Genomic DNA, 144179 nt, shown 5'->3' on the forward strand with positions numbered 1-144179 from the left:
CTGTGTGATCTGTCTTTCTGTCTTTCTGCTTATATAATTTGTCTGCTTCCTGTTTGCCTGCTTCCCCTTTGCTTACTTACTTAATGTTCCACCAAGTTTTCTTACCAACCTGACATGTTTTTGCCATCTTGGACATGTGGTTGGTTTTTATACAACCCCACACTTTTAGCAAGTATTTAAAGGTCAATTAATATGATAGTATGACTTATTATTAAAATTGTTTTAAAGGTTTGACTTTTACTTTGTTTGGTGTTGCCTGTTTTTCTAGCATTGAGACCATGGTTTAATCATAAAATGGACAAAATGTATTTTGCCACTAGAATGCTGAAGAACTTATGGTCAATTTTCCTTTTTTTAAAAAAATAATCATGCCTTAAAATTTTTGTGCAAAAGTGTATGTGTGTGTGTGTGTGTAAATATGTTTAAAGTACTTTCATTGTAATGCATAAAAATTGTTATGCAGTGGTAGAGTGCTTGCCTTGCATGCATGAGGCCCTGGGTTCAAATCCTCAACACCACATAAGGTAAAAGAAAAAAACCGGAAGTGGCACTGTGGCTCAAGTGGTAGAGCGCTAGCCTTGAGCTGAAGAGCTGAGAGACAGCGCCCAGGCCCAGAGTTCAGGCCCCAAAACTGGACCCAAAATTAAATTAAATTAAATTAAAATTAAATTATTTTCTTTTTTCATTTAATGTAACTAATGTGAACCTGGGTCAAAGGACATAATTATTAATTTTTCTGCTTGTTAAAAGGAAAAACTTTTATCAATGGAAGTGGTGATGTGAGCCTAAAATCAACCAAATTGATCTGACCATACAGCCTGACTAAGAAGATGCATAGTAAATTGTTTTGAGGAAGTTCTGAGATAACCTGGCTCGACAGGCCAAAGGAAAAAAAGGGAAATGGTTTTAAACTCAAATATCAGAGAAGCTCATCAATTTTGGTGCAAACAAATGTGTCTACGAGTTATCACATTTTTTTTTCAAAAAAAAAGGGAAAAAGAAAGAAAGTAACATTAACCACAAAACAGTTGAGTAACATGATATGAGTACATCTTGAATTTTAAAAGATTGGAAAAGGAGTGAAGCCTTGCTAAATCGCACCTGCTCAGGGGTTGGAGGTAGAGAGGAATGAAACCCTGGAGAAAATGAAGCATTCTGGAAAGAAGGGAACAGAGCCTCATTAAACTGGCTCCTGTTGGCTAGGCAGGTCAGAGAGGAGTGGGGCTAAGGTGAAAGTAGCAGGAGTTGGCTAGGTGGGGCTATGAGGGGCAGAGCACTGTTCTCACAGCTGAAGGGTTTCCATTCACTGCATGTTGCTGAGCAGGTGAGCTGGAGACTGAGGCTCTGGTGATTTTTGTTCTGGGTTTGAAATCACAGGTAGTGATTTCAGATGCTGTGTAGAGGTCTTATTACCTCACCAGATCACAAACCCTCTGAATCTGGCCACCACCTGTCCACATTTAGCTGACTCATGAGACACTTCCCTCATTTGAGAGATGATTCCTCAACTTTTCCATTGAGTAAATGGAAAAAAAACTCTGATGGCAGCACTTCCTATCAGCAATGGACTGGTGCTTCATTCACCTTCTTTGAAAATAGCAGCACACATGAACATATAACAGCTCCTGTTATATGGTCCAACCCCTCGTCTTTCTGAGCTCACTTGGTCCTTTCTGAAACCCGGAGGCTATTCAGGAGGCCAAGAACAATATAAAGCATGTAGAGTATCAGCTCTAAAGAACACTTACCTGAAATTTCTGAGAAAATACAAAGAACATAAAGGAATGGAATGGATATCTGTTTGATATCCAGAGGAACTGAAAGATGTGTGTGTGTGTGTATGTGTGTGTGTCTGTGTGTGTGTGTGTGTGTCTGTGTGTGTGTGTGTGTGTACAATATAATAGATAATGACAAACACTCCACTCTCACACTCTTTCTATAATCAGAGTTATGTAATACATAACACATAAACCAAAAGGTGTTAGAAATTTGCAACTCCAAAGACTTCAAACCCTGTTCCAATACCAAAGGAATGAAATTCTCATGCCAGCCTTTGAGGCAGTACTCAATATACTGGTGGTATTTATTTATCAAGATTCATTGTAATGTCACCTTCTTTTGGATTTTTTCCTTTTTCTGTGACTGGAATTATGAATCCTTAGAATTGTATGAATAAATGTCCCCAAACAATATCACAGGAGGCTTCTATAGTCTGGATAGGGTTTGTTCTGGGAGAAGCCATTCTGAAAGAAGGCTAGGAACACATGAGTGAAGTGGTCTTATGTCACAATTGTGGCCTTAACAGGTTAGCTTCAAACTTAAATAGGATGGAGGAGGCAGTTCCATTAGCGGTCATTTCTCTCAAGGGTTTGGAAAGCAAGAAAAGTGATGGTGGACTCGATAGTTAATTGCTATTTGAGACCTCACTATGGGTAACATAAAACGGTAGCAGCAGCCAGGCACTGGTAGCTCATGCCTCTAATCCTAGCTACTTAGGCTGTAAGGACTACAGTTGGAAACCAACCTGTGCAGTAATGTTCACCACACTCCTATCTCAAATTAACCACCAGAATTCTGGATGTGGAGCAGTGACTCAAGAGATATGGTGTAATCCCTGAGCACAAAAAGCTCAGGAGCATCCAGGCCCTGAGTTTAATCCATAGCTTAGGCACAAAAATGTTAGGAGCAAAAATATGTCTACTGTGGAGATTTCAGGACAATTTAAGATGTGGACGTTACAAACTAACCTTGGAGACTCTGTTTTGATAACGACTCTTACTTTGCCTATAAATGAAGTGTGCCTAACTACAGAAATGAGAGCACACATTGGTAGAATCTTTTCTGAATGTGGGAAGAGGAGAGGCTAGCTGGATGATGGAAGAAGTCTAAGTTTGCAGCTCTTAAAACACTGCTCTTACATGATGGAAATCACCTGATAGTCCCCAGGGTTACCTCGGAAGCATGGAGAATAATATGGAAGAAAATACTTTTTTGTTTGTGTTTTATACTAGAGAGTTATAAGATGAATTGTTTTTCTTACAGCATAAAAGAAAAGTTGTGTCCAGGAAAAGGAACCAATCCCTCACAGTCCTGGGTTGATATTGGGACATCCTGAACCAGATTGTCCTCTAATTCAAGCTGCTTGTGAATGATTACCTGCTGTGCAGCCCTGAGCTGGTTGCTAGTTGGGTACTCCCTTAGCCACCATAGAGAGTTGTCACTTTCCACTTAGGTAGTTCTGACTGGAATTTGTGGCTGCCTGGATATGATCCCATGCCCTCAGGACTAGACTAGAGGCTGGACTACCAGGCTCTAACTGTGCAAGCCTACACACCTACACATGCTGAAGTGGAAGCACTGGGACTGGAATGACATCCTTGGCTGGAAGGAAGACCAACAGAGGAGGGAGAAATGGAAGAAATCTTTGGAGCCAAGATGAAAAAAAAGAATGATTCATTTTGTCTAAGAAAGGGAAAATCCAACCTAAAGGCTCTCCTTGCATATATGAATGTATGAGGACTTGTTGGGACTATAGCTAGCAAGTGCAAAGTCAAGATGTACCCTATGCTGGTGGCAGAGCCATACCTGGGAGTATCCAACATCTCTGGGCCATTGAGTGGACCCTTTATGTCCTCTAGACATGGTAGCAATGGCTTATCATATCTAAGTGGAAGCCAGGCCTTAGGCTCACCCCTCACTCCACCAGCTTCACTAATATACTCTCCTCAACCTCCACATCTGACAACTGCAGAAGGTCAATAGACACTCCCTTGTGGTATTTGGGCTGGTGCACACCATGAGCACTTAGACTTAGATTCTCTCTGTTCTAAATCAGAGGATCTTTGCCAGATATGATCTCCCTATGGCACATGCTCATGCCAGTGAAAGCTGATTTCTGCGATAGTGTGTTAATAATTGTCTAAGGGGAACTGGGGAAAGTAGAGTCGTCCATTGAATACATGGGGATTTAGATTATGGTTTAGTAACTAGCAGCAATCACAAAAAATTTGGTCAATAAGTCAATATCAAGGACTACTAAATCTCCACACTGGTTACACATACCTATAATCCCAGCTCCTCAGGACGTTGAGATGTTAGGCTCAGAGTACGAAACCAGACTGTCACGAAAATTCCTGTAATACTCTTAAGTACAACTAACCATGAAAAAGCTGCAATTGGTAAATCCCTGGCCTTGAGCGTAGGAATAGTACACAGAGCCTCCATTTCAGTATCAGTACTAGCATGCACACACACACACACACACACACACACACACACACACACACACACACGTGTTTACATGCCCAGACACACACATGTTAACTAGTTAGGCATGGAAGATTGAAATGTAAATTCAGTCTCTAGGCATATGTTACATTTTCCTATCAGACATCAATTACCAGGCAAGATTTGAAATTTAGTGCAGCAAGAATTTGAATTTTTATTGCCCAGCTTCTGCCACTGCTGGGATCACATTTCTTTCAACCTCATATATCACCTCATCTACCTAGCTCCTTTTAAAATATGTACATTGAGTTTAATGATTGCATTTATCCACTCTTCCTTTCTCCATGCCTTTGCTCCTTTCCCTTGACTTCATCCAGCCACCACTCACCAACAACACATGTTCCATCTTTCTGATATTCATTTTCTTAAACTGTAAAAATTACTCAAAAGACTTACACCACTGAAATCCTCTGGTATTTATTCAGTTTGTATAGAAATGCATATGACCCTGTATGTGTTTTCATAAATATGAATACTTTAAATCTAACATCCATATGTGAAAGAAAATATGTTCTTTGTATGTCTGGGCTAGACCTACTTCACTTAACATGATTTTTTCCATCAATTTCCTTGAAATTATACAATAATATTCTTCCTTATGGGTGAATTAAATTCCATTGTGGATCTATACCATATTTTCTTGATCCATTTGAAGGCATCTAGGCTGATTCCTAACTTGGCTACAGTGAATAGTGCAACAATGAACATGGGTGTGCAAATATCTTTACCATATCATGACTTGTAAACATTTGAATAGATTCCCAAGAGTGGTATGGCTGGATCATCCTACGTTGGTTATTTTAAGAATCCCTAAACTGCCTTCCATAATGTCTACACCAGTTTATATTCTCACAAACAATTCATCCTCACTAGCATCTGTTGTTTGTAATTTTGATGATGACCATGCTCACTGGGGTGAAATGGAGTCTCACTTTGTTCTGATTTGCGTTTACTTCATGAACAGAGATGTTGAGCATTTCCTGATATGTTTATTGACCTTTTTTACTTCTCTTCTTAAGAAATCTGTATTTAGTTCCTTTGCCCATTTATTTATTGGTTATTAATTCTTTGACTTCTAATTTCATAATCTTTCAATTCTGGATATTAGACCCTTATTGAATGTACAGCTGGTAGAGTTATCCCATTCTCCTATTTTCTGATGTTATTTATTTCATTGGTCTGAAATACATATACTTGCTGTACATTAGTTTCAAATGGAAAGCACAAGTTTAATTAAAATAGTTGATTTTAGCTTGGTGCCAGTAGTTCACACCTATAATTTTAACTACTCAGGAGGCTGAAATCTAAGAATTATAGTTCAAATACAGCGTAGGCAGGAAAAATCCAGGAGACTCTTACCTCTAATTAATCACCAAAAAGCCAGAGATGGAGGTCAGGCTCAAGTGATGGTACAGTAGACTTAAGATGGAGGGGGAAAGCTCAAGGACAGCACCTAGACCTCTGAGGTTCAAGCCCCAGGCATACACGTGCCTGTGTGCGAACCCTTCCCCCCCACACACACGCAGTTGATCTTTATTTTATTCATTTTGCTTCTTACAGTATATGGTCTTTTTTAAATTGGTTATTTTAAACAATTTGAAAAAATTGATAGAAATGGTGCAGACGTTTTAATTTTCCTGAGTTCATTTGAGAGCTTATTGCTAACAAGCTCTGATCAACCCTAAGTGTTTTATTGGATACCTCCCTAAATAAGTATGTGCTTCTATAGAGGGCCAAAATAAACAATCCAGGTCCAAGAATATATTCACATTAATACATCACAAGAAACAAAACTTGGGGCTGGGAAGGTGGCTCAGTGGTAGAGCGCTTGCCTTGCATGCTCAAGGCCCTGGGTTCGATTCCTCAGCACCACATAAGCAAAAAGAAAAAAGCCAGAAGTGGCGCTGTGGCTCAAGTAGTAGAGCGCTAGCCTTGAGCTGAAAAGCTGAGGGACAGCGCCCAGGCCCAGAGTTCAGGCCCCACGACCGGACTCAAAAAAAAAAAAAAAAAGAAAGAAAGAAAGAAAGAAACAAAACTTGAAACTCCATTGTTTTATTACCAAACATAACCCCTAAAATTATTCAGTCTTGGCATTCTCACTTGCAAAAAGGATGGTTGAGATTCCTTTTTTATTGTTTTCTTTTCTTTTTTTATTGTGAAAATACTGTACAGAGGGGTTACAATTACATAGGCAAGATAATGAGTACATTTTTTATCAAGCATTGTAGCCTCCTCCTTTGTTTCCCCTTCCCATTCCTTCCCATCCTCCCTCCACCCCCCCCCCCACCCAATCCTCCTCACCCCTACTCCCTCCCCACCAAAATTGTAAAGTTCGTTTGCTACATACGACTTGTACATCTCATCTTATTTATTCTTTAAGTAGTTTTGCACAGGGTATCCATCAAATTTGTCAGTTTCTAAGGTCTCTTTCATCTGTGATCACTTACCACTTTGCTTTCCTATCCAAGACATTCCAGTCAGGCGCAGTGTTGTGGTGTATACTTAAGGAACCCACTCTCATTGCAGTATGATTTTCTCTCCTTTATACCATTCAACCTTTTTAATTTCATGTAAGATAACATTCTTGTGACACACAGTAGATTATGTCAGTGGTGTAGATCTTTAAAACACAAACTTTTTAAGACACAGAAAGGTAAGCAATTTCTACTTAGAATAGTGCTCCCATCTTTACATAGTTTTTAACTATTTAAACTCCTTCATAACATATTCAATTGGAAAAGATTATAATTATATTATTATAGTTGACCTCTTTCTTTCTGTTTCTTTCTTTCTTTCTTTTCTTTCTTTCTTTCTTTTTTCTTCATTTCTTCCTTCCTTCCTTCCTTTCTTCCTCCCTTCCTCCCTCCCTTCCTTCCTTCCTTCCTTCCTCCCTTCCTTCCTTCCTTTCTTTCTTTTTGTCATTCATGTGGCTTGAACTCAGGGCCTGACACTGTCCAGGATGTGAACTTCTATCCTGAGCTCAGCCTCCTGAGTAGCTAGGATTACAGGTATAAACCACCTGCTCCTGTCTATAGTTGACCCTCTCATTGTAAGAAAATTCTCCTTCTTTATTGTTTTCTTTTCATTGATTGCCATGTCATAGCTCCACTTCTTACTTTTATGGTACTTAATATAAGTTTCATGGAGCCAAGTTCATGGTAGGTACTCACGAGGCTGAGCTTAGAGGCTCATGGTTCAAAGCCAGCCCCAGGCAGCAAAGTCTGTGAGACACTTAGTTCCAATTAATCACAGAAAAAAATGTGCTGTGTCTAGAGTTTAAGCCCCAGGACTACGCAAAAAAAGCAAACAAACAGAAAAAAAATGAGTTTCATGGACTTTTCTTCCCAGACTCGCTTCAAAACACATCCTCAGACCTCAACCTCCTGAGTTGGTAGGATTATAGGCATAAGGTACCAATAAAAGCAATTGGTCAGTATTTTAGTCATATATAAACATAACTATATAATAAGACCTTGTTTTGTTCGAAGTTAAATTTCTGAGATCATCTATATTGCTGTGTATTCTGGTGGTTTATATAATATTATTGCAGAGTACTATTCAGTTATATAATTGTTCTACTCATCCATTGTAAGGTAATTGATATTTGGGTGGTACTTAATTCTTAGCTGTTCTGAATAGTGCTCTATAAACATTCTTGTAGATATTTTTAGTGAACAGCTTACACACATTTTCCCTTTGGCCAATATTGAGAAACATGATTCTAGAACTTAATGATGTTTTAACTTCCATTCCTAAGAGCAATGTAAAGCATTCCACTGACTCCCGATTCTCACCTCACCAGGTTTTCATTACAAAATTAAATATTATTTTTATTATTATATGCCTATAGTTAAAGAAGCACATGATTTTTTGAAACACTGAAGCTTTAAATAAAAAAATATAATCTTTGCAGAAAAGCTCTCTCTCATGCTACATATTATACATATTATAGTATATACTATGTATACACAATTATACTATATCATATATATAATCTATGATAATCTATAATGTATTATATGTCATCGATAAAATCTATATTTTATATGCCATATATAATCTATGATATAAATTATATATTATAGATATAATCTGATATAGATTATATAGTAATATATATATAGTGTATAATATATAGTATATGTTATATAATATTATATATCATAGATATAACCTATGACATATATAGATATGATACAGATTTTATAGATACAGTCTGTAATGTAATTAATAATATAAAATAAATACATACAAATCTAATTACTATAGATATAATATTTAATATAATATAGATGTAATCTATGATAAATATATATTGCTAAATAAACTATACATATTTTGTAATTATAAAGAAATATAATAATCTATTATATATGTATGTGTATATATATATATAATACATACATATATATATATAAATATATATAAATATATATATATATATATATATATATATATATATATATATATATATATATATATATATATATATATAAATCAGTCCTAACTGAAAGATACTTTTTTTCCAGTACTGGGGCTTGAAATCAGGTCTTCATGTTCTTAGATTTGTGCTCAAGTCTGGCACTCTACTACATGAGTTACACATCTATTTTCACCATTTTGGTGGCTCATTGGATATAAGAATCTCATGGATTTTCCCACCAGGGCTGGCTTTGGAAACTTACTCATTAGATCTCAGCTTCCTGAGTAGCTAAGCTTGAACCATGGATGCTTGGCTAAAATAAATCTTTTAGAAAGATGCAGTCTGTGGTTCACTGTAAATATGTTGCTTGTATGAGAAGGCACTAGGTGGCCGTGTTGTTTTACTGTGGAGATCAGAGTCGGGGAGAGGAGGGAGAGGAAGAAGAGAAAAGAAACGAAGGGAAAGGAAGAGAAAATAAAGAAGGAAAGGAAAGGGAAGGGTCATTGTCACATGATTATCATATAGAGATAACCTTATGATTTGTTCTTTATAATTAATTGTTTAAATTTTTTTTATGTTAGCTGGGTACTTATGGATCATGCTTGTAATCCTTGCTACTCAGAAGGCTGAGATCTGAGGATCACAGGTCCACCCAGGCAGACAAGTCAGAGAAACTTATGTCCAATTAACCACTAAACATCCAGAAGTGGATCTAGTGCTTAAGTGGTAGAGTGCTAGCTTTGAGCAAAAAAATCTTAGGTCCAGGGCTGGGAATATAGCTTAGTGGTAGAGTGCTCGCCTAGCCTACAGAAAGCCCTGGGTTTGATTCCTCAGTACCACATACACAGAAAAAGCTGGAAGTGGCACTGTGGCTCAAGTGGTAGAGCACTAGCCTTTAGCAAAAAGAGCTCGGGGATAGTGCCCAGGTTTAAGCCCCAGGACTGGCAAGGAAGAAAGAAACAAAAAAAGAGAGGAGGGAGAGGAGAGGAGAGAAATAAGAAGGAGGAAAAATGCTCAGGGACAGCACACCAGGACTGGCAGGCAGCAGGGCAGAGTGGGGGTAGAAAAGACATGCATTCTCTTCCCTTTCCTTTAGATAAAATGATTCCTGTCTATATGACATTAGAGCCGATCATGAAAAATTGAACAATAATAAGCCTCTGATTATATGTGAAGGAAAATATAAATGTCTATAATATAAAACAGAAACAATAAATGAAATATAAAAATATAATGATAATAGCGAAGTTTTCTTTAACACCTTCATTAGGGCAAGCACTGAAACTGCAATTTTATTTTAATGAAACCCCTAAAATACTTGTTCCTTAATTCAGCTTACTCCAGGCGGTTTGACCTCAGTTTTGTTTAGAACTTTCATCACCAATCTTCCTCAAAGAAAGTGGCTTTGAAGTGTGCAAGCTATCACAGTGGCTCACAAAAGATGTTCTTCCATTTCTATCTCAGCCACAGGAATTCACTCCATGAATTGCATGTCCAATTTCAGTCGATTTTCCTTTGCAATATCATATTCTGCAAAATAAATAAGTGAGGGCAAAAGATTGCATTACTAGATGATCTTGATCTAGATGCATTGTACTAATGAACAACCATGTTGAATTGAAATCTTTTTGTACAATTACTTAAAGATTTTTTAAAAGGTCCCCTCATAATAAAAATAAAAAATAAGGCCAGGCCTCGGTGACTCATGCCTGTAATCCTAACTACTCAAGAAACTGAAATCCAAGGATCCCACTTCAAAGCCAGCCCTGATAGGAAAGTCCATGATACTCCTATCTCTAATTCCCTACCAAAAAAGTTGAAAGTAAAGATGTGCCTCAAGTGATAGAGTGCTAGCCTTGAGTGATAAAACTCTGAGTTCATGCTACAATATGAGCACAAAAAATAAAACAATAAATGGAAAAAAGATACAGTATTAACTATTCTTGATTAAAATTATATTTATATAAACTTCTAAAGCCTAAACAAGGGATGGTAGCCTGGATTCTGAGACAGAGCCTGAAGACCGAGATCTTAGACCTATAGGAACGACCATCTTAGCCTTCTAGACATCAAATATTCAAAATGCATAATACAGGCATAAATTCTGTGGATATAAGAGGAGAAGGCATTACCTCAGACCCAATTTACCACAATCCTAATATTTGGGTTCCATAACTAGGGTTCAGATAAAATTGTGTGGAATTCCAATAAATAAATACATACTTAAATACATAAATATACAAATCTAGCTGGGCACTGGTGACTCAAGCCAATCATCCTAGCTACTCAGGAGGTTGAGATTGTGAAAATCAAAGTTCAATATTAGCCCAGGCACCAAAGTCTATGACATTCTTGATAATTAATCACAACAACTGGCAGTAGAACTGTGATGCAAGTGGTAGAGTGCCAGCCATGAGTGAAAAAGCTAAGAGACTATTCCCAAGCCCTTGTACCAGGAGAGGCAAAGAGAGAGGGAGGAAGGAGGAGAGAGGGAGAGACTGGTGGGGGAGAGGGAAGAAAGAGAGGTTCATGGGTCTTAGGGACTGTGCAACTTAAGGGAAATCTTGTCTAGGTGTTACTGCATACTTCTCCGATTAAGAAATAATAACAAAAAAAAAAGACAAATATGAAAACATCCCAACTTCACTTTGAACTTGACCTTTCCTGCATTTTTTCTTGTTTGATTCATGTAAATAATATTTCTAGATAAACAAGCCACCACACTACTTATCATTTTCTACCCCCATCCCTTTTCAATACATTTAATTTTGGCTACCTACTTAAAAAAAAAACAAAAAAAAAGTATTACTTGATATTTCTCTTTTTAATAAAAATATGATTACATATTTTCTAAACTATCAACATATAAGTAAATGTCTGAGCATTAAGATACGTAGGTATCTAGGGATCACTTGTGGGCATAAAGTAGTTAAAATGACCCAAAGCTATACAGAGATATAAAAAAATAAGAACCACTGCAATGCAAATAAGAAACTTTGCAATTTATAAGATTCTGGGTAGGAGAGAGACTAAAAAGAATCAGAGGAAGAAATAAACGCCAGACAGGATGAGTCACATCATGTTCTCCACGCCCCCACCCCCAATCATCAAATTTCCACTCTCTAAAATAAACAACTTGGTTAAAACTCTTTTTACCAAGGGTATAAAAACTTTAATTTATTCATAGCATTGCTAAACACTAAACAGAAGCATGGTGTCTTTTTAGTTGTTTTTCCTGAGAGCATGTTTCACACCATTCTTTTCTAGGACTTGAGATATAAGATCTTTTATTCCAGAGCAATTAGACCTCTTGTTTGTGTAAAACCTGCACTTGTTCCATAGTATCCATGAACTTTGAAGGGAAGAGTTACCTCCTAACTACAATAGTGAATCACTTAGTAGCTTTAACAATCCATTGAGTCATCCTTCCAGAATCTTCCTTGAATTTCATCAGTTTTTTCTTCTGTTGCTTAGAGTACTTGGGCTGCGGTTAGATGAATCTCATACAACACATACTCCTTAATGGTTGAGCATTATGAACTTTCTCAAACAGGCAACTCTCTACATTAACCTAATTGGATTTTCTTGATATGCAAAGCTATGAGGGTAGTGGGAGAAAAAAAAGCAAACTAAACGACTCCAAACCCAAACTCTAGCACTAACTGTACCCATAAAAACCGATGGCAGCGATTTTAGTAGAATAGAGACTTACAAGGGAATGGTAAATTAATACATCATGGAAGCTCTGCATTCATGTACCCTGTAGTCAGGCTGTAGTAGTTTTACTTAGATTTTTTATTTCTATATTTTAACTTTTCCACCTAGTATGACACATTTAATTGACATTGAAAGTTTGGGTTGTTTTTTTTTTTTTTTTGCAAGAATAAAGACAGATTTAAACTAATTGAAATAATATTGATTCCTCAGTAGGCCAAATGGTGCGCGGTTTTCAAATTATACTAATTTTATGTCATGAAAAAGTTGGGGTTATTATTTCAGGAATAGTCGTCAGTTCTTTAGACCTAAAGGTGTTCAAAAAGGCCCTATATCACACTGGATCTGTATTTGTTGCCCTGCAGTCTCTGCCTAAGCCAGTGGGACTGGTCTCTGCTCTGTGTCTGGTTTTTAATGTCCACAGCCTGGGCAGGAACTCCTGAGGTGAGAAGTTTATCAGCCCTGGGTTCTTGGAAAAGCTCATCACCAAAGAATTTCCCCCAAGGGAACAGAACACAACCCAGCTCTGTCATCTTTCTTCTGCTTCTTATTAGAGAAGTCCTTTATACAGCTGATTTGTTTTCCTAGCAATTGAGTATGCTCAGATGCATTGTTTCATTTGCTGACTATTTCACTGATGGTGGGGGTGGGGAAGCAAAAAACCTGCTACAAGAATTTCCTTAGCAGGCTGGGAAGTTGGCTCAGTGATACAGCGCTTGCCTTGCATGCCTGAGGCCCTGGGTTGAATTCCTCTGCACCACATAAGCAAAAAAGAAAAAAACCAGGAAGTGGTGCTGTGACTCAAGTGGAGTGCTAGCCTTGAGCTGAAGAGCTAGTGCCCAGGCCCCAAAGTTCAGGTCCCATGACCAGACCAAAAAAAAAAAAAAAAAGAATTTCCTTAGCAACCCTGAAATGTCATGGGGCTCATCAAAGAACTTCCCATTTGGAGCACTCTTTCTACCCAGCAATTTCTCTAATAATGTCTCTAATATTTCCAGCATTTCATCTCTGTGGCCTTTTTGAAAAAGTGCAAAACAGCTGTCCACTCACAAAAAAAAAGAAAAAAAAAGGGGGATCTGGGAATGTGGCTCAGTGGTAGAGTGCTTGCCTAGCATGCATGAAACACTCGGTTCAATGGCTCAGTACCACATATACAGAAAAAGCTGGAAGTAACACTGTGGCTCACGTGGGAGAGCCTTGAGCAAACGATGCTCAGGGGCAGTGTCCAGACCCTGAGTTCAAGCCTCAGGACTTGCAAAAAGAAAGAGGAAGAGAGAGACAGAGAGAGAGAGAGAGAAGAGAGAAAGAGGAGAGACAGAGAGACAGTCAGAGGCACAGAGACAGAGAGAATGAAAGAAAGAAAGGAAGAAAGAGAAAGAAAGAAAGAAAGAAAGAAAGAAAGAAAGAAAGAAAGAAAGAAAGAAAGAAAGAAAGAAAGAAAGAAAGAAAGAAAGAAAGAAAGAAAAAAGAAAGAAAGAAAGAAAGGAAGGAAGGAAGGAAGGAAGAAAGAAAGAAAGGAAGGAAGGAAGGAAGGAAGGAAGGAGGGAAGGAAGGAAGGAAGGAAGGAAGAAGGAAGGAAGAAGGGAGAGAGAGAGGAGGGAGGAGGGGAGGAAGGGAAGGAAGGAAGGATGGAGGGAGGGAGAAGGAGAGAGAAAGAGGAGGGGGAGAAAGATCCATTGGAAAAAACACATTTTTAATGATTCCAACAATTTTCTTCCCACTGTCAGCTTATGCACAATTAAACAATTCTAAAACTTGCATGTGCATGTGGACTGTCCACACTCTCTCAGGTACCATTTTAAAGGAATAAGCAGCTGGGTGCAAATGGCTCATGCCTGTAATCCTAGCTACTCATGAGGCTGAGCTCTGGGGATTATGATTTAAAGACTGCCTAGCCAGGCTTTAAACTCCTGGAGAATCTTATGTTCAATTAACTACTCAAAAAAGTCAGAAATGGCGCTGTGACTCAAGTGGTAGAGTGATCAAATTGAGCAAAAGAAGCTCAGAAAGTGTCCATTTTGCTTAACATCATCCTATTTGGTCCTATGTACAGAGCTTTTGACCTTTTCCGCTTATCCTATACATGCACTAGTTATTGCAAATAATGGAACCATGGGACCTATGTTTCTTTGGGCCTGGTATAATTCACTTAATATAGTTTTTCCAAGAGTTCCCATTTCCTAACTTTCTGATGGAGGCATAGAATTCCATGATATATTTATACCAAATTTTCTTGATCCATTCATCTACTAAGGGGCATCTGGGTTGGTTCCATACCTTAGCTGCAATAAACATAGTTGTGCTGGTAGCATTAGTATGGTCTTGTTTGTGATCATTTGGGTAAATGTCCAAAAGCGGGATTGCTGGGTCATAGGGAAGCTCTATGTTGAGTCTAAGCGAAATGAACCCCAAGATAGGGACAGAAGTTTTTTTTTTTTCTTTCTTGCTATTGTTCCTAATGTATTTATAATGTACCATGTGATTTTTTTTCCATTTTTTTATTTTATTGTGAAAATACTGTACAGAGGGGTTACAATTACATGGGCAAGATAATGAGTACCTTTCTTATTAAGCCTTGTAGCCTCCTCCTTTGTTTCCCCTTCCCTTCCTATCCCTTCCCATTCTTCCCCCACCCACCCAATACTCCCCTCCCCCTCCCCCCCACGAAAGTTGCAAAGTTCGTTTTTGAAATAACGACTTGTACATCTCATTGTTGCAATGGGTCCACCTGTATCCCTATTTAAACGATTTGTATTTTCCCTTCCCCTCCACAAATTATACCAACATCAAATACAGTGAAAGCAGGGGTTATACTGTGGAGGAGGGATTTACAAAGCAACAAAGAAATAATCTTATAAATGTATTAGAGACAATCACATGTAAGAAAAATACATTTGAATACATATCTTAGGGTTCATTTCCCTAACATCAACTTACCTGACCTTTTCTGCTTGACTCAGAAATATACCAGTTATTGCAAATAAGGACAGAAGGGAACCTTACTGCATTGTTGGTGGGAGTGTTCAACCATTTTGGAAAGCAGGAAAGGAGGTTCCTCAAAAGACTCCACATAGAGCTCCCCTATGACCCAGCAATCCCACTTTTGGGCATTTACCCAAATGTTCACAAACAAGACCACATTAAAGATATGTTTATTACAGGGCTATGTTTATTGCAGCATTATTTACCATAGCTAAGATATGGAACCAACCCAGATGCCCCTCATTAGGTGAATGGATCAAGAAACTGTGGTATATATACACAATGGAATTCTATGCCTCCATCAGAAAGAATGGCATTGCCCCATTTGTTAGGAAATGGAAAGACTTTGAAAAAATTATATTAAGTGAAGTAAGCCAGGCCCTAAGAAACATGTTTTTTTTGGTTTCTTTCTATGTTCCTCCCCCATGGTATAACCCGTGTTCACTGTATTTGACTTCGGTCCCTGCATCTTATATATACACTTGTCTAGCCTGGGGAGGGGAAGGGAAAAAGCAAAATTCTTAAATAGGTATACAGATTGACGCATTGTAACAATGAGATGTACAAGACACTATATTGAAAAATGAATTTTACAATTTAAGCTAGGAAGAGGGGAGGGAGAGAGTGTAGTTGGGGAGGTGGGGAGGGAAAGGATGGTAGGAGAAAAACAAAGGAGGAGGTAACAATGCTCAATAGGAAATGTACTCATTACTTTGCTTCTGTAACTGTAACCCCTCTGTACAGTATTTTTACAAAAAAAAAAGTATTTAGAAGAAGGAAGAAAAGAAATAGTGTCCAGACCGAGTTAAAGCCCTAGGACTATCAAAAAAAAAAAAGAAAACAGACTTCTATATGTAATGGCATTCAGGAATAATCATAATAATAACAATAATAATAATAATACAGGAAGAATAATATCTTGTTTGTTTTTGGTTTAGTTTAGTGCTTCTTGTTTTGGGTTTTATTTTCGTGACAGGGTCTTGCAATGTAGCCCAGACTGCCTTGATCTCTTAATCCTCCTGCGTCCAGAGTGCAGGGATTATAGATGTGCATTACCAAACTTGGCTACTTTTTAAAATAATATAGTATACATAAACTTATTTTAATAATAGTATATATATATAACCTTTTAACTGTTTTAATAATGGTGTATATACCCTTTTAATATAGTGTATATGTATAACATTATTCACATTATGCTTTTTCTTTGGTTTTTGTTGTTGCTGCTATTTTTGAGTGTGCTAGTATTAGGGCCTGTGCACTGTCCCTAAGATATTTTTCCCCCCATGCCTGTTGCTCTATCACTTGAGCCACAGCTCCACTTCTGGCTTTTCTGGTGATTGCTAATCCTATAATGGTAAATTGATTAAAAGCCTGTTTTGAATTGGCAATATTCTAGTTGTATGTAGGTATTCAAATGTATTTCTTAAAATTCATGTAATTCTTAGAAACTCTAATATTACATTTTATATTATACATTATTATGATACACAAATTATATTATTATTTCTTAAAGATTCTAATATTATATACTTCTTTTATTACCACTGATATATCAAGGTTGAGTTTTTTGTTGTTGTTGGTAGTCATGGGCCCTGGACTCTGGGCCTGGGAGCTGTCCCTCAGCTCTAAAGCTCAAGGCTAGTGCTCAACCATTTGAGCCACAGTTCTACTTCTAGTTTTCTGCTGGTTAATTGAAAATAACAGTCTCATGGACTTTCCTAACTGAGCTGAATTTGAACCACAAGCCTCAGATCTCAGCTTCAAGAGTAGCTAGGATTACAGGTGTGAACCATACATTCCTGCCTCGTGTGTGTTTCTGTGGATTTTTAACTTCCCCAACTCCAGTGATTAAATCAGCACCTTCAAAGGACCCATGACCAGATGTCAAGGCTCTACCAAGTTCCAGATGCCAATGTGTGGTACGGAATTTGGTCTCAACTCTGATATAAAGCAGCAAAGCAGGAGGAAGGTGGCTTTGTAGTCACCCTGACTCAGGTTTAAACCCTTCCACTGACACTTAATCTTCTAAATAACCTTGAGCAAGTTATTTTGCAGTTCTCTGATTTCTTGAAATAAATAAATAAAACACAAAATAAAATTAATAACAGCACTAACTGCAATATGCAGTAAACATGTATATGTAGATATAAACCATGTATTGGTATACTAGGACTTGAATTCAACCCCTGGGAACAAGCCTGACTTTCTTCTCTTCCAGCATGCTGAGCATACCATCCCCCACTATGCTACAGATTTACCCAGGTGCTGAGTTCAAATCCCATGTCTAGCAGAAAAAAAAATGGCATGAATTCCAAGCCAAGGAGCCACAAAAATTTTTAAATATTTTTTTTTTACTTTAATTTTATTTTATTTGTGAACATACTGTACAGAGAGGTTACAATTACATGGACAGGATAATGCGTACATTTCTTACCAAGCATTGCAGCCTCCTCCTTTGTTTACCCTTCATATCCCTTCCCAACCTCTCCTCTCCCCGCCCAATCCCAATCCTTCTCTTCCCCCCCACCCGCAACGACGTTGTAAAGCTCGTTTTGGACATGACAACTTGTGCTTCTCATTGTTGCAACAGGTCCACCTGTATCCTTAAACGACTTGTTTTTCCACATCTCCTCCACAAGTTATACTGACATCAAGTACAGTGAAATTAGGGGTTATACTGTGGGGGAGGGACATACAAAGCAACAAAGAAATAATCTTATAAAAGTCTTAGAAACACATGCATGAAAGAAAAAAAAACATTAAAATACATATCTAAGGGTTCATTTTCCTAACATCACATTATCTGACCTTTTCTGCTTGACTCATACATATACTAGATATTGCAAATAAGGGAAACCATGGGGCCTATGTTTCTTGGGCCTGGCTTACTTCATTTAATATAATTTTTTTCCAAGCCTTTCCATTTCCTAACAAATGGGGCAATGTCATTCTTTCTGATGGAGGCATAGAATTCCATTGTGTACATATACCACATTTTCTTGATCCATTCATCTACTGAGGGGCATCTGGGTTGTTTCCATATGTTAGCTTTGGAAAATAATGCTGCAATAAACATACTTGTGCTGGTAGCTTTAGTGTGGTCTTGTTTGTAAACATTTGGGTAAATGCCCAAAAGTGGGATTGCTGGGTCATAGGGGAGCTCTATGTGAAGTTTTTTCTTCTTCTTCAGAGAAGTTTCTCTTTAAGTCTTTCGCCCACTTATTTTTTGGGCAGTTGTTTCTTTGAGGATTTGTTGTTGGGAGATTTAATTTTTTGAGTTCCAAGTATATTTTAGATATGAGACAAGGGTCCGTTGTATGGCTAGTAAAGATCTTCTCCCAATCCGTGGGCTTTCTATTGATCTTGCTAGCTATGTCATTTGCCCTGCAGAAGCTCTGCAACTTTATGCAATCCCATTTGTCCAACCTTTCTTTGATTTGTTGTGTTTCCGGGTCTCTATTCAGAAAATTTCGGCCTGAGCCAAGGAGACCTAGGGTTTCTCCTACTCCATCCTGTAATGTTTCCAGAGTGTCTGCTTTGAATTCGAGGTCTCTGATCCATTTGAAGTTGATTCTGGTGCAGGGTGATATATAAGGATCTAGCTTTAATTTTCTACAAGTAGTTAACCAATTTTGCCAGAACCATTAACTGAAGAGGCTGTCTTTCTTCCATTCTATTTTTTAGCTCCCTTATCGAAGATTAGATAGCTCTAGGTCTGTAGGTTCATTTCTGGGTTTTCAATTCTATTCCATTGGTCCTGAGGTCTGTTCTTATGCCAATACCAAGCTGTTTTGATTACTATGGCTTTATAGTAGAGTTGGAATTTGGTATTGATATTCCTCCAGCAATGTTCTTTCCATTGAGGAGCATTTTTGCTATTCGGGGTCTTTTATTTTTCCATATGAATTTTTGAATTGCCTCTTCTATTTCCTTGAAGAATGAGGTTGGAATTTTGATAAGTATAGCGTTGAATTTGTAGATAGCCTTAGGAAGAATTGCAATTTTCACGATGTTAATCTTTCCAATCCAGGAACATGGGAAGTTTTGCCACTTTTTAAGTTCTGTGTTGATTTCCTTTTTCAAGATTTTAAAGTTTTCATCATAGAGGTCCTTCTGTGGTAAAGTTAATTCCTAGGTATTTTATTTTTTGTGGCGCTACTACAAATGGGGTTGCTTTCCTAATTTCAGCCCTACTTTTCTCATTGTTGGCATACAGAAAAGCCAATGATTTTGGGGGGTTAATTTTATACCCTGCTACTTTGCCAAAGTTTTGAATCAGCTTGAGTAATTTGGGAGTGGAGTCTATGGGATTCTTTAAATATAAGATCATGTCGTCTGCAAAGAGGCAGAGTTTATTTCTTCTTTCCCTATTTGGATCCCCTTTATGTCTGCATCTTGTCTTATTGCTGTAGCTAGGCATTCTAATACTAGGTTGAAGAGAAGTGGAGAGAGTGGACATCCTTGTCTTGTTCCTGAGTTAAGAGGAAATGGCTTTAGGTTTTCACCATTAAGTATAATGCTGGCTGTAGGTTTGTCATATACAGCCTTTATTGTGTTGAGGAATGTTCCATGGATTCCTAATTTTTCCAAAACCTTCATCATAAAGGGGTGTTGGATCTTGTCCAATGATTTTTCTGCTTCTATTGAGATAACCATGTGGCTCTTATTCTTGCTACTGTTGATGTGATGAATAATATTAATTGCTTTGCGTATATTGAACCAGCTTTGCATCCCTGAAATGAATCCTGTTTGATCATGGTGTATGATATTTGGAGGAATTGTTGAAGTCGGTTGGCCAAAATTTTGTTGAGAAGTTTTGCATCCATGTTCATCAAACAAATGGGTATATAGTTCTCCTTCTTTGATGAATCCCCGCCTGGTTTTGGGATGAGGGTTATGATGGCTTCATAGAATGTGTTCGGTAGTGAATTTCTCTTTCAATTTCATTGAAGAGTTGGAGCAGTATTGGTGTGAGATCTGCTTTGAAGTCCTTATAAAATTACGCTGTAAAACCATCTGCTCCTGGTCTTTTCTTAGGAGGAAGGTCTCTTATTGCTGTTTCTATTTCAATGCTTGACATGGGCCTGTTTAGCTGGTTTAACTCATCTTGGTTTAGTTTTGGCATGTTAATATTTGCTAGGAAAAGTTCCATTTCTGTCAAGTTCTCAAACTTATTAGCATAAGTTTTTGGGAATATTCCCTTATAATGTTCTGAGTCTTGGTTGTTTCCGTGGTGATGTTTCCATTCTCACCCATGAGTTTATTTATTTGGGTGTGTACTCTTGTTTTTCTGATAAGATTTGCTAAAGATCTGTCAATTTTGTTTATTTTTTCGAAGAACCAACTCTTTATTTTGTTGATTCTTTGTATAGTTTTTTGGATTCTAATTCATTTAATTCTGATTTAATTTTAATTATTTCTTTCCGTCTACTGGATTGAGGTTTATCTAGCTGCTCTTTTTCAAGGAGGTTTAGATGTGTCATTAAATTGTTTGTTTCAGATCTCTCCAATTTGTTGATGTAGGAACTCAGAGCTATAAACTTGCCTCTGAATACTGCCTTTGCTGTTTTCCAGAGGAGCTGGTAATTTGTGTGTTCATTTTTGTTGAATAGCATGAACATTTGAATTTCCTTTCTAATCTCTTCCATGACCCACTCGTTATTCAGCAGTGTGTTGTTCAGCCTCCATGTGATACCAGCCTATCTTTGGTGGCTTTTGGTGTTGAGTTCTAATTTTATTGTCTTGTGGTCAGAGAGAATGCAAGGTATAACTTCAATGTTTATGAATTTAAGCAAGTTTGCTTTGTGGCCTAAAATGTGGTCTATTTCAGAAAATGTTCCATGTGCTGCTGAGAAAAACGTGTATTCTGATGCTGCTGGGTGAAATGTTCGGTAGATATCTGTTAAATCTAGTTGGTCTATGCAGCTGTTTAGATCTGCAGTTTCTCTGTTGAGTTTTTGCCGAGTTGGTCTATCTAGTGGGGAGAGTGGTGTGTTAAAATCCCCAACAATTAATGTCTTTGCATTTATATGGGATTTGAGGGAAAGTAGTGTTTCTTGGATAAATTTGGGTGCACCATTGTTTGGCGAGTAGATATTTAGAATTGCATATCCTCCTGAAAGGAAGATCCCTTAATTATTATGTAGGGACCATCTTTATCTCTTCTCACGAATTTTAATTTGAAGTCTATTTTATCTGATATTACGATTGCAACTCCCGCCTGTTTATTGGGGCCGTTTGCTTGGTAGATTTTGTTCCAACCTTTAACAATGATAATGTGTTTGTTTTTACAGGCAAGATGTGACTCCTGAAGGCAGCAGATAGAAGGGACTTGTTTTTTAATCCGACTAGACAGTCTATGTCACTTAATTGGAGAGTTCAGTCCGTTAATTTTAACAGAAAAGACTGAGAGGTATTTGGGAGTTCCTGGCATGTTATCCACCTTCTTGCGGGCTGCAAAAACTGGATTCTTCCTATGGTTCTTGGATGCTCAGTTTGGATGCAATTTCTTGGCCTTTATTGTGGTCTTGTTTGTTTTCTATGTGTCGGACATCTTTAAGAATCTTTTGTAGGGCTGTTGTGGTGGACATGTATTGTTTCAATTTTTCTTTGCTATGGAAGGTTTTTATTTGGCCTTCAGTTATGAAGGAGAGATTAGCTGGGTACAGTATTCTTGGTTGATAGTTGTTTGTTTTTAGGGCATGGCATACATCATTCCAGGCTCTTCTTGCTCTGATTGTCTGTGCTGATTAATCTGAGGTGATTCTAATTGGTTTCCCTTTATAGGTGATTAATCTTTTCTCCTAGACAGCTTTAAGGATCTTTTCCTTGGTTTGAGTTGATCCTGTGTGGATTATAATGTGACGGTGGTATGTCCTATTCTGGTCTGGTCTGTTTGGAGTTCTAAAAGCTTCTTGTATCTGAATAGGCCTATCTTTTTGCATGTTTGGGAAGTTCTCTGCTAGGATCCTGTTAAACAAATTTCCTAGACCATTAACTTCTGTTCTAGGTGCTCCTCTACACACATTAACCTTACATTAGGCCTTCTGAGGGTGTCTTCCAAGTGTTGGATAGATCTATCATATTTCTGGGACTTGTCTTGAATGGTTGTATGATCTTTCTCTTTAATATCTAGGCTATCTTCAATCCCTGAGATTTGATCCTCTGCATGGTCTTATCTGCTCTCAAGACTCTCTACTTTGTTTTTATCTCTTTTCCTTCTAATTGGTCTGCTTTGATGGATTCAAATTCTTTGTTGGAGCTTTGATTTACATCTTTTATGAACTTCTTTACTTCCTTAATTTTATGTTCAGATCACTTAGTTGATTGGTTATGGTTTCCTTGGATTCCCATTCCTTCTGTTGGGTTCCATTCAGCATTCCCTTTGTGGTCTCCCTGACTTCCTTCAGCTCTTTGTTAATGGATTCCATGAATGCCTTTAGTGATCTTTTTGTATTCTCTACCTGCTCTCTCAATTCCTGTATTACTCTTTGATTAGCTTCCTCCCGTTCATGGAATTGCTGTAGTTCTCTTTGAGTGTTCTCAGCCTGTTCCTGCCATTCCTGCCTTTCTCTTTGAGTATTCTCAAGCTGCTCCTGCAAATCCTGTATCAGTTTTTGAGTAGCTTCCTCACGCATATGATATTCCTGTATAAACTTTTGGATTGCCTCCTCTCTCTCCCTATCATGCTCATACAGAGTCCTTTGTATGCTTTCAATCTTTTCATTTATCATGTTTGCCAGCAGTGTTTCTAGAGCTATGTGGGAACTCTCCTCTGGATTATTCATTATCTGTTCTGTCCCCTGATTATCAAGATTGGGAGTTGAGATACCCGGATTTGCGTTTTTTCTTGTGTTTTTCCGGCTTACTCTGCCCATTTGAGATGAAAATAGCACCAGTTTTGTGCTAGAACACTATCTTAAGGCAAGCATCAACCCAAGTCTGAATTTGCACAGTCAATAGTCTACAGATACAATCTAGTTCAACAGATACATCTATTCAACATCAAACAACTATACGTTAATGGGCTACAAACCGCAAAGAAGAATTTGGAAGACCAGAAATTATTAGGGTTAGGGAGAGATGTGGGTAAAAAATAGGAATAGATTGATGTGGGGAGGCTCAGGGAGAGTTAACTAAGTCCTAATCTCAAAGCAGGGAATAGGTTGGGTAGGATGAAAGTAGAGAGAGCGAAAAAAAGAATAAAGGAAACGGGAAAAGAAAAGAGACCAGAAAAAATAGAAAGGTAAAAATTAATAAAATTATGTAGACCCGATAACAATCTATTTAGATAAGAACGTGAATTTATTGAGAGAAGGGGAGGGATATAAAGGAGATGTGAAAAACTTAAAAATAAAAATGCTTAAAGTATTATATCGGTATAAAGAGGTAGTACTGCTATTTAGGAATTTAAGTCTTAGAGGTTTTGACTTGAGTAATAAATTTATGGATTAAGTGTGTACACAATGGAGGATAGGGTCTAATAGTCAACTACGGGTTTATCTGAGGGTGTACAGTACAAGAATTAAGTCACATAAAGAAGAACGAAAGAGAGAAGATGAAAAGTATAAGAAAGGAAGAAAAAAAGATGAGAAGAAGCTAAACAAAAGATAATTAAAAAAGAAATAAAAAGAGGAAGAAGACCAAAAAAGAAAGAAAAACGCACATTCACGTATCCCTAAAATAAAAATTATAAGAGGAAAAAAAATTTTTTTTTCAAAAAAGGCAAAGATTAAAGATTAAAAAAAGTTTTAGAAAAGAAGAAAAATTATTTTTTTATAAGGGACCAAAAATAAAAAAAAAAAGAAGACGAAGAAGAAGAAGAAAGAATATAAACTTCTTTGATTTTTTTGGGAGGAGTGGGAAAAATCCTGTATCTCCCTTGTGTCCATAACCAGCCTCTTGTTGGAGTCTCTGGTCTGCTTGTGGTCCTGTGGGTTGGTTGGTATCTTAAGTCAGTTTGTTTGAACAGGCAGAAAAATGCTCTGCTTTACCCAGTGTTTGGCGATCCTCCTCCCAGCCTAGTTCATTGAGTGGCAGATCTGCTTTGAGTATCACAAAAGAGGGGGATGAAGTGATGAGGCTTGGTTCTGGGTAGAGTTGAGGCCTTTCAACAGACAGTAGCTTTTCTGGGGCTAGTTTGTGAAAACCTCACAGAGCCCAGCCTGGAGCCATTCTCAGGGTTTCTGTTTACTGATTTTCATTTGATTTTCGAGGCTGCTAGAGGGAGGGGCAGCCTCTGGCTCTGATTACCCAGTGAAGAAACCCACTCCTAGGGCTGGTGCCTGAGCTGGGTGACTTTTCCCTTGGTGGAGCTGAGTCTGGCAGGTCACGCTGCCGTTAAGTTCTTGTGACCTGCTAAATGACTCGTTTTATTCCAAGGCCTGAGTTGGACCTAGCAGCTCCGTCGAGCTTTGTCAATATCCAAGATGGAGATCTCCAGTGCTGGGGGAGGGAGGGGTGGCCTTCCCTCCTCTGCTCCCTGAGAAGGAGTGAGGACGTCGGGCTTCTACTCATGCCGAGTCTTGGTTCCTGGGTCGTCTCTGGTCTGCGAACTGCAGGATGAAGAAGTCTGCGCCTTGTCGGTTCTTGCTGGTGTTGAGTAGAATCCGCTCGCCTGCTGCATCTGGCTCCTTCGTCCCTGACTCTCTGTTGCTCAGGTAGGCTCCTGCGCTCACCTGCCACTGTCACAGGTGCCACTGCCGCGGCAGCTGCTGACAAGAACTCAGAAGTGTCTTCTTGCCTGGGGTTCCTTCTCTGGCCTAACTCTCTGTCCTGTGATGGCACACTTGGTGTAATTCTCTGGCTTAGGACTGTTCACTGGCAATCTAAAACTTCTTTCTATGCGAGAGCTTACTTAGACTCCAGCTTCTCCTCCGCCATCTAATCGGACTCCCTTTAAATATTTTTAATGTATGTATTATGTATGCATGTATATATGTATATATTTTTAATTTGTCAAGGACAGGGCTTGAACATTGGTCGTGGCAACTCTGCCTCAGCTTCAATCTAGCCTAGGTTGCAGCCACTGGACCCACAGCCAAACCTGGATCCTGGGCCCCAAATGCTGACAGGAAAAAAAATAATAATAAAACGACACAGGAGGGCGATGAGTTCAAGATGGTGGAGGAGAAGCTGGAGGCTAAACAAGGTCTCTCATAGAAAGCAGTTTTAGAGTTCCAGTGAACAGTCCTAAGCCAGAGAATCACATCAAGTGTGCCATCACAGGACAGAGAGATAGGACAGAGAGGGAAAATCCAGGCAAGGAGACAGATCTGAGCTCTTGCCAACAGCCTTGGCTGCTGCTGTGGCAGCAGTGATGGCGGCAGTGGCAGAACCTGCCATACCTGAATCACAGAGAGTCCGGGATGAAGGAGCCTGAAGAAGCGGGTGAACACATTCTACTCAACACCAGCAAGAACCTAAAAGGAGCAGACATCTTCATCCTGCAGTTCACAGACCAGAGATGATCCCTGAAACAATACTCGGCATGAGTAGCAGCCGGACGTCCTCACCCCTTCTCAGGGAGCAGAGGAGGAAAGGCCACCCCTCCCAGCCTACCCGTAATGGAGATCTCCATCTTGGATAACAAGAAAGCTCGGCAGAGCTGCTTTCGCCAACTCAAGCCTTGGAAGAAAACTAGAGTCATTTAGCAGGTCACAAGAACCTCAGCTGACCTGCCAGACTCAGCTCCACCCAGGGAAAAGTCACCCAGCTTGGGCGCCAGCACTAGGAGTGGCTTTCTTGACTGGGTAATCATAACCAGAGCCTGCCCCTCCCTTTAGCAGGCTCAACAATCAGTTGAAATTCAGTAAACATAAACCCAGGCTGGGCTCTGTGAGTTTCTCAGAAAGTAGCCCCCGGGAAAAGCTACTGTTCGTTGAAAGGCCTCAACTCTACCCAGAACCTAGCTTCATCACAGCATCTCCAAACTTGAGGAAAAAGCCATCTCCCTCTAATGTGATACTCAAAGTAAATCTCCCTCTCATTGAACTAACCTGGGAGGAGGATCGCCAAATCCTGGGTAAAGCAGATCATTTTTCTGCCTGTTCAAACAAACTGACTTACAAACCAACCAAGACACAGGACCACGAGCAGACCAGAGACTCCAACGTGAGGGTGGTTACAGACAGAAGGGAGATACAGGATTTTTCCCAACCCTCCCCAAAAAAATCAAAGAATTTTTTTTTATACCTTTTATATAAAAATATTTCTTTTTTCTTTTCCAAAATTTTTTAATTTTTAATTTTTACCTTTTTTGAAAAAAAATTGTTTTCCAGTAACTTTTTTTTCCTCTTATAATTTTTATTTTAGGGATACATGTGTGTGTCCGTTTATCCTTCTTTTTTTTTCTTTCTTTTTTTAAAAAAATTCTTTTTGTTTTTTGTTTAGCTCTACTGAACTTCTGATCTTTTTTCTTTCTTTCTTATCCTATTTACCTTTTCTTCTCTTTTGTTCTTCTTTATGTGACTTTATTGTTGTTCTGCACATCCTCAGATAAGCCCCTAGTTGACTATTAGACTCTATTCCCCATTGTGTACACACTTAATCCACAAATTTATTACTTTACTCAAAACCACTGAGACTTAAATTCCTTAATAGCAGTACTACCTCTTTATACCTATATAATATTTTAAGTACTTTTATTCTACTTCTCTCATTATATTCACCTTCTTTTCTGAATAGTTTGTGTTTGTTTCTGAATAATATTATTAATTTTTACTTTTCTATTTTTTCTGGTCTCTTTTTTTCCCCTTTCTCTTTCTTCTTTTTTTCTCTCTCACTACTTTCATCCTATCCAACCTATTTCCTGCTTTGAGATTAGGACTTAGTTGAGTGAACTCTCCCTGTGCCTTCCTACATCACTCAATTCCTATTTTTTACCCACTTCTCTCCCTAAACCTAATAATTTCTGGTTTTCCAAATTGTTCTTTGCGGTATGTAGCTCATTAATATATAGTTGTTTGAGGTTGAATAGATATATCGGTTGAACTAGATTGTATCAGCAGACTATTGACTGGGAAAATACAAACGTTGGTTGATGCTTGCCTTTAGTTAGTGTTCTAGCACAAAACTGGTGTTATTTTCATAACAAATGGGCAGAACAAGCCGGAAAAAACAAGAAAAATGGCAAGTCTGGGTATCTCAACTCCCACTCATGATAATCATTGGCCAGAACAGATAATGAATAACCCAGAGGAGGTTTGCCAAATAGCTCTATAAACACTGCTGGTAAACATGATAAATGAAGAGATTGAAAACATACAAAGAATCTGTATGAGCATGATAGGGAGAGAGAGGAGGCAATCCAAAGGTTTATACAGGAATATCATGAACTTGAGGAAGCTACTCAAAAAATGACACAGGATTTGTGTGAGCAGCTTGAGAATACTCAAAGAGAAAGGCAGGAATGGCGTGAACAGGGTGAGAACACTCAAAGAGAACTACAGGAATGGCATTAACGGGAGCGGAGGCAAGCTAAGCAAAGTTTAATACAGGAATTGAGAGGGCAGGGTGAGAATACACAAAGATCACTACAGGCATTCATTGGATCCATTAACAAAGAGCTGAAGGAAGTCAGGGAGACCACAAAGGAAATGCTGAATGGAACCCAATAGAAGGAATGGGAGCCCAAGGAAACCATAACCAATCAACTAAGTGATTTGAGAATAAACACTGAACACCAAATTAAGGAAGTACAGAAGTTCATACAAGATCTAAAACAAAGCTTCAACAAAGAATTTGAAGCAACCAAAGCTGAACAATCAGAAGGAAAACAAAGTAGAAAGTCTTGACACCAGGTTAGACCATGCAGAAGATCAAATCTCAGGGATAGAAGACATCCTAGATATTATGGAGAAAGAACATACAACAATCCAAGACAAGACCAAAAATATGATAGATTTATCCAGCACTTGGCATACACTATCAGAAGGCCTAATCTAAGGATAATGGGTGTAGAGGAGACCTAGAAACAGAAGTTAATGGTCTAGGAAATTTGTTTAACAGGATCCTAGCAGAGAACTTTCCAAACATGAAAAAATATAGGCCTATTCAGATACAAAAAGAATTTAGAACTCCAAATAGACCAGACTAGAATAGGACATCCCAACGTCACATTATAATCCACACAGGATCAACTCAAACCAAGGAAAGGATCCTTAAAGCTGTCAAGGAGAAAAGATTAATCACAATTAGAATCACCTCAGATTCCTCAGCATAGACAATCAAAGCAAGAAGAGCCTGGAATGATGTATGGCATGCTCTAAAAACAAACAAATATCAACCAAGAACACTGTACCCAGCTAAACTCTCCTTCATAACTGAAGGCCAAATAAAAACCTTCCATAGCAAAGAAAAATTGAAACAATACATCTCCACCACAACAGCCCTACAAAACATTCTTAAAGATGTTCGACGCATAGAAAACCAACGAGACCACAATAAAGGCCAAGAAACTGCACCCAAACTGAGAATCTAGGAACTATAGAAAGAACTCAGATTTCGCAGCCCCCAAGAAGGTTGATAACATGGCAGGAACACCCAAATACCTCTAAGTCCTATCTCTCAATATTAACAGACTTAACTCTCCAATTCAGCGACATAGATTTTCTAGTTGGATTAAAAAACAAGATCCTTCTATGTACTGCCTTCAGGAGTCACATCTTGCCCGGAAAAACGAACACGTTTTCAATGTTAAAGGCTGGAACAAAATCTACCAAACAAACGGTCCCCATAAACAGGCAGAAGTTGGAATCCTAATACCAGATAAACTAGACTCAAACAATGGAACACACAAATTTATCCAAGAAACACTACTTTCCCTCAAATCCCACATAGATCCAAAGACATTAATTGTTGGGGATTTTAACACACCACTATCCCCACTAGATAGATCAACTCGGCAAAAACTCAACAGAGAAACCACAAATATAAATAGCTGCATAGATCAACTAGATTTAACAGACATCTATCGAATATTTCACCCAACAGCATCAGAGTACACGTTTTTCTCAGCAGCACATGGAACATTTTCTAAAATAAACCACATTTTAGGCCACAAAGCAAACTTGTCCAAATTCAGAAACATTGAATTTATACCTTGCATTCTGTCTCACCACAAGGGAATAAAATTAGAACTCAACACCAAAAGCCACCAAAGATAGGCTGGTATCACATGGAGGCTGAACAACACACTGCTGAATCACGAGTGAGTCATGCAAGAGATTAGAAAGGAAATTCAAATGTTCATGCTATTCAACAAAAATGAGCACACAAATTACCAGCTCCTCTGGGACACAGCAAAGGCAGTAATCAGAGGCAAGTTTATAGTTCTGAGCTCCTACATAACAAATTGGAGAGATCTGAAACCAACAAGTTAATAATGCATATAAACCTCCTTGAAAAAGAGCAGCAAGATTAACCCCAATCCAGTAGATGGAAAGAAATAATTAAAATTAAATCAGAATTAAATGAATTAGAAGCAAAAAAAATATAGAAAGAATCAACAAAACAAAGAGTTGGTTCTTTGAAAAAATTAACAAAATTGACAGACACTTAGAGAATCTTATCAGAAAAAGAAGAGAACACACGCAAATAAATAAACTCATAGATGAGAATCGAAACATCACTACGGAAACAACCAAGATTCAGTACAGTATAAGGGAATATTCTCAAAACTTTATGCTAATAAGTTTGAGAACTTGGCAGAAATGGACCTTTCACTAACAAATATTGAAATGCCAAAACTATACCAAGATGAGTTAAACCATCTCAACAGGCCCATATCAACCATTGAAATAGAAACACCAGTAAGAGACATCCCAGCTAAGAAAAGTCCAGGACCAGATGGTTTTAGAGTGGAATTCTACAAGGCCTTCAAAACAGAGCTCACACCAATATTCCTCCAACTCTTCAATGAAATTAAAAGAGAAAGTTCATTACCGAACACATTCTATGAAACCATCATAACCCTCTTCACAAAACCAGGCAGGGACTCATCAAAGAAAGAGAACTGTAGACCCATTTCTTTGATGAACATTGATGTTAAACTTCTCAACAAAATGTTGGCCAATGGACTTCAACATTTCATCCAAAAAATCATACACCATGATTAAACAGGATTCATTTCAGGAATGCAAACCTGGTTCAATATACGCAAAGCAATTAATATTATTCATCACAATAACAGGAGCAAGGATAAGAACCACATGGTTATCTCAATAGATGCAAATAAAGCATTCAACAAGATCCTACACCCCTTTATGATGAAGGTTTTGGAAAAATTAGGAATCCATGGAACATTCCTCAATACTATAAAGGCTGTATATGACAAACCTACAGCCAGCATTATATTTAATGATGAAAATCTAAAGCCATTTCCTCTTAACTCAGAAACACGACAAGGATGTCCACTCTCTCCACTTTTCTTCAACCCAGTATTAGAATGCCTAGCTACAGCAATAAGACAAGATACAGACATAAAAGGGATCCAAATAGGGAAAGAAGAAATAAAACACTCCCTCTTTTCATATGACATGATCTTGTATTTAAAGAATCCCATAGACTCCACTTCCAAATTACTCAAGCTGATTCAAAACTTTGACAAAGTAGCAGGATATAAAATTAACCCCCCAAAATCAATGGCTTTTCTATATGCCAACAATCAAAAAAGTGTGGCTGAAATTAGGAAAGCAACTCCATTTGTAATAGCCACACAAAAAATAAAATACCTAGGAATTAACCAAAGACGTGAAGGAACTCTATGATGAAAACTTTAAAATCTTGAAAAAGGAAATCAAAACAGAACTTAGAAAATGGCAAAACCTCCCATGCTCCTGGATTGAAAAGATTAACATCGTGAAAATGGCAATACTTCACAAGGCTATCTACAAATTTAATGTGATACCTATCAAAATTCTAACAGCATTCTTCAAGAAAATAGAAGAGGCAATCCATAAATTCATACGGAACAATAAAAGACCCCGAATAGCAAAAACTCTCCTCATCGGAAAGAACACTGTTGGAGAAATATCAGTACCAAATTTCAAACTCTACTATAGAGCCATAATAATCAAAAACAACTTGGTACTGGCATAAGAACAGACCTCAGAACCAATGGAGTAGAATACAAACCCAGAAATGAACCTACAGACCTATAGCCATCTAATCTTCGATAAGGGAGCCAAAAAAATATACTGGAAGAAAGACAGCCTCTTCAGTAAATGGTGCTGGCAAAATTGGTTAACTACATGTAGAAAACTAAAGCTAGATCCTTATATACCACCCTGCACCAGAATCAACTCCAAATGGATCAAAGACCTCGAAGTCAAAGCAGACACCCTGAAAACTTTACAGGATGGAATAGGACAAACCGTAGGTCTCCTTGGCACAGGCCAAAATTTTCTTAGTAGAGACCCGGAAACACAACAAATCAAAGAAAGGTTGGACAAATGGGACTGCATGAAGTTGCAGAGCTTCTGCATGACAAAGGACATAGCGAGCAAGATCAATAAAAACCCTACGGATTGGGAGATCTCCAGTAGCCATACAACAGACAAGGGTCTCATATCTAAAATATACTTGTAACTCAAAAAATTAAATCCCCCAAAAACAAATCCTCAAAGAAACTACTGCCCAATAAATAAGTGGCCTAAAGACTTAAAGAGAAACTTCTCTGAAGAAGAAGGATGGCCAATAGACACATGAAGAAATGCTCAACCTCCCTAGCCATAAAAGAAATGCAAATCATAACAACATTGAGAGACCACCTTACTCCAGTTAGAATGGCAAAAATCAAGAACTCTAACAACAACAGATGCTGGAGGGGATGTGGACAGAAGGGAACCTTACTTCACTGGTGGGAGTGTAAACTTGTTCAACCACTTTGGAAAGCAGTATGGATGTTCCTCAAAAGACTTCACATAGAGCTCCCCTCTGACCCAGCAATCCCACTTTTGGGCATTTACTCAAATGTTTACAAACAAGACCACATGAAAGCTACCAGCACAACTATGTTTATTGCAGCATTATTTACCATAGCTAAGATCTGAAACCAATCCAGATGCCCCTCAGTAGATGAATGGATCAAGAATATGTGGTATATTTACCCAATGGAATTCTATGCCTCCATCAGAAAGAACGACATTGCCCCATTTGTTAGGAAATGGCAAGGCTTGGAAAAAATTATATTAAGTGAAGTAAGCCAAGCCCAAAGAGACATAGGTCTCATGGTTTCCCTTATTTGCAGTATCTAGTATATGTATGAGTCAAGAAGGAAAGTTCAGATAATGTGATGTTAGGAAAATGACCCCTTAGGTATGTATTTAAATGTTTTTTTTTTTCTGTCATGGAATTGTTTCTAATACAATTATAAGATTATTTCTGTGTTGCTTTGTATGTCTCTCCCCCACATTATAACACTTGCTTTCATTATATTTGATGTCGGTATAATTTGTGGAGGAGAAGGGGGAAAACAAGTCGTTTAAGGATACAGGTGGACCCATTGCAACAATGCGAATTACAAGTTGTCATGTGGAAAACGAACTTTACAACTTTGGTGTGGGGGGGGGAGGATTTGGTGGAGGGGCTGGGGGAGGCTGGGAAGGGATGACAAGGGTAAACAAAGGAGGAGGCTACAGTGCTTGATACGAAATGTACTCATTAGCTTGCCCATGTAATTGTAACCCCTCTGTACAGTATGTTCACAATAAAAAAAAAGACACAGGAAAAAAACCAAAAACGGCCACTTGCAGATAGCTGCAGGTTTTTCATTTTTTTTCTTTGCAAGTTGACCTTCCTGGGTTTAAATGACATGGCTGAAAAGTGTTGGTAACCTGGCATTGCTGAAGGCTGGCGGTCTTCCAGGGAAGTCATAGGCCAACATGGCGACATAGGCCCTGGGTTTGAAGCCTGGTCGTGACCCCTACCAATGGAGGGAGATCTTAAGTGTCTCATTCCTGTTCATAGGAATACCATTGGAAGGTTATGAATGTGAAGGTTCAATTAGTTGTTCCTGAATGATGCTATTATAAAATTAGAGTGATTTTAGGAGGCCGATGGATTGTACTGAATATTTTTGACACAATAAAAAATTACTATTAATTACATGGACACAATAATTCCAGGACAGTGATTGATTTAATTAATAATTCATTAAGGATGAACACAGTATTAATTACATGGAGGCAAAATAAATACCTAAGATTTGGTAGGAATGTAGCATATGTAACTGACATCTCTGGCACTCTATAAAGAACTATATTTATTTGTGTAATACCATCTGCATGTCAATCTGTTCTTATTTTATCAATCACGGGGCTCGTTCCCAGGTGCTGGGAAATACTTTTCAGCTCAATATGCACCAGGCTGGCGTGTTGACAATCACCCATTCATGCATTGAGCCTTGTAGGCATTGAGTTCAGATGCCAGCTCTCACAAAAAATGAATCATGCAGTAAGAAGCCCATGGTGACATATTTTCCTTTTTTGTGAAAATCCTGGGTGTCAGGTGTGAAGTTTCATACATAGGCAAATCTATATCCTCTGTAATAAATGTAATAAATATTCTATGTGTAATAACAGTCAATAAAATAAATGGTAAATACATGAATAAAACAAAGAAAATGAATAACTACACTAAGCACAATATGGAGTCAACATATGGGGCTCAATCTCATGGCCTCGGAACTGCCTAGGAGCTGAATTGGCTAGAGGCTGCTGCACTGAAAATCACCCATTCATGAACTTCTATGCCCTGAGTTTAGATCCCAGCACTGACAAAAATGTAATCTTGGAGTGAGAAGCCAAGCATGTCACGTTATCTTTCTCTTTGAAAGTGCTCTGTGTCAGGTAGGATGTATAATTCGGGTGCAAATCTATATGCTATATAATAGGATGTCATAAATGTAATAAAGGTCATAGGTGGAATATTGTCACTACAATAAATGATGAAGGGTTGAATTAGTGTATCATTGTAAATAAAATTAGATCTTATAATTATAGGATGGGTATTAAGTTTTATTAATATTTTATTATGCATTAACAGAATAAAATTGCATGGAGTCATAATTAAATACCTAATATCTGGTAGTGACACATGATGCATAATTTAGTTATATATAGACATCTGTCTCATTCTATAAAATATGTAAATATATGTATGTGTATATGTACACATATGATAAACAGGATATTGAGTAATTTTAATTAATGCTTTATAATTGTTCAACTGGGACACATCATTAAGTGGAGACATAATTTAATATCTAATAATTTGCAGTAATATCTATAAGTTAGTAATATAGGGATATCTCTCTTTTTGTGTACATAATATTTATATATAACAATCTCTATTTATACCTCTTTCACTCCTGGTGCTTGGTGGTTGAGTGCTTTCCTAGTAAGCAGGAAGCCCTGGGTTCAATTCCTCAGTGCCACATAAACAGAAAATCCAGAAGTTCTACTGTCATTCAATCAATTGTGTGCTAGCCTGGAGCACAAATGCTTAGGGACAGTATCTAAGCCCTTACTCAAGGCCCAGTGCTGCTGCCAAAAAAAAGGTAGAATGTTCTATTTGCAACTATAAAAGGCCAGGACTTCAAATACCTCACCACAGAGCAAGCTAGGAGTCTAGTGCTGATAGCTGCCACCTAATCTGACTTAGCCAGATATAATCCGCTGCAACCCAGCTCCAAGAAACCAGACGCTGCTGGTTTACCCCCGTCATCCTGGCTAGTAGGGGGCTTTAAAACCCAGCCCTGACAGGAAATCTGTGAGACTCCTAGAAATGTGGCTCGAAGTGGTAGATGTCTAGCTTTGAACAAATGGTATTAGAACAGTATCCCCATGCATTGAATACAAGCCCCATGGGTAATCCCCCCAGAAAAACCACCCCACTAAACCATGAGATGTGAACTTGTGTGGTTTATGAAATGTTCCTCAAAGAATGGTGATACTGATGAAAGCACCCTAATTCTAATAACAGCTTGTGGAATAGAGCTATGTGCTGAGTCCTTCATAGGGTGCTGTGTGCTGAGTCTATCACATAATGCTGTGTGCTGTGTCCTTCAAAGAGTGCCATGTGCTGTGTCCTTCACAGGGTGCATTCTTTCATCTGGTCCTTGTAAGAGCTCCACAACTGAGGTGACTATGCAGACAAGAATATTGAGGCTCAGATATGTCCCCACAGCAGGGACAAAATTATGTATTACTAAAGAGTTGGGGAGTTGTCTCCTGCAGACAATTGTTTTGTTTTGTTTTTCTCAGACATGAACCTTGAAATTGCAGCCTCAGCACTGACCCTTACCTCTTGGGCTCATGGATAGAACTCCAGCACGTGGAGCCAAGGACCCCCTTGCAGCAGAGTGCCACGGCCTATGGGAGAATAGCTGAAGTCTGTCATCCTGCCTTCTCAGGAAGCTGAGATCTGAAGATCAGGGTTCCAAACTATCCCAGACACAAAAGGTCCCATGAGATTATATCTCCAATTCACCACTAAGAAAACTAAAGTGGAAGCTGGGTTCTTGTGGCTCATGCCTGTCATCCTAGCTACTCAGGAGGATGAGATCTGAAGATCATAGTTCAAAGCTAGCTTGGGCAGGAAAGTACTTGAGACATTTAGCTCCAATGAACCACCAGAAATCCTAAACTAGCCTCTGGCTCAAACGATAAGGCAAAAGACTTTAGTTGAAGAACTCAGGGACAGCACCCAGGCCCAGACTTCAACTCCTACAACCGACGACAACAACAACAACAAACACAAATTAACAAACCTGAAGTAGGGGGCTGGGAATGTGCCTTAGGGGTAGAGTGCTTTGCATATATGAAACTGTGGGCTTGATTTCCCAGTACCACATTACCAGAAAAAGCCTGAAGTGACTCTGTAGCTAAAGTGGAAAGGGCTATTCTTATACAAGAGAAACTTGGTACAGTGCTCAAGTCCTGAGTTCAAGCTCCAGGACTAATTTATTCACACACACACACACACACACACACACACACAGAGAGAGAGAGAGAGAGAGAGAGAGAGAGAGAGAGAGAGAAAGCGGAAGTGAAGCTGTGACACAAAATGGTAAAGCACTAGTCTTCTGCTCTGATCTCATGGTCCGCCCCCAGGTCCTGTGTTCACAATCAAACCTAGCCATCCACAGCAAAACTAGGAGATTTCAATGGTTTCAAAACCTGATGAGCTTCACCAGCCCCATATGACAGGAAGTATTGTGATATCTGACAGGTGCTTGGATTTCCCAAGCTTCTGGAAAACTAGGAGAGGCATCATAGACCCATCATCATCTGCAATGAAACATTTCCTTAGGTTCTGTGCCCTAGTTGTGTTCCTGAAGGACTCCTGAATTACATTTAGCATTGTATATGAACACCAGAACATAGCCTCACAAAGGCAGAATAAGTGCAGGGAACTTGGCCTGCCATGGGAGGTGGCACAAATGAAGGCTTCCTGTCAAAACAAAACACTGGGGAGAGAGCTTGGGGGTACAAAGAGGCCTTTTTCTCCTTACCTTCAGAGTCCGCCCTCACTCATTCTCACTAATTGGCCCAGATGGAGTTGTTTGTTACATAGCTGTACAGGAGTGAAGCCTTTAGTCTTCAGACAATTTGAGAGACTTCTTCCAGCAGGCCTGGGGTGCAGAGAAACCCTCAAGCTACACTGGGCCCAGTGAGGGGAGCACCAGGACAAACATGGTCATGAAGGCTATCTCTGTGCTATGAAATCATTGTATTGAGAAGAAATTTCCTAGCTTGGTGACATTCACAAAAACGACTCTGGAGATTCACCTATAGGAACGCATCCATACATACACAAAGACATGGAGGTACAGGCTCTTTAGGTGGGGCAGGTACTGGTGTTGAACTATGAGCTTAGGGGTTGTCCCTGAGCTCCTTTTGCTCCAGGGTAGCTCCTTACCCTTGAATCACAGTCCCACTTCTGGGTTTTTCTGTGATTTCTTAGAAATAAGCATGTCAAGGACTTTCTCGCCTGGGCTGGATTCAAACTGATAATCTCTACATCTCATACGTCTGAGGAGCTAGAATTATAGTCAGCAGACACTGGCACCTACCTTTCTTTTCTTCTTCATTTTTTAATCTGGACAATCTGACTTCTTCACAGGGTCATTCCAAGGGTTTGAGTATATATAAACTACCCAATGTTCTTTATAGCTACTTTCTCTGAGATGGATTTGCTATCCTCATCTTCCCTTCTGGTAGTTAGAAGCCAAAAGTGAGAAATAAGTGTCATAGGATTTGGGAGCTAAGGTCCATAGTTCATGCCAGCTCTGTCACTTAGCTTTGAACTGCAGTAAATTTATTGTCTCTGGATGAGAGGACCAAAAGCTGGAGTGATCCTCACACTGTCTTCATTGGTTCTTTTGCCTATAAAATGATATAATAGTTATGAGTGTTATGTGTCTCCAACCTGAAGTATCTAGAACACACTAGAAACAACTTCATGTTTCTGTTTTTCTGTAGTACCTCCCGAGATTTAGTCTAAGGTTTTGTGTGGAGCGGTTCCTTGGCAAATCCCTGAGGAAAGCCACTTGAAGCCTCCTCAGGAGATCGCCATCCAAAGCCAACCCAAGCAGAAAAGTCTGTGAGATTCTTATCTCCAATAAACCACCAGAAAACCAAAAGTGGAGCAGTAGCCCAGACAGTAGAGCTCCAGCTTTGAGAGAACTAGCAGGAAATACAAGCCTGACCAGGCAAGCCTGGGTGGCCCTTATATCCATTTAATGACTAGATGGCTGGAATTGGAGCTGTGGCAGTGGTAGAGCCTCAGCCTTGAGCAAAACATCTGAGGAATACATGAGGCCCTGACTTTAGGCCCTGGGATGGGCATAAAAATTCAAAAAGAGAAGGCCATGTTATGTATCAGTGCTCTACCTACTTATGTGTGTATATTACCTCCCTGAGTGCAAACAGACCATATGCAATGCTTGTGCTTTTAGTTACTGATTTATTTTTCAGATATGCTTGTTGCACGTATCACACCATTCTCTTCATTTCAGGCACAATGCTTTTCTTTTCTAGGGTTCCAGGCTTGTGTCCTTATATGATGCACTTAAACTCTAAGCAGTCTTTATTTATATTTTATTATGATGCCAAGGCCGGTACAGTCACAAATCAGGTAGGGGAAGAGAAGGTTAGGTTTCGTATAAATAACCGGTATTCAGGAAATTAAACTTGGAGATATAAGATGGTAGCATATTTATGTAAAATCTACCACTAAGAAAGAGATGAGGGGGCTGGGAATGTGGATTAGAGAGTGCTTTCCTAGCATGCAAGAAGCCTGGGGTTTGATTCCTCAGTAGCACACACACAAAAAACACAAGAATTCATGCTGTGACTCCAGTAGCAGACTGCTAGAGACAGTACCCAGGCCTTGAGTTCAACACAAGAACTGGCAAAGAGATAGCTAGTTAGGTAGGTAGGTAGGTAGGTAGGTAGGTAGGTAGGTAGGTAGGTAGGTAGGTAGGTAGGTAGGTAGGTAGGTAGGTAGGTAGGTAGGTGGATGGATGGATGGATGGATGGATGGATGGATGGATGGATAGATAGATAGATAGATAGATAGATAGATAGATAGATAGATAGATAGATAGATAGATAGATAGATAGATAGATAGATAGATAGATAGATAGATAGATAGATAGATAGATAGATAGATCGATAGATAGATCGATAGATAGATCGATAGATAGATATAGATAGATGATAGATGAATATGGTCTTGAGGAGGATAGAAGGGAACAATTCTCAGTCATGAGGCCTTCTGCAGTGTGCCAGGACACTAGTATCGCCTTCACACAAACATAGAGCAGGAAGACTGACTCTGTCCCACTTCTCAGGCAGCCGAAGGAACCAAAGCCAAGAGGGCAGAGCCAGGTTCTAACTCAGGTGCTTGGAGTCAGTAGAGAAAGGGCCCTGACTCTCTTTGGACTGGAGATTTGCATTAATTATGTGGAGAATGAAGGAAGGAGAATGGGCTGGCAGAGGTAGAAGAAGGGCCTTCAAATCTGACAGAGTCAAAAACCCACTCCCTAAGACCAGAGAGCAGGGTTTTTGTATTCTGTTCCTCCCCTATACCCCAATAAATTGGCTCTCTATTGTTAGCCTAAAGAGAGCCTGAGGCTCCCTTCACCCGAGGGAGGAAGGTTAGTTAGTAATTGTTTGAAGAGACTGAGTAAAGCGTGACCCTGGTGTAACTCTTACAAATGTTTCAGGTTTCCCCTCATTGCTGGCGTGCTTGGAATGATTGAAGTGGTTTTGCAGTGATTTTTTCCCTGTTTAGTGTGTACATTCTGCCTCCTAATCCTGCAGGCCTGGGTCTCTTCACCCAGCCTGGCTTTTGAAACTGTTTACTGTCCTTCAAATATAGTGTTACACTGGAGTTCTTCCTGCTAACAGGGCTAAGGCTTGGATCCTGAGAATATCATTTGAACCCAGGATGGGTAAACAATGTTTCTTTCCTGCTTCTATAGCTCAAGAAGTCTAAGAAAATTTAGAGTACAAGTAACTTATCACCAAGGAAAACCCAGGAAGCTCTTGAATATCTGACCTTTCAGCAGTGGAAGTCAGAGTGTCATAGACTTTCCCTCCCTGTTTGGTTTCACCCTGTGATCTCAGACATCAGCCTCCTGAGCTAGGGTGACAGGCGTGAGCTAGTGGTTCTCTGCTAGGTTCAGAACTGTAATGACATTAACAAATCAAGTCAAATGCTTATCACAAAGGGCTTGTGAAGCATATTAAGCCTTTCAATATTGGACCTTTCAGAACCCCGTAGGACACAAGGATATAATGCTAGAGCCTGAAAGTCTGGTCATATGGATGTGCTACACTTGAACCTTGAGCTCTGACTCCAATTCTGGTGTACATCAAGATTCATTTTCCACAGAATGTTCTCCTAAATATCAAATAGGAAAAGTATTTTGATTAACCCTCATTTTTTCCAGCTGTGTGTCTTGAACTCAAGCCTCGGCACTGTTCCTGAGCCCTACAGCTCAAGGCGAACACTCTACCACTTGAGCCACAGCACCACATGGGGTCTTTTGGTGGTTCATTGAAGGTAAGAGTCTAACAGGCTTTCCTTGCCTAGGTTGTCTTTGAACTGTGTTCTTCAGATCTCAGCCTGCTGAGAAGCTAGTGTTCCAGTTGTGAGCCACTGGCATCTGGCCAATAGTTTTTGACAGTTCTGGGACTTTATCTTAGGGTTTGGTACTGTCTCTGAGTTTCTTTTATTCAAGGCTAGCACTCTACCACTTGAGCCACTCCACAGCTTCTGGCTTTTTCTTTGTATGTGTCACTGAGGATTCAAACCCTGGCATGTATACATGCTGAGCAAGTTCTCTACCACTAAGCCACATTTCCAGCCTCATCCATACAATTTTATCCCTCAACTTGCCTATCCTCAAGAAAAGGATTCTGAGTATAAATCATTTAAAGAAATCTCTATAGGAAGGTGTCCAAAGATACAGAAGACAAAGCTCATACTTGGGAGATACTCTAAAGATGTGAAGACCATGACAATGCTTCCATTTAATTATGTATCATGTTTCAACACAAAAAAGTATTAATGAAAAATGAGTCAATATCCTATATTATTATTTTTTGCTGTTTAATGTTTTTATTGTGAAAATACTATAAAGAGGGGTTACAATTACTTGGGCAAGATAATGAGTACATTTCTTTTCTTTTCTTTTTTTATTTTTTTGGGTCTGATCATGGGGCCTGAACTCTGGGCCAGGGCACTGTCCCTCAGCTCTTCAGCTCAAGGCTCGCAATCTACCACTTGAGCCAAAGCGCCACTTCCAGCTTTTTTTCTTTTTCCTTATGTGGTGCTGAGGAATTGAACCCAGGGCCTCATGCATGCAAGGCAAGAGCTCTACCACTGAGCCACCTTCCCAGCCCCAATGTGTACATTTCTTATCAAGCATTGTAGCCCCCTCCTTTGTTTCCCCTTCCCCTCCTGTGAAGGCTCAACGTCTGTGTTGAAGGGGCAAAATGATGCAGGCTCCAGCCTCAGGATTATCTGAGGACTATGTTTGACTATATGGAAAACTCTTGGCATGCCTAGCTAGAGAAAGAAAAATGTTCTCTCTCCCTATCTCAAAACACATGTCACAGACTCCTGGGAGCTGAGGAAGTAGTTCTGCTTGCTTGAGCATAGATGAACAGCTAGTCAAGCATTTTCCTGAGATTGGAGAAGTGGTTTGAGCTTGCTCTTTAATAGTTTAGATAATAATATACCAAGACATTGTCTCATAGGTTAAGTTACAATGTATCTGTTGAAATTTTTTGTGCGAATGTCTCCTGACTAAATCCTGGCAAAGATCATGCTAGCTTGTATTTAAATACCCACTAACAATAAAGCACAGCATGCAGTGGCAATTGCTGTTTGCATTCTGCATCAGCTGTGTCCTGGTGATTTCCTGACCCTTACCCAGGACCCTAACACACTAGACGTTGACAAACTCCCTTCCCATTCTCCCCCCGCCCCCTCCCAATCCTCCTCACATTCCAACAAAGTTGTAAAGTTCGTTTTCAACATAACGACTTGTACAACTCATTGTGGCAGTGGGTCCACCAGTATTCCTATTTAAAATATTTGTTCCTTTCCCCTCCACAAATTATACTTACAACAAATACAGTGAAAGCAGGGGATTTCATGTTGAATTCCTATCTACACACCTGCTCATCACATAGTAACTCTTAATCATTAGAGATAATAGGTTCTGGGTAGGTTTATGTCATGCATTAGTTTCTTACGCAATTATAAGATTATTTCTTTGTTGCTTTGTATGTCCCTCCCCCACAGTATAACCCCTGCTTTCACTGTTTTTGCTATCGGTATAATTTGTGGGGGGGAGGGGAAAAACAAGTCGTTTAGGGATACAGGTGGACCTGTTGCAACAATGAGTATTACAAGTTGTCATGTCGAAAACGAACTTTACAACTTGGGGGGCGGAGGATTGGATGGGGAAGGGGAGGGAGAATGGGAAGGGATGGGAAGGGTAAACAAAGGAGGAGGCTACAATGCTTGATAAAAAATGTACTCACTATCTTGCCCATGTAATTGTAACCCCTCTGTACAGTATTTTCACAATAAAAAAAAAGAAATGTTTTTCAAAGAGCTGAAAGATGTGACACTTCAGCTTGAGGAAAAGACCAGAAATTTCGATGACCTGGAGCAAGTGAACACAGAGTTTCAGGAGAAGCTGGATGTGCTCTGGACACAGAAGAGTAACAGGAAGGACAGCATCTGCAATTTCCAAGTGCTGGCAGGGTGTGGGTACTGAAGAGACAATTGGACAACTTGAGCTGGATGGTGACCTCAGCAAATCTGGAGAGAGACACCTTCACGGACGACCTGAGCATTGAGAATTCTGCATGGAAGGAGGAGATTTAGTGTCTCACCGATCAGGCGAACAAACTGACAGAGGAGAAGGAGCGAAGTCTGAAGCAGGTGTTGGGCCTAGAGAATGAGCTGGGGGAACTGAGAAGGAAGCTGGCAGATCCATCTCAGGTTGAGAGGCAGTTGCAGGCCCAGGCATACCACAGGCAGATGGAGCTGAAAAACCTGGAGGAACAACTTCACATCCAGGTCAAGGAAAACAAGAGGCTCTGTCTCCAGAATGCGGAGCAGCCAGAGCAACTACAGAGACTGGAGGAGAAGGCCAAGGATTGGCAGGAGATCCTCAAGACCCCATGATGCGCATGTGTGTGCAACCCATAGCCAGAGGAACAGTTGGGTCTGCTGTGGGATGCTCTCCACAGGTTAAGTGGTGAGAAGGAGGAGCTCACCAGCATCCTGAACTCAGAGCAGCAGGTGAAGAAACATCTGTGGGAAGAGCTAGTCCACTCAGAGAAGATAGAGGAATGTAAAGAGGTGGCTGAGAGAGAGATCCAAGCTTCTTGGGAGCGGCAGGAGCGGCAGGAACAGTTCCTGGTCCAGCTGCAGGAGCTCAGAGCCACCTGTGAGCAGCACATTGCCTCCGGTGAATGGCTGAACTCTGAGGAGACCCTGCAATAGACCCTGCAGAGGCAGACCCCACTGCTAGAGCAGCTGAAGCAAGTGCAGGGCCCGAACAACTGGGGGGACTAGGTGGTGCACCCAAAGTGACAGGACACTTTTAAGTGCCTGGAAGTGACAAGACCACAGGAGGAGAGCCTGCAGGCCCAGCTGCAGTCCCCCCCCTCCTTGGAGAGGGGAAGCTGTGAACCCTGGAGAAGCTAAGGGTGAGGAGGTGACTTCTCCTACTGTGACCATCACCGAAGATGGAGACATGCCCCAGACCTAGAGTAACATGGCTCTGCGAGCACTCTCAGAGGCTGAGATCCACAGGGGGAAAACTCCTGCTGCAGGAACAGTGGCCCCACTGCAGGCACTCTGCCCACACAGCAGCTCAGTGCAAGATAGAGCTGGAGCCACAAGCCCCCCGCCTTGTGAGTTGCTACCACAGCAGGCATGGGGATGGGAAGTGGGACACGTGGGCATCCAAGAGAAAATCTGCTTTGTTCCCGACCTGCATGATGAGCTGGACTTCCATAGTCCAGCAGATGAACTTCACCATCAATGCAGACAGCTGTCAGCACACATCTGCACCATAGAGGAGGCCCTCGTGGCATGTAAAGAGCAGATGTTCATCCTGGAGAAAGCTAAGCACGTGTGCCGGCTCTCCCAGTAGATGAAGAAGAAGGGAGAGCTGCGGGAGCTGCTGTTGCTCCTTGCCTGGGAAGGTGCTGACAGAATACTCCAGATGCCTGCGCAGGCTGAGCCCCCCCCCCCCACCATTTCAGACGCCTCAGGCTCCAGAGTGGGCAAACTGAGGGAGAAGCAGAAAGGTTTTGAAGAATTGCAACTTCAAGACAGCTTGGAAACTGCCAACGGAGAGGTCGGGGTTCCCGACCATGTAGAGGACTCCCCCATGGAACACATCCTGCCACAGATGCCCCACACCCAGAGCAGCCTACAGCACACGGGCTTGGGCAAGGGCACTCCCTCCCTTTCTTCTGTAGGCTCATGTGGATGATAACTCTCTATGTGATATACTGACTCTCAAAAGCTTCAGCAGCCACCAGATGTTGGTGGCCAGGTGGCCTTCTCTCAGGCCTCCAACTGTCAGGTGATGGGAAGGGTAAACTGTGGGTCGGGTAGGACAGAGGCTCCCAGAAGGCGGCCCAAATTCAAGGGACATCTAATGGCCCATTGGTGGCCAGGGAAGAGGCCCATATTATGCTTATCACAAAGAATAATTTGTTTTCAAAGGGAAAAAAGCCTCCAACAAATATTTGTTCTTCCAGTCCTGGGGCTTGAACTCAGGGCCTGGCCACTGTCCCTGAGCTCTTTTTGATCAAATCTGTTGCTCTACCAGTTGAGCACCACCTCTCCTTCCAGATTTTTCTGTGTGGAATCAAACCCAGGGCTTCAGGCATGCTAGGCAACCATTCTACCGCTAAGATGCATTCTCAGCTAGGATGATCCCCCGTCCTCTCAAACCTATATGGCCATTCCTTAGATAAATAGGAAGTAGAGGCTAGGATGAATATGAAACACAAGTCTGGTTCACACAGAAATATTCCTCCTCCCCCTCTTCCCACACACTTAGTTGAAGTTTCTCTTTTACCATTGAGGGATGAGAGAGGGAGAGGGGAATCCTGAGAGAGGGGTACCAAAAACAGTGCCCCCCTGAGCCCCACATCTTTCCCCACACAAGTGGTTCTCCAGATTCCGATCTTATGTGACTCAATATGGAGTCTACACTGTCTAACCAACCCCTGCAAGGCTCAGGATGAAATAAAGCTCAGAGCTGGCCTCAGCCCACAGCCAGAGTGGAAACTCCTACTCCCAGACTCACTTCCACCTCTGACTGCCCGAGTTAGCCTGGACCCACAACTCACCACTATGTTGGTGGTGATGACCTTACAGATGGATTCCAGGGAAAAGGTCCATGGCAAAGAGCAGAAGCAGCAGATTGAGCAGGGCAGAAAGATGTGGGGTGATTGCTCTGGGATCTTCCTCATTGAAGTGCTCCCCTCCAGCCAAGACCATGCTAACCCGAAGCATGGCCAAGGGCAGCGGGTGAGACAAGATGGAGGAGCATGGGACTAAATGAGGTACTGTTTGTCTTGGAGCACTTGAAAATTCCAATTACATTTGGCCCTGGCCAATCCCAAAGCCAACATGCAATACCTCTCCTTGTTGTTGTTGGCTGTGAGCGTTGTCCCTGAGCTCTTTTTCTCGAGGCTGGAAATCATCACTTGAGCCACAGGGCCCCTTCTTGTTTTCTGATGGTTCATCGAGGATAAGAGTCTCACACACTTTCCTGCCTATGCTGGCTTAGAACCATTATGCTCCGGATCTCAGCTTCCTGAGTAGCTAGGATTACAGGAGTGAGCCATCAGTGCCCAGCGTGTGATACCTTTGGAAGGCTTCTTGATGAGTCTGTAAAAGGAGCCCAAAGGGCCTGGATAGACCTTGACCCAACCAAGGAGCTGGGATGGGGGAAGGCTGACCTTCTAGTCATTCTGTTCCCTAAAATTAAAGATGCCAGGTGGTGTTGTATGCAACAAACACCTAGGCCAACAGCCACCAGGTTTAGTGGGGTAAAGATAGAGAATACCCAAAGATTGCAGTGTAGAAATCTCTGTTTTTGCATTCATGTGGTGTGTGTGTGTGAACTTAGGGCCTAGGCTCTATCCCTGAGTTTTCTTGCTCAAGCCTAATGCTCTGCCACTTGAGCCATAGCCTCACTTGCTTTTCAATGGTTAAATGTAGGTAAGAGCCTCAAGGACTTTCCTGTCCAGGGTGGATTTGAAGCATGATGGGGGCCCCAGGGAAGCAAGAGTAAACACAACTCGCAGGTACAATCCCTATGGTTGGAGACTCCTGCCCCCTGGTGGCCAGAAATGGGACATCGGCCCCCTACCATCGTCCTCTACAGTTCAATTTGGGAAAGTGACTAGGGCCAAGCTGATTTTTGCTCACCCTGAGTACTGATGCCAGAGCAGGTCTGTTCCACCCTAGGCCAAGAGACCTCCAGAAGGCCAGGCTCCCAGTGGCACAAGGAAGGGAGAGGTCAGCTCCAGACCGAGCTAAGAGACTTTGCCCACAGACACCCCTACTTCACTTTCTGATCACTGTAAGGACTGTCAAAGAACAACCCCCCCCCCCCAAAAAAAAACAAAATTGGAGCTGTGGCTCAAAGTGGTAGAGCTCTAACATTGAACCAAAGAGCTCAGAGACAGGGTCCCCACGCTTTGAGTTCAAGTCTCCCAGCTGACCCTCCCCCATAAAACACAAGTGAGCTAAATGTGAATTAGTAGGATTCGTGAAGTGTTTCTGAAGAATGGTGATACTGAAGAAAGCACTCTAATTCTAATGACAGCTGAACTTGTGACATACAGCTATGTGCTGAGTCCTTAACGGGTGCTGTTTTCTGGGTCCTTCCCACATGGGGGTTTTGTGCTGAGTCTTCAAATAGGTGCTCTTTGCTGAGTCATCACAAAGGGTGTTATGTGCTGAGTCCCTAAGAAGGTTGGACCGTATTGGGTATTCCAAAGGGTACTGTTTGCAGAGTCCATTACACAATGTACTGTACTGTATGCTGAGTCCCTGAAAAGGTGTGGTGTGCTAATTCATCCCAAAGGGTGCTGCTATGTTCTGAGCCCTTGAGAAGAGACGGATGAGGTGAGTTTTTCAAGTGCTGTGTGCCGAGTCCTTTACACAGGGTGCTCTGTAGTGTCCTTCAAATCATGCTGTTTGCTAAGACTTTCCACAGTGTGATTGTGCTGAGTACGTCGAAATTGTGCTATGTGCCACTTGGATCATAGTGGGGGTCCTGGCCAGGAGCAGAGAGCATGCGGAGCCAGCACGGTAAGCACATTGCCGAGCAGCCCCGTGGAGGCGAGGGGGCCATTGCACCCCTGAGTCTGAGATGCCTGTGGGGGGAGCTATGCGGTGGTGGTTCAGGTACAGCAATGGAGACGGTGGCTGCTGAGGTGGGGGCGGTGGTGGAAGCAGTGGCGGCTGGGGAGGAGGCTGCTGAGGTGGTGGCAGAGGCTGCTGAGGAACAAGCAGCAGCAGCAGCTGAGGAGGAGCAGAGGCAGCTCACAGCCTTGCCAGGCACCCGCAGACGCCCCCATCCCTCCCAGCAGTGCCGCATTTCACACATGATGCTGCCAGCTCAAATCCTTGGTGCCTCTCACAGTTACCTGGCAGAAATGGTGTGGCCCTAACCTGGTTGCAGCCCCGACCTGATCCTGGCCCCTGGTCCTCAGAATCCAGGGCACTCAATCACCAGGAGCCGCCGCCTACAGCTTCTTCCCAGCAGCACACATAAGTGGCTTCCCCTTGGGACCACACCCCATGACCCCTGCACCTCGTGACTCCCCATCACAGCCTCTCAGTGGACCCAAACCCGCGACTCCTGCCTCCCCTCTCCTGTCCCACCCACTCTTCCCCCGTGCCCCGCATTCTGCCCTGGCTCTGCCAAAAAGGAGACCCAGTTGCTGAGGTGGAGTGTCGGCCTTGGGATCCCACCCCCATCCCTAGCAGCCAGTGTCCCCAGGAAAAGGGGAGATGAAGAAATGGGTGAGGAGGGGACACCTCAGACCTCCTGGCCTGGAGCAGTGGGAGCCACACAGCTGCATATCTGCACCGTTCCTCTCCCTGGTGGGAACCTCATGGCTTTAGTCAGAGGTGGGTTGCAGCACCTCTGGAGTCTTTTCCTTTTTTTTGGGGGGGTGGAGGGTGTTGGATGCAGAAGATAGGGCCCCTCATTGCTGTGGGAACCCTTGTCTTCTGTGCTCGGTCACACTTTCACTTGAGGAGGTCCCAGAAGTACCCAGTAGGGAGGTGAGGGCACTGGGGGTCAGATAGGAGGTGAATATTTGGGAGGAACATACCCCCTCTGACACACATACACCTATCCTGTCCCTACCCCACCCAAGCTGTTAACAGTTCTCAAGGGTGATAACATTTCTCAGCTCTGCCAGCTGTGCTAGTGTTCCTAGTCCATCTGGTCTCCTCATCCTCCCCAAGAATCCACCAAGTCACCCAGAAGCAACTAAGCTGGAAGTGGGGAGGCCATTCATGAATATAGCCTTTAGGACCCCATCAAATTCCCCAACAATGCCCCACCCCAGGTCAGACACCCCTCTGAAGCCACCATGACCCCCTTCTTTGTTTTCTCTCCTGGCTCTGAGGAGCCACCTGTCTCGGGACTCCTTCACCCAGAGTCTTAGCCTAAGGTTTTAGTGAATGGAGACTCAAGGCTGGTTGTTCCCAAGGGGAAGGGTCTGTCCCTGGAGAAAGAGAGAGGCAAGGTGGTTCTGCATTATTAGAGCAATGTTCCCCTTGGTGGGATCCCCTGGTTCTGGCAAGGGAACCCCAATGCTCGAGCTTGTACATTTCCCAGATGAGGAACCAACTAATTCAGGAGACACAATGCATTGAGTGTGTGTGTGTGTGTGTGTGTGTGAGAGAGAGAGAGAGAGAGAGAGAGAGAGAGAGAGAGAGAGAGAGAGAGAGAGAGAGAGAGAATCAGAGAGAGAGAGAGATCATCTTTCTCCTTGTACAGCCTGATTGTGCTCAGGTGAATTATCTGGTGATAAATTGCAGATGCTGCATGGATGAGTCTTCTGTCACCAGTTTGGATATGTGTGTGTGTGAGTGTGCGTGTGTGTGTGTGTGTGTTGGGAGAGTAGGGAGATGAGAACAATGAAAATATATTTATGTCACCATGTCTAAAAAGAGCAAAAGCATTTTATTTGTGTGTATGTGAGTATTTGTTGCTCTTTTTTCATGAATGCCCAGTATAAGCCCAGCCACAATTTTTGTTTTCTCTTTCATATTTTCACGGCTCCTTTGGAGAAGGTTTCAGTAGATTTCCTTTCCACTTCTTTCCACCTCCATCTTCCCCTTTCCTGTAGCCAACTGTAGCTGCTGGACCTGTGTGGGTCTCCCCTAGGAGCCCTGTGGGAAGCACAGACCAAAGTGGACACCTGTCCTTCTGTCTTCAGCCAGAAGGCTCATGAGTGTGACCACAGCCGCACTCTTCCAGCCAGACACTCTGCTCTCGTTTGTATAGTTGGAGCTAATTCAAGGCTTGGGAATGTGCCTGCCAAACATAATTAGGGAATGAGATATGGGGGGGGGGGCAGGGGCTGTGAAGCTAGGAGAGTTTGGGAAGTGGCCAACGGTGTGATATGACAGATGGTTCATCACGACAAAGGATGAGAGGGGAAGCTTACCAAGGGCATTGATGGTGTCTCTGGGCATCTGTGCAAGGAGCTCCAGGCCCCCACTGGTAGCGTAGATCCCCTTCCAGTCAGTGAACTGTTGTGCATTCCTCCCTGGAGTCCTCAAGACTCTGATCTGTGTCCCACCTGGGCCGTTTCCAGCTGGGCAGTGGTAGGCAAGTGGGTTCTCCCTGCTGGAGCCTACTCAGTATCAGGACATGGGAGTTAGCTAGGGCTTCTGAATGTCAGTTTCTGTAACCTGCTGTAGGTTGTCTGGAAGAAAAATGGCCCACTGACTTTGGAACCCTTTAAGTTTGATTGGGACAAGTGAAATGTCAGCTTTTCCAGGGTTTTTCTCTTTTTTATTATGAAAATACTGTACAGAGGAGTTAAAATTACATGGGAAAGATAGTACATTTCTTATCAAGCATTGTAGCCTCCTCCTTTGTTTACCCTTCCCATCCCTTCCCAGCCTACCCTGCCCCAACACCCAATCCTCCCTACCCACCACCAAAGTTTTAAAGTTCATTTTGAACATGACAACTAGTACTTCTCATTGTTGCAACGAGTCCACCTGTATCCTTATTTAAACGACTTGTTTTTCCCCTTCCCTTCCAAAAATTATACCGACATCAAATACAGTGAAAGCAGGGGTTATACTGTGGGGAAAGGACACACAAAGCAACAAAGAAATAATCTGATAAATGCTTTAGAAACAAATTCATGAAAGAAAAAAAAACATTTAAATTCATAGGTTTGGTATCATTTTCCTAACATCACTTTATCTGATCTTTTCTGCTTGACTCATACATATACTAGATATTGCAAATAAGGGAAATCATAGGACCTATGTTTCTTTGGGCTTGGCTTACTTCACTTAATATAATTTTTTCTAAGTATTTCCATTTCCTAACAAATCAGGCAATGTCATTCATTCTGATGGAGGCATAGAATTCCATTGTGTATATATACCACTTTTTCTTGATCCATTCATCTACTGAGGGGCATCAGGGTTGGTTCCCGATCATAGCTATGGTAAATAATGCTGCAATAAACATACTTGTGCTGGTAGCTAAAGTGTGGTCTTGTTTGTAAGCATTTGGGTAAATGCCCAAAAGTGGGATTGCTGGATCATAGGGGAGCTCTTTGTGGAGTCTTTTGAAGAACCTCCATACTACATTCCAAAGTGGTTGAACAAGTTTACACTCCCACCAACAATGAAGTAAGGTTCCCTTCTGTCCACATCCCCTCCACCATCTGTTGTTCTTACAGTTCTTGATTTTTGCCATTCTAACGGGGTGAGGAAGTATCTCAATGTTGTTTTGATTTGCATTTCTTTTCTGGCTAGGAAGGTTGAGCATTTCTTCATGTGTCTATTGGCCATCTTCCTTTCTTCTTCAGAGCAGTTTCTCTTTAATTCTTTTGCCCACTTATTTATTAGGCAGTTGTTTCTTTGAGAATTTGTTGTTGGGGGTTTTAATTTTTTGAGTTCCAAGTATATTTTAGATATGAGACCCTTGTCCGTTGTATGGCTAGTGAAGATCTTCTCCCAATCTAGGGCTTTCTATTCATCTTGTTAGCTATGTCCTTTGCCATGCATAACTTCTGCAACTTCATGCAATCCCATTTGTCCAAACTTTCTTTGATTTGTTGTGTTTCCGGGTCTCTAATTAGAAAATTTTGGCCTGCGCCAAGGAGACCTAGGGTTTCTCCTATTCCATCCTGTAATGTTTTCAGAGTGTCTGCTTTGACTCCGAGGTTTTGATCCATTTGGAGTTGATTCTGGTGCAAGGTGATATATAAGGATCTAGCTTTAGTTTTATACAAGTAGTTAACCAATTTTTTCAGCACCATTTACTGAAGAGTCTGTCTTTCTTCCATTCTATTTTTTTTAGCTACCTTATCAAAGATTAGATGGCTATAGGTCTGTAAGTTCATTTCTGGGTTTTCAATTCTATTCCATTGGTCCTGAGGTCTGTACTTGTGCCAGTACCAAGCTGTTTTGATTACTATGGCTTTATAGTTGAGTTTGAAATTTGATATTGTTATTCCTCCAGCAGTGTTCTTTCCGTTGAGGAGCATTTTTGCTATTCGGGGCCTTTTATTGTTCCACATGAGTTTTTGGATTGCCTCTTCTATTTCCTTGAAGAATGTGGTTGGAATTTTGATAGGTATCGCATTGAATTTGTAGATAGCCTTGGGAAGTACTGCCATTTTCACGATGTTAATCTTTCCAATCCAGGAACATGGGAGGTTTTCCCATTTTGTAAGTTCTATTTTGATTTCTTTTTTCAAGTTTTTAAAGTTTTCATCATAGAGGTCCTTCACTTCTATGGTTAATTCCTGGGTATTTTATTTTTTGTGGGGATATTACAAATGGAATTGCTTTCCTAATTTCAGCCCCACTTTTCTCATTGTTGGCAGAAAAGCCATTGATTTTTGACGGTTAATTTTATATCCTGCTACTTTGCCAAAGTTTTGAATCAGCTTGAGTTATTTGTGAGTGGAGTCTATGTGATTCTTTAAATACAAGATTATGTCATCTGCAAAGAGGGAGAGTTTTATTTCTTCTTTCCCTATTTTGATCAACTTTATGTCTGTATCTTGTCTTATTGCTGTAACTAGGCATTCTAATACTAGGTTGAAGAGAAGTGGAGAACGTGGACATCCTTGTCTTGTTCCTGAGTTAAGAGGAAATGGCTTTAGTTTTTCACCAGTAAGTATAATGCTGGCTATATGTTTGTCATATACAGTCTTTATTGTAATGAGGAACGTTCCATGGATTCCTAATTTTTCCAAACCCTTCATCATAAAGGGGTGTTGGATCTTGTCTAATGCTTTTTCTGCATCTATTGAGATAGCCATGTGGTTCTTACCTTGCTCCTGTTGATGTGATGATTAATATTAATTGATTTGTGTATATTGAACCAGCTTTGCATCCCTGAAATGAAACCTGTTTGATTGTGGTGTATGATTTTTTGGATGAATTGTCGAAATCGATTAGCCAACATGTTGTTGAGAAGTTTTGCATCCATGTTCATCAAAGAAATGAGTCTATACTTCTCTTTCTTTGATGATTCCCTGCCTGGTTTTGGGATGAGGGTGATGATGGCTTCATAGAATGTGTCCGGTAGTGAACTTTCCCTTTCAATTTCATTGAAGAGTTGGAGGAGTATTGGTGTGAGCTCTGCTTTGAAGGCCTTGTAGAATTCTGCTGTAAAACCATTTGGTCCTGGACTTTTCTTAGCTGGGAGGTCTCTTATTGCTGTTTCTATTTCATTGCTTGATATGGGCCTGTTAAGATGGTTTAATTCGTCTTGGTTTAGTTTTGGCATGTCAATATTTGCTAGGAAAAGGTCCATTTCTGTCAAGTTCTCAAGCTTATTAGCATAAAGTTTTGAGAAGTATTCCCTTATAATGTTCTGAATCTTGGTTGTTTCTGTGGTGATGTTTCCATTCTCATCTCTGAGTTTATTTATTTGGGTGTGTTCCCTTCTTTCTCTGATAAGATTTGCTAAGGGTCTGTCAATTTTGTTAATTTTTTCGAAGAACCAACTCTTTGATTTGTTCATTTTTTGCTATAGTTTTTTGGATTCTAATTCATTTAATTCTGATTTAATTTTAATTATTTCTTTCTGTCTACTGGATTGGGGTTTATCTTGCTGCTCTTTTTCAAGTAAGTTCATATGTCTCATTAAATTGTTGGTTTCAGATCTCTCCAATTTGTTATGTAGGAACTCAGAGCTATAAACTTGCCTGAGAGTATTGCCTTTTCTGTGTCCCAGAGGAGCTGGAAATTTGTGTTCTCATTTTTGTTGAATAGCATGATCATTTGGATTTTCTTTCTAGTCTCTTCCATGACCCACTCGTGATTCAGCAGTGTGTTGTTCAGCCTCCAACTCTTACTGGACATTCTTTGGTGGCTTTTGATGTTGAATTCTAATTTTATCCCCTTGTGGTCTGAGAGAATGCAAAGTATAAATTCAATGTTTCTGCATTTGGACAAGTTTGCTTTGTGGCCTAAAATGTGGTCTATTTTAGAAAATGTTCCTTGTGCTGCTGAGAAGTACGTGTATTCTGATGTTGTTGGGTGAAATATTCGGTAGATATCTGCTAAATCCAGTTGATCTATGCAGTTGTTTAGATCTGAGGTTTCTCTGTTGAGTTTTTGCCAACTTGATCTATCTAGTGGGGAGAGTGGTGTGTAAAAATCCCCAACAATTAATGTTTTTGGATCTATTTGGGATTTGAGGGAAAGTAGTGTTTCTTGGATAAATTTGGGTGCTCCGTTGTTTGGCGAATAGATATTTAGAATTGTAATATCCTCCTGAAGTAGAGATCCCTTAATTAATATGTAGCGACCTTCTTTGTGTCTTCTCACTAATTTTAATTTGAAGCCTATTTTATCTGATATTAAGATTGCAACTCCTGCCTCTTTATGGGTACCCTTTGCTTGGTAGATTTTGTTCCAGCCTTTAACTTTGAAAATGTGTTTGTTTTTACGGGCAAAATGTGACGCCTGAAGGCAGCAGATAGAAGGATCTTCTTTTTTTCATCCAACTAGACCATCTATGTACTTAATTGGACTGTTCATTCCGTTAATGTTAAGAGATAGTACTGAGAGATATTTTGGAGTTGCTGCCATGTGATCCATCTTCTTGGGGGTTGCGAAAACTGGGTTCTTCCTATGGTTCTTGGATTCTCAGTTTTGGAGCAGTTTCTTGGCCTTTATTGTGGTCTTGTTTGTTTTCTATGTGTAGGACATCTTTAAGAATCTTTTGTAGGGCTGGTTTAATGGAGATGTATTGTTTCAATTTTTCTTTGTTATGGAATGTTTTTATTTGGCCTTCAGTTATGAAGAAGAGTTTAGCTGGGTACAGTATTCTTGGTTGATAGTTGTTTGTTTTTAGGGCATGGCATACATCATTCCGGGCTCTTCTTTCTTTGATTGTCTGTGCTGATTAATCTGAGGTGATTCTAATTGGTTTCCCTTTATACGTGATTAATCTTTTCTCCTCCACATCTTTAAGGATCCTTTCCTTGGTCTGAGTTGATCCTGTGTGGATTACAATGTGGTGGTGTGATGTCCTACTCTGGTCTGGTCTATTTGGAGTCCTAAAAGCTTCTTGTATCTGAATAGGCCTATCTTTTTGCATGTTTGGGAAGTTCTCCTAGGATCCTGTTAAATTTCCCAGACCATCAACTTTTGTCTCTAGGTGCTCCTCTACACCCATTATCCTCAGATTAGGCCTTCTGATGCTGTCTTCCAAGTGTTGAATAGATCTATCCTATTTCTTGGACTTGTCTTGGATGGTTGTATGTTCTTTCTCTATAATATCTAGGCTGTCTTCAATCCCCGAGATTTGATTTTCTGCATGGTCTAACATGCTGTCAAGACTTTCTACTTTGTATTTTATTTCTTTTCCTTCTAATTGGTCAGTTTTGTTGGCTTCAAATTCTTTGTTTATCTTTGTTTTAGATCTTGTATCTTCTTTACTTCCTTAATTTGGTGTTCAGTGTTTATTCTCTAATCACTTAGTTGATTGGTTATCGTTTCCTTGGACTCTCATTCCTTCTGTTGGGTTCCATTCAGCATTCCCTTTGTGGTCTCCCTGACTTCCTCCAGCTCTTTGTTAATGGATTGCATGAATGCCTTTAGTGATCTTTGTGTATTCTCATCCTGCTCTCACAATTCCTGTGTTGTTCTTTTTTTTATATAAAACATATTTTTATTCAAATGTATTCCCAATATTTGAATGGCACATCTGAAAAGAGATGCTATATTATGCATGGTGGATTTACAATGATGACATTACCTAGTTGCCTTTCAAACTAAATGAATCGTGATCAATGGAATATTCAGAAAACAGTCAACTCCACTTCCTGTGAAGTGACAAGGAGAGTGAACGTGTTGCCTGGCTACTGAACAAGTGAGTTGCTTAGCAACAAGAAACAGGTTCAAAAGATTAGGTCAATAATATCTAGCTGAACTCAGTAACAGCCAAAGAGCATACTGTCAGATATCATACCCCACACTCCTTCTCAGAACAACTCTTTTTTCCATAATTCAACTACATAGTCTTTACTATACTTGCAATAACAACTTATTTAGTGTTACATTTAAGTTAGTCAAGATCATAAAACTACATTTAATCATGATACATTCAATTACAAAGCACCTCAATTTTGTGTTTAAATTGACCTAAGTCTGCTTCTGCTGACTAAGCATGAAAAGAAAAGAATGTGCAGTAGGTGAATTGCTTTTATGTAGATTCAACCCACCTGTCATCTAGGTAGGGCTCAGTTTGAGTAAATAACTATTCGGGGTAAAGAATGAGGGATTTGAGCAGTGTAATAGCACATGTTAATATACTCTGCTTTTAACATTTGTGTTCTCAAAAAGTTGGGTTTTTTTTTGTTTGTTTGTTTGTTTTTAATTTGCTTAGCTTCCTCACGGTGATGTGATTCATGTAGTTCTCTTTGTGTTCTCAGGCTGCTCACACCATTCTGGTCTTTCTCTTTGAGGATTCTAAAGCTGCTCATGCAAATACTGTATCAGTTTTTGAGTAGCTTCCTTACGCTTATGATATTCCTGTATAAACCTTTGGATTGCCTCCTCTCTCTCTCTATCACGCTCATACAGAGTCTTTTGTATGTTTTCAATCTTTTCATTTATCATGTTTGCCAGCAGTGTTTATAGAGCTACTTGGGAACTCTCCTCTGGATTATTCATTATCTGTTCTGTCCCCTGATTATCATGATTGGGAGTTGAGATACCCGGATTTGCCATTTTTCTTGTGTTTTTCCGGCTTTTTCTGCCCATTTGGGATGAAATTAACACCAGTTTTGTGCTAGAACACTATCTTAAGGCAAGCATCAACCAAAGTCTGTATTTGCACAGACAATAGTCTGCAGATACCATCTAGTTCAACAGATACATCTATTCAACATCAAACAAATATATATTAATGGACTACGAACCGCAAAGAAAAATTTGGTAAACCAGAAATTATTAGGTTTAGTAAGAGATGAGGGTAAAAAATAGGAATAGAGTGATGTGGGCTGGCACAGGGAGTGTTAACTAAGTCCTAATCTCAAAGCAGGATATAGTTTGGACAGGATGAAAGTAGAGAGAGATAGAAAAAAAAAGAAGAGAAAGGGAATAAAAAGAGACCAGAAAAAAATAGAAAGGTAAAAATTAAAAATATTATACAGATTCAAAAACAAACTATTCAGAGAAGAACGTGAATATAATGGGTGAAGGGGAGGGATATAAAGGAGATGTGAAAAACTTAAAAATAAAAATACTTAAAATACTATATAGGTATAAAGGTACTGCTATTAAGGAATTTAAGTTTAAGAGGTTTTGAATTGAGTTATAAATTTGTGGATTAAGTGTGTACACAATGAGGGATAAGGTCTACAAATCGACAAAGGTTTTATCTGATGATGTGTAGAACAGCAATTAAGTCACATAAAGAAAAACAAAAGAGAAGAGCAGGTGAAAAGCATAAGAAAGAAAGAAAAAAAGAACAGAAGTTCATTAGAGCTAAACAAAATACAAAAACAAAAAAAACAAAAAAAGAAAGAAAAGTGCACACACGTTTATACCACTAAAATAAAATTCTAAGAGGAAAAAAATTACTAGAAAACAATTTTTTTTCCAAAAAGGTAAAAATTAAAGATTAAAAAAAAATTTAGAAAAAAATTTTTTTATAAAAGGTACAAAAAAAAAGTTCTGATTTTTTGGGGGGAGGGGTGGGAAAATCCTGTATCTCCCTTGTGACCTTAACCAGCCTCTTGTTTGAGACTCTGGTCTGCTTGTTTTCCTGTGGCTTCGTTGGTTTCTTAAGTCAGTTTCTTTGAACAGGCAGAAAAATGCTCTGCTTTACCCAGGGTTTTGCCATCCTCCTCCCAGGTTAGTTCAATGGGAGACAGATCTGTGTTTAGTATCACAAAAGAGGGAGATGGATTTTTCCTCAAGTTTGGAGATGCTGTGATGAGGCTAGGTTCTGGGTAGAGTTGACGCCTTTCAGCAAACAGCAGCTTTTCCCTGGGGCTGGTTTGTGAGAAACTCACAGAGCCCAGTCTGGAGCCACTCTCAGGGTTTATGTTTACTTAATTTCAATTGATTGTCAAGTCTGCTAAAGGGAGGGGCAGCCTCGGCTCTGATTACCCAGTGAAGAAAGCCACTCCTGGGGCTGGAGCCCGAGCTGAGTGACTTTTCCCTGGGTAGAACTCAGTCTGGCAGGTTAGGTTAGGCTCTTGTGACCTGCTAAATGAATCTAGTTTATTTCCAAGGCCTGAGTTGGAGTTAGCAGCTCTGCCGAGTTTTGTTGGTATCCAAGATGGAGATCTCCGGTACTGGGGGGGAGGAGGGGTGGCTTTCCCTCCTTTGCTCCCTGAGAAGGAGTGAGGACGTCAGGCTTCTACTCACACCAAGTCTTGGTTCCTGGGTAGTCTCTGTTTTACGAACTGCAGGATAAAGATGTCTGCTCCTTGTCAGTTCTTGCTGGTGTTCAGTAGAATCCGCTCGCCTGCTGGGTCTGGTTCCTTCATCCCGGCTGCGGCGGCAGCTGCTGGCAAGTGCTCAGATCTGTCTCCTTGCCTGTATTTTCCTTTTCTGGCCTAACTCTCTCTCCTGTGAAGGCACACTTGGTGTGGTTCTCTGGCTTAGGACTGTTTGCTGGAACTCTAAAACTGCTTTCTAGGGGAGAGCTTGTTTAGCCTCCAGCTTCTCCTCCACCATCTCCCTGGAACTCTTTGCTCCATCGTTTTTTCTTGAAGTTGGCAATTTCCACTAACATCTGGGATTATGGGTTAAATTAGATGGGCCATTTCAGCTGCCAAACAATGATGTTCAAAGCAGCACAGGCAGAGTTCCCTAGCCAGATGGTCTCCTGCTATGAACGTTGTACCCTGACCACCTTTCTCCAGCAGCTACTGATTAGACTCAAGCGCTCTCTAGGGTGACCACAACAGTCGAGAATATCGTTGGGAGCAGAAATTGTGACCTCACCATCCCCAGCCTGCCATCTGTGAGCAGAGATGATTCCCAGCACCTGTACTGGACTCTGGGAGATTCAGAGACCTGGGATGCCTCAAGGATCCTTTCTCTGCAACATGAAACTTGGGGGCCACATATGATGGACTATCCTGTCTGGCCGCTGGGGGTGGAGAGTAGGCCCCTTTAGCCAGGCATTCAGCTCACGGCAACCTTGTTCACACCTGAGTGAGGAATTGAATGCCACAATGCTGGTCAGCCACTGGACAGAGATCTTTGAGAAGATAGGCATCCCAGAGTCCCCAGAATCCATCAAGTACATTGTGTCTCATGTCCTCAGAGCCCAAAGAGTTAAGTGCAGTGGCACCAGAAGGGCAAGAAGAGGAAATAGGGAGAACTGTGTGAGGGCTACATCAGGCTTGTCCCCCCCCCCCCAAGATGCTTACCAGAATCAGATGGGGCTTTTCTGTAGTATTGTCATAGACAGATGCTCATTTATTTATCCAACAAAGAGTTACAGTGCGCACCAGGCTTCGGGGAGGCCATAGATGATGAAAATTTCCAGTGCTGGTTCCACAACACATGAAAAAAACTTGGTTTGCGCTGGATGCTGTTGTGTCATGCCTGCCATCCTAGCTACTTAGGAGGCTGAGATTGGAGGATCGAGGATTAAGTTCTGGGCAGGAAAGCCTGTAAGATTCTTATGTCCAACTAACTATCAAAAAGAAAACGCCAGAAATGGATGTATGGCTCAAGCCGTAGTCCGTTGGCCTTGAGTAAAAAGACTCAGGGGCAGCACCCAGGCTCCAAGTTCAAGGCACAGGAGTCAGAGAAGGAAAGGAAAGAGAGAGGGGGGAAGGATGATGGTAGAAAAAGAAGAAAGGAAGGGAAGAAGGGAGCATGCGAGCCTTGGTTTTGAGTCCCTGGATCAAGGGAGCCAACCATTCACAATCTCTGTGGGTACAGTTTCAGAGCTTAAAGATAATATGTAGGACCAAGCCACTGACCCCTCAGCAACTTTACCACATCCAGGAGCTTTGTAGTCACTGACTGCAAAGGGAAGCAGACTCAGGTAGACCCTAGCGCTCAGAGTGTGTCACCAGGTTTCGAACATCCCCAGCCCCAACAAGTTTATTTTCTGGTCCAAGATCTAGGGAGGTTTTGGGAGTGAGGGAGTGTCAAGGCGGGGAGGGGCAAGGGATAAGCAGGAAAATAAAGAGGGAGGAAGATCCCATGTCAGGTGTGTCAGGACATTAGAGCCATGACCTCGCCTGACAACCTCGACCATCAGTGATAGAGCCTTCTACCCAACCACATGGCTATTAAAAGTCCTGGCACCTTGGGTTCTCCATTGACCACCTGGCTGTCATCTGCCGCAGGATGCCTGTGCAGTACATCTTTGGGGACCTGGACATCCCTGGGCTCAATCTGAAGATGAAACTGAGAAGACTGAGGCCTGGGTCACTCCATCTTGAACTACCTAGCATCTTCTGAGGTATGACTTATGCAGCTGACCATGAACCCGACCTGGGAATGAACAGAAGAAGCAATTCCCAGGTGACTAGGAACATAATAAATCCTTGGGAAAACCGCAGGCAGGCAGGTGCTAGGTGGCTTGGTGACCCTGCAGTCAGGCCACAGGTGGTATTTGGTTAAGAACGGAACTCTGCAATTTAGCATGTATCCTCTTGAGATTTCCCTTTGGTATAAGCCAACAAGTTTAAAGAAAGTCAACCCCTTTGATCTAACCAACAACTTGTTTCTGTAGTGTGCCAAGCATACTATAGAGGTGTTTTGTGATTTTCCCGGGGTTTGTAGTGATTCATTACAATAAATTATGATGTATGCAAGGCCCATCTTCCCTAAAAAAAGTGTATAAAAAGTGTTGTAACCATGGGCTCGGGGTCTCTCAGCATCATGGGCTGCTTCCATGTACACTGTGGGGACCAAGCTCAAGCTTCCAATAAAGACTCCTTTGCTTTTACATTGGTGACGGTCTTTGTTGGTCTTTTGGATAAGGATTTCCGAGTTAGGCTTTACAACATCCCCAGTGTTCATTCCTCCACCAGAGACAGATGTAAGTGTGCCACTGGCACAGGACAGACCGGGAATGAGGGAGGGAGAAGGGAACCATGTAGCCCCGAGAATTCCTCTAGGGGGCACTAGGAACTCTTGACTGCCATTCTCAGTGGCAGCAGTGGGTATATTTTCTGGCTCAGCCTTTAGTCTAGATGGCAGATCTGGGATTCATAGAGGGCCAACTGAAGGAGGGGCAGGCTTGCGTAGAGGCTGGTGGGAAAACCAGAGGCCCTGGCCTCTGAGCAGGGTTGTGTTTGAGGATACTCACAACCCAGGAACATTGCTGGGATGGATCAACTTTTTTCTCCTTTCCGAGAGAGAAGGACGTAGAGCCCTCCAGTCTGGGTCCCTTGGCTGAGAAATCCTTTTGTTCCCACATCTTGTGGTTGGATAACTAGACCTCACCTCACTGTCCAGTGTCAATGCAGGACAGTGAGAGATCCTGAGTCTCTGGTAAGGTCAGGGGATGCTCAGTATGAGATTGTACTTGAACGTCCTAACTTGGTGCATGGTCAGTCCCATCTAAGACTGCCATGATGTAGGACATAGAATCTAGAGAATCAGAGCAGGATTGGGTCTGTTCTGGGACTCTTGAGTATTATGTGTGAGCTTTGAGCTCCAGTGTGCCCACCTGCTTCCTTTTCTTGGGTCGGTCTTTGCTAGAAAATCTTGAAACTAAGGGCTGGGTCCTATACCTTATCTTTGATGCTCAAAGCTAGCACTCTACCATTTGAGCCACAGCTCCACTTCCAACTTTTTTGGGTGTTTAATTGGAAATAAAGAGCTCTCATTGACTTTGATGAGAAGCGTGCATCCAACTTCAGTCCTCAGACCTCAGCCTCCTGAGGAGATAGGATGAAAGGCATGGAAAAATATCTTTGGCAGGGTGCCAGTAACTCATGGCTGTCACCCTAGGTACTCAGGAACTGAGATCTGAGGTTCACAGTTTAAAGCCAGCCTGGGCAGAAAAGTTCTGTGAGACTTGATGTCCAATGGACCACCAGAGAATAGGATGTGGTGCTGTGGCTCAAGTGGGAGAGGGCTCACCTTCAGCTGAAGAACTGAGGGACAGTGCCCTGGCCCAGAGTTCAAATCCCATGACCAAAAACAACAAAAAAGAGGTGACTAAGTTTTCCGCATAGCAATGTTTACAGTAGGAAATGCCATGCTGGGCTATGAGACATTCCAGATATGTGAGAAGCTCAATGTTTTGTCTACAGTGGGTCTGAAGTCGGGAGTGCCACCTTCTCAGGGGTGGAATGTGATCCTAATGGAGGGAGTTCATGGTTCTGTTCTCAGAGACTGCTGAAGCCTTGGGCTGTCTGTGTGTGTGTGTGTGTGTGTGTCTGTGTCTGTGTCTGTGTCTGTGTGTGTTTGGAGGTACAAGAACTGGGCCTTGAACTCAGGGCCTAGGTGCTGTTCCTGAGCTATTGTGCTCAAAGCTAGTGCTCTGACACTTGAGCCACAGCTCCACCTCTGGCTATTTGGTGGTTCACTGTAGATAGCAGCCTCACAGACTTTCCTGCATGGGTAGGCTTTGAACCGTGATCCTCAGATGTCAGCCTCCTGAGTATCTATGATGACAGACATGAGCAACCCATGCCGGCTTTGTGTGTGTGTGTGTGTGTGTTTGTGTGTGTGTGTGTGTAGAAGTGGGTTGTAAAATGGAGCGCTGTACCCTTTGTTGACTTATAATTGCTATCTTTGGTGGATGAATGGGCTTTGTGGCAGAGGTTTGGGAGCCTGGAAGGGTGAAACGCTTAAAGGGGACTCAGCACCATTAAATTATAAGACCAAAGGATCTATGTGCCCTGGAGATGTCTACTCCCTTAGGCCTTTTGGTGGCAGAGAGAGCTTGGGAGGACCTGGGGGTGGGGCCCGCAGGGGGTGACTCCCCAGGGGGACAGACAGCATAGCCAGCCCTTAGTACGGATTTGAGCCCTGTTAGTATGGAGTGCACTAGCATGGCTCAGAGTCCGGGTCTTCTCATAATGACGTTTCATGGGTGAGGCCAACCCTATTTTAAATCTTAACCTGTGATCTTCAGATTTCAGCATCCTGAGTAGCTAGGATTACACGCATGAGACTCTGGCACCAGGCCTCTGATTCTTTTTGGTATATTAGTGTTTGTACTCTAGGCCTTAGGCTTGCCAGTCAGGTCTTCTACCATGTGAGCTAAGCCTTTCTGTCGTGGGCATTTCCGAGATAGATAATATATGCTCAGGCTGGGCTAGATCGCAGCCATCCTATTTGTGACAGGTGTGCACCAGCAGGCCCGGTCCTCTTTAGTTGGAATGCTAGACATATTGTGCCATGCTCAGTCATTGGTTTAGATGGATTGTCCCAAACTCTTAGTCCATGGCAGCTGATTCTTGACCTAAGGTGAAGCTATGGGTTGGGGCTTGACCATTGGTCCTCCCGGGAAAGTTGTGAGGAAACAAGGGATCAATACAGGGGGATCTCTGGGGCAGAGCCAGGCATAAAGGGAGAGGCCGTCAGGTTCTTGGCAATTGAGCATATGACAGGAAGATACCCAGAAAGCACTCAGATGGGCCTGTTATTTATCGTGGTACAGGTACAGGATTATGAAACAAAACATTGCTCTCTTTCTTCCTTTCCCTATCCCCATGAGGAAGGGGATTCTTCACTGTGTTCAGTTTTGCAGCTGGGGAAAACGAGGCACGGAGATGCTAGGTGACCTACTCATGACCCCCAGCTGACAGCAAGCTCGGCCTGACTTCTCTGCCATATTCCCGAGGACAGTGGGTGCTATTCAGTCCAATTCTTGTGGTTGGAAGTCCACTTCTTCTCAGTTGTGAGGCTTGAACTCTGAACCTGGGCACTGTCCCTGAGCTCCTCAAATCAAGGCTAGCACTCTACCACTTGAGCCACAGCATCACTTCCAATTTTCTGGTGGTTCTTTGGAGATAAGAATCTCACAGACGTTCCTGCCTGGGCTGCCTATGAACCATGATCCTCATATCTCAGCCTCCTGTGTAGTTAGTATTATAGTCCTGTGCCACCGACACCCGGATAAAGAGTAATTCGGACTTTCTTTCTTCCTTCCTTTCTTTCTTTCTTTTTTCTTTCTTTCTTCCTTTCTTTCTTTCTTTTTTCTTTCTTTCTTTCTTTCTTTCTTTTTTCTTTCTTTCTTTCTTTCTTTCTTTCTTTCTTTCTTTCTTTCTTTCTTTCTTTCTTTCTTTCTCTCTCTCTCACATTCTCTGTCTCTGTCTCTGTCTCTCTCTCTCTCACTCCCTATCTCTCTCTCATAGGAACTGGTTGAATGCGTGCTGGAGGAGGTGGCCCAGGGTCCCCATGTGGCTGGGACTCAAGGTGGCCTTCCCATTCTGGAGGTTGGCTGTGGGTCAGGAGCTGTCTCGCTCAGCCTGTTGAACTAGCTCCCTGAGGTAAGCCCCTCTGTGCCCGAGCTAGACTGTGTCTGATAGTCATCGTCCATCCTTCCAGTGAGTCTTTCCCCATTACCCTCTGTGAAGACAGTTAAAGGAAAGTGGATAAGGAGGTGTAGCGTTGTCCTCCCACCCAGCAAGATCCCGGGCCTCTGATCCTCACCACCACTTATCTCACCAGAACCTTGTTATACGAAAGTGAATCCACTCTATGTCTACTTCGCTTTGCTGGAGTGTGTTGTTTCATGGTGGAGGGGCAGTATGCAGAGGAAAGACCCTAGACCTGACACCTCTTGGGCGACATTTATTCTTGTGACAGAACCATTGCTGTCAATAAGGAGGAAGCTGCCATCAGACTGACCCAGAACAATGCTCACAGGTAGGTAGGCAGTTGAAGTATAAAACCCACCCACATTGGCTTCCCACTCAGCACAAGGGAGGTGCAATGAGGTTGGCCAGGAACTGGCCTTAGGGGATTATAAATGGATGGTGGCAGTCAGGTGCTGGTGGCTCCTGCCTGTAATCCTAGCTATTGGGGAGGCTGAGGTCTGATGGTTGTGTCTCAGAGCCAGCCCGGGCAGGAGAGTCTGTGAGATTCTTATCTCCCATAAACAACCTCCGCCCACGCACAAAAAAGCCAGATGTGGTGCTGTGGCTCGTGTTGGTAGAGCCTCAGCCTTGAGAAAAAGAAGCTCAGGGATGACATCCCGGCCCTGAATCCAAGACCTAGGACTCACACAAAAAATAATAAAATAAATGCATAGTGGACACCTGTTATCTTACTACCAAAAATGATGGGTTCAGTCTTCTCTCTGGTACTTGTAGCCAAAGATAGGGGGCTTCCTTTGATGTTCCTCTAAACCTCTCCTTCTTCCATTATCTCTCCAGGCTTCAGTTGCAGGATAGAATTCAGATCATCCCACTCTATGTGACCTTATGTACCCTTCCTACCCACCTTCCTTGGTGTGGAGATCCAGGATGGACTCACCACTGAGAGGATGAGGCAACGCAGAGATGGGGGTAGGTATCCCTAAAACTAATACTAATCTCTCTCTCTCTCTCTCTCAAACACATACACACACACACACCCCTAGGCCAATTCAAAGTAGCCTTTTCCAAAGACACTTTATCTCCTTCGATTAAGTGATCTAGGAGAGAATCTTGAACCCCTAAAACTATTTTAACTGGGGCTTGCTAGTTGACACGAGATAAACAGAAGCTCAAAAGAAAGGCTCTGGTGCCAGTCAACTCTGGCTCAGGCTCAAGCCTGACATCCTGGCGACTTGGGAGGCAGAGATCTGAGGATCAAAGATCAAAGCCAGCCATAAGCTGGAAAGCTGGTGAGACTCTTCTCTCCATGGAAGCAGCAAAAAGCCAGAAATGGAGCTGTGGCTCATGTGATAGAGCAGCAGCCTTGAGCACGAAAACTAAGAGAGAGAGCTCCCAGATCCTGAGTTGAAGCCCACACAAAAAAATGGCCCCATCTTGTTGCCCCAGACTGACTGGGCCTTGAGTGCCCTCTCATGTAGTGTGGTACAGCACCGGTCTCAGGATAGTGTATGAGAGCCTTCAAAAAGTGGGTGATGGAAGCCAGGCCTTCTCCTTCATGTGCTTTCAATGCTCACCGGCTGCAAGGCAGAAAGTGACAAGGCTGGCAGCCTGCAGAGTGAAGATCCTTCTCTGCCAGTGCAATTGGAGTGGGCTTCTTAGAAGCAGGACTTGGAAAGGGATCTTACTTAACAAGGAGGATCAGACAGGAATCACAGAGTGCAAAGATGCTGTAGATAAAGGACAACATAGCTGAGCATGTTCATCTACAGCCAGGGCTGCTGCTGAGAAACTCAGTACAGATGTGCAAGAGTGTCCCCACACAGGCCCGAGGGGTCACAGAAAAACAGCTATCCAGGGTTGGGATTGTGTCAGCAGTAGTGAGCTCGCTAGCACACATGAAACCCTTGATTCAATTCCTAGGTCCCACATACACAGAAAAATGTCAGAAATGGTACCTTGGCTCAGGTGGAAGAGCGATTGCCTCCAGCAAAAGAAGCTCCCAGACAGCGCTCAGGCCCCAAGATCAAGCTCCAGGACTCAAAGGGACCTTGGTGATGGGTGGATGGCTATGCCCTGGAGCTCTTAGTAGATCCATCCATGCTTTGTGTCTCCTTCTTTGACAGAGGGGAATTGGACACTCCTTCTTCCCTGAAAACCTGGACCCGGTTATCAGCAACCCTTTCAACATCTTCCACCAGGACATGGAGCAGCTGGCCCCAGAAATCCCCAGGTACCTGTTGGGTGGGGCAGGGGGATACAGGGCAGGCCCCAGAAGTCCTAGTGGGTCTGATTTGCTCCGGATGGCCAGGCCATCCACAGGAGGCAGATGGGAGCTTAGAGAGGGGTAGAGATGTGGAGGGGACCCTTTAATGCCCATGGCCCTACCCAGATTCCAAGCCTCCCTTTGCTGTCCCTGAGGGCGGTAGAGGAGTGTCTAGGTAGTAGTGTCTAGAAGAGGACTAGGGGGGAAATTCTAATGAATGAGACACCATAAGCCCTGGGCTGGTGTCTCACGCTTGTCATCCTGGCTACTCAGGAGGCTGATATCCAGAGGATCTCGTTTCCCAGCCCAGGCAGGAAAGTCACATAGCGTCTCATCTCCAAACTCCAACTGGAAGTGGCTCCATGGCTCAATGGTAGAACACTGGCCTTAAGCAAAAATCATCATCAGAGACAGTACCCAAGCCCTGAGTTCAAGCCCCTCAACCAAAAAAAACCAGAAAGACACCCCTTGCCTTCAAGAGATGGTGAAGGAGTGGGGGTGCTGTGGTTGGGAGACCAGGTGCTGGCCTCAATGTACAGAAATTTCTAAGATCTCCCAAGGTTTTCCCAAGTGTGAAATCACAGTAGGGTGGGCATTGCCTTACCAAGAACTCCAGAGGTTGTGGCCTGTCTTAGGCAGGGAGTGGGGTGAATGGGAGCAGGGGTGGGAGGGTAGTTTCAATTTTATTCTCTCCATCCATGGAAGTATGGTTTGGGATGCTGGTGTCAAAGTCTGAAGTGAAGGATGGCATGTGATTTGTAGCCTGACAAGTTGAGTTTCCCCTGGGTATAAGAAGGTAACTGAACCCGGGTGCTGCCAGTGGCTCACAACTGTAATCCTAGCTACTCAGGAGGCTGAGATCTGAGGATCGTGGATCAAAGCCACAAGTTGTGCTGTGGATCCAATGGTAGAGCACACAACTTCAGTTGAAGAGTTAAAGGACTGTGTGCAGACCCAAAGTTCAAACCCCATGACCAACAACCAAAAATAAGGTAGCTGAATTTCTGCATAGCAGTGTGTACAGTAGGAAATGCCATGCTGTGTTATGATCCATTCCAGGCGTGTGAGAGACTCTGAGTTTTGTCTACAATTGGCTTGAGGATGGTAGTGCTATCTTCTTGGGGATTGGGATGTTCAGGTGTTCAGGGACTGCTGAGGCCTTGGACTACCCCCTGTGTGTGTGTGTGTGTGTGTGTGTGTGTGTGTATTTTTCCCTCATCTTTCTCTGTCCCCTTCCTGGGCGCCTGTCAGCCTCTTCCTGACCTCAGAGGGAGCCCCTCCTCCACGGCACCCTGCCTTTAGCCCTCTATCAGGGTCTATAATGAGTCCTAAATTGCCAGAGACCTGTATATTCCAGCTTTTCATTGGGGCCCAAGTCCAGCTGTCCATAACTTTGGCCGCTTCCAGAGGACTCTGGGTCAACAGGGCCAGCTGGAATAGGTTCTCCCCTGCCCCTAGAGGGGAGGGGCTCAGTCATGCCATGTCCTTTCCTTTTCTTCAGCTGGGCCTCTGGATGCATGTCCCTCCTAACAGGCTGGAAGTGGAGTGGGGGAAGGGTGGTTGCCAATGGCTCTGGCCAACATCAGCCTGATAGCTGCCTGAAGGCCGCCCAAACAAGGATGATCTGGGGCTACATGGGAGGTGAGGCCAAGGTGTCTTGGAAGTATACATTGGTGTCTAGGAAATGTAAACGTACCTTATCGCAGGAAAGTCTATCTTCCCCCAACCCAGCTGGGCCTCTTAGGTCCTTCTAAACAATTCCAGATAACCATAATACAGAGGCACAGACTAGATTCCAGGGCCAGGGAAGAGGGGGTGAGAGACTGGTATGGCCAGTACCTCAATGTTCTGGGGCGTTAGCCTTGACCTGCTATGTCTCCCTTGTATAAGTTCAATTCTTAACACAGTGCTAGTCACACACCGGCAACTTGTGGCAGTGCTGTGGAAGTGGCAGGAACGGAAGTGAGATCTAGGATGACCAAAATCTGGATTTATGGCCTGTGGGGTTGAGGATGGCAAAGGGTGTTTATTTAAAAAAAATCTCAGAGCTGGAACTCAGGGCCGAGGCACTGTCCCTAAGCTAAATCTCTACCACTTGAATCAGAGTTCACCTTTCATCTTTTTTAGTAGTTTAGTAGAGATAAGAGACTCACAGACATTCTTGCCTGGGCTGGCTTCAAGCTGCCATCCTAAGAGCTCAGTCTCTTGAGGAGCTGGGATTGCTGGTATGAGACATTGGCACCTGCAAAGGATGTTAGTGTGTGTATGTGTGTGTGTGTGTGTGTGTGTGTGTGTGTGTGTGTGTGTGTGTGTGTGTGTGTTTACCGGGGTTTGAACTCAGAGCCCTGGTGCTATCCTTTAGCTTGTTTGCACAAGGTTGGTGCTTTATTCATTGGAGATAAAAGTCTGCCCCGGCTAGCTTTGAAACTTGATTGATCCCCAGGTGTCAGCCTTGAGTATCTAGGATTATAGGCATAAGCAACTGACACCCAGCTGCAAGGATGTCTTTTCATATGCTCATCTGTTTTAACAGCTGTCTACTTGCCCTGGCCTAGTTCTCTGACCTCTACCTCAGCTCCTAGCAGCCCCTGACTTTTTGAAGAACATAAAGCTCAAACCTGATCCCATTTCTTTGTCCTCACTGGAGGATATGTTTTGTCTGAAGCTTGAGGTAGGAGGGGTAGCTGTACATAGGTGCTCGGCTGGGAAAGAGAGGCACTCTGTTTTAGCCAAGAAGGAAAGTGTGGTCAGATACTTACTAATAGCTCATTCTCTCATATTTCTAGCTCCTCAGGAGGCTGAGATCTGAGGATTGCCATTCAGAGGCAGCCCAGCTAGAAAAATCTGTGAGAATCTCTTCTGCAAATAACCATGTAAAGCTGGAAGAAAAGCTGCGGGTCAAGTGGTAAAGTGTTAGCCCTGAATGAAAAAACTCAGGGACAGACCTTGGGCCCTGAATTCAAGCCCCTGTACCAATATGCACATGCACACATGCACACACACAAACACACACACACAGAGATGTTAATGATGAGCTGAGGTAGAACTGTGGGAAGCCCTGAGGCATAATCATAGTAAACTCTCAATGCAAATCAAGTGGTTTCTCCCTAAGTCCTTCTTGGGCTGAGGGGGCTGGGTCATGGCAGTAAGTTCCATGGAACCTGCCCCTCAATCCATGCACGAGGCCACAGGACCAAGGGAAGGACACTATGGATGCTCCTTTGTAGTTGGCCCATGATTGCAGACCTTCACCTGTCCCAGAGCCCCTGAGGAAAGCAGGGCTCCAAGCCCTGGGACTCCAGGGTAGTGACTGCTACAAGCAACAGCCAGCCGCCTGTGGATTCCTGAGCCTACAAGTCTTTCATAAGCCCAACTCAACACCCATCAAAGGTGTGCCTGACAGATTCGCACTTTTGTGATACCTGCGTGAGTAGGCATTATCTGCTGTACCATATTGCAGCTCCTGCCCCTCCTAGCCCAGAACCCTGGTATATCGCTTTACTGCTCAGATCCATACGGCACCCATGACAGATGCCATTCTGATGACTTGACCGATGACCTCTGTGCCCCAAGGCTTGACCCTTCTCTGATACTGTGGCCTACTCTGTAGGCAAAGACCTCCAAAGAGGCTGCTCTGAATACTGATGGGACAACTAGACATTGGGAGACCCTCAGGGGCCCACTGGAAAATACTTTTCCTAGAACCACAGAGTAAGACCAAGCAGGCTAGGTGTTGGTCATGGGGCTTGAACTCTGGGCCTGGGCACTGTGCCCCAGCTCTTCAGCTTAACACTTGAGCTACAGAGCCACTTCTGATTTTCTGGAGGTTCCTTGGAGATCAGAGTCTCCCAGACTTTCCTGCCCAGGCTGGCTTTGAACCGCAATCCTCACATCTCAACCTTCTGAGGAGCTAGGAGTACAGATGTGAGCTACTGGGGCCTGGCTGATATGGCCTTTTACCACAGTGGACTAGGAGCTCTTGAAAGCTTTTCTTTATTTTTTACTTGCCTGTACTGGGAATTGAACTCAGGAGTCTGGGCTTTGGTTTCTTAACTTTTTTCTCTCAAGGACAGCTCTTTACCAATTGAGCCACAACTCCATTCCTGGCTTTTGGTAGTTCATCGGCAAGAAGAGTCTCACTAATTTTCCTCACCTGAGCTGGATTAACCCACTATCTCTATCTCAGTCTCCTGAGTAGCTAAGATTTACAGGGGTTGAGCCACTGGTGGCATTGGGCTAGAAGATTTTCTTAGGCAAGAGTTCTTCTATGCGTTTGTACTGACTCCTCCAGGCAAAGGAATTCTGAGGGTCAGGAGCTGTGAAAAATAGGATTCCAGCCACCAGAAATGGCAGGAGTCCATGGTGAAAAGCCATTTATTCTTCTCCAGGGCCCCATTCTGGGACCCCACCCTTTGCCCTGTGACTCAAGTACAAACCTTGGCCCAGCCTTGAATGTCCTGCCAGACTCTTCTGAAGCCACAGAACCTTCATTCCACCCACACCACCTGTTCTACAGCACGCCTCAAGACCTTTGCCCATGCTGTACCTTCTGCCTGAGGCTCTCTGTCCTGTATCCACATCTTAGAACTCCTGTGGAATTTTGGCATTGGTTATATCACCTCCTGGAGCAAGTCTTATCTTCCCTTATCCCTCTTTTTTTTAATATTGAGTTGCTAGAGATGGAACTTGTGCAGGGTGACTGGCAAATGCTCTATCTTGGTGTGTGTGTGTGTGTGTGTGTGTGTGTGTGTTTGTGTGTGTGTGTGTTGTGTGTGCCAGTCCTAGGGTTTGAATTCATGGCATGGATTCTATTCGATTCCTGAGCTTTTGTGCTCAAGGCTAGCACTACTTGAACCACAGTTCTACTTCTGGCTTTATGGGTGTTTAATTAGAGAAACGTGTCTCATATACACTTCCCTGCTTCCAATTGGGATCCTCAGATCTCAGCCTCCTGAGTTGCTTACAGAGGTGAGCCACGAGCAACTGCCCTCTACCCTACCTCTTACCTATAACCATGGCCTTCCTCTGAGTCCCACAAGAATATGTCATACCAGGCTCATTTTTTTTTCTTTTTGCCAGTCTTGGGTCTTGAACTCAGGGTCTGGGTATGTTCCTGAGCTTCTTTTGCTCAAGTCTAGCACTCTATCACTTAAGCCACAGTGCAACTTTTGGCTTTTTCTGTTTCTTTGGTACTGAGGAATTGAACCCAGGACTTAGTGTGTGTTAAGTAAGCACTATACCACTGAGCCACATTCACAGCCCAAGGTTCACTTCTAACAGGAGTTATGAGGGTGGGATTTATTGGCATGCCCCTTTGGGCATAGAAATTGCTGACTATTTAATATCTTTGCCAAGATTTGGGACCAGCCTGAGACTCAGCAAAGAGGAATGATAAATGAGTGAGAGCCACCAGGCCCCAGAGGTCTAGACTATGGAGCCAGAAACTTCGACAACTCCTACAGTCTAGGAACTGTAGTCTCCCTTTAGGCAGTGGCTGGCTGCTAGGTGTCCCGATGGGAGACTTCAGCCAGAACATAAGTCTTCAGCTATTAAATGGCAGAGAAGGATGCTTTGGTCAAGCTGTAGGCTCAGACTGAGTACTCTTCAGGGCTTGTCCCAGCTTGACAAGGTTGGGAGGCTGGCCATGGGCAACCTGCTGAATGTCCATCATCCATACATCATGCATCCATATACAGAGACATGGAGTTATTGCCTCCTTTTTGGGGGGGGGGCAATTCCGGGTTTGTACTATGAGCTGAGGCCCTGTCCCTGAGCTCCTTTTGTTCAAGGGTAGTGCTCTGCCCTTGAGCCACAGCTCCATTCATTTTTTCTTGTGATATCTTAGAAATAAGTCTCATAGACTTTCCTGCCCCCGCTGAATTCAAATTGGCATTCTCTACATCTCAGCCTCTTGAGGAACTAGTATTACATGCAGGAGCCCATGGCTCCTGGGTTTCTATTCTTCTTGTTGTTATTTTTTATAATTGTAACAATCTGAAATCTTCATGGTGTCATTCCAATGGTTTGCATTCAAAGTAAACTACCCAGGCCTGGAGTCCAATTGATAGGACTGCCACACACAAATGGAAGGACATCCTTCCTATTCATTGGAATGTTAATGGAATATTATCAAAGTAATAAACTTGCAGTTAATCCATGATTCTATTTTAGAATTCCACACAAAAATTATTGGATTTATATCTTCCATTCCAGAACTATGGTATAATTCCCTTAATAGAAGGCTATTGACTAACTTTTAATTAATGCTTTTATAAGTATTCAACCTTGATACTTCATTAAATGGAGGCACTATTTAGTAATGAATAATTGGTAATTATATAGATATACATATATAATTTAATATCCTCACATTCCATCTCTCTGTATGCAAATCTATATCTACATATCTATCTATCTATCTATCCATCTATCTATTCATCTATCTATCTGGCACTCCTATGGCTTTATCACAGGTCCTCAGAACTCCTGGCAGCTCAGTTTGCTGGTGGATGGTGTGCTAAGACTGTGACCCCATTTACGGATTGGCCATTGAAGGCTGTGAGTTGAAATCCCAGCATGGCCAAAAATTTATTCGTGGATTAAGAAGCCAATTTTGACATATTTATTTTTTCCTTCTCTGAGAAAGTCCTGGGTCTCAGGATGATGCATAATCCATATGCTGATATATTCTATGTGATATGATGTAATAAAAGAAATATTATATGTGTAATAATACTAAATAAATAAGAGTAATAAGCATCATACACAGTAAACCTATGTATGTAAATAGATCTCATTTGTTAATATTACTTTTTCCTGTGCTGGGGCTTCAATTCAGGTCCTGAGAACTGCAGTGAATTTCTTATCTTCAAGCACGGTGAGCCTTTGCCCTTCACCCACAGTGCCACAGAATTATCCATACCCTCAGTTCAAATACAAGGCCTGCCAGGAAAATGGTGCAAATTCCAAACCAGGGTTTTATTATTGTTATTATTATTATTATTAGCCGAGCACAGGGCTTGCACTCAGGTCTTGGCATTTCTGTCACAGCTGACCCTTGTAAACGAGGACCCGAGTTCAAATCTTGGGGCTGGCAAAAAAAAAATAAAAAGGAGAAGAATAAAACTGAGAAGTTCAAGAAGGTGGTTTTACTTTTTTTTCCTTTCTATTGTGACCATCCTGGGTCTAAATGACCAGTCCTAGAAAGTGTACATTACCTTGCATTGCTGATGTTTGGCAGGCTATTAAGGAAATCATACGGAAACTGGCAACTTAATTCTGGAGGTCAAATCCCAGGATTGCCACTAATGAATGGCAGAGATTCTAAGAAACCCATTCCCATATACATCCATACAAATGGAATATTACAAAAGTAACAATTAAATTGTTAATGTATGATTATATTATAAAATGATACACAACAATTATGCTACATTGACTAATTTTCAATTAATCCTTTATTATGTATTCAACCATGATAGTTAAAAAAGCAAGGAATAATTTAATTGCCAATAATCGGTAGTAATATTGTATATGCAATTTCATAGTATACAGACATCTGTCTCTTGTTTGATGCATCTACATCAATCTATCTATCGATCTATCTATCTATCTATCTATCTACCAATCTACACATTTATCTGTTTATACACTTGTCACTACTGAGGCTCAGTGGTTGAGTGCTCGCCTAGTACATGCAAAGTCCTAGGGTCGATTCCTCTCTACTGTGTGCATAGATAAATCTGGAAGTCGTGCTGTTGCTCAACCAGCTGAGCACTAGCTGAGCATAGAAGCTTAGAGACTGTGTGTCAAGACTCTTTCTCAAGACCCAGGAATGGCACCAAAAAGATAGAATGTTCTGAGTGCAGCTATATAAAGACATCACTGCAAATACCTCATCACAGAGAAAGTCTGGAGTCTTGTGCAGACAGCTGCTGTCTCACCTGAATTAGCCAGAAGTAAACCGTTGCAACCCAGCTGGACGGAACCAGATGCTGCTGGTTCACTCACTCTTGTCATCCAAGATACCTGGAGGCTGAGATCTGACACTGGTGAGTATAAAACTCAGCCCTGGCAGGAAGTCTGTGAAACTCTGAGCTGTGGCTCAAAGTGATAGAGCTCTAGCCTTGAGCAAAAGATCTTAGGACAGTAACTAGGCTTTCAATGCAATCCCCGTGGCTGACTCCACCTTCCCACCAAAAAAACACCCTCTAAATCATTAGATGTGAACTTTGTGTGGTTTGTGACATGTCTCTGAAAGAATGGTGATATTGATGAAAGCACCCTAATTCTAATGATAGTGTGTGGGATACAGCTATGTGATGAGTCCTTCATGAGGTTTTGTGTGCTGAGTCCTACTTTCATCTGGTTCTTGTAAGAGCTCCACAAGTCAGATGGTTGTGCTGTAGAGAAACTTGAGGCTCAGATATGTCCCCACATCAGGGACAAAATTATGTTTGTACCTAACTCTAGTGAGTTGTCTCCTGCAGACAATTGTTTGGTTTCTTTTTCTCGGTCATGAACCTTGAAGTCAGGGCCTAGCCCCTGATCCTTCCCTGTTGGGCTCATGGCTAGCCCCCTACCACGTGGAGCCAAGGACCCCCTTGCAACAAAGTGTTACAGTATAGGTATCTGTAGCTGAGGTCTGTCATCCTGCCTACTCAGGAAGCTGAGATATGATATCAGTTCCAAACTATCCCAGATCCAAAAGATCCCATGAGACTATTATCTCCTTTTCACCACTTAGAAACATGAACTGGAAGCTGGGAGCCAGTGACTCGCACCTGTCATCCTAGCTACTCAGGAGCCTGAGAGTTGAGGATCACAGTCCAAAGCCAGGCTGGGCAGGAAATTGCTAGAGAGGCTTTTCTCCAGTGAACTACCAAAAACCTCCAGGGGTGCTGTAGCTCAAGTGGTAGAGCGATTGGCTTTAGCTGAAGAACTCAAGGACAGCACCCAGGCCTAGATATAAATTCCTCCAACTTCCAAAAAAAGAAAGAAACCTGAAGTGGAGTGCTGGGAATGTGTCTTAGTTGTAGAGTGCTTTGTCTGTATGAATCCCTGGGTTTGATTCCTTAGTATCACATACTAGTAAAAAGCCTGAAGTGGCTGTGTGGCTTAAGTGATAGAATGCTATCCTTGTACCGGAGAAACTCAGGTCCAGTGTTCAGTTCCTGAGTTCAAGCTCCAGGAGAAGTGTATGCACACAAATACATGCACACACAGACACACAGAGACATACACACACAGATACACACAAACACACACATACACACACACAAATACAGATACCAGAAGTGAAGGTGTGACACCAAATGGTAAAGCACTGAGCTTCTATTCTGAGCTCATGGTCAGCACTCAGGCCATGTGTTCAACCCCAAAACCTAGCCATCCGGGGCCCAACTAAGAGAGGTCAAATCTTTCAAAACCTGATGAGCACCACCAGTCCTAAATGACAGGGAGTATTATGATATTACACCTGTGCTTAGATATAGCAAGTTTCCAGAAACCAAGAAAGCCACCATTGACAATAATGAATCATTTCATTAGGTTCAGCTCCCTTGTTTTCTACCAAAAGGACCCTTGAAATAATTGTAGCAGGTTATTTCAACACTGGAACATAGTCTAACAAAGACAGGATAAATGCAGGGAACTTGGCCTGCCACAGGAGGTGGCACAAATGAAGACTTTCTGTCAATACAGCACTGGGGAGAGAGATAGCTTGGGGTACAAAGAGGCCTTTTTCTCCTGGCCTTTAGAGCCTGCCCTCACTCCTGCTCACTAATTTGCCAGGATGGAGTTTTTTGGTACAAAGCTGTACTTGAGTGATGCCTTTTGTTGGACTGTTCCAACAATGAAGCAGACTTCCTCCAGCACCCTGGGGTGTGCAGAAAACCTCTGGCTACACTGGGAACAGTAAGGGGAGCCCCGGAACGTGCACTGTCTTGAAAGCATCGTATTTGCTATGAAACCATTCTATTCAAAGCAAATTTTCTAGCTGGATGCCTTTCATCATAGGGACTCTGGACCTTTACCGATAGAAATGCATGCATACACACATGGGGAAACATGGAGTTACTTGTTTTTTATTTTGCTTTTTTTTTTTTTTGGCAGGTCCAGGGTTTGTATTATGAGCCTAGGCACTGTCCCTGAGCTCCTTTTGCTCAAGGGTAGGGCTCTTCCCTTGAACCACAGCCCCACTCATAATGAGTTTTTATTACTTTGATCCGTCAGAAATAAGAGTGCTGTGGACTTTCCTATCTTGGCTGAATTCAAACTGGCATTCTCTACCTCCCAGACTCCTGATGAGCTAGGGTTACAGGCAGGAACAAATGATACCTGGCTTTCTTTTCCTCTTGTTCTTTTTTTCATTGTGACAAACTGAAATCTTCATAATGTCATCCTAGTGGTTTGCATTTTGAAGTAAACTACCCAGGCCTGAAGTTCCAATGCCAGGACTGACACCTACAAATGGAGGGAGATCTTGAGAAAGTCTTTCCTATTCATGTGAATGTTTAATGGAATAATATAAAAGTAACAATTGAATTTGCAGTTAGTTCATGATTGTTTTATAGAAGGCCACACAAAAAGTATTGGATTATGTCTTCCATTCTAGCTATTTTGTATGATTCTCCCAATTAAAGAATACTGACTACTTTTTTTACATTAATGCTTTAATAAGTATTCAACAATAAGGGGCTGGGAAGGTGGCTCAGTGGTAGAGTGCTTGCCTTCCATGCCTGAGGCCCTGGGTTTGATTCCTCAGCACCACATAAGCAAAAAGAAAAAAAAAACCAGAAGTAGCGCTGTGGGTCAAGTGGTAGAGTGCTAGCCTTCAGCTGAAGAGCTGAGGGACAGCGTCCAGGCCCAGAGTTCAGGCCCCACGACTGGACCAAAAAAAAAAAGTATTCAACAATGATACTTCATTAAATGGAGGCATAATTTAATAATAATTCATAATATGCATATATAATTTAATATCCTCACAGTCTCTCTCTCATATATATTTCAAACTACACATCTATTTATCTATCTATCTATATCTATATCCATATCTATATCTACACCTATATCTATATCTATCAGCCACTACTATGACTTGTTCCCAGGTCCTCAGAAATGGTTGGTAGCTCAGTTTGCCAAAGGCTTTTGGACTACAACTGATTCTTTCTTGAATTGGGCATTGTGGGCTGTGAGTTCAAATCCCAGCATGGCCAAAATTTTATATGTGGATTCAGAACCCAATTTTTACACATTTTTCCTTCTCTGTGAAAGTCCTGGGTCTCAGTATGATGTATAATCTATATGCAAATAAGTCCATGTGATAAGATGTAATAAATGTAATAAATGTTATATATGTAATAATACTAAGTAAAATAAAAAATATGGGTAATAAATGTCCTATGGAGTAAACCCATGTATGTAAATAGATCTCATATATGAATATTATTTTTTTCAGTGCTGGGGCTTGAATTTGGGCCCTGGAAACTGGGCTGAAATTCTTGTCTTTAATGATGGTGAGCTTCTGCTCCCTCAAGGTGCCACAGAGTTACCCAGACCCTGAGTTCAAATCCCAGGCCTGCCAGAAAACTGGTGCAAATTCCAAGCCAGGGCCTTAATTTTTTTTGGCCAGGCCTGGGGCTTGAACTCAGCTCTTGCTAATTCTTCCTCACCTTCGATCATCCTAGGCTGGGGTGTAGCCTCTGGACCCACAGCCCATCCTGAGACCCTAGGACTCAAATTCAAATCTTGGGACTGGCAAAAAAAAGGAGAAGTGCTGGGAAGGTAGCTCAGTAATAGAGTCTTGCCTTGCATGCATAAGACCATGGGTTTGATTCCTCAGTACCACATAAGCAGAAACAAGCCAGAATTAGTGCTATGGCTCAAGTGGTAGAGCGATAGCCTTGAGCTGAAGAGTTGAGGGACAGCACCCAGACCCAGAGTTCTGGCCCCTAAACCAAAAAGAAAAAAGAAAAAAAGAGAGGGGGAAAAAAGGAGAAGGTTAAAACTGGGAAGTATCAGAAGGCGGTTTTACATTGTTTTTTCCTTTGCATTGCAACCATCCTGGGTCTAAATGACAGGGTTCGGAAAGTGTACATGACCTTGCGCTGCTGAAGTTTGGTGGGCTATCTGGGAAGCCATAGCCCCAACCAGCAACCTAGGCCTGGGGTGTGAATCCCAGGACTCCCACCTATGAATGGTGGGATATCCTAAGAAACGCATTCTGATATACATCCTTATGAATGGAATGTTGTAAAGTAACAATTACATAAATGTATGATTATATTATAAAATTATACACAATAATTATACTACATTGAAAATTTTTCAATTAATACTTTGTTATGTATTCAACCATAATATTTCAATACAGGAAGGAATAATTTATTGATAATTGGTAGTAATATTATATATATACTTGAATAATATACAGACATCTCTGTCTTGTTTTATACACACACACATGGGTATATATATATATGCTGTCAAGTAGTTGAGCACTGGCTTTGAGAATGAAAGCTTAGGGACTGTGTCTAGGCCCTTACTCAAGCCCCAGGACTGGCACCAAAAACAAATTAGAATGTTCTGTCTGCAGTTATAGAAAGCCAGGAATTCAAATACCTCATCACAGAGCAACCTGGGAGTCTGAAACTGACGGCTGTCATCTAACCTGACTTAGCCAGAGGTCAACAGCTGCAGCCCAGCATCATGGAACCAGACACTGCTGGCTCACCTCTACCTGCTCAGGGGGTGAGATCAGACACTGGGGGTTGAAAACTCAGCCCTAGCAGGAAGTCTGCTAGACTCTGAGCTGTGCCTCAAAGTAGTAGAGATCTAGCCTTGAGGAAAAGATCTTAGGACAGTACCTCCAACCTATGAGTGAAATCCCTGAGGCTGATGACTCTCCCCACACAAAACACCCCTCTAAACCGTTAGATGTGAACTTGTGAGGTTTGTGAAGTGTATCTGAAGGAATGGTGATACTGATGAAAGCACCCTAATTCTAATGACAGTTTGTGGGACATAGCTATGTGATGAGTCCTTCCTGGGGTGCTCGGTGTTGAGTACTTCTGGGTTGATCATGGGGTACTGAGTGCTGAGTCCTTCACAGGGTGCTATGTGCTAAGTCCTTCATGAGTTGTATTCTTTCATCTTGTCCTTATAAGAGTTTCACAAGTAAGATGATTGTGCAGATGAGAAAGTTGAGGCTCAGATATGTCCCCAAGGCAGGGTCAAATTTATATATGTACTAAACTCTAGTGATTTGTCTGCTTCAGACAGTTGTTTTGGTTTAGGTTTCTCCATCATGAACTTTGAACTCAGAGCCTAGATGCTGACTTTCTTCTTGGGCTCATCGCTAATGTTCTACCATGCTGAGCCAAGGACCCACTTGCAGCAAAGTGTCATGGCTTAGATATCTTTAGCTTAGGTCTATCATTCTGCCTGCTCCAGAAGCTGAGAATCTCATTTCAAAACTATCCCAGATCACGGTCCAAAGTCAGCCTTGGCAGGAAATTCCTTGAGATGTTTATCTCCAATAAACCACCAGAAAGCCTGAAGGGGCATTGTAGCTCTTGTGGAAGTGTGCTAGACTGAGATGAAGAGCTCATAGCCAGCACCCAGGCCCAGACTTCAACTCCTCCAACTCACAAGAAAAGAAAGAAAGAAACCTGAAGTGGAGTGCTGGGAATGTTTCTTAGGGGTAGACTGCTTTGTGTGTGTCAAACCCTGGGTTTGAATCTTCAGTACCACATTCCCTACAAAAAAAAAGCCTGAAGTAGCTGTGTGGCTCAAGTGGTAGAGTATGATCCTTATTCAGGAGAAACTCAGGTACAGTGGTTAGGTCCATAGTTCAATCACCAGGACTGGTGTATGCGTGAGTGCACGTGCAAGCACACACACACACACACACACACACACACACACACACACACACACACATGCACCCACACACACGGAGGCACCGATGCCAATAATGAATCATTTCATTGTGTTCAGCTTCCTAATTGTCTACCAGAAGGACTGTTGGATTAATGGTAGCACTTTGTTTCAACACTGAAACATAGTTTTACAAAGACAGGATGAGTATAGGGAACTTGGTCTGCCATGGCAGGTGGCACAAATGAAGGCTTCCAGTCAAAACAGAGCACTGGGAAGAGAGATAGCTTGGAGTACAAAGAGGGCTTTTTCTCCTAACCTTAACAGCCTGGGCACACTCATCCAAATGCACAAGAGTGAGGCTTTTTGTCTGCCTGTTCCAACAATGAGGCAGATTTCTTTGAGCAACCTGGGGTATGGAGACCCCCTAAGGTTAACTGGGAACAGTGAGGGGAGCTCTGGAACATGCACTGTCTTGAATGCACACTCTGTTGCTAAGAAATCATTCTATTCAAAGCAAATTTCCTAGCTAGGTGCCTTTCTTCATAGCAACTCTGGATCTTCACCAATTCAAATACATGCATACATACACAGACACATGGAGTTACTGGCTCTTTTTTGTGGCAGGTCCTGAGGCTGGAACTGTGAGTCTAGACATTTTCCCTGATCTCCTTTTGCTCAAAGAAGCATTTTATTGTGACTTAAACCACGATTACCCTAGGTTGGGATGCAGCTTTTACACCCACAGATGATCCAGGGATCCTAGGACCCGAGTTCAATTCCCAGCACTGGCAAAAATAAAGCAAACCAACAAAAATGGATGAGGAAAAACCAGGTAATTTTACACAACAGGTTTACTTTTGTTTCCTTGGCACTGTGACCCTCCTGGGTCTCAATGACTTGGCTTGAAAATTGTATGTGACCTTGCATGGATGAAGGCTGGGGGGCTGTCAGTGAAGCATGAGTCCAACCCAGATACCTAGGCCCTGAGATCAATCCTACACCTGCCACCTACACATGGCTGAAGATCTTAGGAAACTTGTTCTTATCTATAGGAACACTAATAGAATGTTTGAAATGTACTAACCGAAGTAGTAATTAGATAGTCATTACAGTATAAGATTGCATGCAATAAATATAGGTCATTGATTAATTCTTTATTAAGTATTCTACTGTGATTAATTAATGGAAGCATAATTTTAAACCAAATAATTGGTAGTAATAGCTTATGTAAAAATAAGATATAGACATCACTCTTTATATAGGGTTATACACTAGAATCTACATAAATTTCTCTCTCTGTAAACCTTTGTAGATGCATATACATATGTTAATACACACACATGCACACACACACACACACACACACACACACACACACACACACACACACACACACACACACTGCAATCTAAACATCTATCTGTTTATATATTGGCCATTCCTAGGCTTGATCTCACTTGTCCCACTTGTTTTCCTTATCAGTGAAAGTCCTGGGCCTCAGGAATGATGTAGAATACATAAGCAAATCTATGTTTTATGTAATAGGATGCAAAAAATGTTATACGTCTTATCATACTCACTCAAATGCATAAGAAATAAATAAAACATAAAAATGAATACACTAACTGCAACATGCAGTAAACATGTGCATGTAAATATAAATCAGGTATTTAAAATGTATGCGAATATTATTTTTGAATTCAGGCCCTAGGAACAGGCCTTTCTTTCTTGTCTTCCAGCACGGTGTTCTTCCCATCACCCACAGTGCTGCAGATTTCCCCAGACCCTGAGTTCAAATCCCAGGACTGGCAGAAAAAATGGCAAGAATTACAAGCCAAGGATCCTCATAATATTTTAAATATTTTTAATGTATGTATGTATGTATGTATGTATGTCTATTTTATTTTGTAAAGCACAGGGCTTGAAGTCCGGTCGTGGCAATTGTACCTCAGCTTTGATCACTCTAGGCCTTGGTTCAGCACTGGACCCACTGTTGCTGATGGGATCCTAGACACTCAGGCCTTTCAGGGAAAAGAATGTACAGAAAAAAATGTGGCTTTTTTACGTTTTCTTCCTTTGCACGGTGACCCTCCTGGGTCTGAATGACACTGTTGCAAAGGGTACATCACCTTGCATTGTAGAAGGTTGGTGGACCATTAGGGAAGCCATAGGCCCACATGGCAACATAGGACCTGACCAACCAATGGCAGGAGATATTAACAAACTGGTTCCCTTCCATAGGAATAACAATGGAATCTTGTCAATTTTACAGTTGAATGAGTTGATCGTGAAAGATGCTCCTATAAAATTAGACAGCATGATTTCACGAGTCTGATTGATTTTATTTAATATTTATTAAGCATTAAAAGAATATTATTATTTACAGGAATGCAATAATTTCAGGAAAATGAGTGATTTCATTAATAGTTTAAGGATGAAAACAATAACATTAACTACATGGACGCATAATATATACCCAAGAATTAGTAGGAATGTAGTATATAGAACTGAATAATGTATAGACATCTCTGGCACTCTATAAAGATATATATTTATTAGTGTACTGTCATCTGCATGTCAATCTGTTCATATTTTGTTGACTCCTGGGCTCGATCTCAGGTCCTGGGAACAGCCTGTCTGCTCAATTTGCCCCAGGAGGGCGTGTTCACACTCATCCATTCATGAATTTGGCCCTGTAGGCCATGAGTTCAGATACCAGCACTCCCAAACAATGAATTGTTGAGTAAGACGCTTATGGTGACACGTTTTCTTTTTCTGTGAATGTCCTGGGGGTCAGGTATGAAGTGGAATACATATGCAGGCGTATTTTCTATGTAATCAATGTAACCAATGTTCTATGTGACATAATAGTCAATAAAATATATGGTCAATACATAAATAAAACAAAAAAAATAACTACACCAAATGCAATATGGAGTCAACGTATGTATATAAATATAAATATAAATCATATATGTAAATTGTACATGAATAGGTGGGAATCAATTTCAGGCCTAAGAAACAGACTTGAATTTCTTGACTTCAAGGTGGCCAGGTTCCCCTTCCTACACAGTACAACAGTGTTACTCAGACCATGAGTTCAAATCCCAGTCTTGGCAGAAAAATGGCACCTTTATAGTATGTGAGGCCCAATTCTTAGGTATTTCATTATTCCTCCATTTTATTAATGTGATTGTATAAATGATTAATAAAGTATTAAGTAAAATTGATTAGTGTCCTATAATATAATTGTGTATAATTTTATCCTAGAATCATTCAAGAACTGCCCATTCAATCATGACATACATCACATTACATTGGTAACCATATGGATGGGACAAGTTTCTGAGGATCTCCTGCCATTTGGAGGTGGTAGGACCAGTATTCGAACTGTGGGCTCCAGCTCCCACCACTTAAACCCCAGGATAGGGAACTCACTGGTCTGTCCAAGAACATCAGCAAGACCAATGATTATGCAGGCACCAGTGGCTCTCAGCAGTCCTCCTTGATACTTACAAGGCTGTGATGGGAGGATCATGGTCAAAGTCACCCTCAGGAGGAACGTCCTTGAGATCCCTGTCCAACTTCAGTGCCAACAAAGCCAGAAGCCCTGTGGCTCCAGTGGTAGAGGGCCAGCCTTAAGCAAAAGCAGCTCATAGACTGTGCCCAGATCCTGAGTTCAAGGTTCGGTACTGGCAATAAACAGACATAAACAACAATATGTGCAGCCATCCAGCTAAAGCGGGTCTCCCTCTTGTCCCCAACTGAATGGGAAAGAGTTCCCTGGGAAAAGGGCTGAGAGAGCCGCTGTCAACTTGACTCTGCCCATGCTGATTGCATCACAGGATTCTAGCCACACCCCCATTATTTCATGTTCCTTTCTGACCAATGGGATACAAGAATGGCAGCAACGCCCACATTCCAGGATGCCTGGTAGCACCAGGATTCCCTCTTTTAGTTTACACTATACCAGCAGTTAAGGAAGGTAGAGGTGGCTGAGTGGTGAGCAAGAGACTCAAGGCAATTTTAGAGTATAGTAGGAAATTGAGATGCCCCAGCCTCCTCCCCCCCTTCCTGTGGTGCTGGATTTCTAATCTCAGCCGGCCTAAGGCCCTGACCTGGTCCCTGCCCTTGGTCCTCTGCTCTGGGCTCATGTGTCTGAAATGCCGCTGCCATCCCTGCTCTCCCAACAGCACAGGTGAGTGGCTGCCCCAACACCATTCCCAACCTGGGTCAGAAACCCCTCTGGGAGCACCATGACCCCCTGCTTGTTTCCTCTCCCTGGTTCTGAGGAGCCACCTTTCTGTCTTGTGCATTTCTGAGAAACAAACAATATATGCTCAGGCTGGGCTGAGCTCAGGCTGTCCTCCTATCTGTGACAGGTATGCTCCAACAGACCTGGCCCTTGGTAGTTGGGATGTTAGACATGTAGAGCCATGCTCAATCAGTTTAGATGGATTATCACCAACTCTTAGTCCATGGCAGCCGGTTCTTGACCACAGATAAAGCTCTCGATAGGGCCGCAACCATTGGAACTTAGTCTCCTCACAGGATAGTTGTGAGGAAACAAGGGATTTATACAGAGGGATCTCTGGAACATGGCTAGGAATAGAGGGAGTGGCCTTCAGGTAAGGTTCTCCACAATTCTGTGAGCATATGACAGGAAGATACCTGGAAAGGTCTCAGGTGGCCCCTGTTATTAATCGGACAACAGGTGTGGGATTATGAAACAAAACATGGCTCTCTTTCATCATTACCCTATCCCCATGAGGAAGGGTATCCTTCACTGTGTTGAGTTTTGCAACTGAGGAAAACAAGGCATGGAGAAGTTGGGTGATCTACTTATGACCTCAAGTTCACAGGAAGCTCAGCCTGACTTCTCTACCATGCTCCCTAGGAAAATGGGTTCTATTCAGTCCACTACTTGTAGTGGGAAGTTCATTTCTTGTCAGTCATGGGGCTTGAACTCTAGGTCTGGGCGCTGTTCACGAGCTCCTCAGCTCAAGACTAGTGCTCTATCACTAGAGCCCATAGCACCACTTCCAGTTTTCTGGTGGATCTTTAGAGATAAGAGTCTCACAGACTTTCCTTCCCGGGCTGGCTATGAACTATGATCCTTATATCTCAGACTCCTGTGTTGTTGGGATTAGAGTTCTGAGCCACCGGCACATGGCTTAAGTGTACTTCTCACTTTCTTTCTCCCTCTCTTTCACATGAACTGGTTGAATGTGTGCTGGAGGAGGTAGCCCATTGTCCCCATGTGGCTAGAACCCATGGTGGCCCTCTCATTCTGGAGGTGGGCTGTGGGTCAGGACCTGTCTCGCTCAACCTGTTGAAACAGCTCCATGACGTAAGCCCCTCTGTACCCTGACTAGACCATTACCGTTATTCACTTTCCATCCAGCCTGACTGGACTTCTTGTATTGTTTTCTACATCATTTTCTAGCACATGGACAAAATTATGATACATAGTTACAGAATCAAAATGTAATGCCATCTTAAGAAATTCATTTAGGGTTCTGGGAATGTGGCTTCATGGTATGGTGATTGCCTAGCATGCATGAAACCCTGGGTTCAATTCCCCAGTACCACATAAACAGAAAAACTCTGGAAGTTGTGCTGTGCTTCAAGTGGTAGAGTGCTAGCCTTGAGAAAAAAAAAGCTGAGGAATAATCCCCTAGCCCTTAGTTTAAGCCCCTGGACTGGCAATAAATAAAGTATTCAAATTTTTTTCATTCATGTGACTGTTTCTAATATATTTATAAGATGATTTCTTGGTTGCTTTGTATGTTCCCCCACGATATAACCCCTGCTTTCACTGTATTTAATGTTGATATAATTTGTGGAGGGGAATGGCAAAAACAAATCGTTTAAATAGGGATACAATTGGACCCATTGCAATAACGAGAAGTACAAGTCGTTATGTTGAAAAACGAACTTTACAATTTTGGTGGGGGGGGGGCGGTAAGGATGGAGGGTTGGTAAGGGATAAGAAGGGGAAACAAAGGAGCAGGCAACAATGCTTGATAAGACATGTACTCTTTATCTTGTCCATGTAATTGTAACTCCTTTGTACAGTATTTTCACAATAAAAAACCATTTAGTTAGTAAATGCAAAATAAAAAACCATACTTTGAATATATAATTGTTCCTTCCATACTGACACCTGACAATAGTCCCTTATTCATGTACTTTACTTATATTAGCATACTCTGTTGAAAAAAAAAGTTTTAGTAACTAGGTCAAAGCAACTAATGCCAGGAATGTGCTTAGATGTCAGGTGAAGATTAATGCTGGAAATTCAAAGATTCCAGGATTTTGTGTGGTCACTGCTAACCACATAGAGAAGCATAGTCTAAGTGACATTTGGAAATCTTTTTGGTCAATCATGGTACCAAAAACGCAGAGGCTAATTAACAGTTGTGACAGAAGGGAAGGAATAACTCGATGGAAGGAATAAATGATAGTAATTAAGGTGTACCAGAAACTGTTCTAGAGAACCATTTTTTGTTATTGAAGAACTAGCGATCAACTAAGCTTATTCCTCATTGCCTTTAGAATTCTAAATTTTTTAGGCTAGTTCTTAATCTCTGTGTGATAAATGTATCTCCTTCTATGCTGTTCTTTCCTACTCAATCTCCTTTGCTTTCTAAAATCTCAATATTTCTGTATTTCTCTATGAACATTTCCTGATACTAAATACACCTATACAGATGGCAGAGGATGCTAATGTAAGGGTCCCATGAGTCATTAATGTAACAACATGGAAAAGGAGGACATATTTATTGCTACCTCAATTTTTCTGAAAAGCTGCAATGTCATTATTTGGTTCAAAATTTCATGCTTTGTCTACATAGTGTCATTCAGTGCACATGAATGCAAATGTGAGCCAGGTGTTGTTGGTTCACGCCTGTAATGCTCGCTACTCGGGAGGTTGAGACTAGAGGATTGTGGTTCAAAACCAGCCTGGTCAGGAAAGTCCATGAGACCCTTTTCTTCAATTAACCACCAGAATCCCAGAAGTGGTGCTGAGCTAAAGTGGTAGAGTGCTCAACTTGAGTTGAAGAGCTGAGGAACAGTGCCCAGGATCAGAGTTCAATCCCCACGACCAACAAAAAAAGTGAGATCTGACTTTAAGTTTCCACAAAAGGAACGACAAGTTCAATAATCTTTCCAAGCAGAAAAAATAATTCCAAAATGATTCAGTGTACCTACTTTTGCTGAATTATTTAAGTTATGGCTTTTTTGCTGGATATATTCTCTTCTTTTAAAAATTGTCAAATATTAGCTTTACAATAAACTCCACCTAATATTTGTCATTTCAAAAGAGAAGTCTATACAGTTGATATCACATAGCTTTCTTACTATTTTAGTTCAAAGTCAAACCAGGCAGGAAAGTCTGTCAAACTCTTATATCTAATTAAACACCCAAAATCCAGAAGTGGAGTTTTGGCTCAAGCAGGCAGGTGAGCAGGAAAGGAAATTGTTCAAGTACAGTGTCCAGCCTCTGGGTTCAAGCCCCACAACCAGCACAAACTAAACAAGCAAAGAAAAGCAACACAGATATTTCTTTGGGACCCTCCTTAAAAGAGTACTCCTGTAAGAGAAGAGGCTCCTTTGCTAATCATGCTCACTGGATCCTGCTTTTTGGAATCTTTATTGCTGTGGAGAACTCAGGACCAGACTAAGGAATTGATAACTGATTCCTGCAACAAGAGGATCGTCTCAGGAGTGAAATATCCATACATAATGCAATTTAAAACTTCCATATCTTTGTTTCTTTGCAAAGCAACGTTTTTAAAGCAATGTTATTTCTTTCTGTTCTATGCTGGCCTTCAAATAGCACATTATTTCTTTTTGTAATACTCAACTAAAAGTTTACAGAAAAGTTTTATGTGAGTAAAGAACACACTCAAAAAAGTCAGGGACAGAGTTTCCTTCAAGCCTTGGGATTGTTTTCTTGTACAGTAAAAAGGAAAGCACATATTAACTTGAACTTTGTCATTCCTCTATGCTCCATTCCTCTCCTGGGATCAGTTTCTACATCCAGTAACTATTACTTCCAGTAACAACCAATGGTGCTGCTTGAGATATAATGAACAGGATTCATCATAGGATATAATTGGATTCAAAATACGTGTCAATAAATGTAACACACACCATCAGCAGAAGCAGGGACAAGAACCACATGATCATTTATATGGATGTAGAAATAACTTTTAATAAGCTCCAATACCCCTTTATAATTAAAACTTCTTTTTTTTGAAACTTCTGAGAAGCTAGGAATGCATGCAACTTTCCTCAATATAATACAAAGTATGCATATGACAAAGCATGTACCTAGCAGTGGACACATGAAGACATTAAAATCTGGAATGAAGTCTAGACTAAAAATCTTCTACACAGCTCTTTAAAAACCACTTGACCCACACCTATTTTCTAATAAAACAATTGCTGATACCAGAAAAGTCTTATTTATTTTGCCTGCATCTGTTGCTTAAAATTTTGTGATAAGCTGGGCTTCTCAATGAACCCTAAAGCAGAAATATTTGTCTTGGAGTCTGTGGATGCTTTAAAACTGTGTTTTAAGTCCCAATGTTACATTAAATGATTTAAGGGTTTTGTATGATGTTAAACATCTGTGGTGTAATGAATGATCTTTGTTAAACATGTATTCATTCTGTAAAGTACCATAGTCTTTTTATGTGTAGTGTATTTAAGTATATATATATATATATATAATATATAAAATACATACACACACAGATTTGTGTGAAAAAGTGTACAAAAGTGTATGTACATATTGGTTTTTTTTTTTTTGAAACTGGACAGGAGTTGAAATGGCGTGTTTGTGTTTTGGCAGAGGAGAATTACACATTTTTGCCTGCATGGCCTCATCATTAGCATAAAACAATTTTAATGCTACACAAATCTTATGTGAAGAAATGACTGGTATGATCTCATTTTCTCTTGGGTCTAAAATAAAACAATCACTCCATGTGAGTGAAGCCAGACCCAGTTAATGCTAGTCTTTCATGTGAAATGTGAAGCTCCCACGTTGCCTTTTTCTGTTGGTGTGATAACTAGTAATTGGTACATTCTCACTAAGGAGCTATTTCTCAACATAGACCATGTTAATGCTATACCACTGTTTAAAGGGCTAATTTCACACCTTCTTAGCCATGAATCTGGCTTAGAATGGACTTCTCTGTGCAGTAACTTTTGGCTATTGGAAATCCCTGGCCTCCAGTTGTTTTTGGGTACCAATGACTCCATTGGCCCCAAGAGTTGAAGGGATGACTGGGATTTCGTCTGAGACAGTGGTGAAACTCCTCCCCAGGCTGAGGGGATCAAGAGGTGCTTTGGAGGAACTTGGCACCATTTGAAATTGAGTAGCCACTTGAGCCAAATATAAAATTGTATTTATAGCTGACAGACGCAATTTGAGCCTTCAAATTTGTGGTTATTCTATTGTAAAGTAATATGTTGTTTGTCTAGCATTTATCAGATTTTTATGCATATGTATTTTCACAATGGGCTCCTCAGTTTGAATTAAACCAGATTTTGCAAACTCAAAAAAATAATAAAATAAAATCTGGAATGAGACAAGGATGTCCACTCTGTCTCCTACTCTTCAATATAGTAGTGGAAATTCTAGCAAGAGCAATAGGCAAGAGAAATCATAAAGGGGATCCAAATAGGGAAGAAGTAAAACGATCCCTTTGTACAGATGAAATGATCCTGTATTTAAAGACCCTATACCTTCCTTCCTCAAGTTAGTAAATGTGTTGCTAACCTTTAGCAATGTAGCAGGGTATGAAACCCACAAGAACCAGTAGTTTTTCTGTGTTACCAACAATGGGAACATCCAGCCTGAAATCCATAAAACAACCTCATATGCTTTAGCCTCAAAATCAAATCACATCTAAACAAAACAAAACAACAACAACAAAATTAGGAATTAATTTAATCAAAAATGTGAAGGACCTCTACTGAGAAAACTTTAAAAATATAAAAAGGGAAATTGAAGGAGATTCAAGGAAATGAAAGTCTTTTAATGTTTTCACAAATAACATTGTGAACACTGGACTACTGCCCCCAAACAATTGACAATGCAATACCCATCAAAATCCCAACAATATTCTTCAATGCAGTAGAGAAATCAATCCAAATTTAATATGAAATTACAAAATTACAGATGAAAACGTAGGCTTAGAAATGAACTCATGAGCCTATAGTCATCTTACACACACACACACACACACACACACACACACACACACACACACACACAAAATGGAATTCTATTCACCCATTAGAAAGGATGACTTTTCACCAGTCTTAAGGAAAATTAAAGGCTTGGGAAAATTATACTAAGAGAAAGGAATGCAGACTCAGAAAATACAGGTTTCATGGATTCATTCATTTATGGTAGCTAGAAGGTGCCTACAAATCTACAAATAAACAAGACAGATTCTACCTCTTCCCAGTTAGAATGGCCATTATGAAGAAAACTAATAGAAAATGCTGCCGTGAGTATAGCCAATTGGGAACCTCCCTGAGCTGGCTTTGAACCATGAGCCTCAGATCTCAGCCTCCTGAGTAATTAGGATTACAGACAGGCGTGAGCCACCAGCTCCCGGCTCCAATTGGGAACTCTATTACACTGTTGGTGAGAAATTAAACTTGTTCAACCCCTCTGGAATGCAGTATGGAGTTTCCTCAAAAGACTAAACAAAAATCTCTCTTAGGAACCCGTAATTCCCCTCATGGGCAGTAATCCAATAACTAAACAAGCTCACACTAACGCTACAAGCATAATCATGTTCAGGGCCCAGGCCCAGAGTTCAAGGACTGGAAAAAAATTTTACCACTGCTGGTATTTGATCCCGAAAATATGAACGTTTTCACATAAGATAACATATCATTCTATTTGCAGTAGCTAGGACAGGATTTAGAACTTGTTTTTTTTTCCATTCTTTGTGTTCATAGGAATGTGTCTATTTTGTGTAAACCAGCTGCTCAATAAGGTATCATTCCGGGTCATATAGTAGTTATTACATGGCTCTATGTAAGTATTGTGTAATGACATAGAGCTTTCTAATGACTTACATACATAAATCTATTAATGTTAATTGTCATGAAGAATGCCAAACCTCCATTTTTGTGCCCATGTCCATCCTTGTTCTCCCTATTGTCTAGCAGTTTATATCACAGTCATCTGGCACATGGAACAGACATGGACTCGATGGATCTTGGCTTTGAGATGGCCCCAAATACAGCAAAAATCAGAATCAATGAGATCGAAGCAGTTGTCCCAGGTGCCTGGTTGTATGAATGTCCTCAGCTTTCAATGGTCTCACCTGCCTCTGTCAGAAGCGTGGTGATGGTCTGTCACCATCAAAGCTCACACTGAAGCTTAATTTCTCAATGTAGCAGTGTCAGAAGGTGGAACCATTAAGAGAGGTTTCAGTCATAAATGGATTAATGCCATCTAATCAACTCTCAAGCGACTAATATCAGTATTAACAGTTTTGAATGCAACTTATGCCCCTTACTCTCTGTCATTCTAGCACATGCTATGATGCTGATATCCTCTGTGATATGATGCACCTAGGGAGCCTTGTCCCATGTACTACCATGCTATTTAGACTTTCCAGCCACTACTATTGTGATTGAAATAGACCTTTTATTTCTTATGAAGTGTACAGCTTCAAGGATTTTGTTAAACCATGACCAAATGGATGAGATGCTATTCTTTTTATCTTTTTCATGGTATTGAGGATTAAACTGAGGGCCTTACAATTACTAGGCAGATATGGTACCAGTTGAGCCTGCATAACCCCAACGCTTTTTTTTCTATTTCAGTTTACTTTTTACTCAAGCCACCTTCAGTATCCCATCCTCCTATATCTCTACCTCCCAATATCTGGGATTACAGGCCTGTGACACCACAGTTTGCCCGTTAGAATATGCTGTTCTTTTGGGGAAAGAGAGACAGACCCCTGAGATGCTTATGTATTTATGTGTGTGTGCTTGTGTGTGTGTGTGTGTTTGTGTGTGTGTGTGTGTGTGTGTGTGTGTGTGTGTGTGTGTGTGTGTGTATTCACGAGAACTGTTCTTGGTGATTTACTTAGTACTGAGGGTGAATCTTCATGAAGAATCTGTATTATTAATTCCTTTCACTAAAAAAGAAATGCTTCTCTGCGTGCTCGTAGCTCTGAACTGTAAACCTAGATCTTCAGAATGCTGAGATTTTGGGATAACATTGTTAATCCAGGTGAGCCAAGAAAAGTCCATGACACTCTTACCTCCATTTAATCACCAAAAATGTCAAAAGTCTAGCTGTGGCTTAAGTAATAGAGTAATATTATTGAGGAAAAATATAGAAATAGCACCTAGACTCTTTTTAAGGCTCAGGACCAGCACCCGTACAAAATCTCCAGATAGCACTTGTGATATTACAACGAGCTCTTGTGCTATTACAAGTCACCATTATGTCTAATGGATTATCTCTACAGGACAGTTGCAGTAAAAAATCTTGTATTTCTTCATAAGATATGTTCTTTCTGGACCAGCTTTATGCCCCATTTTTCTCTCTGGAATGATGTCTTGATTTTGAAATAGAGGAAAAATTCAGTGCGGAATATGGTCTCTGTATCCCTCCCTTATCCATTGTTAACATGTTCTCTTTTTTTATTTTTTGGCAGTCTTGGGGAATGAACTCAGGTCCTGGCCACTGTCACTGAGCTGCTTCTTTGCACAAGACTAGCACCTTATGCAAAGCGTCACTTCTGGCTGTTTCTGTTTATGTGGTACTGAGTAATTGAACCCATGGCTTCATGCATGCTAGGCAAGCACTGTACCACTGAACCACATTCCCAGCCACATGTTCTCTTTCTAAAATATGTCTTTTTGTTTGTGTATTTATTTTTTATTTTGAGAATACTGTACAGAGGAGTTACAATTACATGGACAAGGTAACGAGTACATTTCTCATCAAGCACTGTTGTCCCCTCGTTGTTTCTAACATGTTTACCTCTGTCCCATCTCTGAAGCCACTGCCACTGCTCTTGAATATATCCTCAGTTTTACTCCTAACTACTTTTCATATCCTATAACTGCCGAATTATTTTCCACTCGACCCAAGGAATTATCTTTCATTTTCTTAAATTTCAGACCTCATTGGCTAAAATCAAACAATAACTCAACATTATCAGTGTCTGAAATTGAGGACACTTAGAATAATAAACAGCTTTTTCCATTTTTTTTTCAGCTGTAGGCTTGAATTCTGGACCTTGGGCATTGTCCTTCATCTCTTCAGCTCAAGGCGAGTCCTCTAACACTTGAGCCACAGTGCCACTTCCAGTTTTCTGAGTTTATTGGGGATAATAGTCTCTCAGCCTTTCCTGGCAGGGTTGGCTTTGAACTGACAGCCTCAGATCTCATCCTACTGAGTAGCAAGGATTACAGGAATGAGCCATCAGTTCCCATCTAATAAATAGCTTTTCATATGTATCAGGTGATACACAACAACTCAGACCTTGGGAAGTCTTTTATCTTCCAGTCTGGGCAGGATCTAAACCTACAATATACTCTGGTAGATAACAAAATTAAAGAGATTCTACAAATGTAATTAGTTCCCACAAGAATTGGATATGAGTTATTTCCAAGGTGTGAGTGCAAATTAAGGAATTTCTAGAGGTCAGTGACGCCAACAGAATGAATCAAACAGTAAGGAGAATATGTTTGTCAAGAAAGTATAGGGATGCCTAGGAGCTGACAAGAGTGGCTGTATGATAGGTGACCAGAAAGCAGAAACCACAGTCTCACAACCACAGGACCTAAACCCAGCCAGGCATCCTTTAATCTTGGAAGAGATCCACACATTCCATGATAGACTATAGCTTTTTGGCCCCCTGCTAGAAACTGAGCAGCTGCTATAGACGAACCACACCCAAACTACCAGCCCAAACTTCTAACCTAAAATAGTTGGTATTTGATGGACGAACAAATAAATTTGTGGTAATTTGAAACAGAACATGACAAAATAAATGCATCTCTCAGAGTGCTGGTGCCTCATACCTTTAATCCCAGCTACATAGGAGACTGAGATTTGAGGATTCAGATTCAAAGGGATCTCAAGCAGCAATATCTGTGATATTCATATTGCCAATAAATAACAAAAACCTGGAAATGGTAGTATGGCTTAAGAAGTAGGGAAACAGCCTTAAGGGAAAAGATAAGTAAAGCACAAGACCCTAAATTGAAACTCCAATACCAGCACTTACACATACACACACACAAAAAAAACACAAAAAATAATAGAAAAATGAAAACATTTGTTGAAGACCACCTGGTATTTTCTGTGCTCTGTGTAAAACTCTAACATCTCTCAATTTTTTCCTTGTGTGAAGTAATTTATTATATTTTATAACTCCAACATCAAGATATCTAACTACACAACTACACAAATGTGTTGGCCACACACTTTTCTATATATCATATTGTAATTGTTACTGCAAACAAAGTACCTTTTCTACTAATTTAATCTACTTAATTGCAGAAACTGTATTTGTATCTTAGTTGAAATTAAACTTAAACTTTTTAACTCATCAAAAGGGAAAAGTTATGATATATCTTCAGTTACATTCCTATCTGTCACGTTTCCTACAAATGAAATTAGTTGATTGCATCACTTAAAATTCCTATATCCCAAATCAATACAAGACTCTGATTAAAACTAAAAAAAATTAAAGTGTTTTCTATTCCTGTTTCATTTGGACAAATTACTTAAAGATATCTTTGGACTTCCATAGAGATATCATATCCAAAATTCATCTATACCATAGAAAAAATTTCACAAAAGTTTATCTATAATTCACATAGATGTTGCTCAATTCACTAGAGCAAAAGAACTATAAATTCTGACCTACATATATAAACATCCCATAACAATTTCTAGAAAATTCCATTTTTCTTAGAACAATGCTGGCTGCCAACAAACTCACTAATGGTGAGAAGAGAAAAATAAAGTTTGCAATGGCTGACATTTTACAAAAGCCTTATTCACATGTGGGTACACACAGAAAGCCATACAATGTTCAGGTTTACCTGGAAAGAAAAGGAACTCATCATAATAAGAGAGAAAAACCCTTGGCAGGAACTACACATAACTGCACTTTAGCTTCTTTGCTCAAGCCTGGTGCTCTACCACTTGAACCACACTCCACTTTGGGCTTTTTAGTCATTAATTGAACACAAGAGCATCATGATCTTTCCTGGCTTTGAACCTTGATCCACAGATTTCAACCTCCTGAATGGCCAAAATTACAGGAATGAGCCTTCAATGCTGGCATTAGTGACAGACCAATGCAATGATTTCAAGCCCCAACACCAGCACAAAATCCAAAACCACAATCAAACTTGATAGCCAATAAATATACTAATAGTATATTAAACCAATATAATGAAATGTGGAGAAATGTGAAGGACATCAGAAAATGATTATCATTATTAGCTTTTCTGATTTTTAAAAACTTAAAATTACTTTCCTAAAATTTAAAATAAGTACAGAAGACCCCTGGTACCAAGGTGTATGTTTCAAATTAGATAGCTGATGAAGACAAACTGAGAATGCTGAGGACAACAAAGAATTTTAGAATTCAGTGATTGCTACACAGAAAATATACCTGAGAATCTGTGCTTTGAAAAAGTTTCAATTAGGCTAAGTTAATGACACAAAAACATTGTTCTTCTCATTAATACTCCTCATAAAACAGGTCTACTTTATTCTCTTTATCTAGGAATGCTCTGAATGTTTGATTCACTTTTCCCAAAATGACAGTAAAGACATTCAGTCTTACAAAACTCCAAATTTTGTATCTTAGTACTGAAATTAAGTATATCAAGTATCTTCTTTATGTTGGGAGTATCATAACAACTTTTAACTTGTTCTTTTGTCTTTGAGGCTGGGGGGTGCATTTTGACAAAAAAGGAAACACTCAGTAGATCTCCTGATTCAAATATAAGTGGTTTACTCTGGAGGCTGAGATCTGAGGACCATCGTTGAAAACCAGCTCAAACAGGAAAAAGAGAGACTCTTATCTCCAACTGAAAAACAAAAAGCTGGAAGATGTGGCTCAAGTGGGAAGGTGCTAACCTTGAGCAAGCAAAAACAAAAGGGGGGTGGGGAGAGAGGAGAGCACCCAGGGCCAAACTTCAACCTCAAAGACCGTCACACATATACACACATAACTCTGACAACAATTCAAATTAACATCATCTGAACTGCCTAATGGGAAGTGTGAATGAGAATTTAAAAATATTTCCATTTTTAAGAAATACATTTTTTAAAAAGATATATATTAGCATTTTCAATTATGTTTAAAATTTTACATGGTTGCCAAGTTTCGGTGGCTCACACCTGTACTCCTAGCTACACATGAGGCTGAGATATGAGATTGTGGTGCAAATACAGCCCATGCTGAAAAGTCCGTGAGACTCTTATCATCTGAAAGTTGGAAGTGGAGCTGTGGCTCAATGGGTAGAGCACCAGCCTTGGGCTGAATCACTGAGAGACAGCGCCTAGGCCCAGAGTTCAATCCTCATGACCAAAATTGAATTTTTTTATATGGTCAAAACACAGGTAAAAATTCTGGGAATGTATTGGCTGGCATACTTCATTCTGCCTTAAGCAAAAGAACTTTGTCTTTGGATTTATTATAAGATCATTATTGCCATAGCATCATTTTGGCTCAAGTTAAAGTTTTTGGCATAAAAGAGGAGGCTTTGTGGTCAACATATGAAAATTTATCTTAAATCATCAATGCAACTGAATTGATCTCTTTTGTGGTGAAGTTCTTCACATCACTCAATGTTAAGTTGTCTAGGATGATACATACATTCACTCACAACCTTTCAACAAATCTAAGCAGTCAGACTGAGCATGGTAGATATTGCTAGTATGGAATGTAGTATGCAAGGTGGAAAAGGAGAAAACTGGGGGTAGCTTCAGACCACAGCAACTCACTTGGGTTGAACTCATTTCCCCGATGAGTTGATGTTGAAGGCATCACCACTAAATTTCCAAGGTTATACTGTAGGGCAAGCCCTTCCCCTCAACAACTATATAGTGAGGGAAAGCCTGTCTTATCAGTTTCTACCAACATATCTGTTTCTAGACTATGACTGTATCTAACTAGATTCCTCAAAACCTAAAAATTTGAAACATTCCAATAGAGTGGAATAAACCATTTTTTCTATCCTACACTCAGATGTAGGGAGAATTTAAAAAGATGTTCAGGGGCTGGTTTATAGTTCATTGAGAGTTTTTGACTAGCTAAAGAAACATCCTGGGTTCAATCCTCATTAATACAAAAGGAGATACAAAATCAGGTTAAAATCCAGAAAGTGGAAAGTAATTGAAGTAAAACTCCTGAAACACGGACCAACTCTCCTGGTATGTGTTAGGAAAAGAAGAAGAAATGCCACCCCTGGCACCTGCCATAGCTACCAAGTGTGTTATACCTGGACCAATCAAATCTCAAGTAATCAAAACTGAAGAAACAAAACCATAAAGACTATGGTTTACTGCAGGGTATTGAAGGATGAGGGAGGGAAAATGGGGAGAAGGAATCCTAGTAATGGCAGCAGCCATATAAGTAAAACAGTGAATGACATTATCTTGAGTAGAACTTGGAGAGATACACATGGGACACAGGAGAAATTACATTGACACCCTGCTGCTCTACAAGTTAAAATGAATCTTTGCAAGCTAACACCTAAGTTTATGGACATATATATTCAGTCAGAATGTGTATACAGATATATGCACATAGTCCATATGTGCACACAGATCACATCCAAAAACAGGAAGAAAGTAATACCACAGAGGATAAACAGTTCAAACTGAACAGTGTGTTAGTGCCAGCTAATACGTCAGAACGCGGATTCTTTACCTCCCTTCCTTGCATTCTTTGGATATGGTTATGATGTATATGGTTTGGAAATGAACTAAAGATAACTGCTGCTGGGCAGAGGAGCCTTATTTTTAATTATGGCAGCTTGCAATAATTGATCTCCCCTTCCTGGATGAATGAGCAAATGATTAAATGTTAATGATAGAATCCTTAAACATAAAGCCTGGCTGCTTTGACTGACATCTTCCTCCATGGAGCTCTCACCATTCAAGCATAAGAGATTTGGTAATACATTGTTAGGTTGAGTCTTAGTTGCCTTCATTCAGTCATCTTTGTATATATCCAATGGTTGTTTGATTTGTCGTTTGTTTTGTTGTTTGATTTTTTTCCACCCTTCCTGCTCAATGCCTTCATTTTCAAATGATTTTTAACTGAAGTTCAGTAAGACATTAAGTCCTTAGAATTGTCCAATGATGGAAGGAAATATTAATGTGAATGCACATACAAAAGAACAAAACCCTTAATCCTCCTTTTGTTTCCTACAGGGAGAAGGCTGATGGGGACTTACTTACCTTGCAAGGTGGCATCTGGCCATGGTACCTGCACCTGGGCTGACAGGGACCAGGAAAATGGAGAACTAGGAGGTGAAGAATAATAGGCCCTTGGGCAGGGAATTTTTGTAGGCCCTAGAAGCTGTGTTCAAGTCCCAGTATTGGAACAACAAAGAGATAAAGAAAAGAAAGGGAAAAAAACAGAAAGGAAAAGGAAAAAGAAGGATCTATTTCTTGAGTGCATTTTATACATTAACTATGCCTCATGGGTATGGGTGATATGAATCTGTTACCCCAGATATGTCCCATTCTATCAACTGGTCTTCTCTATAAACCTCTTCCCAGGGCACCAGAGAGTTTTGCCCCTGCCAGGCGAATAGTTAGTTGGAGTTTCTTTCTTTTAGTCTAGATTGTGGGGCATGGGGACTCTAACAAGCTGGGCTTACCCCCGACAGAGCACAGATGAGCATAGCACACAGCACATAGAGAGAGCCATACTGGACAGCACTGTTTCGAGTTAAGTGGACCCAACCCCTCTTCTTGCTCCCCTATCCACTCCTCCACTATGCTAGGTTCCTTGTCCATTACCTCACTTTCCCATCATACCATCACTGCCCCCATCCACTGGCCCATCGCCACCCCATGTTTCCCCAGCCTACCACCCTGGTAAGCTGTGCCTACTATAGGCTATGTGCCCTACTACCCCGTTTTGAATCAGTCCCCTTCTTGAGATCAGACACCCCTCAAGAACCCACTCATTCTCCTGACCCTCCCCTCTCCCAGCCACAACGTTTAGCTCCACCCCCACCTTTATGGCCCCACCCCTTCTAGCCCTAACCTTTATGGCCCCTGTGCTGTCCCCGTACTGCCTGCCCAAACCTCCGGTGGGAACACAGGAGTGGGAAGGGTAATGTGCATATGCCCAGCACTTACTACATAATGCCAGGTGCCAGAATGTTCCAAACATGAGCTATGGCTGCTGCAGAGAAGGAAAGCTCAGGTCAGAGTCTTCCTCTCCTCCCTGCGTGGCTAAGCCTGGACAGCCCCAGGGCTCTCTGGTTAACCTGACTTCACTTGTGTTTGTGGGGCTGGAGATGCAGTCCTCGCCTTCATCTCCTCAACCAGTGCTGTGCCTTCCTGAGGGATCTTTGGCTTCACTGTGTGGCCCTCCAACTTTCTACGCAGTGTGGGCCCAGCTGCCAGCACTATACCATGATGAACTCGATTTTATGTGAGAGCCCCCCTCCCTAAACCCCTCTATTTTCCATTTTCTTCTCTGCTCCCCTATGGGAGCCTCCCATCTCAGCGCGGTTTCAACTGAAGTGTGCCATCCCCTCTTCCTGGGCCCCAAAATCCCTTCCCAGGCTCCTCCTTCCACCACCACTCAGCTCCCCCACCCCCTACCCCTCAACACACGGGCCAACCCTGCCCTGTTCCCTGATCCTCCAGTGCCCCACAAACCTTTGTTGGGTTAGGAATGTTGAGACTCAGCTGCCAAAGACAATCCTAGAAGACCCAGTTTCAAGGATACTGGGCACCACTCACCCCAATATCCTCCTCTCCACCCCTGATAGTCTGAACCTAACTCTCAACTAGGCCCCTCCTCTCTCAGTGTAGGAAGATTTGTTGGTGAGGGGAAGAACCTCCTCTATAGAAGGAAGATAGGGGCTTAGAGTTCACCCCCATCCCCTCTTGGTCATGCCCTCAGTAGTCACCGGTTCTTATGAAGCAACTTCCAGAGGCATTGCAGCTGTATGACATAAGTGGGTGCCCTTCCACTCTACCATTGAGGGAACAAATTGCTGGTGAGGGATTGTGTGCATGTATACATATGTTTACTGGAATGCATGCAGGTTGTGCCAGAGTGGCCAGACAGGTGCTACATTGGACCCAGGAGAAGGAAGGCCAGGTCTGGCAGACTGTCCCAAGGTGGAGCCAAGTTACCTGTTCTCCACTTTGTGGACTGCCATTTTGTTGGTTCCTCCCAGTAGTCCCAGGTACTGTTATCCCAATTACCCCAATTTTGCGGCAAGTGGGTCTTCTTCCTCATTTCTGGGAAACAATTCCCGGGTGAGGTTTTGTGGGTATGTGGGTTTTGTGGGTATTGTAACTGTGCATACCCAAGTTTGAGGTACACACATTTGCCTCTTCCTGTTAAATTGGGGTTCCAAGGGAAGGAAGACCATACACAGAGTATTTCAGTAGTCCCTTCCAGCCTATAGACTTCATTGCCCTGGGTTATGTGCTTAGAGCCTGCAATGATTCTGTCCTTCCAAACCAGTGCTTAACCTGCTACAGAGCATGATGAACAGCTTTTCTTACTTTTTAAAATACTGTATAGAGGGGTTACAATTACATGAGAAAGATAATGAATAGATTTCTTATAAAGCATTGTTGCCCCCTCCTTTTTTCCCCCTACTATCCCTTTCCTCTCATTTCCACAACTACACATCCCCAGCCCCTGCCTAAATTGTAAAGATTATTTTTCAACATAGTATTTTGTATAACTCATTGTTACAATGGGTCAACCTGTATTTAAACATTGTGTTTTTTCCCTTCCCCTCCCCAAATTATACCCACATCAAATAGAGTGAAAGGGGATATACCGTGGAGGAGGGACATACAAAGCAAGCAAAAAATCACATGGTACCTTATAGATACATTAGAAACAATAGCATTAAAAGAAGTAAAACAACTTGTCTCCCTATCTTGGGGCTCATTTCACTTAACTTCTTCTTATCAGGTCATATGAATATAGCTTTTGATGTTTTCTACTTGTCCTAGAATATACTAGTTATTGTAAATAAGGGAAACCAAGGGTACTATATTTCTTTGGCCCTGGCTTACTTCACTTAATATAATTTTTTTCCCCAAATGATTCCCTTTCCTAACAAATTGGGCTATGAGGGTCTGGGAAGGTGGCTCAGTGGTAGAGTGCTTGCCTTGCATGCATGAGTCCATGTGTTCGATTCCTCAGCAACACATAAGCAGAAAAAAAGCAGGAAGTGACGTTATGGCTCAAGTGGTAGAGCGCTAGCCTTGAGCTAAAGAGCTGAGGGACAGCCCCCAGGCCCAGAGTTCAGGCCCATGACTGGACCCAAAAACAAAAACAAAAGCAACAACAACAACAAAAAAAAAAAACAAATTGGGCTATATCATTCTTCCTGATGGAGGCGTAGGATTCCATTGTATACATATACCTCATTTTCTTGATCCATTCTTCTACTGAAGGGCACCTGGGCTGCTTCCATATCTTACCTATGATAAAAAATGCTGTGATAGGGCTGGGAAGGGGCTCAGTGGTAGAGCACTTGCCTTATATGCATGAGGCCCTGGGTTTGATTCCTCAGCACCACATAAGCAAAAAGAAAAAAGCCGGAAGTGGCGCTGTGGCTCAAGTGGTAGAGTGCTATCCTTGAGCTGAATAGCTGAGGGACAGTGCTCTGGCCCAGAGTTCAGGCCCCACGACTGGCACCCCCCAAAAAATGCTCTGATAAATGTCGCTTTGCTGCTAACCTTAGTATGGCCTTGAATGTGATCGTTTGGGTAAATGCCCAAAAGTGGGATTGCTGGGTCTTAGGGGAGCACTATGTGGAGTCTTTTGAGGAGCCTTCGTGTTACTTTCTAAAGTGGTTGAACAAGTTTACAGTCCCACCAACAATGCAGTAGGGTTCCCACCTGGGAGCATCCACTCCAGAACCTGTTATTAGAGTTCTTTTTTATATTAATAAGTTTTTTAGATTGTGAAAATACAGTACAGAGGGGTAACAATGACATGAGCAAGGTAATGAGTACATTTCTTATCAAGCATTGTTGTCTCCTCCTTTGTTTCGCCTTACCATTCCTTTCCTACTGTCTTTCCTCCGGGTCCTCCAAAGTTGAAAAGTTCGTTTTTAGAGATAACATCTTGTACATCTCATTGTAGGAATGGGTCCACCTATATCCCTATTTAAACAGTTTTTTTTAACCTTCCTATCCAAAAATTTTACCAACAACAACTACAGAGAAAAGAGGGTTTATACCATGGGAGAGGGCAATAGAAAAACAAAGAAATCATCTTATACATATGTTAGAAACAATAGCAAGAAAAAACATTTGAGTCCTTATCTTGGGGTTCATTTAGCCTAATGTCAACTTGTCGGACGGCTTCTGCTTGTCTCAGACATATATTACTTGTTGCAAATAAGGGAAATCATGGGACCTATGTTTCTTTGGACCTGGCTTACTTCACTTAATATAATTTTTTCCAAGTTTTTCCATTTCCTAAAAAATGAGGCAATTGTTGGAGGGAGTGTAAACTTGTTCAACCAGTTTGGAAAGTAGTATTGAGGTTCCTCAGAAGACTCCACATAGAGCTTCCTTATGACTCAGCAATCCCACATTGGGCATTTACCTGAATGATCACAAACAAGACCATACTAAAGCTACCAGCACAAGTATGTTTATTGCAACATTATTTACCATAGCTAAGATATGGAACCAACCAAGATGCCCTTGAGTAGATGAATGGGTCAAGAAAATGTGATATATATATATATATACATACACACACACACACACACACACACACAATGGAATTCTATGCCTCCATCAGAGATCTTCATTATAGCAATTCTAACTGGGGTGAGGTGGAATATCAATGTTGTTCTCATTTGCATTTCTTTTATGTCTAGAGAGGTTGAGTATTTCTTCCTGTGTCAATTGGGCATTGTTACTTCCTCTTTAGAGAAGCTTCTCTTTAAGTCTTTAGGCCACTTATTTATCGGGCAATTGTTTTTTAGTATTTGTTGTTGGGCGATTTAATTTTTTGAGCGCCAAGTATATTTTAGATATGAGATCCTTATCGGTTGTGTGGATAGTGAAGATCTTCTCCCAATACATGGGCTTCCTATTGATCTTGTTAGCTATGTGCTTTTCCATTTAGAACCTGTACAGCTTCATGCAATCCCATTTTGCAACCTTTCTTTGATTTGTTGTGTTTCAGGATCTCTATTAAGAAAAATTTGACCTATGCCAAGAAGACCTAGGGTTTCTCCTATTCTGTAATTTAATGTTTTTAGTTTGTCTGCTCTGACTCCTAGGTGTTTGATACATTTGGAGGTGATTCGCTTGCAGAGTGATATATTCAGATATAACTTTAGTTTTGTACAGGTGATTAACCAATTTTGCCATTTCGTGAGGATGCTGTCTTTCTTCCATTCTATTTTTTAGCTCCCTTATTGAAAATTAGGTGGCCAAAGATCTGTGTGTTCATTTCTGAATTTTCAATTCTATTCCATTGGTCTTGAGGTCTCTTCTTGTGCCACTGCCACACTGTTATGATTACTATGGCTTTGTAGTAGAATTGGTAATTTGCTATTGATATTCTTCCAGCGCTGTTTTATTCTGTTAAGGATTGTTTTTCCTATGCACAGTATTTTATTTTTCCATATGAATTTTTGGATTACCTTTTCTATTCCCTTGAAGAATAAGGGTGGAATATTGACAGGAATCACATTGAATTTGTAGATACCCTTGGGAAGTATTGCCATTTTCATGATATTAATCCTTCTGATCCAGGAGCAAGGGAGGATTTCCACTTTCTAAGTTCTGTTTTGATTTCCATTTTCAGGTTTATATAATTTTCATCTTAGTGGTCATTCACTTTTTAAGTTAACTCCTAGGTATTTTATTTTTTGTGGGCTTATTACAAAGGAGTTGCTTTCTTAATTTCTGCTGTGCTCTTCTCATTGTTGGCATACGGAAAAACCATTGATTTTTGAGGGTTAATTTTATACCCTGCTTCTTTGCCAAATTTTCGAAGCTGCTCGAGTAATTTGGGAGTAGAGTCCATGTGATTATTTAAATACAAGATTATGTCATCTGCAAAGAGGTAGAGTTTTACTTTGTCTTTCACTATTTGGATTCCTTTTATGTTTGCATCTTGTCTTATGGCTGTAGCTAGGCATTCTAATACTAAATTGAAGAGAAGTGGAGAGAGTGGACATCCTTGTCTCGTTTCTGAGTTAAGAGGAAATGGCTTTAGTTTTGCACCATTATGTGTAATGCTGGCTCTCAGTTTGTCATATACAGCCTTTATTGTACTGAGGAATGTTCCATGGATTCCTAATTTTTCCAGAGCCTTCATTATAAAGAGGTGTTGAATCTTGTCAAATGCTTTTTCTGCATCTATTGAGATAACCATGTGATTCTTATCCTTGCCCTTATTGATGTGATGAACTACATTTATTGATTTGCGTATGTTGAACCACCTTTACATCCTTGAAATGAATAATCCTATTTGATCTTGGTGTATGATATTTTTGATGAATTTTTGAAGTTGATTGGCCAAGATTTTTTTGAGGAGTTTTGCATGGATGTTCATCAAGTAATAGGTCTATAGTTCTCTTTCTTTGATGAGTCCCTGCCTGGTTTTAGGATGAGGGTCATAATGGCTTTTTTTTTTTATTGTAAAGGTACTCTACAGAGGGGTTACAATTACATAAGTAAGGTAATGAGTACATATCCTATCAAACATTGTTACCCCCTCATTTGTTTTTACCCTATTATCCCTTCCCCCCTTACCTCACCAACTCCTCCCTTTCCCCACACTCAAAGATATAAAGTTCATTTTCTTGTACATCTCATTGGTATAATGTTTCAACTTGTAACCTTATTTCAATATTTTGGTACTTTTCTTCCCCTTCCCAACTTTAAAGAATTGTATATATAAGATGTAGGGTGTTGTACTAATCTTTCTTCACCTTGGGAACTCCCTGATTCCTCGTCCTAGTTGGCCCAGGTGCGTATATCATCTGTCGTTTTTTTTTTTTTTTCCAAGGTAAGTGGTTCCTTTTCCTTCCTCAACTGTAGGAACACAATTTTAGTACAGGGGTTGTGGGGGTGTGTCTTTGGCCTTAAGTGAACATCGTTTTCTTTCTCTTGCTGTCACTTACTGACCAAAAGATTTTATGTTGTAATATACACAAATTTGTTGATATTTTCCTATATATATATTTCCTTTGTGAAATAAATTTTCGTTCTTAAAACACTCACTTAGTATTCCTTAAACGTCCATGGGATGCTTTCTACCTTTGTGTCCTTATTTCTTTTTAGGAACTGTTTGCAAAGGCTTTAAGTCATGGTATACTTGGTATTTATTCATATAGATAGCTAGCTATCCTAGTGGCTGTTTATTGCACAATCTAGTGTCTGATATCCAGTTCCCACTTAGGTTTGGTTCTTATTTCTCTCCTATTTTCTTATTGCGTTTCTTCAGCTTTAATATCAGACTGTCTTGATTACTATGCTTCAGTGTGACAAATCTTCATTTCACGTGGGATGTGTCCCCACTTGTTCTTCCTCATTCTTTGCGTCTTTGATCTTTCACAATCCCTCCCCTCCTCTATTGTTGGAGACCAAACCCAGGTCTTCTGCATGGATGGCAAGTTCTCTACAAGTGAGCAACATGCCCACCCAGCTCTTAATTATTTGAAACAGCAGTCACTGGGTCCATGTGGGGATTTTTTAAGTTTCCCTCTAGAATTAGGGTCTCTTTACTTACGATCCCTGACTTTGGTCACAGAATAAGAATTTCCAGAGAAATCACCATGGCAAGAAAAGTTGGCATAGCTTTATTGAGTAAGCAAGCAAACAATCAGCAGCAGACAGACAGAGGCACACTCAGTATGTGGGTGCTGTCACAGAGAGAAGCATAGAGCTGTTTGACATCAGGGGAGTTTTTCTGAAAAAGCAAGGTCTGTCATAAAGTCATGCAGATACTTGTTTATCTTTGCTTTGTGTCATTCCTGGTGTTACACCTTTTGAGTTCTTGATTATTTATTTGGTGACTCACTCTTTAGTATATTTCTTCTAGGAAAAAAATACATTTTGCCATACAACAGATATTTGTCCTTAAGATGAGGAATGCATCCTCTTGATTCTCAGGCTGTATTTAGAAGCAAAGAAGATGTGCTTGCATGTTTCTAAATGTCTTGTTTCATTTTGAGTTCCTGTCTGCCATTCCTCAAGGCTTATTTTTCCTAACTGATGGTGCCTCCAATCTATACAAATTGCTGTGAAGACTTATCATAGTATTGCATTCAATGTATAGAAGGTTTTGATGGAAATTCATACCTACTTGATGCTGTGTATTACTGTTCACAATTGAGCCATGGTTCTCCTTTTAGCTCTATTTCAATTATTTTTGCAAGTTTTAATTTTCTTTACAACGTATGATGTGTTTTTGTTAGATAGTTCTTAGTGTGCTTTTATTGGGTTGTTTTGGTATGAACAACACTGGGGATTGAACTCATACCTCGTTTATGGGAAGAAAGCACTCTAACACCTAAGTCACAATCAGCTATGGAAGTTTATTGTTTGTTGTTTGTTTGTTTTTCTTGGTCATGGGGCTTGAACTCTGAGCCTGGGTGCTATTCCTCAGCTCTTCATCTCAAGGCTAGACCCCTAGCACATTAGCTACAGTGCAACTTCCAGTTTTCTGCGTGGTTATTGGAGATAAGAGTCTCATGGGCTTTTCTTTCTCAGGCTGGAGTTGAACCACAATCCTCAGATCTCAGCCTCTGAGTAGCTAGGATTGCATGTGTGAGCCACTGACACCCGGATATGGTAGTGTTTTTTTTAGCAATTGAAATTATTTATTTTTGTCCTAATTTAATTTAATATTTTTATCACTTTTTTCATCACATGGAATTGAGTATAGGACCATTTATATGTATGTATGTGCATGCTTCTGTGTACATATGTGCCAATACTAAGGCTTGAATTTCCTTAACTTTTTCCAAGCAAGGTTGGCACTACACCACTTGAACCACACCTTCAAGGATTTTTTGCTGCTTAATTGAAGGTAAGAATCACTGACTGGCTACTTTGAAGGATTAGTTGTGCGATGAGAGTTCGGAGCCAGATTGTGCAGTCTCTTTCCCTTTTCCCTCTAAGAAACTAGTCAGGAAAAGCTGCAAGCGTCACTGTGGCTCAAGAAGTAGAGCACTAGATTTAATGAAAAGCAACTCATGTACAGTGCCTAGGCCTGAATTTCAACCCTGGGGCCAGCGGGTTAAAAAAATAACAAACTCTGAATTGTCTGACCATTCTAGCTTTAAACCATCATCTTATAGCTCTTAGCCTCTGAAGTAGCTGGGATTACAGGTATGAGCCTTTAGTAATAGTAATAGTTTTCTAATATTATTATTGACAGATGCTTTTAAGAACACATGGCTAACAGTGACTCATGTTTATAATCCTTGATATTATGGAGGGTGAGACATAAGATCCTCGGTTTGAAGTTGGGACCAATTACAGAATGTTTGAGTCATATCTCCAACTAACAACCAAAAGGTTGTATGTAGAACTGTGGCCCAAATTTTAGAGTCATAGCCTTGATCAGAAAATCTCAGAGACAGTGCTCAGGTAATGAGTGCAAGTCCCAGGACCAGCACAAAAATTTAAAATAAATAGAACACAAAATAATCCCAGGTATGGCTAGTGACAGTTTGCATATTTTTCCAACAAATTATGTACCCACAGCCAGATGAAACTTCTGCTTATAAATCTGCACTAATTATATTTAAACAGTTATTACACTCTTTCATTTAGAAAGTTAGCCAAGAATTAATGCCAGTTGAAGAGAAATTGTATGTGATTACTACTTCAGCAACAATGCATTTTTTTTACTTTTTAAAAGTGTCACCTATTTATCACCTTTCATATATATATATATATATATATATATATATATATATATAACATTATTAAATTAATTTCAACTAAATATTAACTTCACTGTCCTCTAAATTTAAGTGTTGAACTAAATTTTATATCAGAGTGAATTGTATAAACATTAGGGAAATAACTGAGGCAATGAAAAGGGGAGCAACTTGGTTTGAGACTGGCTACCAAGGTAGGTCTTCAAGAGGCCAGGGCTGTTTCTCATTCCTAAGGTCCATTTCCCTGACTGGTCCTCCTCCCCTTGAGTCTAATCAAAGGATTAGCTTATAGGTATGAGAACAGCAGAAGCTCGAGTTGAAGGCTTTCTTTAAAGCCTCTTTCTTTTGTTTAAATGCAGGAACAAGAGAAGTCACTGGCTTACTAGTCTCTGACCTGGAAAGAAATTCGAAATATGAAGACCAACCTGTGTGGTTTGTATGGAGGAGGATGTGGTGGTGACAAAGAATAGATAGAACTTTTGCGCAGAACTTGCACATTCTTACTCCTGTGTGTAAGTCAGCAATCTTCCCATAGGAAACTGCAATGTCCCAAAATGTTAGAAAGGGGCTTTAATTTTGTTAGAATTCCTTTTCAGTGGGATCCCTGCTCCTCCACTGTTCCTTTAGATTCTGTAGTTTTAGAAGGCAGCAGCATGCTTAACAGAAACAATCACTTCTTTTCACAGCACTGGATGCAGCAAGTATGTACACATTTAATGAAAGTTTGAAAATAACCTTTATCAGGTAGGAGAACAATGAGAGGGATGGGATGATAATGGGGCTAAGCTATTATTGGTTAGATTGTGACAAGTGTTGCCTGTCTGTTGAGAGGCCTCTGGCCTTCCCCGAGCAACACCTCATTTGGGCCTAACAGCAAGGGTCTTACTGGGCTCCCCTACATACACATGTAATCAGCTTCTTTTTAGAAGCTGGTGGGATTTTTAAACTTTTAGAAGCTATCAGATGAACTGATTGAACTCAAGAGGGTTCAGGTACTTAACTGTTCACTGCTACTCAGGTTAGAGTCCTGGGTAATGTATTGGACAGTTTATGTAAGTGATAAGATCAAAACAAATTGAAGGCTTCAAGTAATCTTAAAGATCTTTAAGAACATAAAATCCAGTGGAAAGTGACACTGTGGCTCCAAGTGTTAGATTACTGGCCTTGAGCAAAATACTCTCAGGGACAGTACCCAGGCTCTGAGTTCAAGCCCTACAATCGTCACACACACACAAAAATTGAACAAAGTATTTGCTTGTCTCATTTTTAAATGTCAATTTAAGTTTTTTATTTAAAGTTCATACAAAAAGAAAGTATTTGGTGTTCTAGGAAATTTCTGCAAAAGTTAATGTAAAGCAGAATGTAGAGCCATTGTGAGGTTAATTAGGAATTCAGAGCTGTGAACGACTATAGTTTTAAAAGCTGAAGTCAATACATGTCAGAGAGATGGAAACAAAACTTGGCTTTCAAGCGATAAACTTTCAAGCCTTTTCAACACATTTGGCTGGGTAGATGGTACTACATTTGGTAATTTTGCTCCACTCTGAAAGTCTTGTGTAAGAAGAAAATCCTATTTGCTTTCTTATTTATGAGCTGCATGTTAAAACTTTAGCAAAGGACCTTGTGTGGCCCCTTTTTAACTAGAAGTATTTCAAGCTTTTTAAGACCTCAGAATCCTTCTGTACTCTAGCCAGGCTGTTTTGAACTATTTAATTTGAAATTTATTAGCATAATCATTTATCATTGTTGGGGGGATATTCCTATCCTTAGTAAATCTACTTGCTGGAGTTATTTGTAAGCAATGGAGCATTGGGTCTTTCAGAGTTAGCCTGTGAAGAGTAGAATGGATTGAGGTGACATTTCCATGATTTATAGGCAAAATCACCCTGTTCTATTAGAAGTGTGGGATCAAATGAGTGATGGGCCTTGGTTTAAGGTTTCTTTTATTTTACTATGTATGAATCCTCCATCATATAAATGCCTTTAATCTTTCTGATATGTTGTATTATAAACGTTTGGTTTTAACATGATGTGAATTAGTTTTTAAATGAAATAAACAGGACATTTGGCCTTAATGATGGAAGAATTTTATTAATTTTAATAGACAAAAATATCATCAATGGAAAATAAATATTGAAAGTACATAAAGCAGAAGAATTTAGGTGGTGCTAAATATATTCAGCCTTTCTTGTTTATGAGGTAAAAAAAGATTTGCAATGGATAGCAGTCCTCTTGGTCACCTAGAGTTGTTACTTCAGCAAAGGTATGATAATGTCTGAGGATGTTGAACACTAGGTTTCTAAAAGCAAGAAACACAGATGTAAGTCCTCAAAGATGCTGACTAAAATGAATGAAATTCACACTCCATTAATAGGAGGGAAGGACACCATTTTCTTTGCTATCTTCAAAATCCAAATGCATTTTTCTCTGCAGGTGACTATCAGCAAAGCGGTGGGTGATTGTAGACAGACTCGATTCGTGGATCTTATTCAATCAAGAGAGTAAGGAGCTGTGGTGATGGCTGGTGTAGATGAACAACAGTTCTATAGACATCAGACATCATCATTGAAGAAAGACCTGAGAAGTTTCAGAAAGTGAGCCAGCAGTGTCCAGGCAGGTGTAGTTTGAACACCCTTCTTACTGCTGAGAATCTTATATTACAGGCATGATTCATATAAGGGTTGAAGAAAACAGTTGCTTTCTTTGCATTGGCAGGTCTTACAGCAAGAGGGGCTGTGTGTCCTGAAGTATCTTGGTGTCTCAGACTAGTGAAGCAGTCTAGTTATTACACAAGAACAGAGGTCATCTATGGTGAAGCTGATGATTTCAGGTAGTCACTAGGCCTCAGATGTAATGTAGCTCCATAATACCTGTAACAAGAGTGGTGTTCATGTAGTTAAATGAAACTGAATTATATCCACTTGTGAATTCCCAAGTAAATTAGAATAGAAGATATCCATGAGAGAAGTCAGTGGGGCTTCTGCGTCAATAAAGTAAGAACAAACCACATTTTGAATTTGTTTATTGAACCTTTCTTAACTTTCCAATCTTTCCCTTTGAAATTTCATTAACTATCATGTATGATGAGAATTTATCAATTACAAAACTCTTTAGCGGTCACTCCATGTTTGTGGCTAAAGAAATAAATAGTTTTGGAGGCTGGACACTAATTGCTCAATCCTGTAATCTTAGCTACTCAGAAGTCTGGGAACTGATGATTGAAGTTCAAATCCAGTCCAAACAAAAATCTCCCTTTAGTCCTCAAAAACCATGTAAATGTAGCTTTAACTCAAGTTATAGAGCACTTGTCTTAACAGGAAAGTTAAAGGACAGTGCCCAGGCCTTGAGTTCAAGTTCTCATAGTTGAACAAATAAAAAGTAAAAAAAGGAGAGATGGAGAAATACTGGAATTTCCTGTTTTCATAAATTACCAGGACCACATGGAGGTAATAATCCTGTTAAGTTAAAAGAAGGTCCAGTTGAAGCAAATGTATGAACAGTTGAAAAGTGGCAGCAGAAAGACAAGAACCTTCAATATGGATAACACGCTTAGCAAAATCAAGGGCATTCATCTTCAAGAAAATACACCTCTCTAATGACATATTCATCTTAGATTATTCTCCTCATATCTATGAACATCCTCTAAGATTGGCTACACATATCCACTAGAGTCAGCTGACCACAGCATACTGTTTGTGACATTTCCTGGATAAAGTTGCTTGTCCTCATTGTTATTAGCCTTTCAGCAGTTTCAGTGAAGAGCATGTTCTCCCATTTTGCCTGTAGTCCATAGCATCCTGTTCTATTTCCCAGCAAAGAAACTATGGCTAGCAGGCTTGAGAATTGTTACATTCAGGGGTTCTTCAGTTTTGCCTTTTTCCTTTGCTTTCTTGGTAGGTGAGTTGGAATAAGAAAAAAAATTAAGCAGTGTGTTTTAGTTTTAACTTAAAGATATTTATTTGAAAATACTACAAGTTATAATTCTTTAAATTTATTATTAATTCGCATATAATAGGGCTAGTTTTAGTGTTGCATGCCTTTAAACCTAAATATTTAGAAAGCTGAAAGCTGAGGATCATTGTTTCAAGACAGACAAGGTAAAATCTATCATGAGACTGCTATCTTCAACTAAGAACCAAAAAGCTCAAGGTGGAGCTGTGGCTCAAATGGAAGAATGCTAACCTTGAGCAAAAAGGAAAAGCAAAAGAAACTAGGCCCTGAATTTAATTCCTAGTACTAGGACACAGGAATTGTATATGTTTGTGTATGTATATATATATGTATATATATATATATATATATATACTATATGTATGCATATATATTCATATTTGTGTGTCAATATGTATATAAATTGTATATGCATATGTATATGTATATATAATCATATGAGCAAGTATCAACTATATGCAAGTGAACATTTAGTCTTGCTCTTAAAAACAGATTCATATGCAATTATGAACCCCTGTGATTTATAGGATCTAACATACATAGAAACGTAAACCACCAGACTGGGAAATTAATAGAATGATTTTTTTTGTAGAATAGACTGTATGCACAAGATTAGGTAAATGATACTAAGTTATTTACTAAAACATTGAAAGCAAAAGCATAATAGTACAAGAAATCACATTTAGACATGGACTATGACACTCAGTGGACAGGTAGATCATGAAAATATGATAGCTATATGCATATAAGTATGCATATATATGTTCATATTCATATATATGCTTATATATGTACACATGTACATGCACAGTGGAATTTTATTCATCCATTTGATAGAATGATAATGCATCATTTGCAAAGAAAGGAAAGAAATTGGGAGAAATCATGTTAAGTGAAGTAAGGAAAGAAAGTTAAACCCAAAGTGACAAATGAGATATATTTTCTGTTATATAGGAAGTTAGATATAATCTAGATCACTGCAATATGCACACTTTGGGGTGGAATCCAAGTATACACCGAGGTACGAACTGAAATATGATTGGTTCAGAAAAGAATTCAAAGAATGTAATTCCTTAGAATAGCTAACTCAAATTCCAACAAAATAAGCACTAGGAATCAAGTATTCACAGGTCAGGCTGGGATCAGGGTAGGGAGAAATAGATAAATGAAGCAATAAATTGGAGAAAAATGCAATGATCTAACTTAATGAATATCCTACAAAATGAAGAAACTTGAGGAAAAGATGGGAGTGCCTGTGTTGGGAAAATTATGAAAGAGGTGACATTGATCAATATCCATTGTACTCATGTACTCATGTATTGAATGTCAACTCATGTGTACAAGTAGAAATCAAAATAAAATTTAGAAAAACAATACTCGGTATGCTCATTCGAGTATTTCAGTGATGGCGGTTCTCTGAATAACTAACAAACAATGAAAGGTTCAAGAAAGAGAAGTCATGTTTGGCTGCAGAAGAGGTTTCAGAAAAGAGGGGGCAGATTAATGAAAAGAGGAAGGGATGGGAAATACAATCATATTGCTGATATATATGCAAAATTGGAACCAGGAAACATAGGATGGGTAGTGTTGGGAAAGATGGGGTAGATCAATGGAACATTAATCAAGATGCATTGTACTAATAAACAAACTCATTGAATTGAAAACTCTTCACACAACAACTTTATGATAAATACAAATGAGTAAAAATAAAGACATGAATTAAATTTGTGCTCTATTTCTTGTAGCAAAGTAATATATAGTAAGCTTTAATTTGGGCAAAAAGTAAAATTAAATTAGCTACATGACAAAATAAGAAACTGGAAATGTCTTGGGGGTAACATTGCCTTTGGAAATATACATGCCTCATAATATACATTTCAAAAATATCAATATTCTGATTACTTTTTTATGTTTTTTTAATTGTGAAAATAGCATATGGAGGGGTTTCAATTACATGTGCAAGGTAATGAGTACATTTCTTATCAAGCATTGTTGCCTCCTCCTTTGTTTCCACTTTCCATCCCTTCCCATCTCCCCCGTCCCCCTGCCAAAATTGTAAAGTTCGGTTTTCAACATAATGATTTGTACATCTCATTGTTGCAATGGGTCCACCTGTATCCCTATTTAAATGATTTGTTTTTTTCCCTTCCCCTCCAAAAATTATACCAACATCAAATACAGTGAAAACAGGAGTTACAGAGTATGGGAGGGACATACTAAGCAACAAAGAAATCATCTTATAAATATGTTAGAAACAATTGCATGAAAGAAAAAAAATATTTGAATACTTATCTTGGGGTTCATTTCACCTAACATCAACTTATCTGACCTTTTCTGCTTGTCTCAGACATATACTAGTTATTGCAAATAAGGGAAACCATGGGACCTATTTTTTTTTGGCCTGGCTTACTTCACTTAATATAATTTTTTCCAAGTCTTTCCATTTCCTAACAAATGGGGCAATGTCATTCTTTCTGATGGAGGCCTAGAATTCCGTTTTGTATATAAACAATATTTTCTTGATGCATTCATCTACTGAGGGGTATCTGGGTTGGTACATATCTAAACTATGGTAAATAATGCTGCATTAAACATAAATAAAGTGATCTGTGAACTTTGGGACACTATTATCATAATGTCTTATGATACATAATTTAGCTAGAGTTGCTAAGAAAATCAGTTATTTATCTTATATTGTAAAATATAAGGAACTCTTATAATACCACTACATTATAACATAGATACTGAAGTTTCTCTCTTTAAATTGCTCCACGGGAGACTGTTACATATAAGCTGCTATAAGTCCCAAAACCACAAATATAAATAAAACTACTTAGAAGGAATTGTTAGGAGGACAATTCTTATCTTTCACAATCAATGTCAGCCATGGACTTCCTGAAAGAAACTCAGAGACAAATGTGTTTGTTTCGCTAGGCCTCTAGTGCCAAACAAGAGTGTTGAAAAAACCCTTAATTCTCAAAGCAACTTAATTCTCAAAGTCAGACCACAGTATGGTCAGAACCTCAAAGTCTACTATATGGAAGAGACTATCTCTGACCCCCATGCTCTTCTTTTTACCAAAGAAAAGGTTCTTTTAGTAATTTATGTTTTTTTGAATTTAGATAATGAATGAACATTTTTCACATAAATGAAGTTTGAAATCCCTTTGATCCATTTTCCCATGCTTAAAACTAGCAACACAATAAATAATAGTTGCCACAAATTAAAACTTTTCTGTATCAATGGAAAAACAATCTAGAGAATATAGATTCTACAAAGAACCAAAGGAATCCAGAGATATATCTATTTTCCATACAATTGTTCCAACGGAATAAACACCAACATGGTTTCTTTAAAGTAAGAATTAGTCTAATGTCTTCACACTCACACTTAACAAATATTTATTGTAAACTTACTGGTTGCATTCTAGGTAGACTTTCTTATTGTTGACAGACAAAAATTGATTGAGTGACACACAAGAATCTTAAGAAAGACTTACAGATAAAGGACATAGTGTGTTTGAAGAGGAAACCATGGTAGGAAAATGAAACTTACATTTTGTTGGTCATAGGGCACAAACTCAGGGCCTGAGTACTGTCTCTCAGCTCTTTGGTTCAAGGCTAGCCCTTTACCTCTTTGGGACAGAGTACCACTTCGGGTTTTTCATTGATTAGCTACAGACAAATCTCATAGGCTTTCTTCCCAGGCAAGTTTAGAACCATAATTCTCAGATCTCAGCCTCATGACTAACTAGGATTATAGACGTGAATCACCAGTATCCACCACCCCACAAACTGAAACTTTTGAGCTTCTAGTGAGTTCAATCAATTTTCAGTGGAAACCTCAAAAATGTGGTCAGGAAAGACCTCATAGAATGGTTCTTTCAATATGATTGATCTTCAGTACAAATCTGTTCTTGTTGTCACCTCTTGGCAGCAGCAGAGCCTGGGTCTATTCTATCACAAATGTAAAAGACTAGCAAAAGGATAGCCTATGGTATTTCTGCTTAGGAGTCAGGACAAGTAGTTGAATGCAGGAATGAAGCAATATGTTCCTGGCATAGGAAGGCGTGGGAGAGACAACAGACTAGAGAGAAAACTGGTGGACACAACATTTAACCCCTTCTCCTTCAAGGAAAATGACCTCCTACAAAGTGGCAGTAACACAATTGACCTACTGCATTTTTGAATATGAAGGAAGGTGTCATGTCTCACTAAACAGCTCACTTGTAGTCAAAGAAAGGGAAATTCTTTAGTGTCCCCCTTAGGCCCAGTTTCAGTTAATCTCCATCTTAGACTTTGTCCAGTTTCTATTCCCACCAGAAGGTCCCTGATGAGGCCCTGTGGGAACTGAAACCACTATCAGTTTTGGATCTGTTCTTTCTGTCAAGGCTGTGGTGGGTGGTGGGAAAGCTCATTCTCTGAATTGTGCCCTAGTACCAAATATCTTCAGAGAAAGTCAAGGAATAACAGATTCTGCCTGAGGGAGTGAGTTTCTCCATTTCAAAAGCGATCAATTAATATCTGATTCTGAGGCCCAGGTGGAAGTCCTTCACTAGATCCTGTAAGCTGGAGTGGAAGTTAGCACAGACTCCAGACCACCCTCACATTTCTCCATCTCTTTCTCATGAACAAAAAGATTACAGGAGTTGAGTTCAGAAACAAGGAAAAATGAGAGTAGTAGAAAAATCATGCCCAGTGGGAGGAATTAGAAACTCTGGGTAAAAATGAGATCAGAAAATCTCCTAGGATCACTCACGTAATTCGGGAATCACATCATAATATTAGAGAATAAACGTAATAAATTACTGTCTAAATTAGTCACTCTACTGTTCTGACTACAAGTGTTCTTTTAAAAGCTAGGTATCCTAGATTTAGGTTGATGAGGAAAAGAAAGCATATTCTTTCCTCACAAAGTTCTACTGAGTATCTTCATCCATAGCACAAGTTGTTCTTACTCTCTACTTTTTTGTTACTTTTCTTTGTTGGATTCTATCAATGATATTTGACAGTGTTAACATCTTCAGATATAACTATATTTTATTTTAATCCATTTGTTATGAAATTAAACAAATTATGGGGAAAATCTTTCTATGGTAAATTTTCTTCCATGACCTAATTATTTGATATTATTAGTTTCATTTTTTAAAATTTGAGCAAAATGTTTTGTTAAATTAACACAAATTAGTTGCATTTTTCGTATTTTTCCGTGTCTGTATATGTGAAAATATATCTTGATCAGCACCCCGTATGTTTTCTTCATCTTCTTTCCTCCCTTCCCACACAAACACAGATATCTTCAAACAATCACATTAACATTTTTGGCCATATTCTCTCTCCTTCACAGTTCTGATCCTTCTGTGAATTCCTGCTATTACGTATACAAAATACAGATCCTGTTTTGTCTTTTCGTAAACATTTTAAGTGTATTTTATGTTTTGGAATGAGTTTCATCAGTGTACACCAAATATGCATATACTTCATTCAACTTGACCATGCAGATGAATGTTTTTCTAACTTTCATCCATCTTCTACCATTCAACAGTTTCTGATGTGTCTTATTTTATACTTTCTTCATTTAGCTTTTCAAGATAATTTCTTATTAAGCTTCTAGCATTATCTTTTTCCCAATTGTTGCCTTCTTAACATTGATTCAAATTATAAACTATATATGATCGTCCTGTATGTGTTCACTAATATATTTAAATTTTGGTCTAATAGTCATCTATTATAGGATATCCTTAACCTGTTGTAACTGCTCTAAAAATCAATATGGATGTTCCTCACAAAAGCAAAAACATAATGCCATAAAAGCCCATGAAATTAGTATTAGGTGTATATCCAAAAATACGTTGCAATGAAACAGTAGAAGCATTCACTTCTCTTATATCCGAGAATATGTTTATAGCTATGAACAGCACATTTTCTTTATTCCCTTTACTGGTACACCTAGGTTGATTGCAGATCTTGGTTGTTATGAATACTGCTGCCATGAACACGGATGTTCATGTTGAATCATATTCCTTCAATATATATCCAAGTTATTGTAAAGGTCAATAAAATATGTGGGGTTTTTTTTTGGTATTTTTTAAATCGCCATTCTGAGCTCCATATGGCTTGCACTAGTTTACAATTGCCACACAACTAAACACAGTTCCTGATTTATTTCAACCTCTCCAGCATTTGTGTTTATTTGTTTGAGTGGTTATAAATATTCTGATGTGTAAGATTGGAGGTCAGTAACTTTTTGATATGTGGATAAGAATTTCAAATATTTCATTTATTTATTAAACATTTACATTTGTACTTCATTCCTGATCAGTGTCCTTTTTGGTATTTGATCAATTTTTAAGTTTTATAATTTGTGATTTTTTCCCATTCCAACTATTAACATTAGTTAAAAAATTATTACAGTGGTGCACAATTTACTAAAATCAAGTGATTGTACATTTATAACACTGGTGTTTTGTTTGTTTGTTTGTTTACACCCAGGCAATTATTTCAATAAAGATGTTGAACTTCTTTCACTAGAAAAGTATATTGAAAGGATAGTATCTCATATTAGTGCTAAGATAATCTCAAATTAACAGTCACTGCATAGGCCCCAACAATTGGGCAAAGTAAAACACATTAACACTGCACAAATTGCATTTAAAAAGATCAAAAGGATTCATAAAAGATGTTTTAAAAAGGCACCAACTTCATGAAGCAAATGGTGAAGTTTACAAGCAGACCATAGGAATCTGATCATCAAGAAGATGAAGGGATAAAAGTATACAGAAGGATAACTTTAGAATGTTGACTAAGAATTTGTGGAGGAGGGAAATCCACTAGATACAAAATGTCAATGCTGAAGGGAAGAAGTGTTTTACCCCAAAACTCAGGTGTGTGTGATTCTCTCACCACACACACACACACACACACACACACACACACACACACACACACACACACACACACACACCTCGTGTACACATAGAAATCCAGGGGCAGCTGTATCTGGGACAATGAAGCTTTTTTCCTCTTGCTTTCAGATAATCAAACATGATAGTGCAGTTGGCTCCACAGCCACCCTACGCTTGAGCAGGAGGAGGGAAAGGATGCCTTAGACTGCAGCACAGCCTTGTGTATCCCTGGCTTTCTGTGTAAGAATGAAGTTTGTGGTCCCATAGGCATGGGTGGCCAAGGTGAAATAGGGGTACACTTTGCCTGGAGGATGGCACACCATGAGTCTTGCATGCATGGCGAACCAGTTGTGGGAAGCCCTGTGAGCATCTCCATAATGACCTCTCAATGGCATGGAGTTGACACAGTACTTGGATGTGGCAGGGGGCAGGAGGACAGCTGGAATCCAGAAGGTGGAAGAGGCACAGGAGTGAATGGGCCTTTCTGTGGAGAAGCCTAAGGCAAGCTAAGGAAATTTCCAGCTCACACATGACAGCCACCATTCTGGTCCCTAGAGGACACACCTAGTCTTGTCAATGGCAGAAGTCCAGATCTACAGCTGGAATTTCCCCAGTGGCCCTTGTCCTGGCTGGGCTGGAACAGCACCAACCAGGCATGTTTCCTCCACCCCGCTGTGCATGGCCTCCCAGACACTGCTCTGTGGGCAGGCCGAGGTTGTGCTGGCCATTCCTGGTGCCAGGTCCGAGACCAGTCATAGACTGAGCCCACAGCATTGGAGCTGCCCCTCACAAACTTCCAGGAGACGTCAAAAGAGGTACACTGCAGCTTGAATCCTGTGGCTTCCACCCTCCACACCCCCAGAGTGTGCCTCCAAGTCCCCGCCTTTGTTGTTGAAATTCTTCATCCCCTGGTTGTCTCATTTCTCATTGTCTGCTTTGGCAGCACTTGAGACTTCTTCCTCTCCTCACTAGACTGTCAGACCGCAGGGGATCTACCCCAAACATCCCACCTCAAAGACACTCCCCAGACCTAGCTATCATGGGGGTGGCTGCTGCCTGAGCCACTGACCTGCCCCTCCTTCCTCCCCTCCCCAGCCTCTGTCGGGGCCTACCTTCCTCTCCCCACCACCCCCGGCACCAACCACAGTGCAGTCTCCCCCGTGTCCTACCCTCCTTTCCTCACCCCCACCCCCAGCTCCAACCCCAGCATGGTCACTGCTCTGGGAAAGCCAACTGCGTGCCCCAGGTAGCATCAAGGGTGCCACAGTGTGTGGCTGGCTGAGAGCTGGAGGCAGCATAGGTCTCTCTGATCAGCGTCTTTTACTTTACTTACTCATGTATTCATTATTAATTTAGTATTTATTTTTTGGATCTTATAAGTATCATTTCATTAATCCTTTGCAGAATACCTGGTAGAAATACGGTCCCAAAATGCAGATTGTCTGTTTAATTCTTTCCAGATTCAGAGATGTTTTAGGTAGTCATAATAATAATGATCTCTCATTTCCATAGCAGAGTGCTATTCAGAAATAATTGCTTGTGCATCTGTTATTATTTACAACACTTAAAACTTTTAAATTTCAAATATTACAGAAAGATCTTTGATTCATGTTGAGTGGATGTTTGTGAGTAGGTTGAGCTGTTGTATACATTCCTGTGTGTGTATGTATGTGTGTGTGGGGGGGGGAGTGTACATGTATTATTGAAATCACAGATACAGATGATGAGCGCTGTTCTGAACTTGTGTCCTTTTTCTGAGATATACATTGTGGTGTTTCTTTGTTGGTGGTAGGCTCCGACTGCTTGCCTTTGCCTGATGTGCACTATCCAGCTCAATTTTTCAATAAAAGCTTCTTATTGAGCATACAGGGCTCTGGTATTACTTTGTTTTTAGTCTGCCATCAGTGATCATATTTTCCTCTTTAAAAATTAACAATTAATATAAATTTTATTTCCTGGTTGATTTTCCCCTTTAATTTGCATTTAGAAATATGTATTATAAGACTTTTGAGCTCTGTATTCATGATGAAAAACCATTTTGAAATTTCTTTTTAATTCTCTTGTTAGCATCAAGATATTGAATTTTTGTAGTTTTAGTTTAAAATACCCTCCTTTGTGATTTTGGCAGGAGGAGACAAACAATTCCTGGTAACAATGACAGCAGTTTTATTTGTTAAAATATCAGATAATTCATAATTTTGAATATGTCTAGTGGCAAATGAATATATTTGCTCAATAGATTTGCTTGATAAATCCATGAACAAAAATACCACTTGTAGGGACTGGGAAGGTGCCTCAGTAATAGACTGCTTACCTTGCATGCATGAGGCCCTGGGTTGGATTCCTCAGCACCATGTAAAGCAGAAAAGGCCAGAAGGGGTGCTGTGGCTCAAGTAGTAGAGCACTAGCCTTTGGCTGTAAAGCTGAGGGACAGCAACTAGGCCCAGAGTTCACCACCAGCAACAAAAAATAAATAAATAAAACTCAAATCAAAAACATTAATTTCAAATGTTGATTATCATGTTACTTAGAGGCAGGGTGTCAAGACATAGTAGACCTCTGTCCCAAAGCTTTAAGAAGGATTTCAACACCTGACAATTACTGAAAAAAAAGTAAAAAAAAAGAGCTCTGCCAACAACATAGAGAATCTGCACTCAAACATAAACAGTTACTAAGAATGGAGTACTTTTTATAATATTTCTTAAGAAATTCTGGGTCTATATTAATTACCATATAAATTAACCTTTAAAAACTCCACAGATGGGTCTGAGTCTTAAGGGCCTCTAACAAAAACCAGAGGAGAGAATCATCAACCCGATTTTTAAAATTGTTATTGTTAAGATAGTGTACACATGGGTCACTATTTTGTAAGTCACATAATGAGTTCCTTTCTTATTGGACAGTCTCATCACTTCCTTTGCTCTCTCTCTCTGCTTTTCCCTCCTGTCCCTGTTCACAAGTGGTATAGTTCATTGTCAAAATAATATATACAGAGAACCATCGTTGCATTTGTTTCCCTGTTCTCCATGAACTGCTGTGGCTTCCTCACTGCCAATAAATGGATAAAAAAGAACAAAAAATCCCTCTTGTTTCCAATTCCTGGAATTCATTTCAATATAAACATCAGTAGTTTTATGAGAGTGTCAGGGTCTATCCACACATCCCGAACATGTATACTTCAAGCAACAAGTCATAACTCCCACCAGATTCTAAGGTCCAGAAAGTAATTCTTTTCACTTTCCACACAGGAAGAAGGTGAGATTCAGAAAGGTTAAGTAATTGACTGGAAATACTGGGTTGAGCATTGAAGCTCACTCTTGTAGCTTACCTAATCCAGAAAGTGAGATCTGAAAACCACAGTTTGAAACCAACCTAGATTGGCATATCCATTACATGTTGATCTCCAGATAACCAACAGACTTGTGTGTTTCAAGTGGTAGAGTTAGAATGCCACTAGTCTTGAATGGGAAACATAAAGGACACTGCCAATATGTTGTTTTTTTTTTTAACAACCAATGCTATCCCATACAAAATCTGACACCACACACACACACACACACACACACACACACTTTAGAAAAGATGGTAGTAATGAAATCCAAATAGTTTATTTTTTTTTATTTTCATATGTTTTAGAATTAGCTTTAGTGAGATTTGACTTGGTAGTCTCTGCTGATGAGCCACAATTTGAAAACTGTTGAAATGACTACCCATATCCGGGCTCAGAGAAACAGTCTCCTATTTAAGTGTTCCTCCTTTCCAGCAATGATAAATTGTCTTTCCTTGGCCCAGTTTCCACTTTGGGACTCAATATCTTAGACTTTCCTGTCTTAATAAGCAGGATTATAGGTGGCAACTACTATACTGGACGGTATGTGACTTGGAAAAAGTGTTCAAAGTTCACTATTCAGTGGAGGTTGTTAGCACTCACCCATGATCATTCTGTGCTCAGAATTGGGAACTTTTTAGGGCCAGGAATTCAGGGGAAGCACTGTGTGCTACTTCATATTTTTGATTTACTAACTGATTTCCATCCATTGTTTACTTTAAGCATTGTGTGAAGAGAATGATTGTCTCTAGGAGACAGAAGCACTGCACTAACTGTTGCTCTCAGAACACAGGAGGAGGGAAAAGAATTTCTGAATGAGCCATATAGCCTAGACACTGAGTTCTTAGAAATTCAGTCTGCCTGTTATCTTACTTTCAACCTAGAAAGTCAGAGCCTGAAAGGGCTTGTAAGCTCCATTTATATTCCTGATCATGGGACTCCCTTCCCCTCCATGCTTCTGACCCTTTGCTTTAGGGTTTGACAGTGTGTCTTTCTTTCTTGTTACTTCATTGCATATGAAGAACACCCAACCACAGGTTTCCGTTGTCCTATTAGATGTTTTGCATTCCAGGACCTTCCTTCCAGGGAACTCTCTTCTTGAGACCTCATATGCATATATCCACAGAAGTGAGTGACTCACAGACTGTGGAACATAGTTGCTCAATGATTATCAACCCAGAGACTCATGCAGGTTGAATTTGGGGCCTTTCTGAGAGGCCTTAGCCTAGGCACTGTGGGCAACATTGACAGCAATTCCTCAGAGCAATACCACTGACAGCAAGTGAGCCCCGACTAGTCCTTAGTCCTTGACAGTTCTACTTACGGGTGTGAACAAATGACTAGGCATGTTTAGCCTATTGCACAGTACCCCAAGCACTGACGTCATTTTAAGCCTAGGAGAAAAATCTCCCTGTGTAAAGCAGTACACATAAGAAGCAGGTGATGTGCCACACTCAAACGCTCAAGGAGAAAAGAGTGTATTGATGTCTACACAGATGGGAAATAATATTCTGAGGGGTGGGAAGGGAAGATTTCAGATATTAAACTATGCAGTATTCATAAGTTTTTGAATTGCTAACCCAACTTCCTTGCTGCCCCTTAATAGTTTCAGGAAGTGGTGGAATTTTTATGATCACAAAATAGAGCTTTTAAACCCAGGCCCAAACTCTAGGTGAGCTTGTTAGATCATCCCACCTGCTACTCATACCAAATAAAGAGATGTGGTGAAGATCAGGAAAGGAAATTGATTAGATTGCAGCCATAACCTGACAACAACTTAGCGCAACTTCAGAACACTAAGCAATACTCACCAACAAAATTTCTATTCACCCATGTCATTAGGTCTGAGTTGTATCTAGGTGTCCTCAGTGCCTTCAGAACAGGAAGATCTAGGGCAGAGCCCAAGACTGGTCTGGAATTTTGTAAATAAACTAACTTGTTTTATGGAAACTATTTGTACTGTCGTAATGGAAATGTAGAGACTGATCACAGCACATTTGCACTTTTGTCAATGAGCAGTGATTGGGAGGGGAGTATTTAAGATGCTACCCATGTTCTTAGTTGCCTAATACCACCTTGGATTCCAGAGTCAATCTTGATAAACAGATATAGAAGTTACATGTAGCTTGCTATGCCTTATTCACACCTAGAGAGGCAGATGAGAAATTGGAAGGGTTTGGTGTGAAAGCCACAGGTTGATCCAAAGCAGAAATCAAAAGATGTGGAGATGAAGCAACTACCTGGGAAGAAAAGGAGAGACAGTTGAAGGTGATGATCACCTAGAGGAGACAGAGAAATTTTGAAGCCACATTTGGTCCTATAGATCAAAGTAACCCATCTGAGGTAGAACAGTCTGGCTCTCCAGAGACACAGAGATGTTGGAAGAGCAGCAGCAAATGCTCTTGCCCTTTTCAAGGGAGCTCCCTGAATTCCAGGGTAAGAACTGGTACCTTCCCAGAGCACTGCTGCTGAGCAGTCCTCAGATCCCTTGCTACCATGATAATTGACGTTGGAGAGAAGCAGTGAGATTTGTAAAAGGTGATTGAAGCTCACTATGTGGAGCCTGTTTTGCAGCATTGTGGAGTGTCGTCTCTCAGGATGCTTAGGGAAAAGATCCCAAAGCCACTGTCAAACATTGCAATCTATTTGGAGCAGACATTTATGGATGGAACATGCCTGAACCCAACATACTGATAATGAGCTGCTAGCAGTAGTTCCCTAAAGATCGACAGCCAAAACTGGAGAGGGAAACTCTGAGCTCTGCACCACATCTGTATACCATGCAAATTGCCTCTATCCTAGTACTGGCTACCCAGTTTGCACACCCGTGACCTTGTTACCCTGATTGTGCCACCTTAATCCCTCACAACATTTACTCTTTCACTTTCTCATTTCCTCCTTATCCCTGCTAAACTGTCTGGATACCTATGTTAACTACTACCATCCCTGCAAAGCTGTTGCTGCTACACAATTTCTTTTTACTACAACTTAGCGAGTACAGTCACAATTCACCTTTCCCAGGTATCCTATTCTCTGCTACTCTGTTCTGCTACCTATAATTCATAACACTATTGTTCCAGCCACCTGATCCCTGACACCCCTGTGGCTGATACCCCTTTCCCTAACATAGCAAGGGTAGAATGGCCGGAGCTAGTTGACTTGGGTACTGCTGTCTTCTTGCAGGGATATCGGGATAAGTTATTCCTCAGGTATTTAACATGAAGGACTAACTGGAGGTGGAAATGAAAAAGGTTACTCAGAGGTGACTAAAATCTAGAGACATCAACATATCACTGGTTGTTAGGTAAAGAAGGGCCTAAGATGAAAATTGATGAGAAAAGAAAATTTTACAAAGAATATTAGGAATGACGCAATAGGTTTAGCTTATTGTCTTCTACTAGTGATCTGAATTATCTTATGACATAGATATGCAAATGTTTTGCATTCTAAAAATTAGATGAAATTGCAGATTTATGTGGTATGTATATTAATTTATGGAATAGGTACATATGATCACGTTAATGATATTCAATATTTTATGCTCTATGATATGCTCATGAGTCTGCCTATGTCAATATGAATTGAGGTCTCTATCAATAAATGGCATTTCATTGTCAAATACTAGAAGATTACTAATGTTGGTAGCAAAATGAAAGCTAGAACAGGAAAACTGAATAAAGCTACATGTTTGAAGGGAGGGGTCAGTGGTTGTAAGGGTTATGATGAAAGAGAAATTCTTCATCATGCAATCTGGGAAGAATAGAATATATTTTGTTGAATTACTAGATTTTAACCTGAGGAGGCAGAACATTATCTTTATTTTGCTTTTTGGAAACTGTTTAATGATTGGTTTACAAAAAAATAATCAATATAATTTTGAAAATTCACAAATGTGAATTATCAGATTATCATTATCCTCAAAGCTGTCTTTAGAGGCAAGAAGATTGTATTCCTTTTTTTTTTGGGTCCGGTCGTGGGGCCTGAACTCTGGGCCTGGGCGCTGTCCCTCAGCTCTTCAGCTCAAGGCTAGTGCTCTACCACTTGAGCCACAACGCCGCTTCCGGCTTTTTTCTTTTTGCTTATGTGGTGCTGAGGAATAGAACCCAGGGCCTCAGGCATGCAAGGCAAGCGCTCTACCACTGAGCCATCTTCCAAGCCCTGTATTCCTTTCCTAATGAATTAATGGAGTAATCTTACTTTGGAATGGACAGACATCCATGACACTTGTTCCAAAACAAGAAAAGATACTGGAGAAAAAAAGAGGAAGTAGACCCAAGGCTGATGAAATGAGCATATTTCCTGTTTGGACTTAAAAAGGATTTTTGTATAAACAATAAGAATTTCATCTTAATATTATAATTACAAAATCTAGGTGCTACACGACAGCTTTTAAATATAATATTTAATGCTGTTGGATTACTTGAAGAAAAAGTTTTACAGAAAACCTTAAATTCCAGAAAAACTGCAATGCTCCAATAAACACTAAGAAGAAATATAATTTAAATATCTAGTCGGGTTGTGGGAAAATGGTGAGGTTCTCACAGGCAGCCCACTAAGTGTCTCTGACCAAAAGAAGATCTAGTGCCACAGCCACCCATTACCTCAAGAGATCCACTCCAATCAAACTTTAAATACCTAAAGTCTTTCTCTACTACAAAAGGACTATCCTAGCAGGCAAACAAGAAAAGGCAAAAGAGAAAATGTGAATGGGACTCCTGTGGAGCACCTGTACCACATAGGTCTATGCAATGCTGCACTAGGACTTTCTGCAGAGTTTTAGCAGAGGAGCACCCAAAAGCTGAAGAAAGTGCTCAATACTATATCTGTGAAATGTAAGAAGGGAATCTGGTGAAGATCTCCGAGTTGGTGAATGCCTCTCCACTCCACCCCTCCCCCCCCCGCCCAGCCTATGGGGAAGGAGCAAACTTAGTATTACCGCCACCATTACAATTGCCAGAAATTGGCACCACCGGGTAAGCCCCCAAAATCAGCCCATACCTGCAAGCACTGGCAGGATCCCAGAGGGCCCTTGTCAACCCTGCACAAGGTCTCCAGTAAGCCACAGGTGCAGCCAATCGCTCTATGCTCTATGGGTTAATTGCCCAGCCGATTGAGCTTTCTGATGGGACTGCTCCCTCCTTGTTACCCTGCACAGACCCCCGGCTCTCACAGCTGTTGCATGACCAAGCTTCTGCAGACATCTCTGCTGACACACCTAGCAGACACAAGCAGAAACCCCCAAGGCTGCCTTCCAGCACCTGCCACCTCCCACCACGTCTGCTCCAGACCAGCCCGCTCCCCCTACAGTCCACACCAGCCTGCCACTCCCACTTCTACCCTGTCCTCCCAGTGCCAGGCCTCCTCACACCACCACATAGGAGAGAGACCCTTCAGCATCAGCAAAGCCATCCCTCCACTTAGATCTGATAACACACAGACCATCTGATTTAGAACCTGCCAACTCCATCTTAGCCACCATAGCACAGGCTCTGTGGTCCAGCACACCACCAACTACAGACTTGTGAGTAACACAACTGGATCCACGCCCTGGGGGTGGTAATTCTCTGAGGAATCCCAAAGCCCTCTGACACAAGCCTCCTTCCAAAAGGGATGGATTACATCAAAACTGAACACAGACATAAGCTCTGTTCCTAAGGCTCCTGTGGCTATCTGGGAAAGCCTGGGAACCCAACTCCAGGCCTATGATAGCAGTCTACAAACCTGAAACCCCCAAAACTGCCTGCCACCAGGCCTGAGAATGGAACTCTAGATAGCAGGCACCCTCCCCAATCAAAAAGCCATCTGCTCCCAACGAAGCCACAAGGAAAGTGGAATACAACAAGGCACACAAGGTTCCATCAGGAATCTGCTCTGAGGACTACAGGGAGAATAAACTTCCCAAAGAACCCGAAAAATCCATTCTTTAGTATTTTCTTCTTGTTTTTGTTTTGCTTTGTTAGTTGTAATGTCTGATCATTTGTTGTTCATTTGTATTTCTATGTGTTACTTATGTGTATTGTGATTTAGGATTTGCTATTCCACTTAAAACTTCTGTTTTTCATTATTATTTGGTATCTTATTCTACTTTACAATTTGCTAATTTGTAAGTTTTTTCTTCTTCTTTTCTTCTCATTGCCCCTTCACCTCTCTCTCCCTCTCTACCTTACACTATTACTCAATCAGGGCTACCCTGTCTAGTTCTATACACAAATAAGGCCTCCTTCTATGTGAGTAAACAATAATTACAGGAGTTAACTTAGAGTAAGCAACTTTTCAATAATATCTGACTGATATTTTTCTAATCTCAGCAAGTCTCCCCAATACACTTTCTTATTTTCATCTTGATCTTTATGCTACTCCCAACATAACCTTTCTTCAAATTCTTTTCAACCTGTTACATTCAGTAACAAGGTATTTATTCTCTTCCTACTACATATACCTTTACCCTAAGCTGTTCTTACCCCTCTACTATCATTATACCCAAGATATCTTCTGAAATTAAATTTATATCTCTCTAATCTTAACCCTTCATTTCTCCATCTAATCCAGCCCATTGATTCTTAATGATTTATATCTGACCCAACTTACAGTTGGTTCTATATTTGACTACAAAATTGGTTCCATTTGACAACTTTGAGTACAAGGGGCCCATCTTGTTAACTCTAAGGAGCAGACTACTTATTAATCAAACCTAGGTTGCCTCAAAAGTTACAACTATATGCAATCTCGACCCCAAAGCCAAAATATCCCTCTGCAAGCAAAGAAAAAGAGAGCTAAACAGGAAAAAAACCTAACCTTACCACAGAAACCCTAAAATCTACCCATCTACACTGTAGAGAGCTGCGAGAGGCCGCACCTGGAAGATGGCGCCGGCTTCCGCCCTCTGCCTTCCTGATGGCGAGTGCTCTCTGTGGTAAACAACTCCTTATATGGCTAAGGCAAAGAATCTGGTTTGCTTCCACGCACCTGAGCCTATTGGTGGATCCCAAGTGGCGTATCAGGGTTGGCTACCCAGCGGGTACTTAAGGCTGTGGGGAATTCTCTCCGGGGTTGGGGTCAGAAGATTACTCAAAGGTCCTGAATAAACTGCAGAGAGAAGAGTTCGGTGTCGCGTCTTCCTTGCTGGTCGAGGCGGTAGCGACACGTGGTGGCCCGTACGGGGACTCAGCCATAACCTCAACGACGACTCAGAACTCTCTGCGGTCAGGGTGGTGCACCGGTAAATTCCCAGGTAAAAGGGGGAATCCGCGACAAGAGCGGGGGTAAGTTCCCAGGTAAAAGGGGAATCCGCGACAAGAGCGGGGGTAAGTCCCCAGGTAAAAGGGGAATCCGCAACAAGAGCGGGGGGGGATTTTTGCTCTTCTCTGTAAGATAGGAAAAGAGCGAGAACCTGGGGCTAGTCAATAGAGTAGCCAAAAGTGAAAGTAAAAGTTTGTTTACCAGCTTTAAATGTTTAAAACATGGGTACTTCGTCTTTGCACCCAATTTTTTTGGCTCTCAATGAGCTACTGCACTCAAAAAAGTTAAAAATAAAAAAGAGTACTTTAGAGAGATTTCTGGATGAATGTGACATCGTTGCCCCGTGGTTCGCTGTCTCCGGAAGCCTCACGGTGGCCTCTTGGGAGAAACTAAGGAGGGACCTAGATTTTGCCTCTGATCAAAGAACGCTTAAGAGCGGAGTGAGACCAATATGGAAACTGATAAGAGGCTGTCTTGAGGACCAGCGTTGCAGTGAGGCGGTAGAGAATGGTCAGGCCGCCCTAGAAATGCTGCAGGAAGAAAGATCGGAAAGGGCAGACAGCGAAAAGGAGGAGAGCGGGGGGGGGGGGGGGGGGGGGTTATACCCTGATTTTGCCGAACTAGAGACCTCTGAGTCTACAGACTCAGAGGAAATACAATCACTCATAGAACAAATAGAAAAAAACAAAGATAAGAAAGAGGAGGGCTGGGAAGGTGGCTCAGTGGTAGAGCGCTTGCCTTGCATGCATGAGGCCCTGGGTTCGATTCCTCAGCACCACATAAGCAAAAAGAAAATAGCCAGATGAGGCGCTGTGACTCAAGTGGTAGAGCACTAGCCTTGAGCTGAAGAGCTGAGGGACAGCGCCCAGGGGCTGGGAAGGTGGCTCAGTGGTAGAGCGCTTGCCTTGCATGCATGAAGCCCTGGGTTCAATTCCTCAGCACCATATAAGCAGAGAAAAAGCCGGATGTGACACTGTGGCTCAAGTGGTAGAGTGCTAGCCTTGAGCTGAAAAGCTGAGGGACAGTGCCCAGGCCCAGAGTTAGGCCCAGGAAAAAAAAAAAAAAACCTATTCAAAAAACGCTGCAAATTTGTCTAAACAGTTGTCTAGTTATCTTTTAGGTAATTGAACTGGGGAGTTCTACAGCCTGATGGAACAGCTCAGGGTTGCCATCGTCATGGTGAACTCGACCAGAGTGGATGCCGGATTGGCGGAGGGGTTATCTTCATGGATCTCCGCTGCTATGAATCATCTTAAGGAGTGGGCGGGTTTGGGAGCCCTGACAGGCCTCCTGGTATTAGCCTCCTTGGTATGTCTGTGGTGCATTTGCCAAATTAGAGGTTCTCAGCGCCGCAGTGCAGCCATGATTATCCAAGCCTTTACAGCCATTGGAGCAGGTCAGTCCCCCCAAGCGTGGCTTGCCACCCTAAAACAATGAACACAGATTGCAAAGCCAAAGTACTGCAGTCGAGAGGCATGAGTTTTGCCCTCGAGGAGAGAATGTTTGATTGCACATGGGTTCGATTCACCTTTTCCAGTCCTTGTGAAAAACGAATCAATGGACAGGCTGAGTCATCCCTAGAGAAGGCGCCCTCTGGGAGAAGGCTTGTATGCAGTCCTTGCATTGCACAACAGGGATCAGACCTCTGTTCTCATCTGTGTTCTTTAAACAAAAAAGGGGGAACTGTAAAGAGCTGCGAGAGGCCGCACCTGGAAGATGGCGCCGGCTTCCGCCCTCCGCCTTCCCGATGGCGAGTGCTCTCTGTGGCAAACAACTCCTTATATGGCTAAGGCAAAGAATCTGGCTTGCTTCCGCGCACCTGAGCCTATTGGTGGATCCCACGTGGCGTATCAGGGTTGGCTACCCAGCGGGTACTTAAGGCTGTGGGGAATTCTCCCCGGGGTTGGGGTCAGAAGATTACTCAAAGGTCCTGAATAAACTGCAGAGAGAAGAGTTCGGTGTCACGTCTTCCTTGCTGGTCGAGGCGGTAGCGACACTACACAACATCGGGTTGGCTCTGGTCCTAAAAGACTGTCCTACTGTTGTAGCAGTGTGGTTCTTGTCTCCAAATGGGCAGAACTAACTGCAGAAACACAAGAAAAATAGCCAATAAACAAATCCCACCAGCATCTCCACATAAACAAGTTACATAGCAGTCCCAGTATGACATAGAAGATAACGATCTAGATAGATTAAAAGCATGGCAGTAAACCTGCTGAATGAAAAATTGGAAACCCTACATAGGCTTATCAGAGAGTGCACAGAGGCCAACCAGAAGTTAATAGATAGCTTCATGGCCTCCACAAATAAAAAGGTAGAGGAACTCCAGCAGAGGGAGAAAGAATCTAATGAAAAGATAGGAACCTAGATTATGGAGTGGAAAGAACAGTCTGATAACCAACTCTAGGAGGTAAGGCAATCTATTCAAGACTTGAAAGAGAACCTTAATAAAGAGCTGGGCACCATTAAGAAAGACCAGCAAGAAGGAAAGGAGATAAACAACAAAGTACAAAGTCTTCAACCTAGAATGGAAGAAGCCGAAGAAAGAATATAGGTAGCTGAAGACAGTTGAGACTCCATAGAGAAAGAGCACACCGTTTTGCATAACAAAATTAAGCATGACAGATCAATGCAGGAAATAGAGGAAACGTTCAGAAAGCTTAATTTGAGAATAATAGGAATACAAGAGGGGCTGGAGAGGGAAGCCAATGTATTAGGAAATGCATTCAGCAAAATTCTAGCAGAGAACTTCCCAAATATACAAAAGGACAGGCCAATACACATGCAAAAAGCTTTTAGAAACCCAAATAGACCAGAATAGGACATCCCACCTCTACATTACAATCCATACCGCTCAATAGCCACTAAAGAAAGAATTCTTAAAGCTGCCAGGGAGAAGAGATCAATCACATATAAAGGTAACCCAATCAGAATTACCTCAGATTTCACAGAAGACACTATAAAAGCAAGAATGTCCTGGAAAGAGGTATGCCATGTCCTAAAGTCAAATAACTACCAACCAAGAATAATCTACCCAGCTAACCTCTCATTCACAGCAGAAGGACAAATAAAAACCTTCCACAGCACGTTAAATCGGATGCAATATACCGCTACCAAACCAGCTCTTCAAAAATTCCTCAAAGAGGTTCTACATATAGAAAACCAACTAGAACAGAATATAGTCAATGAAGTGGTCCACAAACACAGAAATATGTAATCACAAGAACAGCCCAGGCACAGCTTCCCCCCCCCAAATTGGATAAAATGGTAGGGACAGACAAACACCTCTGTGTCTTAACCCTCAATATTAATGGTCTTAACTCTCCAAGTAAGTGACATATATTGTTCAGTTGGACCAGAAAGCAAGATTCTTCTAGCTGCTGTCTTCAAGAGACACACCTTGCCCACAAAAATAAACATTCTGAAAGTGAAAGGCTGAAATAAAATATATCAAGCAAATGGACCCCATAAACAGGCAGGATTTGCAATCCTAATATCAGATAAATAGACTTCAAATTAAAATCAATGAGAACTGATAAAGAAGGTCACTACATACTAATTAAGGGATCTCTTCTTCAGGAGGATATTATGATCCTAAATATCAACTCACCAAATAATAGAGCACCAAAATTTCTCTAAGAAACACTACTTTCACTCCAGTCTCACATAGATTCAAAGACATTAATTGTTGGGGAATTTAACACACCATTCCTTTCAATAGAGAGATCGATCTGGCATAAACTCAAGAGAGAAACCTCGGATCTTAAAATATGCATAGATCAACTAGACTTAACAGACATTTAACGAATATGTCACCTAGCAGCATCAGATTACACCTTCTGCTCAGCAGCACATGGGACATTCTCCAAAATAGACATCATTCTAGGCCATTTAGCAAATCTGTCCAAATTTTAAAACATTGAAATTATGCCCTGTATTCTCTCAGACCACAAGGGAATAAAATTAGAATTCAACATCAAAAGCCCCCAAAGGAAATACTGTAAAACATGAAGGCTGAACAACACACTCTTGGATCATCAGTGGAAGGAAGAGATTAGAAAGTAAACACAACTGTTCATGACATTCAACAAAAATGAACACACAAATTACCAGCTTCTCTGGGACACAGAAAGGCAGTACTCAGAGGCAAGTTTATAGCTCTGAGTTCCTCCATTAACAAATTGGAGAGATCTGAAACTAAAAATTTAATGAGTCACCTAAAGCTCCTAGAAAAAGAATGAGCTAAACCCAAATTCAGTAAATGGGAACAAATAATTAAAATTAAATCCAAATTAAATAAATTACATTTAAAGAAAAACTATAGAAAGACCTGACAAAACTGACAAAACTGATTCTTCGAAAAAATTAATAGAATTGACAGACCCCTACCAAATCTAATCAGAAAAAAGTAGTACACACCCAAATAAACAAACTCAGAGATTAGAATGGAAACATAGCTGTAGAAATAGCCAAGATTCAGGGGTTGAGAAGGTGGCTCCGTGGTAGAGCGCTTGCCTTGCATACTTGAGGCCCTGGGTTAGATTACTCAGCACCACATAAGCAAAAAGCAAAAAGCCGCAAGTGGCACTGTGGCTCAAGTGGTAGAGCACTAGCCTTGAGCTGAAGAGCTGAGGGACAGTGCCCAGGCCCAGAGTTCAGGCCCCACGACCAGACTCCCCCCCAAAAAAACAAAAAAAGAAATAACCAAGATTCAGGATATACTAACAGGATACTTCTCAAAACTATGCTAGTAAGTTTGAGAATCTTAAAGGTATGGACAAATTTCTAGCAAATATTGACATGCCCAAACTAAACCAAGATGATTTAAACCAACTTAACAGAGCCATATCAAGCATCAAGATAGAAGCAGCAATAAAAGACCTCCAACTTTTCCCAGGTGCCGGTGGCTCACGCCTGTAATCCTAGCTACTCAGGAGACTGAGATCTGAGGATCACAGTTCAAAGCCAGCCTGGGCAGAAAAGTCCGTGAGTCTCCAATAAATCACTAGAAAAAACGGAAGTGGTGCTGTGGCTAAAGCGGTACAGTGCTCACCTTGATCTGAAGTGTGCAGGGACAGCGCCCAGGTCCAGAGTTTAAGTCCCATAACCGGCAAAAAAAAGAAAAAAAGACCCCCCACCAAAGAAAAGTCTAGGACTAGATGGATTTACATCTGGATTCTACAAAGCCTTCAAGGCAGAACTCACACCAATACTCCTCCGTCTCTTCAATGAAATTAAAAGTAAAACATACCTACCACACTCTTTTTATGAATTCAGCATAATCCTCCTCCCAAAACCAGGGACTCCTCAAGGAAAGAGCACTATAGACCCATTTCTTTGATGAATTTCAATGCAAAATTTCTCAATAAAATCTTGGCCAATCAACTTCAACAACTCATCAAAAAAAAATCATACACTGAGATCAAACAGGATTCCTTTCAGTGATGCAAAACTGGTTGAACATAAACAAAACGATATAATTCATCTCATCAACAAGAGCAAGAATAAGAACCACATGATTATCTCAATAGATGTGGAAAAAACTTTCACAAGATCCAACACTTATGATGAAGGCTCTGGATAAACTAGGAATCCATGAAACATTCCTCAATACAATAAAGGCTGTATATGACAAACCTACAGCCAGCATTATACTTAATGGTGAAAAGATAAAACCATTTCCTCTAAATTCCGGGAACATGACAAGGATGTCCACTCCCTTCAGTCCTCTTCAAACTAGTATTAGAATGCCTAGCTAGGGCAATAAGAGAAGACGCTGACATAAAGGGGATCCGAATAGGGGAAAATGAAGTAAAACACTTCCTCTTTGCAGAAGATATGATCTTGTATATACAGAAACCTATAGATTCAACTCCTAATTACTTGAGCTGATTGGAAACGTTGGCAAAAAAGAAAGGTATAAAATTAACCCTCAGAAATCAATAGCTTTCCTGTATTCCTATAATGAGAAAAGTGCAGTTGAAATTAGGAAAGCAACCCTTTTTGCAATAGACCCACAAAAGAATAAAATACTTAGGAGTTAAGTTAACCAAATGGATGAACGACTTCTATGACAAAAACTTTAAAAACTTTAAAAAAAAAGAAATGAAAGGAGAACTAAGAAAATGGAAATACCTCCCATGCTCCTGGATTGGGAAGATTAACATCGTGAAAATGGCAATACTGCCCAAGGCTACCTACAAATTCATTGCGATACCTATTAATATCCCAACTTCATTCTTCAATGAAATAGAGGAAGCAATCCAAAAATTCATATGGAACAATAAAAAACCCCAAATAGCAAAAACAGTCCTTAGTTGAAAGAGCAGCACTGGAGGAATATCAATTCAAAATTTCAAAACTCTAATAAAAAGCCATAGTAATCAAAACAGCTTGGTACTGGCACAAGAACAGACCCGAGGACGAATTGTTTAGGACTGAAGACCCAGAAATGAGCCCACAGACCTATAGCTACCCAATCTTTGATAAGGGTGCTAAAGAAATTGAATGGGGCTTGGGAAGGTGGTTCAGTGGTAGAGTGCTTGCCTTGCATGCATGCGGCCCTGGGTTCTATTCCTAAGCACCACATAAACAGAAAAAAAAGCCAGATGTGGTGTTGTGGTTCAAGTGGTAGAGCTCTAGCCTTGAGCTGAAGAGCTGAGGGACAGCACCCAGGCCCTTAGTTCAGGCCCACAATCGGACTCCCTCCCCCCCAAAAAAGAAATTAAATGGAAAGAAAAAACAGCTTTTTCAGTAAATGGTGTTGGTAAAATTGGTTAAAAACTTGTAGAAAACTAAAGATAGGACCGTATATAACACCCTGCACCAGAATCAACTCCAAATGGATCAAAGACCTCTAAAGAAAAGCAGAGTCCATGAAAACATGACAGGAAGGAATAGGAGAAACTCTAGGGTTCTTTGGCACCAGCCAAATGTTTCTTAATAGAGACCCAGAAGCACAACAAATCAAAGAAAGGTTAGGCAAATGGTATTGCATGAAACTGCAGAGCTTCTGCAAGGCAAAAGACATCGCTCGCAAGATCAACAGAAAGCCCACGGACTGGGGGAAAATCTTCACTACCCAAACAATAGACAAGGGTCTCATGTCTAAAATATACTTAGAATTCAAAAAACTAAATCTCCTAAAAACAAATCCTCAAACAACTGCCCAATTAACAAATGGGCTAAATACGTAAAGGGAGACTACTCTGAAAAGGAAATAAGAATAGCCAATAGACACATGATGAAATGCTTAGCTCCTCTAGCCATAAAAGAAATACAAATCAAGATAACGCTGAGATTCCACTTCATCCCAGTTAGAATGACTATAATCAGGAAATTTAGTAACAGATGCTGGAGACCATGTGGCTAGAAGAGAACCCTACTGCATTGTTGGTGGGAGTGTAAACTTGTTGGACCACTCTGGAAAGCAGTATAGAGGTTCCTCAAAAGACTGCACATTGCAGGGCGCTGGTGGCTCACGCTTGTAATCCTATCTACTGAGGCTGAGATCTGAGGATCGTAGTTCAAAGCCAGCCCGTGCAGGAAAGACCATGAGAATCCTATCTGCAATAAACCACTGGAAAACTGGAAGTGGCGCTGTAGTTCAAGTGGTAGAGCGCTCGCCTTGAACTGAAGTGTTGAGGGACAGAGCCCAGGCCCAGAGTTCAAGCCTCACAACCGACAAAAAAAAAAAAGACTCCACATAGAGCTCCATTATGGCCCAGCAATCCCACTTTTGGGATTTTACCCAAATAATCACAAACAGGGTAATACCAAAGCTACCAGCACAATCATGTTTATCACAGCATTATTTACCATAGCTAAGATAGGGAACCAACCCAAATGCCCCTCAGTATATGAATGGATCAAGAAAATGTGGTATAAATGTATACAATGAAATTCTATGCCTCCATCAGAAAGAATGACATTGCCTTATTTGTTAGGAATTGGAAAGACTTGGAAAAAATTGTATTAACTGAAGTAAGCCAGGCCCAAAGAAACATAGTTTCCATGGTTCCCTTGTCTGCAATTACTAGCACAGGTCTAGAACAAGCAGAGAAGTTCAAAGGCTATGTACACACGAACACATGAGATAATGTGAAGCAAAATGTACCCCAAGACAGGGACACAGTGGTTTTTTCTTTATTGCTAGTGTTTTATAATGTACATAAAATGCACTATGTGAATCTTTTGTTTCTTTTGTATGGTTTTTCCCGCCCGTGTAACCCCTGTTTTCACTGGATCTGATACTGGTGTTCTGCACCTTGTACATACATTTTTGTAATTTGGGGAGTGGAAAGGATATTGGGGAACGTTTAAATGAGTATGCAGGCTGAGACATTGTGATGACAAGTTGTACAGGACACTATGTTAAAAAACCAACTTTACAATATAGGGGGGTCAGGAGGTGTTGGGGAGGGGGGAGGGAAGTGATGGTAGAGGGAAAACAAAGGAAGAGTTAAATGCTTGCTATGGAATGTACTCATTACCATACTTATGTACCTGTAACCGCTCTCTACAACATTTTTATTATATATATATATATATATATACATATATATTCGTATATATATGTATCTACATACACATATTTTTTTTAAAGAAAATGAACTTTACAACTTCAGCGGGGGAGAGGATTTAGTTGTAGAGGTGGGAGGGAAGGAGTGGTAGGGGGAAAACAAAGGAGGACGCAACAATGCTCAATAGGAAATGAACTCATTGCCTTGTTCATGTAACTGTAACCCCTATGTACAGCATTTTTACAGTAAAAAACTTACAAAAAATAATTCATGATTCAAAGCAAGCCCTAGCAGGAAAGTCTGTCAGATACTGATCTCCAACTAACCACGAGAAAACAGGGAGTGGCACTCTGGCTCAAGTGGTAGAGAGGTTGGCTCGAGCTGAAATTCAACCCAACGACCAACAAAAAGAAAAAAAAAATGAAAGCACCAAACAACTGAAGATGTTGTCCAGAATAATGAGTGGGGCATAATGGAATTACATGACTTAGTCACTTGCAACCTAGTTTACCAGCTGAGATGGTGGGTGATTTGTGTGTGTACCAAAACCTGCAAAATTATTTTGCTCTTTCCCAAGGAGGGAGGAAGGGAGGAATGGAGGAGGGGAGAAGGAGTTTGTTTGGCCTTGCCTTTTGGTTCAGTGATTGCCTTCTGGAGTCAAATTCACAGAAATTCCACTTGTAATCCTACTTACATGCCCGGCAAAGAAGTCATTCCATGGAAGTGGTCTGTGTCCTGTCTTTGGCCAGGTCCCAGCCACCACTGGGTAATCCAAGTCCCAATTCAGGACCAAGATGCCTTGAAGACAACTGATCCACTGGGCAGGTGGACCTAACCACAGCCAGAAAAGACAGAAAGTACCATGCTGAGGGCAGCACCGGAGATCTAGACTGGGCAGAGATTTTTTGTGATTCTCATTTTGTATTACCACTTTGATTCTACAAAATAAACTATGGATTTTAACTTTCTTCCCTCCCTTTGGATTAAACTCACAAAAACCTTGTCTTTAGCCTTTTTTTTTTTTTTTTTTGGGTCCGGTCATGGGGCCTGAACTCAAGGCCTGGGTGCTGTCCCTCAGCTCTTCAGCTCAAGGCTAGCGCTCTACCACTTGAGCCACAGCGCCACTTCCGGCTTTTTTCTTTTTGCTTATGTGGTGCTGAGGAATCGAACCCAGGGCCTCAGGCATGCAAGGCAAGCACTCTACCACTGAGCCACCTTCCCAGCCCTGTCTTTAGCTTTTAAGACACTTAACTCTTAGGTCTGGCCAATCATTTCCAGGATAGTGAATTACTTAATTGTATTTTGAACGCATAAAACATGCATATAAAACTAGCATATTTTGATCTTATGAGAAAACAGCCTTGTTCTTCTCTGGTGTTATGACTAGTGTGATAATGCTCACTCAGGTTTATATCATTGTGCAATCATTGTTCCATTTTGTTCAGTAAACAGTTTTTCAGGACAGGAGAGCTGTGAGGGGAGAATATGGGATGAATATTTTATCTGTACTTCTTGTGGCCTGGGAAGAGCTTCTCAGAATGTTTGCAAGAGGAAATAGGACTCCATATAGACTGAATATAGAAAAAGATACACACCTTCAGTGCCACAGAAGGACAAATAAGAAAACTCATCCAGGCTCAAAGCAAAGCAACATGATGGGTTGTTTATGTGCGTGAAAATTTGTGGATTGTCGTTCTTACCATAGAGCGATCATTCAATGCTGGCATTTACAATATGTTCCAGGACTCATATCTGTTTAGGTCTGTTTCCTCTGAAGCATCTTCGATAGTGACGGAAAGGAGAATGTAACAATGGCACCTAGTTATGTTCTCTGAACGAGATTTTATCTCTTTCCCGAAACAAGTAGGGTTGTAATGAATGACTTGGATTTCCTGAGAGAAATTCATGTGTATTTCTTGTTTCTATTAAAGTTATCAAATGAATAACCTTAAATTTGTAAGATGTTATTATAACAAATGTGAGATAATGATTTTTTATGTTACTAGGATGCACCCAGTTTCCTTTTAGATAGAAAATATTTGGTTGGCTTCCAACTACAATTTTTCCATCTCAGCCTCCAGAGTACCTAGGGATGTAGGCATCAGTCACCTCTCCAGGCTGAGACAAATATTTTTGGTAAGAAAAATCACTATGATATGGAACATGAGGCATGAAGAATGTAGACTAAAAAGAAATATTTTGAAAGCATTAACAAAACTGAACTTATCACAAGCTTACTGTCTTCAGTGAGGAGAAAAATGAGAAAGAAGTTACAGAGGCAGACAATTGGAGACTAAAGAGAAGTTAGTGAATATTTCTTTGTTATCAGAGCTACTAAAGATTTCTTTTTAGAAAAATTCAGCTTGATATAGTGGTACATGCCTACAATTCTAAGTACTTAAGAGCTAGACAGTGGAAAGTATAGGAGGTTTGCTGTTTGTATGGTAAAAATGTGATACAGGTACTTCAATATTTAAAACAAACTGGTGCCACATGTTTATAAGAGAGGCAAAAGTAGGAGGATAATGGTTTGAGGCCAGTCTAGGCAGTTAATAAGAAACTATCTGAAAAGAAATCTAAAGCTCAACAAAGTGCTAGGTGTATGGATCAAGAGCAATTATCCAGGAAGGTTGAAACCCTGAGTTCATTCCCTTCTCCTGAAAAAAAAAGAGACAAGAAAAAGGAAAAAGATTATGATACAATTTTCAAGATATTTTCTATGCATTTTTTGGCTACAATTTATTTCTTCAATTGCCTTAAAAGTTTTGTGAAGTCATTTACACAGATAAATACCATTATTTGGGGAATTCACAGGAAATTCTTTACAACTCGTTTTGTTACAGAACAACTCTGTAAATCCGAGTTCAATGAGCTCAAAAGGAGAGGTAATGGTTTCATGAAAATGCACTTCATAGCTATGCGTCAGAATGTGAGGAGTGATTGAGTTGATTTTATATCAATTTTAAAAATTAGGGTAAATTCTTTTAGAATTTGGTATACACTTTTTTTTTTAATTTTATTTTATTTTATTTGAGAACATACTGTACAGAGGGATTACAATTACATGGTCAGGATAATGCATACCTTTCTTACGAAGCATTGCAGCCTCCTCCTTTGTTTACCCTTCACCTCCCTTCCCAGCCTCCCCCCTCCACCCCACCCAATCATACCCCCCCTCCCCCCCCCTCCGACATTGTAAAGCTGGTTTTGACATGACATTTTGTACTTCTCATTGTTGCAACAGGTCCACCTGAATCCTTAAACGACTTGTTTGTCCCCATCTCCTCCCCATGTTATACAGATATCAAATATAGTGAAAGCAGGAGTTACACTGTGGGGGAGGGACATACAAAGCAACCAAGAAATAATCTTATAAATCCGTTAGAAACACATGCATGAAAGAAACAAAAACATTAAAATACATATTTGAGGGTTCGTTTTCCTAACATCACATTCTCTGACTTTTTCCGCTTGACTCATACCTATACTAGATATTGCAAATAAGGGAAACCATGGGACCTATGTTTCTTTCGGCCTGGCTTACTTCACTTAATATAATTTTTTCCAAGCCTTTCCATTTCCTAACAAATGGGGCAATGTCAATCTTTCTGATGGAGGCATAGAAATCCATTGTGTATATATACCACATTTTCTTGATCCATTCATCTACTGAGGGGCATCTGGGTTGGTTCCATATCTTAGCTATGGTAAATAATGCTGCAATAAACATAGTTGTGCTGGTAGCTTTAGTGTGGTCTTTTTTGTAAACATTAGGGTAAATGCCCAAAAGTGGGATTGCTGGGTCATAGGAGAGCTCTATGTGGAGTCTTTTGAGTAACCTCCATACTGCTTTCCAAAGTGGTTGAACAAGTTTACATTCCCACCAACAATGAAGTAAGGTTCCTTTCTGTCCACATCCCCTCCAGCATCTGTTGTTGTTAGAGTTCTTGATTTTTGCTGTTCTAACTGGAGTGAGGTGATATCTCAATGTTGTTTTGATTTGCATTTCTTTTATGGCTAGGGATGTTGAACATTTCTTCATGTGTCTATTGGTCATCCTTCTTTCTTCTTCAGAGAAGCTTCTCTTTAAGTCTTTCTCCCACTTACTTATTGGGCAGTTGTTTCTTTGAGGATTTGTTGTTGGGTGGTTTAATTTTTTGAGTTCCAAGTATATTTTAGATATGAGACCCTTGTCCGTTGTATGGCTAGTAAAGATCTTCTCCCAGTCCGTGGGCTTTCTATTGATCTTGCTAGCTATGTCATTTGCCCTGCAGAAGCTCTGCAACCTTATACAATCCCATTTGTCCAACTTTTCTTTGATTTGTTGTGTTTCCGGGTCTCTATTCAGAAAATTTCGGCCTGAGCCAAGGAGACCCAGGGTTTCTCCTATTCCATCCTGTAATGTTTTCAGAGTGTCTGCTTTGAGTTCAAGGTCTTTGATCCATTTGGAGTTGATTCTGGTGCAGGGTGATATATAAGGATCTAGCTTTAGTTTTCTACATGTAGTTAACCAGTTTTGCCAGCACCATTTACTGAAGAGGCTGTCTGTCTTCCATTCTATTGTTTTAGCTCCCTTATCGAAGATTAGATGGCTATAGGTCTGTAGGTTCATTTCTGGGTTTTCAATTCTATTCCATTGGTCCTGAGGTCTGTTCTTATGCCAATACCAAGCTGTTTTGATTACTATGGCTTTATAGTAGGGTTTGAAATTTGGTATTGATATTCCTGCAGCAGTGTTCTTTCCGTTGAGGAGCGTTTTTGCTATTCGGGGTCTTTTATTGTTCCATATGAATTTTTGGATTGCCTCTTCTATTTCCTTGAAGAATGAGGGTGGAATTTGGGATACACTTTTAAGCAAGATTTTTAGACAGTAAAATTATGGTTGATATTTTGATGAAAGCTGTAAGACAATTGTTTCATAGATTTTTATAGAAGCTATTCAACAATTGTTGGATAAATTTCAACAATGCAAATGTGTGTTCTGTTTCATCTGATGGTGTTACATATCTAATCATCTAGGGTTAGGAGGAAGTTGTCTTCATTTTCAAAATACAGAAATGGAGGCAAGAGGAGACTTAGTGTGTATCTGAAGGCTGATGTGTAAATGACAACTGAGACTGAGCAGAAACCACAATCCATGGCTCAAATTCAATTCATGATTTGCAAACCCCGTGTCTATACTAAAACTTAAAATTTTTGTTCTAGGTGGGTGACATTGGACATGTTTCTTAGAGTTGTCATGTGTTGTTTTATTCCTGTAAACAGGTAAAAATATTGGTGTTTTCACTTTTGTAAAGGGTTATTCACAGAACATGAAATAAAAATTCCATGAATTCTGAAGTTCTTTATGCATTTTTGAAAATTATTATTGGAAGAATCAAGATAGTGAAATTATTTACATTCCTTACATTCCAGAAAACATTATCTGAACACATTTCAGAAGAATTTCTATAACATTTTTGCAATATATGGGATTTGGATGTGCTTATTTGCCTTCTCTCTGTATCTTCTTATTTGGGTTATTTATTGTCTTATTCGTGTGTTTAAGAGTCCTTTATATATATATATAAATAAAAGCTATTTGTGAAGAACTTTATATTTTTCTTCATTATATTACCAAAAATGCCTGCTAGGTGTTTGAATACAAATGGAAGACATCATTGCCTGACTTCAGAACAACTGGGAATATTTTCATTCTAATGCAGTACTCTTTATCA

Source organism: Dipodomys spectabilis, unplaced genomic scaffold, assembly GCF_019054845.1.
Source record: "Dipodomys spectabilis isolate Male_0828 unplaced genomic scaffold, ASM1905484v1 ptg000362l, whole genome shotgun sequence".
NCBI classification, from domain to species: Eukaryota; Metazoa; Chordata; class Mammalia; order Rodentia; family Heteromyidae; genus Dipodomys; species Dipodomys spectabilis.